The 111190-nt window shown below is 46.9% G+C and overlaps 3 protein-coding genes across 5 annotated transcripts; 2 read left to right on the forward strand and 1 right to left on the reverse strand.

Moving 5' to 3' along the window:
* Window positions 1–50611: 50611 nt before the first annotated feature.
* ARAF (A-Raf proto-oncogene, serine/threonine kinase) lies at window positions 50612–61765 on the forward strand. Its single transcript, XM_032843022.1, is given in 17 exon segments — window positions 50612–50720; window positions 52006–52200; window positions 52362–52465; window positions 53235–53337; window positions 53431–53585; window positions 53694–53792; window positions 56053–56194; window positions 56298–56325; window positions 56416–56444; window positions 56446–56559; window positions 56653–56855; window positions 58579–58755; window positions 58860–58906; window positions 59377–59495; window positions 59738–59869; window positions 60832–60966; window positions 61187–61765. Coding segments are annotated over 16 exon segments (1818 nt in total). The 5' UTR covers window positions 50612–50720; window positions 52006–52104; the 3' UTR covers window positions 61322–61765.
* Window positions 61757–106914, reverse strand: SYN1 (synapsin I). 2 transcript variants are annotated; one of them, XM_032843021.1, is made up of 13 exons: window positions 106538–106914; window positions 95480–95537; window positions 95283–95374; window positions 93087–93243; window positions 92825–92914; window positions 67518–67580; window positions 66669–66811; window positions 66496–66570; window positions 66288–66390; window positions 65049–65195; window positions 64569–64656; window positions 63889–64474; window positions 61757–62813 (listed from the first exon to the last, which is right to left on the reverse strand). In XM_032843021.1, exons 1-13 carry the CDS (start codon window positions 106912–106914, stop codon window positions 62786–62788), a joined length of 2007 nt encoding a protein of 668 aa, XP_032698912.1. In that variant the 3' UTR covers window positions 61757–62785. The 2 variants fall into 2 exon arrangements, with proteins under 2 accessions (XP_032698912.1, XP_032698911.1); XM_032843020.1 differs by having other exon boundaries at window positions 61757–62851.
* On the forward strand, window positions 71605–75285 carry TIMP1 (TIMP metallopeptidase inhibitor 1). Of its 2 annotated transcripts, none has more exons than XM_032843024.1 (6): window positions 71605–71730; window positions 72536–72664; window positions 73399–73478; window positions 73635–73761; window positions 74015–74139; window positions 75009–75285. In XM_032843024.1, the coding sequence occupies exons 2-6, from the start codon at window positions 72544–72546 to the stop codon at window positions 75177–75179; spliced, it is 624 nt and encodes a 207-aa protein (XP_032698915.1). In that variant the 5' UTR covers window positions 71605–71730; window positions 72536–72543; the 3' UTR covers window positions 75180–75285. The 2 variants fall into 2 exon arrangements, with proteins under 2 accessions (XP_032698915.1, XP_032698914.1); XM_032843023.1 differs by having other exon boundaries at window positions 71613–71733; window positions 72525–72664.
* Window positions 106915–111190: the final 4276 nt, after the last annotated feature.

The following is a 111190-nucleotide window of genomic DNA, read 5'->3' on the forward strand; positions in this document are numbered from 1 at the left end:
TGTCAGCAGGGTTGGTGCCTTCTGAGGTTGTGAGGAAGGATCTATTCATGCCTCTTGCCCAACTTCTGGTGGCTTGCTGGCAATCTTTGGTGTTCCTTGGTTTGTGTAAGCATCACCCAAACTCTGGCTTCATCTTCACATGGTGTTCTTCCATGTGTGTTTCTCTGTGTCCAAATGGCCCCTTTTTATAAAGACATCATATTGGATTAGAGTCCACCCTAATGACCTTATGTATTTGTTAAAGATTTTATTTATTTACTTGAGAGAGAGAGCACGAGCAGGGTGAGGGACAGAGGGAGAGGGAGAACCAGCCTCCCCACTGAGCACGGAGTCTGACTTGGGGCTTGGTCCCAGGACCCTGGCATCATGACCTGAGCCCAAGGCAGCCACTTAACCTACCGAGCCAGTCAGGCGCCCCCTACTGACCTCATTTAATCTTGATTAACCTCAGGGGCTCCTGGCTGGCTTAGTCAGAAGAACATGAGACTCCTGATCTCGGGGTTCAATTCCCATGTTGGGTGTAGAGATTATTTTAAAAAATAAATAAATAAACTTGGAAAAAAAAGGAAAAAGAAACATGATTATCTCTGTAAAGACCCTATCTCCAAATACTGTCACATTTTGAGGTACTGGGGGTTAGGGCTTCAACATCTGAATTTTCCAGGGACACAATTCAGCCCATAACAAGAGGAGAGAGAGATTAGCAGCCTCGGACTTGAACTAGAGCCATGGAGGGACAGACAAAGAAGGAGGGACTGGAACACAATTCATCTGTGGATGTAAGAACCACAGGTCTTGCTGGTTTTTGAAATGTGAAGGAAGGAGAATTCAGCTTCCAGATTTGGAATACTTCCATTTCAGAGTGATTTGTGTGCTAGTATCAGAGGAGGATGGGGAAGGGAGTAGAGGGGGGTCAGGCTATAAGGTGACAAGATCATTCTAGATCTCTCAGGCTTGAAAGATCTATGGGACATTCCCATAAGTCAAGCAGGAGTGAGATCAGAGCTGGAAATTACACTTGGTAGTGAGATGCAAGTAGGTTGAAGTTTAAAACAATGACCAAGGACGTGATTGCCTAAGGAAAGCATATAGAGAAGAAAAAATGAAAGGTCAAAAACAGAAGGCTCAGGAACCCACAGGTATAAAGATTAGTATGAATTTATCAAAAATTCCAAGGAAAGCTACCTTCCATGGGAATGTTGGATGCATGAGAAAACAGACTGTGTCTGACTTGCTTGCTGCTATGTATTTAACTCCCTAGAACAGTGCCTGATACAGAGCAGCTTTCCAATAATTATTTGATGAATGAAGTTTTCTTTTTTTTAATTTTTTTAAATTTTTTAATTTTTTAAATTTTTTTCCCCCAGGGGTACAGGTCTGTGAATCGCCAGGTTTACACACTTCACAGCACTCACCATAGCACATACCCTCCCCAATGTCCATAATAACCCCACCCCCCTCTCCCAACCCCCCTCCCCCCAGCAACCCTCAGTTTGTTTTGTGAGATTAAGAGTCACTTATGGTTTATCTCCCTCCCAATCCCATCTTGCTTCATTTACTCTTCTCCTACCCCTTAACCCCCCATGTTGCATCTCCTCTCCCTCATATCAGGGAGATCATATGATAGTTGTCTTTCTCCGATTGACTTATTTCGCTAAGCATGATACCCTCTAGTTCCATCCACGTCGTCGCAAATGGCAAGATTTCATTTCTTTTGATGGCTGCATAGTATTCCATTGTGTATATATACCACGTCTTCTTTATCCATTCGTCTATTGATGGACATCTAGGTTCTTTCCATAGTTTGGCTACTGTATACATTGCTGCTATAAACATTCGGGTGCACGTGCCCCTTCGGATCACTACGTTTGTATCTTTAGGGTAAATACCCAGCAGTGCAATTGCTGGGTCATAGGGTAGCTCTATTTTCAACATTTTGAGGAAGCTCCATGCTGTTTTCCAGAGTGGTTGCACCAGCTTGCATTCCCACCAACAGTGTAGGAGGGTTCCCCTTTCTCCGCATCCTCGCCAGCATCTGTCATTTCCTGACTTGTTAATTTTAGCCATTCTGACTGGTGTGAGGTGGTATCTCATTGTGGTTTTGATTTGTATTTCCCTGATGCCGAGTGATATGGAGCACTTTTTCATGTGTCTGTTGGCCATCTGGATGTCTTCTTTGCAGAAATGTCTGTTCATGTCTTCTGCCCATTTCTTGATTGGATTATTTGTTCTTTGGGTGTTGAGTTTGCTAAGTTCTTTATAGATTCTGGACACTAGCCCTTTATCTGGTACGTCGTTTGCAAATATCTTCTCCCATTCTGTCAGTTGTCTTTTGGTTTTGTTAACTGTTTCCTTTGCTGTGCAAAAGCTTTTGATCTTGATAAAATCCCAATAGTTCATTTTTGCCCTTGCTTCCCTTGCCTTTGGCGATGTTCCTAGGAAGATGTTGCTGCGGCTGAGGTCGAAGAGGTTGCTGCCTGTGTTCTCCTCAAGGATTTTGATGGATTCCTTTCTCACATTGAGGTCCTTCATCCCTTTTGAGTCTATGTTCGTGTGTGGTGTAAGGAAATGGTCCAATTTCATTTTTCTGCATGTGGCTGTCCAATTTTCCCAACACCATTTATTGAAGAGGCTGTCTTTTTTCCATTGGACATTCTTTCCTGCTTTGTCGAAGATTAGTTGACCATAGAGTTGAGGGTCTATTTCTGGGCTCTCTATTCTGTTCCATTGATCTATGTGTCTGTTTTTGTGCCAGTACCATGCTGTCTTGATGATGACAGCTTTGTAATAGAGCTTGAAGTCTGGAATTGTGATGCCACCAACTTTGGCTTTCTTTTTCAATATTCCTTTGGCTATTCGAGGTCTTTTCTGGTTCCATATAAATTTTAGGATTATTTGTTCCATTTCTTTGAAAAAAATGGATGGTACTTTGATAGGAATTGCATTAAATGTGTAGATTGCTTTAGGTAGCATAGACATTTTCACAATATTTATTCTTCCAATCCAGGAGCATGGAACATTTTTCCATTTCTTTGTGTCTTCCTCAATTTCTTTCATGAGTACTTTATAGTTTTCTGTGTATAGATTCTTAGTCTCTTTGGTTAGGTTTATTCCTAGGTATCTTATAGTTTTGGGTGCAATTGTAAATGGGATTGACTCCTTAATTTCTCTTTCTTCTGTCTTGTTGTTGGTGTAGAGAAATGCAACTGATTTCTGTGCATTGATTTTATATCCTGACACTTTACTGAATTCCTGTACAAGTTCTAGCAGTTTTGGAGTGGAGTCTTTTGGGTTTTCCACATATAGTATCATATCATCTGCGAAGAGTGATAGTTTGACTTCTTCTTTGCCGATTTGGATGCCTTTAATTTCTTTTTGTTGTCTGATTGCTGAGGCTAGGACTTCTAGTACTATGTTGAATAGCAGTGGTGATAACGGACATCCCTGCCGTGTTCCTGACCTTAGTGGAAATGCTTTCAGTTTTTCTCCATTGAGAATGATATTTGCGGTGGGTTTTTCATAGATGGCTTTGATAATATTGAGGTATGTGCCCTCTATCCCTACACTTTGAAGAGTTTTGATCAGGAAGGGATGCTGTACTTTGTCAAATGCTTTTTCAGCATCTATGGAGAGTATCATATGGTTCTTGTTCTTTCTTTTATTCATGTGTTGTATCACATTGATTGATTTGCAGATGTTGAACCAACCTTGCAGCCCTGGAATAAATCCCACTTGGTCGTGGTGAATAATCCTTTTAATGTACTGTTGAATCCTATTGGCTAGTATTTTGGTGAGAATTTTTGCATCTGTGTTCATCAAGGATATTGGTCTGTAGTTCTCTTTTTTGATGGGATCCTTGTCTGATTTTGGGATCAAGGTGATGCTGGCCTCATAAAATGAGTTTGGAAGTTTTCCTTCCATTTCTATTTTTTGGAACAGTTTGAGGAGAATAGGAATTAGTTCTTCTTTAAATGTTTGGTAGAATTCCCCCGGGAAGCCGTCTGGCCCTGGGCTTTTGTTTGTTTGGAGATTTTTGATGACTGTTTCAATCTCCTTACTGGTTATGGGTCTGTTCAGGCTTTCTATTTCTTCCTGGTTCAGTTTTGGTAGTTTATATGTCTCTAGGAATGCATCCATTTCTTCCAGATTGTCAAATTTGTTGGCATAGGGTTGCTCATAATATGTTCTTATAATTGTCTGTATTTCTTTGGTATTAGTTGTGATCTCTTCTCTTTCATTCATGATTTTATTTATTTGGGTCCTTTCTCTTTTCTTTTTGATAAGTCTGGCCAGGGGTTTATCAATCTTATTAATTCTTTCAAAGAACCAGCTCCTAGTTTTGTTGATTTGTTCTATTGTTTTTTTTGGTTTCTATTTCATTGATTTCTTCTCTGATCTTTATGATTTCTCTTCTGCTGGGTTTAGGGTTTCTTTCTTGTTCTTTCTCCAGCTCCTTTAGGTGTAGGGTTAGGTTGTGTACCTGAGACCTTTCTTGTTTCTTAAGAAAGGCTTGTACCACTATATATTTTCCTCTCAGGACTGCCTTTGTTGTGTCCCACAGATTTTGAACCGTTGTATTTTCATTATCATTTGTTTTCATGACTTTTTTCAATTCTTCTTTAATTTCCTAGTTGACCCATTCATTCTTTAGAAGGATGCTGTTTAGTCTCCATGTATTTCGGTTCTTTCCAAATTTCCTCTTGTGATTGAGTTCTAGCTTCAGAGCATTGTGGTCTGAAAATATGCAGGGAATGATCCCAATCTTTTGATACCGGTTGAGACCTGATTTAGGACCGAGGATGTGATCTATTCTGGAGAATGTTCCATGTGCACTAGAGAAGAATGTGTATTCTGTTGCTTTGGGATGAAATGTTCTGAATATATCTGTGATATCCATCTGGTCCAGTGTGTCATTTAAGGCCTTTATTACCTTGTTGATCTTTTGCTTGGATGATCTGTCCATTTCAGTGAGGGGAGTGTTAAAGTCCCCTATGATTATTGTATTATTGTTGATGTGTTTCTTTGATTTTGTTATTAATTGGTTTATATAGTTGGCTGCTCCCACGTTAGGGGCATAGATATTTACAATTGTTAGATCTTGTTGGACAGATCCTTTGAGTATGATATAGTGTCCTTCCTCATCTCTTATTATAGTCTTTGGCTTAAAATCTAATTGATCTGATATAAGGATTGCCACTCCTGTTTTCTTCTGATGTCCATTAGCATGGTAAATTCTCTTCCACCCCCTCACTTTAAATCTGGAGGTGTCTGCGGGTTTAAAATGAGTTTCTTGTAGGCAACATATAGATGGGATTTGTTTTTTTATCCATTCTGATACCCTGTGTCTTTTGATTGGGGCATTTAGCCCATTAACATTCAGGGTAACTATTGAGAGATATGAATTTAGTGCCATTGTATTGCCTGTAAGGTGACTGTTATTGTATATTGTTTCTTTTCCTTTCTGATCTACTACTTTTAGGGTTTCTCTTTGCTTAGAGGACCCCTTTCAATATTTCCTGTAGAGCTGGCTTGGTGTTTGCAAATTCTTTCAGTTTTTGTTTGTCCTGGAAGCTTTTAATCTCTCCTTCTATTTTCAATGATAGCCTAGCTGGATATAGTATTCTTGGCTGCATGTTTTTCTCGTTTAGTACTCTGAATATATCATGCCAGCTCTTTCTGGCCTGCCAGGTCTCTGTGGATAAGTCTGCTGCCAATCTAATATTTTTACCATTGTATGTTACAGACTTCTTTTCCCGGGCTGCTTTCAGGATTTTCTCTTTGTCACTAAGACTTGTAAATTTTACTATTAGGTGACGATTTGTGGACCTATTCTTATTGATTTTGAGGGGGGTTCTCTGAACCTCCTGGATTTTGATGCTTGTTCCCTTTGCCATATTGGGGAAATTCTCTCCAATAATTCTCTCCAATATACCTTCTGCTCCCCTCTCTCTTTCTTCTTCTTCTGGAATCCCAATTATTCTATTGTTGTTTCGTCTTATGGTGTCACTTATCTCTCGAATTCTGCCCTCGTGGTCCAGTAGCTGTTTGTCCCTCTTTTGCTCAGCTTCTTTATTCTCTGTCATTTGGTCTTCTATGTCGCTAATTCTTTCTTCTGCCTCATTTATCCTAGCAGTGAGAGCCTCCATTTTTGATTGCACCTCATTAATAGCTTTTCTGATTTCAACTTGATTAGATTTTAGTTCTTTTATTTCTCCAGAAAGGGCTTTTATATCTCCCGAGAGGGTTTCTCTAATATCTTCCATGCCTTTTTCGAGCCCAGCTAGAACCTTTAGAATCGTCATTCTGAACTCTAGATCTGACATATTACCAATGTCTGTATTGATTAGGTCCCTAGCCTTTGGTACTGCCTCTTGTTCTTTTTTTTGTGGTGAATTTTTCCACCGTGTCATTTTGTCCAGATAAAAGTATATGAAGGAACAAGTAAAATGCTAAAAGGGTGGCAACAACCCCAGGAAAATATGCTTTAGCCAAATCAGAAGAGATCCCAAATCGTGGGGGGGAGGGGGAAGGGGATAAAAAGAGGATCAGAAAGAAAAAAAAAAAGAAAAAAGAAAAAAGAAACAAATAAAAAAAGGAAAACCAATAATGAAAAAATATAAAAAGGAATATATATATATATATATATATATATATTAGATAAACTAGTTAAAAAAGTTAAAAAAGAAAAGGGTAAAAGTTAAAAAAATTTAGCAGAAGAAGAGAAAAAAAATTGAAAAAGAAAAAAAAATTAAATTAACTGCAAGGCTAAAGAATCATGGGGAGAAAGCCATGAGTTCCGTGCTTTGCTTTCTCCTCCTCTGGAATTCTGCTACTCTCCTTGGTATTGAAACTGCACTCCTTGGTAGGTGAACTTGGTCCTGGCTGGGTTTCTTGTTGATCTTCTGGGGGAGGGGCCTGTTGTAGTGATTCTCAAGTGTGTTTGCCCCAGGCGGAGTTGCACCGCCCTTACCAGGGGCCGGGCTGAGTAATCCGCTCGGGTTTGCTTTCGGGAGCTTTTGTTCCCTGAGCGCTTTCCGTAGAGTCCGGAGGACGGGAAGGAAGATGGCGGCCTCCCAGTCTCTGGCCCGGAGGAGCCGAGAGCCCGGGGCCCCACTCCTCAGTGCGCCCTCAGGGAACAGCGCCCAATTACTCCCGTCTGTCTGGCCTCCAGCCGCGCTCCGAGCTCACCGAGCCTGCGACCTGTTCAAGGTAAGCCCGAGCTGTGAGCTCACTCCTCGGCTCCGTCTCTGTAGCCGGCTTCCCCGTTCTAATACCTGCAAGCTCTGCGACACTCAGACACCCCCGATCCTTCTGTGACCCTGCGGGACCTGAGGCCACGCTGACCGCGCGTGGGCTTCACCCCGGTTAAGCCTCTGGAGCGATGTCCCTCAGCAGAACAGACTTTTAAAAGTCCTGATTTTGTGCTCCGTTGCTCCGCCACTTGCCGGGAGCCGGCCCCTCCCCCCACGGTCTATCTTCCCGTAGCTTTGGATTCACTTCTCCGCCAGTCCTACCTTTCAGAAAGTGGTTGATTTTCTGTTTCTAGTATTGCTGTTCTTCTTCTCTTCGATCTCCCGTTGGATTTGTAGGTGTTTGCAATCTTTAGATAAGCTATCTAGCTCATCTCCCGCTACCTGAAGTAGTCTCAGCTACTACTTCTCCGCCATCTTGACTCCTCCTCCTGATGAATGAAGTTTTGAATAAGGTACTGAGAAATGTATGAAAAATCAAGAGCTCAGTGCCCCCAGAGCTTGGGAGTGATTCTGTTTCCTCTCCATACCTAACTTCAAAAATGCTCATATGGGGCGCCTGGGTGACTCAGTGGCTTAAGCATCTGCCTTGGACTCAGGTCATGATCCCAGGGTCCTGGGATAAAACCTGTGTCAGCGTCCCGGCTCAGCAGGGAAGCTGCTTCTCCCTCTCTTTCTGCTCCTCCCCTGAATTGTGCTCTCTTTCTCTTTCTGTCAAATAAATAAATAAAATCTTCAAAAAATGGTGTATTAAAATGAACAAAAAACTAAAAATACGCTTCTAGGTTATTGACTTTGGTGACTTTCAAATATGAGTTATTTGTAAAAGGTTTCTTTTTTAAAGTTTATTTATTTAAGTAGTCTCTACACCCCATGAGACTTTGTAACAGACAAAACCTGGAAATGAACCAAACACCCATCAACAGATGAATGAAGAAACATTGTGGAATAGCCATGCACTGAACAGTACTCAGCAATACAAAGAATGGATATTGGTACACACAATGGCATTGATGGATCTCAAAATAATGCTGCTGCATGAAAGAAGGTACACAAGAAAGGATACATATTGTAGGATTCCGTGTATATAAAATTCTAGAAAACGCAAACTAATCTATGGTAGCAGAAATCAGATTAGTGGCTGTCCTGTTAGGGGTGGTGGTTGTGGGGACAGGGAGGAGCAGAAGGGAGTAATTAAAAAGGGGCAAGAGGTACCTGGCTGGTTCAGTCAGTAGAGCGCGCAACTCTTTTTTTTTTAAGACTTTATTTATTTGAGAGAGAGAAAGTATGAGCCCAGGGGAGAGGTAAGGGGAGAGGGGCACTCCCTGCTGAGCAGGGAGTTGACTTTGGGCTTTGTCCCAGCTGAAAGTAGAGGCTTAATGGACTGAGTCACCCAGGTGCCCCGAGCACGCAACTTTTGATCTCGGGGTTGTGAGTTCGAGTCCCGTGTTGGGGGTATAGATTACTTAAAAATAAAAATCTTTAAATTAATAAATAAATAAGGGGCAAGAGGAAACTCTTGTGAATGCTGGTATGTTCACTCTCTTGACCGTGGTGATGGTTTCACTAATGTACACCTCAAACTTATTGAATTAAATACCTAAAATATGCCCAATTTATTATATGCCAAGTCTACCTCAATAAAGATGTTATTTTTAAAGGGTGCTTACCTAACTAAAAATGCAAGCAAAATAAGGACACTTCAGAAAATAAGGTCAGAGCAAGTTTATTACCAACAGACTATTACTAAACTACCTTCTAAGTGGTGAAGAAGAGTGAGAGTAATACCAGAAGAAAGGTTGGAGATGAAAGGAAAAATGACGAAGAAGAAATTGGCAAACATGTGGGTAACCGTTACCACCTGTTTCTATCCAGTATTCTACTGGAGGTCTTAACTAGGGCAGGAAGAAAAAAGGGGGATATAATATGTGTGAGAACTGGGCATGCGGCTGACATAGTTGGTTAAGCACACAACTCGTGATCTCGGGGCCATGCATTCAAGAACCCTGTTGAGTGTAGAGATTACTAAAATATTTTTTTTGATGTGTGTGGAAGAACAAAGAAAAAAGAAAAAGTATTGTCATTATCAGCAGATATGTTTGTCTATTCCAAGACTACAGAGAAAGAATGAGAAATAATAAAAATAATAATGATCAGAAGAATAAGAAATAGTAATAAGAAGAATTAGTGATAGACAGCAAATTTGATGTAATATTGGCTAGATATACCAAAATCCATCACATTTCTGTACACTAGAAATAAACATTTAGAAAACATAACTGAAAAATAGCATCTCAAGAGAATGAGATGATAAGCCACAGGCTGTTTTGGTTTATAAGCTCCTGGGGAGCTTTCCAGGTAGATTCTGAAACTGGCCCCCAAACAGGGAGGCGGGGGGGGGCAGAGGGAGGAGAAGGGGAAGCAGACTTCCCTCTGAGTAGGGAGCCAGACCGGCAGCTCAATCCCAGGTCCCTGAGATCATAACCTGTGCCAAAGGCAGATGCTTAGCAGACTGAGCCACCCAGGTGCCCCAGGTGGCAGGTTTAATAAGCAAAGGGAGCTCATATATGAGGCTTGTCTTGGGCAGCAACAAGACAAGTGGATCCCTATACCCACCTGCTAAATCCGAAAAGTTTATGTAGATAGAGGCCTTCACTGGGTTCAATCACATACACCGTCTAGGAGTTCACAACACCCCATCACTATCTCAAGGCTCTGCCCTTGGACCAGCCTCTGGAAGAGGGAAAAGCAAGCAGAACCCATGTTCCAAGGACAGGGGAGGTGAGGAGCCTCTGAGTGCCCAGGTCCAGCGATCATGTCTTGTCCATGACCTTCCCCTGGGATCGAGCCCCACTTCGAGCTCCACGTTGGGCTCCACTTCGGGCTCCCTGCCCAGCGGAGAGCCTACTTCTCCCTCTGCCACTCCCCCTGCTCACGCTCTCTCTCCCTCTCTTTCTCAGATAAACAAATAAAAATCTTTTTAAAAAGACCGATACCAAAATCAGTGACAACTTTTTCCATGAGAGCTCCATGATCTGAACCACTGATTTATTAAGTTCCCTAGACTGGGGATTGGATCACTCAAGGCGTTTACTCGTGGCCTCGTGCGATTTATTAAAGATGACACATTAGCAGACTCATCAGGTTGAACACACAACATTCTGTTGGGATAATGGCACAGATGCCTCCTTACAAGGCAGTAATAATGTCTAAGGCCATCCTGTTTTGGAGGACAGTTTTTTTCACCGGACACATTTCAAGTGTTCAGGCTTTGTTGGCTATCATTTAAGGCTTGCTGGGTGAAGGTTTCTAGGTGTGCTGTAATATCAGCCATTCCAATGGTGGGGACAAAGAAGGTGGCCAAATGGACCCATGGAAAACAGGATGTGTCCATCTGGCCTTGAGGAGAGGGAGATGGGCAACTTTAGGAATTTGACCAGGTTGAGCACACCATACATGTTGGCGGGGGAAGGCAGCACTATCTGGTGTGAGGAGATGGACTGGGGATGGGATAAGTCAGACCAGGGTCTCCATCTTCTCCCCTCATTCAATGGTGCGTTCTCCATTTCAGGTACAATCCATTCCAATGGTTCTGGCTTGCAGCAAGATAATGGGATCCCAGGGGAGATTGAGTAGTTTCCCCCCCATACAGGGGTGCAGAGTAACTCACCCATCCTGGTGGGATGTCCCATTGTAAATCCCAGTAGATAATGCCTTTCCCAGCTTTGATGGGACTTAGTGTTCTCAGCAGCACAGCACGTTGATCCACGGTGAGAGTTGAGGTAATGGTTGTCCTCCAATACTCCCGAAACTTTAAGGTGTTGGGTGTTTCGACAGGGGTCCCCAGTCTGGCATGTGGGGCAATAGGTCCTACTGGTTGGTCATCCAAATGTATTAAAGCCTGGGTCAGTACTTTAATCCACCTGACCAAGGTGGTTTTACCTGTTAATAATTTAATCTGTTGTTTTAGTATTTCATCCTTCCTTTTTACCAACCCTGCTGTTTGTTTGTTGGTTGCAGGAGAGATGGAACCTCTGCTCAGTGTCAGGTTCTTCTTCTTCTTCTTTTTTTTTTTTTTAGAGAAAGAGAGAGACAGCAGGTGTGCATGAAGGGGGAGGGGCAGAGGGAAAGGGGGAGAGAGAGAGAATCTTAAGCAGACTCCACGCCTAGTGCAGAGCCCAATGTAGGGTTTCATCTGATGACCCTGAGATCATGACCTGAGCCGAAACCAAGAGTCGGACACTTAACTGACTGGGCCACCTAGGTGCCTCTCAAGGTCATGTTCTATGCCCAGTCTTGTGTGTCATGACCTTTGAAACAGGACTCCCAATCACTGTTTAGTCCATTTTAATCTTTTTTTTTTTTAAAGATTCTATTTATTTATTTGACAGGGAGAGATAGCAAGAGAGGGAACACGAGCACAGGGGAGCTGGAGAGGGAGCCTAATTTGGGGCTCGATCACAGGACACTGGGATTATGACCTGAGCTGAAGGCAGCCGCTTAATGACTGAGCTACCTGGGTGCCCCACAATGATGGTATCTTTACATAGTTTTTTGTTTTTTGTTTTTTAAATTTCCTAGTGGCCGTAGTCTAGTTTGCCTGGCAATAGGGGAAAACGTGGGTTGGGCCAGATGAATTGTTCACAACAAACCAAGGCATATTTAGAACCCTTACTTGGGGCTGGGGGGGGCAATATAATCATTCGCTAATCTCTCACTGGTTTAACCAAATCACCATACTTCAAGGGCAGTCTGGCGCCCTTGGCAATGTGCCATCCTATTCCGGCCCTGTGGTGGCCACTCTTTATATGCACCCGATCTGCTGTAACCACTGAAAACTCAGTAGCTAAGGTTCATCCCTGCGCTTAGGGTCCCAGCTTTCTCATTGCCGGTGGGGTGTCAGTGCCTTATGAGCTGAGCCATGAAAAAGGGAGGGCTGTTTCAGGCTCCTGTAGGCAAATTCAGATATCTTTTCACATACACCCTGACCCCACAGGGGCTTATTTATGATTATTTACCCCTTGGTTTTCCACTGTCCAAGCCATAGAATTAATCCCTTTAGAACAGTCCAACTATCAGGGCAAAGAGTTAATGGGCAGAGGTCAAGAGTGATCGCCAGACAAACCTCTCCAAGCCCAGCCCATTGTCTGCTGCACTGACTGCCGTGTGAGGGGGTTGTCCCTGCTAGGAGTTGCTGCTCCGTGGGGTATGTGGCATTTCTTCCCCCTTCCAGAGCTGGGATCAAAATCCTAGGGGTATTCTGCACCATAGTGCCTGACCCAAACCCTCTCGAGTCACAGACACATGTAATTCAAATGGTCGCCCTGCTTGGGAGATGCCCAGAGCTTTAATCTCTTTCCCTGGTATTTTTCCCTTCTCAAAGGCAGCTTACCACTGATCACCAGTCTCATGTGTGCTCTTTTTTTACCAGGAGGCATAAGGGATGGAGGTACCCTGCCAGGTGGGGAATGAAAATCTTCCCAGACCCCCAGATCCCTACAGAGACCTGGATCTTATTAATCATAGCTTTGGGAACAACGTGAGTTTTAATTAGACTTAACAACATGAGACTTAACTAGACCTTAACTTAACTAGACACCCAAAACCTTACAGCAGTGTCTGTGCCTTGAATTTTCTGTGGGTTCACTTCCTACCCTCTCCCTCACAGATGCTCCAGCAAAGCCTTCAGTGTGTCCTGTGGCAGAAGCAAATCTTCACATGTTAACATTATATCATCAACATAATGGACCCATATTACAGATGTGGGGAAGAAGAACAAGGACAAGTCTCAGACTACCATCTCATGACATACTGTGGGCTGTGCGGGTGACCTTGGGGAAAGACTTGGAAGGTTCATTAGTCTCCTTCCCACATGAAGGCACATTGAGCCTAGTTATCAGAAACTTGTCAAAGTCTTTTCCATGAATCTCTTTAAAGATGAAGCACTGTTTTTTTAAGATTATTATTTATTTGACAGAGAGAGACACAGGGAGAGAAGGAACACAAGCAGGGGAAGTGGGAGAGGGAGAAGCAGACTTCCTGCTGAGCAGGGAGCCCGATGCGGGGCTCGATCCCAGGACCCTGGGATCACGACCTGAGCCTAAGGCGGATGCTTAACGACTGAGCCACCCAGGTGCCCCAAGATGAAGCACTTTTGCAAAAATGCTTTCTGCCAAAGCCTCAGAGTAAAACAATAACTATCTGTAAGTGACAAGAGACTTAACATGGCCATGATCAAAGATCTGGTGAGAGTCCATGACAATGCAATTGACAAAAGAATTTGGGTATTTCTGTGACATACATTTCAAAATTATGACTGATAACATTATACCAGGACATATCTGATCTTAGGAATTTCATACAAATACATCTTTCAGCATCCTTTTTTGACAGGCTTCCCATGAAATGTAGCATATACAAAAAGCTGCATAGTCATAAAAAAATTAGCTCTTTGAATAGAGACAACTCAGTTTTTTAAGTAGTCAAAGACCAGATAAAAACAAAACAATCTTTGTTTTTCAGGCAGATTACAGTAAAAGTAAAGAAAAACCATTGTTTATGGTTTCCTTTTTTAATGATTTTATTTATCTATACTATTTTAGAGAGAGAGCATGCGAGCGGGGGCGGGGGTGCAGAGGAAAAGAATTTCAAGCAAACTCAATGCTGAGCACAGAGCCTGATATGGGGCTCTATTCTATGACCTTGAGACCACGACCTGAGCCGAAATCAAGAGTCGGATGCTTAACTGACTAAGCCACCCAGGTGCCCCTACAATTTCTTATTAAGAAGAGGCCAATAATCTAAGAAAACGGTCTTCTTAACCGAGAGAAAATAAAATTCTAATCTGGCAACAGTGTACTTTTGATATTAAAATGCTCTTATTTTTTCTTTTTAATTTGCATAAGTTCATTCCAACTCCTACGTAAGTCCATTCCAACCTCTTAGCTAGACTACCCATAAAATTCCTTTCTCTGTATTCCTTTTCTGTAGACCTTCTACAACTTTCTACCCATTCAGCTTTCACCCCAAAACCAAAGAATCAGGTACACACTCACAGGGCTAGAGCTTTTTATTGATATTTGTGATCTTATGGAGGCTGTGGGCTGGATTTGGAGCAAGGGAACTCCTGCAACAGTCACTATTTAAAAAAAAAAAAAAAGCTTCCCCGTTTGTTTTTCTCTGGTCTCTGGTCAATGTTTTTGTTGTCTCCTGGGGTGTTTATGTTTCAAAGACATGCGATTTACAACTTCCTGGGACAGAGAAAGAATGCAAGTTTTCTCCTAGGAGTGTTGGGGTAATTGCTATTTAAAATGTTCCTTAGTACGAGGGGTCAGAAGGCATGGGGCACTTCATGCATTTCAGCATCAATCACCACGACATCCTCCTCTTCTCTTTCCAAACTTTCTCAGAGATTCCACCTCTTAACATCCTCACCAGGCTTTGTCCCAAGTACCCAGATCGTAATCTGAGCCAATGTTAGGCTCTCCTAGCTTTGCCAAAAGTCACACAAATTGGGGCGCCTGGCTGGCTCCGTGGGTGGAGCGTGTGACTCTTGATCTTAGGGTGGTGAGTTTGAGCTTCATGTTGAGTGCAGAGATTACTTAAAAAAAGAAAAAGACCTCTGACTCATGATTCTTTTCCCCGACCTGCTGTGCCAGCCCCGAAGCTGGTAGAGCAGTGCACAACCATGGGTCCTTCTCTAACCTCAGTTCTTCTAACTTTCTAACCTGAGCTTCCGCCTTTAGCTGGGCGTCGGTGGCCAGCCCGACTGCCCACAGGAGAGCCCAGCCCACTGGGGCAACCATGCATTTCCCTTCTTTGTTGCTGTGTGCTCTGCGCAGTTCCTCAAACAAACCCCTTAAATCAGTCGGCATTTTCGGGGTGACCTTGTGCTCAGGCGGCGGTCCACAGCGTCTGACATATGGCCCCCGCCTCCCCCACGTAGAGGTCAATGGCCAATTCAGTATTTCCCCTCTGGGGATGCCTCATTCCCAAGGCCCATTTCTTTGGTTTCCTGGATGGCTCACCAACTGTTGGTTTATAAGCTCCTTGGGAGGTTCCCAGGTGTGATTGGAAACTGGCCCCCAAATGGGGAGGGCAGGGAAAGATGGAAGAAAGAGGCAGGCCCCTCCAGACTGGCAGGTGACAGGTTTAATAAGCAAAAGCAGCTTATGGATCAGGCTTGTCTTGGGTGGCCGCAAATGAATGAATCCCTGCACCCACCTGCCAAATCTTTTTTTTTTTTTTAAGATTTTATTTATTTATTTATTTGAGAGAGAGGGAGAGAGGGAGCGAACACAAGTTTTGAGGAGGGGCAGAGGGAGAGGGAGAAGCAGACTTCTGCCGATCAGGGAGCCCGACCCAGGGTTCCATCCCAGGACGCTCAATCGACTGAACCACTCAGGCATCCCCCGCCCCAAATCTTAAAAATTTATGCAGAGGCCTTAAGTAGGTTCACTCACATATGCTATTGCAGGGGGTCTCAACACAACATCACTATCTCAATCAAGCCTGTGTCCCTGGAGCAGCCTCTGGGAGAGGGAAAGGTAAGCAGAGCCCACAGATGGGTTGACCAGCAGTTGCGTCTCTTCCATGACCTTCCCCAACAGACTGGGAGAAAATATTTGCAAAAACCATCTATCTGGGGCCCCTGGCTGGCTCAGCAGGTTAAAGCCTCTGCCTTCGGCTCAGGTTGTGATCCTGGGGTCCTGGGATCAAGCCCCACGTCGGGCTCTCTGCTCAGCAGGGAGCCTGCTTCCCTTCCTCTCTGCCTGCCTCTCTGCCTACTTGTGATCTCTGTCTGTCAAATAAATAAATAAAATCTTTAAAAAAAACTATCTATCTGATAAAGGACTGCTGTCCAAAGTATATAATCTCAACAATAAGAAAATGAACGTCCCGATTAAAACATGAGCAAGAGATCCGAACAGACATCTCAGCTGTGAAGACATGGGTGGTGAATCAGGATATGAAAAGATGCCGCCACATCACACGTCCTGGGAGAATTACAAATGAATGCGACAGGATACCACTGCACACCTATCAGAATGGTGAAAATTCAGAACGACATACCAAATGCTGGCAGACGTGTGCAACAACTGGAACTTTCATACGTTGCTGGTGGGAATGCAAAATGGTCCAGGTGCTCTGAAAGGCAGTTATTCCATTCAGTGGTGGATATATGTCATTATACATTTCTCGAAACCCATAGAATGTACAAGGCCAAGAGTGAACCCTAATATAAACTATGGACTTGGGATGATAACGATGTGTCCGTGTAGGTTTACTGATTGGAGCACGTACCTCTCCAGTGGGGGCATGTTGATAGGGAGAGAGACTGTGTGTGGGGGGAGGGGGGCAGAGGGCTATATGGGAATTTTCTGTGCTTTCTCCTCAGTTTTACTGTGAACCTAAAACTTCACTAAAAAACTAAAGTCTATTAAAAATATATATAGCAGGGCACCCAGGTGGCTCAGTCAGTTAAGCGTCTGCTTTTGGCTCAGGTCATGATCCCAGGGTCCTGGGATTGAGCCCCACGTCGGGCTCCCTGCTGGGTGAGGAGCCTGCTTTTCCCTCTCCCTCTACCACTCCCCTTGCTTGTGTTTGCTCTCTCTTTCTCTCTGTGTCAAATAAATAAATAAACTCTTTTAAAAATAAAATAAAAAACAAAAAACATACATAGCATCTTCAATAGCAGCCCCAAATATAAAAACCTATAAATAAATATAGGAAGAATTGTAAAAATAATTACAGCGATTACTGCATGCCCTGCACGATAGCAAATACTTTATATACGCATCTAATCCTTAATGCAGTCCTATGGCATAAGTAATGTTATCCCCAATTTGCAAATGAGGGCGCCATAGCACTGAGGTTAAGCAACTTTCCCACAGTCGGACAGCTGAGCAGAGTCTGGATCTTGATTCATGCAACGGTCTGCAGAGTCAACTTTGATGGCCAAATTATGACATTTTATGGCAAGACAGAAAAGGAAACTGAAAGAAATGAAGAGTCATACTACATTTATCCACAGGGAGACTCGACGTCAATAAGATGTTGAGAGTTCCTGAATTAATCTCGTATTCAATGCACTTTCAGGCAAAAGCTTCAAAAGTTTGCCTGAGGACATTTTGGACTCTTTCCATAATTTGTGCATCTGTCGGGTAAATAAAATGATGAACAGATAAAGAAGAAGTGTGTATCTTTGATGATATATTATGCAGCCATCAAAAAGAATGAACTCTTGTCATTTGCAATAACGTGGATGGAGCTAGAGTATTATGCTAAGTGAAATGAATCAGTCAGAGAAAGAGAAACACCATACGATTTCACTCACATGTGGAATTTAAGAAACAAAATAGATGAATACGGAGTGGGAAAAAAGAGAGGCAAAGCAGGAAACAGACTCTTAACGATAGAGAACACACTGAGGGCTGCTGGAGAAGAGGTAGGTCGGGGGATGGATTAAACAGGTGATGGGCATTAAGGAGGGCACTTGTTGTGATGAGCACTGAGCGTTGTAGGTAAGTGATGAACCACTGAATTCTACCCCTGAAACTAACATGACGCTATATGTTAACAAACTTGAATTTAACAACGTGAAAAGGAAAAAAGTTTCCTGAGGACCTTCACAAGCAGACTTTAAAATTTACATGGAAGTGTAATGGCCTCAGACACTCTTAAAAAGAAGAATGAGATGGGGAAATTGCCCAACAGATTTCAAGATTGTAAACACTGTAGTAACCAAGGCAGTGTGATAGTGTTGAAATGAAACACAAATATCCCAAATAAAGAACAGTGCTCAGAAACAGAACTGATTAGAGCCATTTGACTTATGACAGAGCCAGACAGCAGATCAGTGGGGAAAGAATGGATATCTTAATTACCAGCTGGGACAATCCGGTATCCATATGTAATCCAACATGCAAAGCAGCCGTAGAGGGATTGAAACATAAATGTGAAGCCCAAAACTCTAAAAATTAGAGATGGTAAGGGAATAACTTTATAAACTTAGGGTAAAAAAGAATTTCTCTTTTTTAAAGATTTTATTTATTTATTTGAGAGAGTAGGAGCAAGCATGAGTAGGGGTGAGGGACAGAGGGAGAGAGAAAGCAGGGTCCCTGCTGAGTGTCCCATGTGAGGCTCCATCCCAGGACCCTGATTCCATTTCACTCGAGACTTCCATGTGATCCCTTCCATGGGATCAGGGATCATGACCTGAGCTGAAAGCAAACATTTAATCTACTGAGCCACCCAGGCGCCCCTTCTTCTAGAAGTTTTTGTGTAGGTTCTTAGGGATTTTCTATCTGGACCATCATGTTGCCTGCAAGTAGGGTCAGTTTTATTTCCTTCCTTTTCAATTTCTATGCCTTTTTTTCTTTTTTCTTGCCTCATTGCACTGGCAAGAATTTTCATTACTGTATTGAATAAGAGTGGTGACAGTTGACATCCTAGTGTTGTTCCTGATAGTCTCTCACTATTAAGTATGATGTTAGTTATATTTTTTTTTGTAGATCTTATTTTTAGCAAGTTGGCAAAGTTAACCTTTATTCCAGGTTTTCTAAGAGTTTTGTTTTGTTTTTTTAATCAAGAATGGGTGTTGGATTTTGTCAAAACCTCTGCCTGGAGACTGCTTCTTCCTCTCCCTCTGCCCCTCCTGCCAATGCTTTCTATCTCTCTCTCTTTCTCAAATAAATAAATAAAATCTTTAAAAAAATTAATACATACTGGGGCCCCTAAATGGCTCAGGAGGTTGAGAGTCTGACTCTTGGTTTTAGCTCAGGTCATGATCTCAGGGTCCTGAGATCAAGTCCCGTCTTGGGTTCCGAGCTCCACATGGAGTCTGCTTCTCTCCATCTCTCCCTGCCCCTCCCACTCATGCTCTCTCCCTCTCTAAAATAAGTAAACAAATCTCTTAATAAATCAATAATACTGTTAGAAAATGAATAATACAACTCGTGGGGTGTTATTTGTGCTAAAACCAGGTAAGGCATAATCTCCAGGAAGTATGTTGAGAGGAATAAGAATCCATGAACTGACATCATTTAAATAAAGTTTAAATACTTGCACAAGTACTCTAAGTTCAGGGATTTTTAAAAAACATTATTTAGGGCTGCCTGGGTGGCTCAGTAGGTTAAGCATCTACCTTCAGCTCAGGTCATGATCTCAGGGTCCTGGGATCGAGCCCCACATCGGGCTCTCTGCTTGGCGGGGAGCCTGCTTCCCCCTCTCTCTCTCTGCCTGCCTCTCTGCCTACTTGTGATCTCTCTCTCTCTCTCTCTCTCTCTCTGTCATATAAAAAAAATAAATAAAATCTTTAAATTTTTTAAAAAACATTATTTATTTATTTATTTATTTGAGAGAGAGTGAGCCAGATAAAGAGACATGTACACATGCACACTCTCGCACACACACGTGCGCACACACACGTGTGGGGGGCAGAGGGAGAGGGAGAAGAAGATTCCCTGATAAGCCAGATGCAGGGCTCCATCCCAGGACTCCAGGATCATAACCTGAGCTGAAGGCAGATGCTTAACCGACTGAGCCACCCAGGTGCCCCAAGTTCAAGGATTCATACATATTTTGTAAAAATGTAAAAAAAAATGCAGAAAAGTAGCAACTATGTGAGTTAAGTCTGTTCTGTGGAATGTGCTCCCCAGGCAGATATCCAGGAAGGGGTATGGGAATCTCCAACGGAGTAAGCTCCTTGTAAACCCCCAGAACTGGCCCCAGATTCCTCAGGGTCTTTGTCATGGGCTGCTCAGGAAGGCCCAGAGATGGAGAACGTGGAGCCACACTGACCTCACTGAGAGCAAAGAGGACTGGGTAACCCCAGCCTCTGCTTTGCTCCTTTCCGTCCTCTCCTATTCTCTCCCTATCCGTTCCAGGAGAACCAGTTGCTGCATCTTTGGGGCACCCTCTCCCGATCCAGGCTTTGCCAGGATCTGTGGGACTTTGGCCAAATCCTTGAGCCAGTCCCTTCATTTTGAAATAAATGCCACATGCAAAAGAATGCAATTAGGCCTCTATCTTACCCCATCCGTGAAAATGAACTCAAAATGGATTAAAGACTTACACGGAAGACGTAAAACTGTAAAATTCCTCAAAGAAGACATAGGGGAGAGGCTCCTTGACACTAGGGTCGGCAAGGATTTCCTAGATTTGACACCAAAAGCACAGGCAACAAAAGCAAAAGTAGACAAGGGGGACTCCATTAGACTAAAAAGCTTCCGCACAACAAGAGAAACAATCAACAGAGTGGAAAAGGCAACCTATGAAATGGCAGAAAATATTTGCAAACTATCTATCTGATAAGGGGTTAATATCCAAAAAAATTTTTAAAAGGGGAGGGCAACTGGGTGGCTCAGTAGGTTAAGCACGTGCCTTTGGCTCAGATCGTGATCTCAGGGCCCTGTGATAGAGTTCATCAAGGAGTCTGCTTTTCCCTCCCTTTGTCCCTCACTCTCACTGCCCCCGCCCCACACTCGTCCTCGTGTGTATGTGTGTGTGTGTGTGTGTCTTGTCCTCGTTCTCTCTCAAATAAATAAACAAAATCTATAAAAAAATAAAAAAAAAGAATTTCCTACAATTCAATAGCAAAAATCCCCAAATAACCCAATGTAAAAATGGGCACGACTTGAACAGATACCTGTCTAAAGACATAGAAATGACCAACAGGTGCATGAAAAGATGCTCAACATCGTTCATCATCACGGAAATGCAAATCAAAACCACAATAAGATACCGATTCACACCTGTCAGGATGACTATTATAAAAAAAAATAACAAGTATCAGTGAGGATGTGGAGAAGTTGACCCCTTGTGCACTGTTGGTGGGAATGTAAATTGTTGTAGCCGCTCTGGAAAACAGTATGGAGGCTCCTCAAAAAATAAAAAAATACAACTACCATATGATCCAGCAACCTCACCTCTGGGTATTTATCCAAAAGAATGGAAACCAGGATCTTCAAGAGATTTCTGCACTCCTATGTTCACATTATTCACAATAGCCAACTTAGGGATACAACCTAAATATCCACGGACAGATGAGTGCGTAAGGAAAATGTGGTATAAGCGGGTAGTTTGGGGGCGCCTGGGTGGCTCAGTCGGTTAAGCATCTGCCTTCCACTCAGGTCACAATCCCAGGGGCCTGGGATCCAGTCCCGAATCGGGCTCCCTGCTCAGCGGGGAGCCTGCTTCTCCCTCTCTCTCTCTTTTTGCTGCTCCCCCTGCTTGTGTATGCTCTCTCACTGTCAAATAAATAAATAAAATCTTTTAAAAAAATACAAAAATATAATACATACATACAATGGAATATCATTCAGCCTTTGGAAAGAAGAAAATCCTGCTATTTGCAACCACACGATGAACCTAGAGGACATTACGCTAAGTGAAATAAGCAGGTCACAGAGAGACAAGGACTGTGTGACTACAGGTATATGAGTAACCTAAAATAGTTAAGCTCATAGAAGCAGAGAGTAGAATGGTGGTGGTCAGGAGCTGCGATCGGATGGTGAGGAGGAGGAAGAAATGGGCAGGTGTTGCCTAATGGCTATAAAATTTCAGTTATGCAAAGAGGAATAAGTTCTAGATATCGGTGGTGCAACATAGTATCTCCATATAGGTAACTATATAGGCCATCTCTAGTTAACAAAAAGGTATTGGGCACTTTAAAATACATTAAGAGGCAGGATTTCACGTTGAATAGTCTTATCACCCAAAGAAAAACACACAGACACGCACACAAAAGAACACAAAGGAATTCTGGGAGGCGATGGATATGTTTAGCATCTTGCTTGAAAACAATGGCATCAGGTCCTATGGCACACGTCCAAACTGATCAAGGTGTGTAGGTTGAATATGTGCAATATTTTGTATATCGATTCTACCTCAATAAAGCTTAAAAAAAAAAGAAAAGAAGGGTAAATATATGAGACTTTGTGAGTTTTTTTTTTAAATGAAGCTCCAGAGGGTACTCTTTTTTTTTTTAGATTTTATTTATTTATTTGTCAGAGAGAGAGAGAGAGCACATGCAGACAGAGTGGCAGGCAGAGAAGGAGCCCAATGTGGGACTCGATCCCATGACCCTGAGCCGAAGGCAGCCGCTTAACCAACTGAGCCACCCAGGTGTCCCAGACTTTGTGAGGTTTTAAAATTGTATCCGCTGCGTCCAAGGTGGCTGGTGCTCAGGAAGCAATCAATACTGTCTTGCATATTACCTAGGGGATAAGGGTTAACTCTCCGTCCACGCAGCTCCCTGCAGCCCCCGACAAGCCAAGCGCTGCCCCTGTCGCCAAGAGCACAAGTGCGTCAGATGTGCCTCCCGGGCAGCAGGCAGAGCAGCCTGTCCCCGTGGCGGCGCCGCCCACACCAATGAACGACACAAAGGTGGGGCGGGGGGGGATCGCGTAGGGCTGGGGGAGACCTAGAAACCTAGAAAGGAGAGGCTGGGTGGGACGTGAGGTGCCCAAGGTGGCAGGAGAGGCGGGGCGGGGGGGGGGGTGTATGCTGGAGGGGGAGGCGACAAGGCTAGAGGGAGGGAAACACTCCACGGCGGGGAGGAGGGGTGCCTGGCTCTTCCAGGTCAGAATGCCAGCTCCCCACCGGGCGAAACAGAAAAGCACCAATCACTGGATGAAGCAGCCTCCTTGCCCATCGCGTAACCTAACCCCGCCCCCGAGCAAACTAAGGCATTCATTCGTTCAACCCTTAGATCTTTCCAGAACCCTCCAGGTATGTCTGGGGTTGGCCAAACGCAAGCTCACCCGCAGAATCAAAGCCATACCTCCTTAGCGACCAATGCCAGGGCGAATGGAGTCGGAGAGCCGGTTGGGGGGCGGCGCTCAGGGGCTGCAAGAGGAGTATTTACATTTAACCTTGGCCTTCGCACACCTTATATCTGGAAAAAATGTGTTGGAGCCCCAGAGGGATGAAGGGGATATCTGCTAACCTCATTAGTGGTTTCTAAATGCTACTCTCCACAAAAGGATACAGGGCCCTTTGGAGAAATCGCTTATTCTAGGGCTGAGCAAGGGAAGTGTAAGATAAGCTTGCAGCATCTTGCACCAGAAAGTAAGGGAATGCTCAGGAATGATGGGGACATATCAGAATGATGTGGGAGGCAGATCGAAGGGGGCCTCACTGGGTCAAATCTGGATCATGTAAGCACCAAAATAAATAATAGGACTTCTAGTTCCCACCAAGTTGGAGTAGCCCCATTCCTCCCAAGCCCTCCCTCTTACAACTAAAAACCCCTGTAATTAACAATAAACATAGGAAGACTCAAAAAGTAGAAAGAAGACAAACTTCCTAGGGACTCCAGGACTCCTAGGGACACAACAGTGAATTTCCTCAGCTTCCAATTGCTACCTGTGGATCCTGGACAGGGGCTCCAGAAGCCTCCAATTCCCAACTCCCGACAGGCACCGAAGAGATATAAAAAAATGCAAGGCTACAAGGAAAGCCTGTTCCCCTTAGCCATAGGTCCCGGAAAACAGGTGGACTGACAACAGAAAAATTTTTAGACAATACCAGCCCTGCAAGGCCAAACACAATGGAAAATCCACAGCACTGCTCCCCCCCACAACAGCCAGATTTCATCATTTCATCAGGAAATGTGGCCCTCCTGCTCCACCCCACCCCTCAGCAGGAGGAAGTGAACTGAGTCTCCACCCCCAGCCACCTGAACAGATGAGAGAGGGCTCTAAGCTGGATTCCATATTCCCTTCACGTCCGGTGTCCACAGGACCCAGCAGGCAGGTGAGCTCACAATCCCACACAGAGATAAGGGGGTGGTGCCTGTCTGGGCCCTAATTTTGCTGGGGGCAAATTTCCTGCTGGGGGAGGAGATGAGTTTCCACTGCACCTGCAGTAGAAGGAGGCAGCGTGAGTAAGCGCTCTGTCTTCGTGGGGCACTTGGAAAGAATGTGCATTCTACGGGTGTTGGGAGGGTCACAGCTTCCATATGCTTGCTGAGTTTTTGTCTAGTAGTTTTATCAGTTGATAAGAGCAGGTGTTGAAGTCCTCAGTATAACAGTGTGTTTGTTTATTTCTCCTTTCAGCTCCACTGATTTTTAAATTACTGTTGAAGTGCAGTTGACATACAATGTTACATTACTTTCTGGTGTACTACATAGCGATTTGACAATTCTATACATTATGCAGGGCTCAGCACAAAAAATGTAGCTACCGTCTGTCCGCATACAATGTTATCACAGTATTATTGACTATATTGTCTATGCTGTTCTTTTCAACATTATGATTTATTTATTTTATAACTGGAAGTTTGTAGTTCTTAATCCCCTTCACCTTTCAATCATCTCCCCAGTCCTTCTTCCTCTCTGGCAACCACCAATTTCTTCTTTGTATTTATGAGTCCTTTTTTGTTTGTTGTTGTTGTTTCTTTTGTTTTGTTTTTTAGATCCCACATAGAAATGAAATCATATGGTATTTGATTTTCTCTGTCTGACGTAGTTCACGTAACCTAACACTCTTTGGGCCTATCCATCTTGTTGTGAATGGCAAGATTTCATTCTTTTTTATGGCTGAGTAATATTTCATTTTGTGTATGTATATCACATCTGCTTTATCCATTCATCTATGGACTGACACTTGGGCTGCTTCCATATCTTGGCTATTGACAATAATGCTGCAGTGAACATAAGGGTGCATGTATCTTTTTGAATTAGTGCTTTTGTTTTCTTTGGATAAATACCCAGTAGTGAATTACTGGATCGTATGGCATTTCTGTTTTTAATTTTTAATTTTTAAAAGATTTTTGTTTATTTGACAGAGAGAGAGAGTCACCGCAAGAGAGGGAACACAAGCAGGGCCAATAGGAGAAGCAGGGAGAAGCAGGCTCCCTGTGGAGCAGGGAGCCTCATGTGGGGCTCGATCCCAGGACCCTGGGATCATGACCTGAGCCGAAGGCAGATGCTTAAGGACTGAGCCACCCAGGCGCCCCTGTTTTCTAATTTTTTTTAAATTTTATTCATTTATTTGACAGAGAGAGAGACCACAAGGAGGCAGAGAGGCAAGCACAGAGAGAGGGAGAAACAGGCTCCCTACTGAGCAGAGAGCCCGATGCAGGGCTCGATCCCAGGACCCTGAGACCATGACCTGAGCCGAAGGCAGAGGCTCAACCCACTGAGCTACCCAGGCGCCCCGCCCCTGTTTTCTAATTGTTAAAGAAACCTCCATACTGTCCTCCATAGCAGCTGCACTAATTCACATTCCCACCAGCAATGTATGACAACACTAGTTATTTCTTGTGGTTTTGATACTAGCCATTCTGACTGGTGGGCATCAGTTTTTGTTTTATGTACTTTGAGGTTCTTTTGTTTGGTACTTGCATATTTAAGATAGTATATTGATCCTTTCATCATTATGCAATATCCCTCTTTGTTTTTACTAAGGTTTTATTAATCTGATATTAATACAGCCACTACTTTTTTAAAAAGTTAATGTTTGCATGGCATATCTTTTTCCATCCTTTTACTTTCAATCTAATTATGTCATTGTGTTTGCGGTGAATTTCTTGTAGATAATATCAGATATGGTGCTCAGTGTAAGTAGAGAACAGATTTAAGGGGCACCTGGGTGGCTCAGTCCTTCAACGTCTGCCATGATCCCAGGGTTCTGGAATCAAGCCCCACGTCAGGCTCTCTGCCCCACGGGGAGCCTGCTTCTCCCACTGGCCTGCTTTTGTTCCCTCTCTCGCTGTCTCTCTGTCAAATAAATAAATAAAATCTTAAAAAAAAAGATATAGGGATGCCTGGGTGGCTCAGTCAGTTAAGCTGCTGCCTTCGACTCAGATCATGATCCCAGGGTCCTGGGATTGAGTCCCACATTGGGGTCCCTGCTCAGCGAGGAACCTGCTTCTCTCTCTGCCTCTGCCTGCCACTCTGCCTGCCTGTGTGCTCTCTCTCCCTGATAAATAAATAAACAAACAAATAAATAAATAAATAAAATCTTAAAAAAAGAAAACATTAATTTGGAGCACCTGGGAGGCTCAGTGGGTTAAGCCTCTGCCTTTGGCTCAGGTCATGATCTCAGGGTCCTGGGATCTAGCCCCACATCGGGCTCTCTGCTCAGCAGGGAACCTGCTTTCCCCTCTCTCTCTGCCTGCCTCTCTGCCTACTTGTGGTCTCTCTCTCTCTATTGAGTAAATAAATAAGATCTTTAAAAAAAAAAGATTTAAGGAGTGCCTGGGTGGCTCAGTTGGTTAAGCGACTGCCTTCAGCTCAGGTCATGATCCTGGGGTTCTAGGATCAGGCCCCACATCAGGCTCCCTGTTCCATGGAGAGTCTGCTTGTCCCTCTCTCTCTCTCTGCCCTTCCTCCCACTCATACTCTCTCTCTCTCTCAAATAAATAAATAAAATGTAAAAAAAAAAGATTTAAGATAATTATATTTAAAAAGTGGGAAAGGGGAGGCACCTGGATGGCTCAGTTGGTTAAGCGTCTGCCTTCAGCTCCTGTCGTGATCTCAGGGTCCTGGGATCAAGCCCTACATTGGGCTCTCTGCTCAGTGAGTCTGCTTCTCTTTCTCTTTGTGCTTGCTCTCTCTCAAATGAATTAAATAAATAATAAAAAATAAAAACGGGGAAGGGTGAAAGAAGTAAGGTGTCTATACTTCATTCGAATTAGTAAATGCTGATACTGACAGATGAGTTACAAGTATCTACTTGTTACCTAGAGCAACCACTAAGAAATCTATACAAAGAGATATACTCAAAACACTATAAATAAATCAAGTTGCAATCCTAAAACATGTTCGAATAACCCACAGGAAAGTAAGCGAAAGAAATAAGAAGGAGAAGACATGCAAAAAACATTAACATGGCAGACTTAAACTGTAATATATCTATAATGACCTAAATGTAAATTATCTAAGTTCATCAGTTAAGAGAGATTGGCAGAGTGGATTAAAACATGATCAGATAACATGCTAGAATACATAAAGAACTCTCAAAACTCAACAGTAAAGGGCCACTTGGGTGGCTCAGTTGGTTAACTGTCCAACTCTTTTTTTTTAAGATTTTAAAAATTTGTTTATTTTAAAGAGAGAGAGAAAGAAAGTGCATGTGAGAGTGCGAGCAAGTGAGGGGAAGAGGAGAGGGAGAGGGACAAGCAGACTCTGCACTGAGAGTGAACCCATTGCAGGGCTCAATCTTATGAACCTGAGATCATGACCTGAGCCAAAATCAAGAGTCAGATGCCTAACCAACTGAGCCACCCAGGTGCCCCAATTGTCTGACTCTTAATCTCAGCTCAGGTCTTCATCTCAGGGTCATAAGTTTGAGCCCTGTGTTGGGCTCCACACTGGGCATGGAGCCTACTAAAAACAAAACAAAACAAACAAACAAACAAACAAAAAAACTCAACTGTAAAAAAACAAATCCCATTAGAAACCGGACAAAAGGTATGAAGAGACATTTCACTGAATGGGATATGCAGTGGCAAATACACACATGAGATGTTGTTCAACGCTGTTATCCATAGGGAAATGAATATTAAAACCAGAATGAGCTCTCACCATGCACTCCTAACAGAATGACTAAAATAAAAAATAGTAATCCCAAATGCTAGCAAGCACGCAGAGAAACTGGATAACTCATACATCGCAGGTGGGAATGTAAAATGGTACAAGCACTCTGAAAAACAGTAGGGCAGTTTCTTATAAACTAAACGTAATTACCATATGACTCAACACTTATACTCTTTGGCATTTATTCCAGAGAAACAAAAACTTATGTTCAAATGAAAAAATTGTACACAAATGTTCACAGAAGCTTTATTAGTAATAGTGAAAATGTGGAAACAATTTAGATTCCTTCGAGCAGCCAACACATAAATAAACTGTGGTACATCCATATTCTGGAACACTACAGAGCAATAAAATGGAATGAAATGTTCCAAAAGGAACACGCAACTTGAGTGAACCTCCAGGGAATGATGCTGGATGAAAGGAGCCAAACCCAAGTGGTCATATGCTCTATGATTCCATTTGTGTAACAGTCTTGAAATGACAAAATGATAGATACAGAGAACAGATTCATGTCAGGGAACAGGGACATGGAGGAGAGGATGGAGGGTGAAAAGGTAGCGGATGTGGTTATTAAAGGGCAGCAGGAGAGATCCTGTGATTATATCAATGTCAATTCCCTGGTTGTGATATCATACTATGGTTTTGAAAGGTGTACTATTGGAGGAAATTGGATAAAGGATCTTTCTGTATTATTTTTTGCAATTGCAGGTAAATCTATAATGATCTCAAAATAAGTTTAATTTTTAAAAATGCATAGCTCACATTTGATGGTCATATATCTCTGGTTTAGATCATGGCTACAAAGCAGTCACCAGAGGATGATGAGAATAAAGTGGGGAAGGCAGGAATCTTCTGGAAACAACAGAGAAAAACAAGCAAGCATGTGGTGGCAGGAGCCATATTGCCTGGGCTAGAATCTTGAGTCTGCCACATACTTGTTCTACAGCCCTGGCTATTAACTCCCTTCCTCCGTGCCTCAGTTTCCTCATCTATAAAATGTAGATGAGTTAATATGTATAAATCACTTAGAACAGCACCTGGTACATAGTTAGCACTCAAGGATTTCTTATTATTTCTATTATTTCACCTAGGAAGGATAATGCTCAACTTCTGACATTGATTCCCCAGTGCACTAAAAAAAATGCTAGGTTGATATCTTTAAAAAGTACCATAAAACCACATCACATGAATATTTAACTTATGAAAATTTCATTATTCTGGGGATAACTAACATATACTATATGTACCCACTTGTGTGACTGTTCAGACTTGTTGTCTTCTTTTTGTATTACTCCATTCTTCTCCTCCTTTATCCTAATTTGTATAATAAAAACAATATTAAATTTTAAAAATAAAAATAAATAATAATAGTAACTTATAGCCCATAGACTAAGACAGGGCATTGTGAGTGCATCCTGATATAAAGTCATGAATAAATTAAATATTTGATGAGGGAGAGGATTTCTGCATGATCTCAAAGTGACTCTCCATAAATTACGTGTTAATTACAAAGCGGGCTAGAGTAACTTTACAGGGGAGAAGCCTGGCAGATCCACTTCAATCAAGCAATTACAATGAATATTATCGGTAAGGGGAGAAATTGACATTATGTGCCACCTAATTGTATGCCCTCGGGACACAGCATCACTTCTGTTCTATCCCTGACAAAGATACATAACCTGAACCTCACCATGAGGAAACATCAGACAAATTCAAACTGAGGAACATTCTACAAAATAACTGCCCTGCATCTTCAAAAGTTTATGAAAGACAAAGGCAGACTGAAGAACTAATCTTTTTTTTTTTAAGATTTTATTTGATTTTTATTTGACAGACAGAGATCACAAGTAGGCAGAGAGGCAGGCAGAGAGAGAGGGGGAAGCAGGCTCTCTGCTGAGCAGAGAACCCAATGCGGGACTCGATCCCAGGACCCTGGAATCATGACCTGAGCCGAAAGCAGAGGCTTTAACCCACTGAGCCACCCAGGCGCCCTGAAGAACTAATCTTGATTGAACAACACTAAAGAGACACGAACACTCAACACTAAACATAACTGAACACTATTGGAACAAGAGTTGAACACTGATGGGGTCTGAGGATTAGAAAGTAGGAGTGTTGGGGGGAGGGGATGGGTGAGCCGGATGATGGGTATTAAGGAGGGCAAGTATTGGGGCACCTGGGTGGCTCAGTGGGTTAAAGCCTCTGCCTTCGGCTCGGGTCATGATCCCAGGGTCCCGGGATCGAGCCCCGCATCGGGCTCTCTGCTCAGCGAGGAGTCTGCTTCCTCCTCTCTCTCTGCCTGCCTCTCTGCCTACTTGTGATCTCTGCCTGTCAAATAAATAAATAAAATCTTAAAAAAAAAAAAAAGTTGACATAAAGGGGCACCTGGGTGGCTCAGTGGGTTAAGCCTCTGCCTTTGGCTCAGATCATGATCTCAGGGTCCTAGGATAGAGACCTGCATTGGGCTTCCTGCTCAGTGGGAAGCCTGCTCTCCCTTTCCCACTCACCCTGCTTGTGTTCCCTCTCTCGCTGTGTGTCTCTCTCCGTCAAATCAGTGAATAAAATCCTTAAAAAAAAAAAAACATATATATATATATATATATATGATACAGCGTCATTAGCTTGAAGCACTATGCTGTACCTTAGATCCCCCAATTGTTAATCTTATAACTGGAAGTTTGTACTCATTGACCAATGTCTCCCCATTCCCCCGCCTCTCTACCCCCATAATCTGCACTCTACTCCATTTCTCTGTCTTTGTTTAGAGTCCACATATCAGTGATATCACGACGGTATTTGTCTTTCTCTGTCTGATTTATTTCACTTAGCCTAGTACCCTCTAGGTCCATCTAGGCTGTTGCAAATGGCAGGATTTCCTTCTTTTTTATGGCTGAGTAAATACTTCATTGTGTGTGTGTTTATCTATTTTTTCTTGATCTTTTCATCCAATGATGGACACTTAGGTTAATTCTACGTGTTATAAATAACGCTGCCATAAACACAGGGGTGCATCAATCTTTTTGAGTTGGTGCTTTCATTTCCTTAAGATAAATACCCAGCAGTGCAATTGGTAGATCATATGCTAGTTCTATTTTTAATTTTCTGAGGAGCCTCCATACTGTTTTCCACAACAGCTGCACCAACTTACATTCCCATCAACAGTGCACGAGGGTTCCCTTCTCTCCACAGTCTTGCCAACACTTGTTCTTTCTCATCTTTGCTGAGAATAGCCACTCTAACAGGTGGGAGGTAATCTCTCATTGTGGTTTTCCCACATTTCTCTGATGATGAGTGATGTTGAACACTTTCCACGTACCCGTTGCCCACTGTATGTCTTTGCTGGAAAAATGTCTCTTCAGATCCTCTGCCCACAATTTAAATTGGATTGTTCATTTTCCCCTTTTGAGTTATAGGAGTTCTATATGTTTTAAACATTAACCCCTCATCAAATACACAATTCGCAAATATGTTCTCCCATACCCTTAGGTTGCCTTTTCATGTTTGGTGGTCCCTCTTGCTATGCAAAAGCTTTTTAATTTGATGTGGTTCCCCTTGTTTATTTTTCCTTGTGTTGTCTGTGCTTTTAGGGTCACATCCAGGAAACCACTGCTGACCAACATCAAGGAGCTTTTTCCTGGTGTTTTCTTATGTGAGTTTTATGGGTTCGGGTCTTAAATTTAAGTCTTTAATCCATTTCGAGTTCATTTTGGTGAGTGATGTATGTCCAGCAATATTTTTTTTACCCAACAGTTTTACCTCACAAATGGGTAAAGAAAACACATATTACAGTTAGCTGCCTTACATTCTGTGGGCTCATAGCCAGAGAGCAAAACTTACTTGGGATATTAATTATTTTTATTTTTTTAAGGATTGTATTTATTTATTTGACAGAGAGAGACATGGCGAGAGAGGGAACACAAGCAGGGGAAGCGGGAGAGAGAAGTAGGCTTCCTGCAGAGGACCCTGGGATCATGACCTGAGTCGAAGGCAGACACTCAATGACTGAGCCACCCAGGTGCCCCAACTATTAATTATTTTTAAATGACTCTTCTCTTACAGACCTCAAGATTAAGGCGTTTTTCTGCCTTACCAACTTGGAGATTTTGATGCCAAAAGGGCATGTATTTCCAAGTGCTGTGGCTTTTCCCTCCTCAGGTAATATCCTGACATGTTTCTATTTCGGGAGGTGATTAGTTGAATTGCCCGTTCTGTAGCCTTTCTTCCTCTACATCTCACTGCTTGTAAAACAGCAGAAATTCAAAGCGCTCTGAAATTTTTTGATTGAAAGTTTTCACTATTTTTCCCTACATGCTATTTTCCTGACCGGTTCCAAGAAATTTCAAACATTTCTAGGGTATCTAGTAGTTATTTGGGGGAAAAAAAATGAAAACTCGAGATCTATCTTATGCTTCCTACCAAAATAAATGCAGTTAGGATAGAAGCTTTAAATGCTAAAAACAAAACAAAACAAAACAAAACGACCCAGACAAGCCTAAAGAAAAAGAAAAACACATTGGAACTATTAAATTAAAACACAGGCGAATATTTTTATAACTGACACATCAGCTGTCATGAAAGAAAAAAAATCGCTCAATTAGGCCTCCTAAAAATATAATTATGGATGTTTCTGAGCATTTTGCTATTCTTGTACCAACATAATTTTTTTAAAGAAAAATGAGATCAGTGAATGCTTATTGCTTTGCAACTTATTTTTATTCACTTGGCAATGGAATAATGGCATCTTTCCAAGTTAGTGCCTTTGTTTTAATGGATGTAGAAGTATCTCATTACATTGGAATTGAGAATGTATTCTCTTTCATATTCTCCTCTTTTGTTAATATCTTAACTAACTAGGTTACAGGAGAAGCAACAAATAAGCCCACAGCGATATTTATAATGCCTAGAGAGTCTTATCAAAGGGTTTCTTTCAAAGGACCTAATCCAAAGGTTTTCTGACATCCTCTGCTCCAGTGTGTGGCTGGAGATAAAGGATTCTGGAAAAACAAAATGCTGAGTCACAGAACATATGTATTTTTTTTCACCACCTCTCAGGTGGATATGCATTTTAATATTAAAAAATAGTAATTAAGATTCTGAAGACCATAAAGTTATGAAGGTTGGAAAATTACAAAGTTTTGCTTTCCAGAGTGATGATAAAAGTGTACCATTTTAGTTATTAACTTGAAAAAAAATAAACAACACATCAGTACAGGTAAGGTGTTGTTAACCAAAAGGAGAGAGGGAAAAGCAGCTACTTTATGATCTAAATATTGTATCCTCTAAGCATTTTTCAAAATGTGTACAAAATCAAACGAATACCTCTTTGTTTTCTTTGGTTCTCAGAATTTTTCCCTTATACTGGCCACGGCCTGTTTCCTTCCAGAAAATTCCCTGGATGGGATTTTGCACGTAGCCCAGTAGAGGGCCCTGTGTTCTGAGCCGCAATCAGGCATGTATTTAAGACGCTGCAGAGACCAGTTAGGAAATGAGGAATGAGGGCTTCCAACCTCCCACACTCCACCCACAGGCCCATCAGTTTCCAGTTACAGCCGTTTGGCTAACAACAGATGGCTTCTGAGCTTCCTTTTAATCAAGGAGGCAGAAGAAATGGTTTCTAAGAATAACTACCAGCTTGGGAAAATATCCCTATTATGTGAATTACCATGCAAGTATTTTATACTGCAGCTTTTATTCCCCTAGGACTCCTAGCTGCATTTGAAAATGTATTTGAAAGATATCTAGACGCATAATATGAATGTTTAGGAGAAATGCATTAAAAAGGAAGACATCACAATGTCTTCCTGAAGAGATTATGGCTGATTTTGCCGCATTCTTTTGTTTTCCCGATTTTAAACATAGCACTTTTTCTTTCTTTCTTTTTTTTTTTTTTTTGGTTTGGAATATTCCGTTTTCAAAAAGAGAAAACACAGAAGGGAAAATCAAGAGACAGGAAGTAAATACATGCCTATCAAAACAATTCAAGGGGTGCCTCTCTGTCTCAGTCAGTAGAGCCTGGGACCCTTAATCTCAAGGCCATCAGTTCAAGCCCCACATTGGGCAAGGAGCCTGCTTCAAAAATAATAATAATTCAATTCAATTAAAATTAAAAAATTCAAGACATTTGGACCAACTTTTTAAAATTTTTATTAAAAACATTTTTTAGAACAGTCTAAAATGTGCATGAGAATGACTCATTTAGCCTTTACCTAATTGGTCATTTTTTAATTTTTAATTTTTGATTTTTTGTTATTTATGTATTTCAAAATTTTTATTTATTTGGCAGAGAGACAGAGAGGGATACAGAGGGAGAGGGACAAGCCGACTCCGTGCTGAGCACAGAGCCCCACCCAGCTCCATCTCAGGACCCTGAGATCATGACCTGAGCAGAAACTAAGAGTCAGCCACTTAACCAACTGAGCCACTCAGGCGCCACTCATTGGTCATTTTTATCCTTTCAGCAAAAAAGTGGAAGAATGTACTTATGTGAAGACGGCATGGATCACTTTTCCAGGAAGAAATTTTATCTTGATTTCAAGGAGGGGGGAAGAAACTGTCCAATGACTGTCGTTAAAGTGTGTTTTGTGTTAAGATATCATTTACTTATTTTTTTCCACAAATATTTACAAATTCCTTTGAGGTACCAGGCACTTATCATTCCATTAATTCTCTCCCCACCCCACCCCCCCAAAAGATTTCCCTAACTGATCTAGATTGCAAGCCCTACATCTCAGGAAACCAGCACTGTTACCATTTTCATTCCCTCTGGTAGATCTTCTTTCTCCGAAAGCCCAGCTGTCACTTGGCCAAGGCCCCTTCATTCCTTAGTTCTTCAACTACGCTTCAGGGAGACCTTCTCATGTCTCCCATCGCAGCTGGCTTCTGCCCTTCAGGCATTTGCTTTCTCTATCCCTGGATGGGCACCTTCCTCAAACTCCTTGCAGACACCAGGTCTTCTGCTTAACTGTGGGCATCAAGAATGAAGACCAGGAAACCCTGGAGCCAAACCTGCGGCCATGGAAATGCTATGTATGACCGAGTGGGCTGTACTTACAGAATAAGTAGGTTTGTACGCATTCTCTAGTTCCAAGATAGGGTATTTCTTCTCTTTCCCACCATATTTTCTTTTACATTTTTAGAAAGGTTTTATTTATTTATTTGAGAGAGAGGGAGAGAAAACAAGCCAGGAGAGGGCCAGCGGGAGAGGGAGAAGCAGACTCCCTACTGAGCAGGGAGCCCAATGTGGGGCTCGATCCCAGGACCCCGAGATCATGACCTGAGCCGAAGGCAGACGCCTAACCGACTGAGCCACCTGGGCGCGTGGCCCTATTTTACATTTTTAAGTGTTTATTTTGAAATGCTTTTAAATTTAGCAGAAAACTTGCAAGAATGGTACATAGACACTTTGATGAGGGTAGGGTTCTTTTTTTTTTAAGATTTATTTATTTATTTATTTGACAGACAGAGATCACAAGTAAACAGAGAGGCAGGCAGAGAGAGAGGAGGAAGCAGGCTCCCCGCCGAGCAGAGAGCCCGATGCAGGGCTCGATGCAGGGCTCGATCCCAGGACCCCGGGACCACGACCCGAGCGGAAGGCAGAGGCTTTAACCCACTGAGCCACCCAGGCGCCCTAGGGTAGGATGTTTTGTAGACCAAACTCCTCCCTCCCACTTAGTATTCATTGATTATTCTTGCATATTTATTTAAATTTTTAGTTTGCCTTATAACTTTTTTCTTTTTTTTAATTTAAATTCAATTAGCCGACATACAGTACATCGTTAGTTTCAGACGCAGTGTTCAGCAGTTTATCAGTTTCGTACAACACCCAGTGCTCATCCCGTCATGTGCCCTCCTTCATGCCCATCACCCAGTTACCCCGTCTCCCCACCGACCTCCCTTCCAACAACCCTCAGTTTGTTTCCTAGAGTTGAGAGTCTCTCATAGTTTGTCTCCCTCTCTGTTGACTTCCCATTCAGTACCCCCGCCCCATTCCCTGTGATCCTCTGTGCCGTTTCTTATATTCCACATGAGTGAAACCACATGATAGTTATCTTTCTCTGACTGACTTAAAACTTTCAACTACCCATTGGCCTGTGTTTGTGTTTTCGCTTTAGGACCTGCTGGGAGGGAGTGTTAGACTGTATAGATGTTCTTCTCGAAGAAGAGCAAGTTTGGAAGACTTTTTTCCACCAGGTGTCAGAATGTCTATAAATTAGGGCAGTGTGGTAATGGCACAGGAATAGACAAGCAAATAAATTTAGCCGAATGGAAAGCATGGCAACTCGCCCAGTACAGAAACTTGATCTATGATCCAGGTGCTACTACAGAACATTGGGGGAAGGTGGGCCTTTTCAATAAATGGTTCTGGGCCAGTTGTGTATCTATATGGAAAAAAACTGAAATTGGTTCCCTATTTCACACTATCTACAAAACATCAACTCACAAGGCATTATAGATCTCGATAAGGGGGCCCCTGGGTGGCTCAGTCAGTTAGGCATCTGACTCTTGGTTTTTGCTCAGGTCATGATCTTGGGGTCATGAGATGGAGCCCCGCGTTAGGCTCCGTGCTGAGGGTGGAGCCTGCCTGGGATTCTTTCTCTCTCTCTCTGTCCCCACTCTTCCTCACTCATGCTCTCTCTCTGTAATACAACCCTCCAAAAAAAGATGGTGATTATGGAAGGTGATGGGTATGTCAACTTGGTTGTGGTAATCGTTTTGTAACATATAGGTATATCAAACCATTACCTTGCCCATTTTGAGATTTTATTTATTTATTTGACAGAGAGAAGAGAAGATGAGAGAGGGAACACAAGCAGGGGGAGTGGGAGAGGGAGAAGCAGACTCCTGCTGAGCAGAGAGCCCAATGCGGGACTCGATCCCAGGACCCTGGAGTCATGACCTGAGCCGAAAGCAGATGCTTAATGATTGAGCCACCCAGGCACCCACCTTGTCCATTTTAAATATATATAATTTTTATGGTCAATTATACCTCAATAAAGCTAGAAAAAGTCTCCAACCCAGCTATGGTGGGATACTCTGATGTGGCACTTAGATGTCCCTTCAAGCAAGAACTGCTGGGAGCACTGATAACACAGTCCTTAGCCATCAAACACCGGAAGGGTGCTTATGGCTGTAGAGAGCCACTTTGCACAAGGCTATGCCCTCCCCAGGGCAATCCACACCCAGTCACTGACTAATAAGGGGGTAGAAATGCCTGGCTATCTTCGGCCCTGCTCTGGAAATCTCTGATGGGCCACCCTCCATCTAGAGCTATTCTGGGTGATCAGCCAAGGCTGTCCAAGGCACTGCACATAAGAGCTCTCCTTGTCCTTCAGTCCAATCCAGCCTCTCCCATTGTTTCCATGTGCACCGATGCCAAGAACATTCCCAAATAAACAGCCCGTGAACTAAACTCCACCACAAGGCCTGTTTATTAGAAAACCCAACTTGCACAGTCACCTTTCAATCTTGAGGCCTCTGCTGTCAGATTTTAAAGGAAATGACAGACATTGTGACTACCTGAGCAGATGGACTAGTCTTTGGCTTCAAGGTATATGGTTTCAATAAACTTCTGTATATAATATAGTTAATACTGTGTATCTAGATTTTGCCTCAAGCCACAAAGCTTCAGCCTACTGTGAAATATGGGCATTTTGAACAAAGATAAAAATGGAAAATATCCTTTAACCCAGCTCAGATTTCTGTTCGTTTGTACAAATACTAAGGCACGCAGACTCTTGGATTAAACATGAAAATTTGCCTGCTAATTGTGAAGATCATCGGTGCTCTAGAAATGTAAGGGTTTTTATATGAATTAAAACCTCATACTGGGCGGTGGGGGTGCCTGGCTGGCTCAGCTGGTGGAGCACGGGACTCTTGGTCTTGGGGTTTTGAGTTCGAGCCCCGCATTGAGTGCAGAGATTACTGACAAATAAAATCTTTAAGAAAAAACTCTTAGGGCACCTGAGTGATTCAGTTGGTTAAGCATCTGCCAGGTCATGATCTCGGGGTCCTGGGATGGAGCCCTGCGTCGGGCTTTCTGCCCGGTGGGGAGTCTACTTCTCCTTTTCCCTCTGCTGCTCCCTCTGTTTGTGCTGTCTCTCTCTCTCTCTCTCTCTCTGTGTATCAAATAAATAAATCAAATCTTTAAAAAAAGAAAAAACCCTCATTTTGAGGCTGAAAGTAATTTTCACCATCTTAGTCTTTTTTGTTTCTTATTCTTTTGTATGACATAAAATTTAAAATTACTTTGAATAGAGATACTTAATATCAGAATAAAAGACTTGCATCTTCTTGAAATAGTATTTTAGTGCAATATAAATGACCCATTTCGTGCAATATAAATAGATATTTATAAAATTATAAATTTTTAGTGCGAGTCTCTGTAGAAATCTTTCAATAGTGCCACTAGAGGGCCTACAGAGCAGCAAACACTTGGTACCAGAGAACTTGCTAGGTTTAGCAACTGCTGGTTTTAAGAGCCTTAAAAGCTTTAAATATATATATATATTATTTATTTATGTATTTATTTATTTATTTGAGACAGAGAGAAAGATAGGAAATGCATGAGCCCGTGCAGGGGAAGGGGTAAAGGGATAGGGAGAAGCAGACTCCCTGCTGAGCAAGGAGCCCAAGGCAGGGCTTGAGGCCAGAACCCTGAGATCATGACCTGAGCCAAAGGCAGACGCTTCACCGATGGAGCCATACAGACACCCCCCTTCTGGACTTTTCTAACCGTACTTTTTAAATTTTTTATATTTTTTTCTTTTAATGCCTATGTCGGTCACATAGAGTGTTATATTAGTTCCAAGTGAGTCAACAGGTCCAAACCGCACCGGCTGTTCCTGGCTAGGAGTGCCCTCTTTTATCCCTGTCTCCTATTTCACCCGTCCCCCCACCCAACTCCCCTCTGGTACCCATCTGTTGGTTCTCTGTCTTTAAGTCTGTTTCTCGATTTGTCTCTCTCTCTTTCCCCCTTTGCTCATTTGTTTTGTTTCTTAAATTCCACATGTGAGTGACATCATTCTTATCTCACTTAGCATTATACTCTGTAGCTACATCCATGTTGTTACAAATGGAAAGACTTGGTTCTCTTGTATGGTTGAGTAATATTCCATTGTCTATGAACTGTCTCTTCTTTCTCCACTCATCAATCAATAGACACTTGGGCTGCTTCCATATCTTGGCTATTGTAAACGATGCTGCTGTAAACAGCAGGGGGCATGGATCCCTTTGAATTAGTGTTTTTGTATTCTTTGGGTAAATACCCAGCAGTGTGATTGCTGAATTGTAGGGGAGTTCTATTTTTAACTTTCTGAGGAATCGCCATACTGTTTTCTACACTGGCTGCCCAGTTCGCATTCCCACCCACTGTTATATGATTGGGAAACACAAACTTTTTTGAAGAGAAAATTTTGAGAGAAACTCATCCTTCTGAGGCATTCTTGGTAGATTTGGCACCATTTGTCTTCAGCCTCAATTAAAATTCTTCTCATATTACAATGCAAATTACATTATGTTAGGAGTAATACTGGGAATAAAGGAAGGGACCCCAAGTTTCGAGACCTAGGCTAGGCCCTGCTGGAAAAGGCAGGTCTAGGTCCCACCATTCTGTCCCTGGCAAGTTCAGCTTCCTCATCCTTGGGACCAAGGAAGGAAGAAGAGGGGTCTGATTTTCTCACTTATCTTTGCCAGCCTCTGCCTGGACTGATCGCCAGTTTGGACACCTCATTAAATTAATGCCATGAGACATCTCTTTTCCTTCTGTACTGGAAAAGGGTGCCCATGAGATAGCATGATATTTAGACTACAAAAATAGGCATCATCTATAAAACTGTAAAGATCTTCAAATGTGTGTGCATTTGTGAGTACCAAGAACTTGTCGCTCTGTTAGTGATTTCCCAAAAAATTCACTGATAAAAAGGCATTTTTGAATAGTTTCCTTCCATGTCTTTTCATAATGTTGTCTTTGCTCATATAGGTATTGGGAACATGAGTCTGAAACAGAACTGTGTAATCTAGGGGAAAGAAATGTTCCCAAATCCCCATCCTTGGGTGAGAAATATGGTGTATCAGTCTTCTGGAGCTGCCATAACAAAATACCACACTGGGGGAATTCAATAATGAAAATGTATCTCTCACTGTTCTGAAGGCTGGAAGTCGAAGGTCAAAGTGTTGGCAAGATAGGTTTCATCCCGACACCTCTTCTTTTGGCTTGTGGATGGCAACCAACTCACTGTGGGCTCACACAACCTCTTCTTTGTGAGGGGAGAGAAGGAGGCAGGAAGGGAGAAGAAGAGTGAGGGTTGGAGAAGAGAGTACATGAGTGCTCTCTGGTGTTTCTTTCTTCCTATAAGAACACTAATCCATCAGATCAGGGCCCCACTCTAATGACCTTGTTTAACCTTAATTATTTCCTTAGAGGCCCCATATCCAAATACAGCCACACTGGGGTTAGGGCTTCAACACAGGAATTTTGAGGGGACACAGTATTCAGTCCGTAACATATAGTGAGGGTGTCCACGTTCTCTTCCATAAATAAGTTGGATGTACTAGATGTGCTTGTTTCCCATATATATATTGATAAATCTCTTTCAATGTTAAGGTTGATGATGGAATTCCACAACATGGAAATTTTTTTTCAGAAGGTTCAGAGAATATTCATCCTATGCCCAAAGGTATTTGTATTTCAAAATAGCTGTTGGACAGAAATATTGTGTGGAGGCATATTGTGTACCTATTTTTTTCTTTCCTTTTTTTTTTTAAGATTTTATGTTCAAGTAACCTCTACACTCAACGAGAGGCTCAAATTTACAACCCTAAGATCAAGAGCTGTACCCTCCACTGACTGAGCCAGACAGGTGCTCCCAGATTATTTCTAGAACACGAATTTAACTGTGAGCTCAGAATTAATCCTGGGGATGACAGAAGGGTCTTCTCAAGAGGAAGAAACTTCTGCCAGTGTGAGGAGAAAAAAACAAACAAACAACACACAGTTTCGGGGAAGCAGCTTTTAAAGAAACTTTGGCCAGTAATATCATTCTTTTGGAAAAAGCACCCAAGGTCTTGGTTTTGGGGATTATGTGGAGTCATTAAGAAAGGGAGTAAACACTTCTGTTTCCAACCAAGATGAAGTAAGAGGGAATAAATATAACCTCCCATCCGAAAGAACCAAAAAATCCCAGACAATATAAATAAAACAATGGTGTTTAAGATACTGGACATCACGCACTGAAGGACCATGATCCCTGAGAAATGGAAAATAAACAAGGTCAGCCCTGTGATTGCCCCAGCTTACCGTCTTGAGAATTTCCAGACCCAGCAAAGGGCCAACAAATGAGATGGAGCCCAGTGGACTCCCTGAGTTGAGGAGAGCTCCTGGCTGTGATAGCATGCTATAGTGTGATCTCACGCTATAGTTTTGCAAGATGTTACCACTGGGGAAAATTTGGAAAATGGAACACAGATCTCTCTGTATTATTTCTTATAGATGCATGTGAATCTACCATTATCTCAAAATGCAAAAACTTAAAAAAAAAAACCTTAATTTTGAAAGTGGGAGAGGGATGTCTGGGTGGCTCAGTTGGTTGAGTGGTTGAGCATCTGCCTTTGGCTCAAATCATGATCTCAGGGGTCCTGGGGTTGAGGCCGGAGTCGTCGGGCTCCCTGCTCAGTGGGAAGTCTGCTTCTCTCTCCGCCACCCACCCCCTGCCTGTGCTCTCTCTCTCTCTCAAATAAATAAATAAATAAACAAATTCCTTTAAAAAGTAGGAGAAGAGGCGCCTGGGTGGCTCAGTGGGTCAAAGCCTCTGCCTTCGGCTCGGGTCATGATCTCAGGGTCCTGGGATCAGCCTCACATCGGGCTCTCTGCTCAGCGGGGAGCCTGCTTCCCTTCCGCTCTCTGCCTGCCTCCCTTCCGCTCTCTGCCTGCCTCTCTGCCTACTTGTGATCTGTCTGTCAAATAAATAAATAAATAATCTTTTCTAAAAAAGGTAGGAGAAATAAAGTTGCTTTCAGATATACAAAAGCTGGAAGAATGGATCACCAGCAGACCTTCAGTATAAGAAATGCTAAAGGATGTCCTTCAGGCAGATAGAAATCAAGACCTACACAAAGGAATGAAGAACAAGAGAAGTAATAGTTGTATCAGTAAATAAACAAGATTTCATATAGTTAAATCTCTTTTAAGATGTTACTTAAATCTCTTTATTTTTTTAAGATTTTATTTATTTATTGGACTGGGGATGGGGGTTGGGGGGGCGGGGAGAGGCAGAAGCAGGCTCCCCGCTGAGCAGGGAGCCTGACTCTGGGCTCCATCCTAGGACCCTGGGATCATGACCTGAGCTGAAGGCAGACGTTTAACCGACTGAGCCATCCAGGTGTCCCTACTTAAATCGCTTTAAAAGATACTTGCTTGCTTAAAAATAATCATAATAATGTGTTATGGGGGTTTTAACATGTGAAAATATAATGCATGACAACAAGAGCATAAATCTCAAGAGGGAAGCAATAGAAGTATACTGTTGTGAGGTTCTTGTACTACCTATGAAGTGGTATATTGTCCCTCAGAGGCAGACTTTGGTAAGTTAAGTGTGTTTATTATAAAGCCTAAAGCAACCACAAAAACCCTCAAGGAGATACATGGAATCATCATAAAAATATGCAATCCACAGGGCGCCTGGGTGGGTCAGTCGGTTAAACCTGCCAACTCTTGGTTTCAGCTCAGGTTGTGATCTCAGGGTCCTGGGATCAAACCCGGTATCAGGCTCTGTGCTCAGTGGGGAGTCTACTTGTGGATTCGCTCTCCCTAACCCTCTGCCCCTCCCCCTGCTCATGCTTTCTCTCTCTTTCTCTCTCTCTCTCTCCTTTTCTAAAATAAATAAATAAATCTTTGAAAAGATACTCAATGTGGGACACCTGGTTAAGGGTCCAGCTCAGGTCATGATCTCACAGGCTGTGGGATTGAGCCCCCCAGTCAAACTCCAGACCCACAACTTCATGTTTCCCCTGACTCAGTACTTTCTAGGCTTGTAAGCCCCCTAGAAACCTGTGAGGCCAAGGATACCTATAATTCTTGACTTCTCCCAAGCTTCAAGCCTTCTGTTCTGCAAGCAGAAAACTCCTGTCCTTAGAATCCGAGTTGCAAGTCCTTGGAGACCCAGAATCCTTGAATCCACAAGATCCCCATAGTCCTCCAGACCCAAATACCCAGAGTACCCCAGTTTACCCAAAAAGGAGTCTCCAAAGCCTCTTGAGACCCAGAATTCTCTCAGCCTCCCAGCCCAGACTCCCAGATCAACCCATTCCTGTCCCTTCAGTTTATCTCTATGGTGGGCCATGGCTATCTGTCCCCAGACCTCCCCTCATTTGCTCTCTGTCACTCTCTCAAACAAACAAATAAATAAATAAATCTTTAAAAAATCTTTAAAATGTTCCTACAAGGAAAATTTCAGGTGCTGGTTGCTTCACTGATGAATCTATCAAATATTAAAGAGGAGGGGTGCCTGGGTGGCTCAGTGGGCTAAAGCCTCTGCCTTAGGCTCAGGTCTTGATCCCAGGGACCTGGGATAGAGCCCAGCATCCAGCTCTCTGCTCATCGGGGAGCCTGCTCCCCCACCCCCTCCTCTCTGCCTACTTGTGATCTCTCTGTCAAATAAATAAATAAAAATCTTAAAAAAAAAAGAGGAAATAATGATTCTACACAGACTCTTCCCCAAAACTGGAGGGGTGGCAATACCTCCCAACTCATCCTATGAGGCTGGCATTACCTTCATACCAAAATCAGACAAAAACCTTAACAGAAAAGAAAAAAAAAAACTATGGACCAATATCCCTCAGTAACATAGATGCAAAAATTCTAAACAAAATTTTGGCAAATCAAATTATATAATATATTAAAATGATAATACATTATGACCAAGTAGGGTTTACCCTAAAAATGTAGAATTGGCTTAGCATTTGAAAATCATTGAACAGAATGCACCACAATAACAATAACAAACTAGAGGAGAAAACCATATGGCAGAAAAGCATTTCACAAAATCTAACACTCATTTTGATAAAACCTCCCAGAATATTAGGATAAAAGGGAACTTTATCAACCTTCTAGAGGGTATCTTTGAAAAGGAAAAGGAAAGAAGAAATGGAAGACCTTCTCAAGGCCCTAGCACAGGCTGAGCTGGTTATGGGCTGGTAACCCAGAATGGCTCACACATCTGTTAATGGGTACTGAGCCTTCTGAAATGAAACTAGTCTTCATATTGGATTCTTTGGAATGTTTAACCTTCTGTAATCCTGTCAGTGTCCTTGAACTTGGGTCATACCAAGTTCTGCCAGGGGCCAAAGATCGTTGCTCTAATACTTTAACAATACTGATGGTGATGATAGTGATAATGGGAATAGCTAATAATTCCTGCTTAGTCACTGTGTATCAGGCACTGTGTAAAGTTTGATATAGATTAGTTCACAGAGTATTACAGAAGTCCTTAAATGACAGCAGTACTTAGGAAATATTAAGATAATAGTAAGATAAGGCTGAGACACGTGGAGAGAGGAATCAACTTGTCCAAGGTCACACAGTTACAGAGCAGGACATGTGGATACCTGCACACTAACTAGACAAGTGGTCAAATCCTAAGGCATTCTAGGTAATTTTAGAATTGATTTTCTCAAACCACGTGACCATACATAACATTTACTTAAGTGGCATAAAAACTATGAGGAATTCTTTTATATATACAAAGGACTACATATAATATGCATATTGTATCAGGAATGGTGTAGAAAAGACCACATGTGGGTCATTTAATGAATGAAATAATGAAAACTTACTTGGAGTACATTGGCGTGAAATCTCATTTACAACGGTTTTAGAAGTTGACTAGAAATTTATTAAGTATGTGTGATGTAAACCAACAGATACTAAGCTTTTTCTTTCACCTATGATGGGCCTGTAGGTCAGTGTATATGTGCTTGAAATAAATCTGTTAACCTTAAGAAAAATTTTACCAGATGCATTTCTGATGAAATCCAAAGTAGACCCTTCTGAATCACTTTTTTTTAAAGATTTTATTTATTTATTTGACAGACAAAGGTCACAAGTAGGCAGAGAGGCGGCAGACAGAGAGAGGGAAGCAGGCTCCCCGCCGAGCAGACAGCCCAAAGCCAGGCTCGATCCCAGGACCCTGAGATCATGACCTGAGCCGAAGGCAGAATCTTAACCCACTGAACCACCCAGGTGTCCCCTGAATCACTTTCTTTGGGGAAATTATTTTTTGTTTGCTGTTCAGTTAATTAAAAATTTAAAAATAATTGCCAACCATATTAAATAGTGGTTCCTACCTAGGAAGCTACCAAGGAGGACCAGAGGTGAATGTTACTGTTCATGGCACCTCAAAGGTGGTTCCATTGCTCAGTTTGTAGGTTTTTTTGATCCTTTTGCCTGAGTATTAAATATTTTCATACTTGACCTTTGTTTTATTTCTAAAAAATAAGCACACTGACCAAAGGATTCCTTCACCAGAGGAAATTTTATTTTTAAGATTTTATTTATTTATTTGATAGAGATCACAAGTAGGCATAGAGGCAGGCAGAGAGAGGAAGGGAAGCAGGTTCCCTGTTGAGCAGAGAGCCCGACTCAGGGCTCCATCCCAGGACCCTGGGATCATGACCTGAGCTGAAGGCAGAGGCTTTAACCCACTGAACCACCCAGGCGCCCCACCAGAGGAAATTTTTAATAACAATTACAGGACTGTTATTTGGTTTAATTATTTTCCTCCTCTTTATTGAGAAATAATTGACTTTTTTTTTTAACTCTGATCCTTTGGAGATTGAAAATACATAATAAACCAGCACGTTTGTTTAATTTTATGAAAGCATGGGAATGCCATATGTAGCATATAATGAACTCAAATTTTTTTTTTTTAAACAAAAGAATCCCGTGTTGGTTTAATGGTGTTTTTCATCCATTTGGATCATAGGGATAGCAAATTCAAATTCCTGCTCAAAGCATTTTGTTCGACTTTTTAATGAGGAAAATTTATGTTAAAAGTAATGTTTTGGTTCACATGTGAATTCCTCACACTTCTTACCCCTGGGTTGTATATTAAAAATCTCTTCCAGGAATATTCAGAAGTGGAAACGTCCACACTCTGCTTTAGAGGGACCCGATTACGGATGCATTGCCATTAATTTAAAAGTTAACGTTAAGTTGCTAGTTTGTAGTAAGTCTCAGGCTTGCATCACCTCCCATTGGCTGGGATGGCCCAAAGCCCACCTCCTCTGCGTAGCTATTGGTTTGTCAGTGGCTCCTCAGCCTCCCGACGTCCCCTCCCTTCTCATTCTTAAACCCCAGGAGTTGAGGTAGAACCTATCAATGCCCGCGGCATCCCAAAGCCCAACCTCCTCTCCATTGCTATTGGCTGATCTCGACGCCTGTCGAGGGCTGGAGGGCGGAGTGGCCTAGCGGAGTCGATAGGTGAGGGTCCTGAGTTAAGCATGAGGGGCGCCCAGCCAAGTCCCCCTCCTCAGTGAAATGTTTATATGCGCGGTCATCTCTTCCGAAATGGTTAGCTGAGAGAGGCATTGCGATCGGGTCTCAGAGGTGTCATTCTCAAGGCGGCGGCGGCGGCGGGAGTCAAGGGCGTTGGCTTTGGGAAATGGGCGTAGCAGGTTCTGGAGGCGGGCTTCAGCGAGTCAGGACTGCTGGGGTGGATCCAAGATTCCTTAAGGAGGTGTCCCTGGCCTGCACCCTTGTTGAACAGTTTTATCAAACTTGAATTCCTGGACTGAGCTTTCTTCTCTCTCCCTCCAGTTAGGGCACCCTGAACCTCGGTTTGCTCATCTGAAAAATGGGTAGCATTGCAACAGCAGTCAGTGAACACTTCAGACTTTATATATATATACACATATATATATATTTAAAGATTTATTTATTTATTTGAGGGAGAGAGGGAGAGCACAGAGGGTAAGTGAGAGGGAGAAGCCGACTCCCGGATGAGCAGAGAGCCCCAGGTGGGATAAGATTCCTGGACCCTGGGATCATGACCTAAGCGGAAGGCAGACACTTAACAGACTGAGACACCCAGACGCCCTGTAATTTTTTTTTTAGACACGTTTCTAAGGCTTTTAAATCAACAATAAGAAAAACCAACAACCACTTTTAAATCGTTTAAAATTTCTAGGTGGGTAATTTTGAAAAAATCATTATCAGCTAGTTCCGGTTTTAATTTTAGTTTTAATACATGGTGCTTCTGATGGTTTTAAATGTATGATGACAGTGATGTTAAAAACCCAAATCACTTTATTTTTTTTAAGATTTTATTTATTTATTTGACAGAGACAGAGACAGAGAGGGAGGGATCACAAGCAGGGGGAGTGGGGGAGGGAGAAGCAGGCCTCCCTCTGAACAGGGAGCCTGATGTGGGGCTCGAAGCCAGGACCCTGGGATCATGACCTGAGCCGAAGGCAGACGCTTAATGACTGAGCCACCCAGGCTCCCCCTCAATCACTTTAAAGGCCTTCATATTTTGTTAGGTACCTGTGAGACACTTGGCTAAAGTCGTGCCAGTTAGGATAGGTTTGAAGTGAGTCTATGAGTCCTCGGGAGAGAACCATCCATTCCTCCCTGCCACCCCATCCCCTGGCACCTGTGCAGTGACTTCATGGAGGGATTTTCTTTGCAATGGTCGAGCAACAGCCAGGAAGTCTGTCTTCAAATATTGCCTAGAAATTAAAAATTTTAAACAAATTTAATAATATATAACTGAATAATATTTCAGTGAATTGGAATTTAAAATGTATCTCCCCGACCCTGGAAATTATTCTTAGTTGGAGTATTTTGGAGCCCTTCGCCGAGCTCCAATAGTTGTTCCTGACCCCATGTGGTGCTGAGGTGGGCGCCAGGGCTCTTGGACTGAGAAATGGAAATTTGGGGTCCAGGGATTCAATTTCAGAAAAGAAAAAAATTCTCTAACCAGTAAGAATTTGCAAGAAATCACGATGTTTGGAATTATGTTTGAAGCCATTTCTTTGCCATGCGTTTTTTTTTATGAGGTATGCTTTACATAAAATAAAATGTCCCCAGTTTCAGTACAGAGTTCAGTGGTTTGGACAGATTCATACTGAACAGCCCAATCACCTCCAAAAGTTTCCTCATACGCTTCCGAGTTCTTTTCCCCTAAGATAACAACTAGTCTGAAAATCCCTCACTGTAGATTAGTTTTGCCTGACTTAGAATTTCATGCAAAAGGAATAATACAATATTTCTTCTTTGATTCTGGATTCTTTCACTGAACCTTATGTCTACAAGATTCAGAGACATAGGAAGTAGTTTGTTTCACTACTGAGTAGTATTCCATGATCCCACCGTTGAGTCTCTTGTCAGTTCTTCAGTTACTGGACACCTGGGATGTTTCCAGTTTTTTGTTATTATGAATAAAGCTAATATGGCCATCTGCGTGCAAGTTTTTGTGTGCACATATTGCAATCGCATGCTGTGAATGGCTCACTGAGCTGATTTTGCAAATCTCAACGGTGGTTAAGCGATGTCATATTCCTAGCTTGAAATAAGTCATGGTGGGAGTGTTTACACCATAGTTGACAAATGCTACAAATTAGAGCGTTTTTTTTTTTTTCCTGGAGAGCTGGTTGTTGAACATCTACCAGCACATCACTGGACATAAGCTCTTATTTCTTTGAATACCTGGGAGTCAGATTGCTGGATTGTGTGTGTTTACCTTTATAGGAAGCTTTCGATCTCTTTCCAAAGTGGGTCACCATTTTACACTCCCAAATAGCAATGCATGAAAGTTCTAGTTGCTCCACATTCTCAATGACAGGTGGTCTTTATTGTCAGTCTTCTTATTTTTTTAAAAGATTTTATTTATTTATTTGACACACAGAGATCACAAGTAGGCAGAGAGGCAGGCAGAGAGAGAGAGGGGAAGCAGGTTCCCCGCTGAGCAGAGAGCCCGATGTGGGACTTGATCTCAGGACCCTGGGATCATGACCTGAGCCAAAGGCAGAGGCTTTAACCCACTGAGCCACCCAGGCGCCCCTATTGTTAGTCTTTTTAATTTTTGCCACTGAATGGTGAAAATCCCGAAATAGAATGGGGCGGTGGAAAAATGGAGGTTCTATGACAGCCCAGTGAGCCAAACTTGTCTCTCTCTTTATAGGCAGAGAAACGTTAAATACACACTGAAGCATGTTGCCGTCTCCGCACCTAGTGACTTTTCTCTTGCTCTTTTCCATTTCACCACATAAGGAAGCTGAAGCTCCAAACAGGAGAATGTAGCCAGTTCAGACACCACAGGCAATTCACACTGTTGGGGAAATAATTAAAAAATAAAAATCTTGTGCCAGCTTGTGAATCCTCTCCACAAAGGCAGAAAAGATTGAAATAGTTTTATTATTGAATAAACATTAAACCAGATGGCAATGTGCAACTCAAGCAATGTGCTAAAGAGCTTTGGAAGAAGGGCGCTTGGGTGGCTCAGCAGGTTAAGCCTCTGCCTTCGGCTCAGGTGTGATCTCAAGGTCCTGGGATGGAGCCCTGCACCGGGCTCTCTGCTCAGCGGGGAGCCTACTTGTGATCTCTCTCTGCCAAATAAATAAATAAAATCTTTAAGAAAGAATTAAAAAAAATTTTTTAAAAAGAGCTTTAAAAAAAAAAAAAAAGCTTTGGAAGACAGAAAGAAACATCTTCTATTCAGGCGAGCGGCTCTGACCCGTTATATACACGTTCTCAAGAATGGCAATTTGTCCTCCAGCAAGAGAACTTGACAGCACTGTTTGTTATCCATAGTGTATCTCCAATTCACCTGGAGATCGGGGTAGCCATCTGCCCTTACCCAAAGGAAAAATAAAACACCTATCTCTTTGACAAGCAGGTTAACAACTTGGGGCCAAGAGCCTAGGTCAAATTCCTACCCAGACAAGGAGATAAGGGTACTAGACTCGCGGATGTTTACACTTCAAAGAGATGGCTCCAAGGCCCTTGAGAACAACATTCCTGGGTAATGATATGGACAGGAGGCCTATTTAGCTTTTTACAAGATTTACATACATCTGGAAGGGAGAAGGAAAAAATTTTTACAAGTTTTCTAAAGGAAAAGCTCTAAGAAAAGGGAGGATGGAAAGCCTCATTCACTTTTGACACCAGGGAAAACTCAGCTTTTGAAAAGTTCTTCACCCTACAATGTCTTCACACTTTCCCCTGCTCTGTGCCCCATTCCAGGTCCACACTTCACCTCCCCTCTTTAACATGGTCGTCTATGACTAATCTCCCCCAAAATCCTTACCAAAGCCATTCCTCAAGTAAGCTGCACAGAATGGGGCAGGATGCTTCTGCTAGGGCCAGACACCCCGGCCCCGGCCCGACCTGAGACCCGCTGTTATCAAAAGCTATGACTACAAGTTTCTTAGAACTGGCAAACGTTGCAGTTCTGCGGTCTGATGGCAACTCCCTTCAAATATGGTAAAACCGAGACACAGGGAAAGCCCAAATGGGTACCTAGGGCTTCGGGTCAATGGCCCCAAAAAGTGCACTTAAAGATTCCCCGCCCAGATTCAAGAACCCCTAAAGTCAGCCCCAAGTGGCTGAAAAAAATTCCAGCTTTACTACAGCACGGCACGATGTGGGTTAAAGTCCACCGCGCGGCGCGCTCCACCTAACTGCGCCTGCGCGAGTCCGGACAGGCGAATTTGCCTCAGACCCTGACGTTTCGGGCAGCCCCTCCTAATCCGGAACACGACCCACATTCCGCCGGTCCTGCTTTGACAGGCGTGACCCTAACCCAATAAGGATGTGGAGGTGAATCCAGCGGAGCCAATGGTGAAAGTCCGAGGGGCGGTGGAGGCGGACTCAGCGAGGAAACAAGAAGACAGGCCCAAGATGGAGGCGGCGGTAGCCGTAGCGGCGTGACAGGTGAGGGCGGGTCCGGCGGGGTTAGGTTTCTGGAGCGACCGCCGGGCACGGGCAGGGAGCCGGGACCGAAAGCTTAGCTCCAGGATGGCTTCGCCTGGACGCCGGCGCCCCCCGCCCGGAACCGGAGGAGTGGTTTGACCTGGGGCGAGACCATCGTCGACAGCGGGGGTGGGGTGGGTAGACAGGAATAGGGGTGTAAGGCTGCGGGGGATGGTTTCGCCCGTCGCGTGTGGCAGTGCGCCTGCGCAGAGATGGAAGGCCCAAGGTAGGCGGGGCCGGGCTGAATGGGGCCTGGGCAGTGGTGTGCCCGGATTCCCTCTAAACCTCCTTGAGATGTCTTGATGACCCTGCCTTGCCGGCAATGGGGAGTGCGTGGAGCTGTGGTTTACTAGTCGCGACCCACTGGGAGAATGTTTGAGGATTTCTCCGTTACTCTTTAACCCTACCCAGCCTCCTTCCATTGTCCCCAGTAATAGGTCTGTGACCCCTTCATTAGTTAGGGGGGAGTTTGGACCCCTCCACCCCCGCTTTCAACCTGTTTATCTCACCTTGATAGTGTTTGGTAATGCACCATTTCCCTCCATTCCCCCATGACAGTGTTTGGTGATGTCCATTTTCCATACTTATCCCCACTACAGTCCCTTCAGCACAGTTTCTGCTGAGCCCCTATGAAGTCCCCATCATAGTCTGATGACAGCCATTAGCCACCTAACAGTGTTTGAGAGCCTGCCATCGTTACAGCCCAGGGCTTAGGGACTCCCCCAGGGCCCCTAAGAACACCGTTTGGTGCGGTTCCCATTTCCCCCCAACTAAGGGCAGTATCTGATGATCTCTTCCATTTCTTTCCCATCATCCTGTCTGTGACTCCTCCCTCACCACAGTATCTGGTAACCACCCTTTCTCCATTAAAAAGCCAGGACAGTCTGTTCATGTCCTTTATGGACGTGACACGCCCAACTGCAGTGTGGTTTGACTTCCTTGTTACCCACCCCCCCAGCACAGAGACTGGGTATGCCTGTGCACTCCAGGACAGTATGTGCTGCCTCTCCTTGTGGCGTTACTCCCCTCTCCTCTGCCCCCACCCTATGCAGTGAATCCTAGACCTTGGCCCTTAAAATAGTGAAACAAACAACAGGAGAGCAGCCTGAGCAGAGGAGAGACTGGACGAGTTCGAGGTGTTTACAAGATCCCTTGGCCTTTGTGTGTAGATTGGGCAACAGCGGGGAGGGGGTGATGTGGAGCCTGGACATTGAAATTTTTTTTGTCCCTGCCACTTTGCTTCCAGACTGTCATTACTGGACCTCTGAATTCCTCCTGTGTTCTAGGAGCCCCATGGCACCTGCTCAGCCCCACCTCAACCCGTCTTGACAAAGTCCTAGGCTCCATGGAGCCACCACGGGGCCCCTCTGCCAACGGGGCCGAGCCGTCCCGGGCAGTGGGCACTGTCAAAGTATATTTGCCCAACAAGCAACGCACGGTGGTGAGTCTGACGGGCAAAGCTGGCAGGAGGTCGGGGCGGATCCAGTTGTGACTGGGAGTGGGGGGGAGGAGGCTTCTACAGAGGCCAGGCAGAGTCGGCTGGGGCCCATGTTGGGTACTGACCACCCCTTCCATCCCCTGTGTGCACACACAAATGCATAGGTGACTGTCCGGGATGGCATGAGTGTCTACGACTCTCTAGACAAGGCCCTCAAGGTACGGGGTCTCAATCAGGATTGCTGTGTGGTCTACCGGCTCATCGAGGGGTAAGTGTGCCCCCACCCCACCACTTCGCCTCCCTCCACTGGGCTCCCCAGCCTCCCATCCCCTCCTCGGAGGCCCCTGACTCCTTCCCTCTGTCGTGTAGTGCCCTGTTAGTCTTTCCTTAAGCTCAGTGAATCCACGAGTGCGTGCAGCTTTTGTTTCATAACGTCATCATTCATCGGCCTTTGAGGCCAGCAGCTCGTCTCTCCTTGGCCCTCAGGTCCTTGCCCAGCTCCTGTACCCCATGTGGGAGTTCGTCTGTGGTGTTCTTTCACGATTTCATCTGTTTGCCAGCTCTCTGCGTCCTCCGCTTCCTCATTCTCGGTCGGTCTGCCGAGCTGGGCCATGCCAGCCTTCCATTTATTCCTCTGTCCTGGGCTTCCTGAACTGTTTTATTCCATGCCCACATGGCTTTTTATTTGTCGTCTCAGTGCCGGTCGGCCATTTTTTCAGGGGCTTGCTGAGTGCTTCTGAGATTTCGTGGCTTATTCCCCCTCACCTTGTGGTTAAGAGCATGGACTCTTGACGCTGGCCAGCCACTCACAGTCCTTTGTGGCCTTGGGCCAGTGACTTGAATCCCTCTGAGCCTCCGTTTTCTCATCTGTAAAATGGGGGCAAGGATAGTAACTAGTTCCTAGAGTTGCCATGATGAAAATGAAACACGTCAGATGTTGCTCCATGGATGGTGGGTGTGGAGGGACTTTTGGGGGTTCCCTTCCTCCCACGATCTCTGTCCACCCTCTCACTCACTGCGTTCCATGTTTCGTACAGGCGAAAGACAGTCACCGCCTGGGACACGGCCATTGCCCCCCTGGATGGAGAGGAGCTCATTGTAGAGGTCCTCGAAGATGTTCCACTGACCATGCACAATTTTGTGAGTGTGGAGTGGAGAGTCGGGGCAGACTGTGGGCATGGAGCGGGGAGGTTCCTTGACAAGGCCTCAACTTTCCCTGCTCTGTGGCAGCAGGTACGGAAGACGTTCTTCAGCCTGGCATTCTGTGACTTCTGCCTTAAGTTTCTGTTCCACGGCTTCCGCTGCCAAACCTGTGGCTACAAGTTCCACCAGCATTGTTCCTCTAAAGTCCCCACAGTCTGTGTTGACATGAGCACCAACTGCCGACAGTGAGCCTGGCCTATGGTGGGTGGGGGAGTGGGGATGACAGACGCCACAGGGTTCTTACAGATAGCTGACCCTTGTCCTCTTGCTCCATCCCCTTAAATGCTCTCAAGGTTCTACCACAGTGTCCAGGATTTGTCCGGAGGCTCCAGACAGCACGAGGTTCCCTCGAACCGTCCCCTGAATGAGCCACTAACCCCTCAGGGTCCCAGGTAGGGATGCCTTAGCTGAAGGACTATTGTCGGGAGAAAAAGATCTGGAGGCCTTTGTAGATCATAAGCTGTACTTCATTCATTTGTTTATTTGCACACGTTTATTGAGTACGTATAGGACCTTTGGCAAGTCACCTAATCTTTCTGGGCTACAGTTTTCTCATCTACAAAGAGGGGATAATAATACTTTTTACCACATAGCGTTCTGGTGAGAATTTAAATGTGTTAAGGTGTATCCAGTGCTTAGAACGAGATCTGGTAGAAAATAAGAAGTCCTTATTAATTACAAGGACATATATATAAGTATCTAACTATTTTGTTAATTCTTACAGTATAATCATGCTCAAGCCTTTCCATTTTGAAATACATACTATTTTTATCGTAAATTCCCTTTTATTTCTCTTTTATGTTCAGTATTATAATACTGTAGTATTTTTTTTTAAAGATTTTATTTATTTATTTGACAGAGATCACAAGTAGGCAGAGAGGCAGGCAGAGAGAGAGGGGGGAAAGTGGGCTCCCTGCCAAGCAGAGAGCCCGATGTGGGGCTCAATCCCAGGACCCTGAGATCATGACCTGAGCTGAAGGCAGAGACTTAACCCACTGAGCCACTCAGGCGCCCTGTAGTATTTTTTTTTAAAGATTTTATTTATTTATTTGACAGAAAGAGACAGCAAGAGAGAACACAAGCAGAGGGAGTGGGAGAGGGAGAAGCAGGCTTCCCGCTGAGCAGGGAACCTGATGTGGGGCTCAACCCCAGGAACTTGGGATCACAACCTGAGCCAAAGCCAAACGCTTAACCCACTGAGCCACCCAGGCGCTCCAATACTGCAGTATTTCTATATTAAAGTATATTATTGCTCTAAGCACAAATTTATAAAATATACATTGTATTTGTCTGTATATTGTAGGATGTATTCATATGGTACATTATATTAATATATCGTGTTCTATGTACACTATATAATATAAAACACATTTTTATGCAACATAAAATAGTATAGGGTATTATGTTACTTTTAATTATGCATATATGTGGATTACCTATGCATTTCATTTCAGGATAGTGAAAGGAACATTTAAAAATACATTTGTGGGGCTTTTGGGTGACTCAGTCATTAAGTGTCTGCCTTCGGTTCAGGTCATGATCCCAGGGTCCTGGGATCGAGTCCCACATTGGGGTCCCTGCTTGTCGGGAAGCTTGCTTCTCCCTCTCCCAGTCCCCCTGCTTGTGTTCCTGCTCTTGCCATCTCTGTCTGTCAAATAAATAAATAAAATCTTTAAAAAAATAGATACAATAAAAATTAAAAATAAAAATGCATTTGTGACATCAAAATATATATAACATACATCTTTATGTATTTACATCTACATATAACATACACAGTTGACCCTTGAACAGCATGGGCTTGAACTGCGTGCGTCCACTTACACGTGGATTTTTTATGTGCAGTATTATAAATGTATTTTCTCTTATGATTTTCTTAGAAACATTTTCTTTAGCTTACTCTTATCATAAGCATACAGTATATAATACATAAAACATACAAAATACATGCTTAATCGACTGTTTATGTTATCACTAAGGCTTCTGGTCAGTAGTAGGCTCTTAGTGGTTAAGTTTTTGGGGAGCCAGAAGTTACACATGGACGTTCACCTGGGCAGGGGGTCGGTGGTGCCCCTAATTCCTACATTGTTCAAGGGTCTGCTGTGTAATGTTACTGCAATACACATATTTGGAAACATTGGTATCTTAATACAGATAAAACATATTTGAGTAGTGCTCACAGTTAGAAGATAATACATATTACTTTCTTCCCCCCTATTTTGTGTGGCTTGCTGTTCCTCCTTTAGGTCTTTACTCAGATGTCCCCTTGGGGAAGCCTTTCCAGATATCACCCATGATACTTTCTGTCTCCTTGTGTTGCTTCATTTTTTTTCTTTATTGTACCTGTCACCAATGGACATATTAAATATTCTTCTTCTTCTTTTTTTGGGGGGGGCGCTCTCTCCTCACTGGAACATCAGCCCTACGAGGGCAAGAACTTGTTTTCGTTTTGCCCATGGTTTTATTTCCACTACCTAGAATGCTCTCTGCCAGAGGGCAGGCCCCCAGTAAGTGGCTCTTGAGGAAACGAATGGCAATAGTAACAGCAGATGGTGACTCTGATCTACACATACGTTTACAGGGCTGGGGGGCAGCTTTCCTTGTTCTCGTGTTCATCCCACAGTGATTTCCCAGCCTTTACCCCCCCTCCAGCTCCTGCGCCCCGCACCGAGACCCCGAGCACTTTCCCTTCCCTGCGCCGGCCAACGCCCCGCTCCAGCGCATCCGCTCCACATCCACTCCCAACGTCCACATGGTCAGCACCACAGCCGCCACGGACTCCAGCCTCATCCAGGTTGGTGGCAAGGGGGTCGTTGCCCGAGGGCACCGGGCCGAGGAGAGAGCCGTTCCTCTTGGCTCCCGTGTGCCCTCTCTGACTTCCGGCCCTCTTCTTCCAGCTCACTACCCAGAGTTTTGGCACCGATGGTGAGTCCACCCCACCCACCCCATGCCCATGCCTCGCACCCCCTCACCCCCGTGCCACCTCTGCTCACACCTCCCCCACAATGATCGCAGCTGCCGGTAGTAGAGGTGGTGATGGAGCCCCCCCGGGGGAGCCCCAGCCCAGCCAGTGTGCCCTCGGGGAGGAAGTCCCCCCATTCCAAGTCCCCGTCGGAGCAGCGGGAGCGGAAGTCCTTGGCCGATGACAAGAAGAAAGTGGTAAGCTCCAGGGGAGCCTTTGCTGGGGGCGCCACAGCCTGAGTGGGGAGGGAAGCGGGCAGGCCCCTGAGATGCCAGCCATGTGGCCCACAGAAGAATCTGGGGTACCGGGACTCGGGCTATTACTGGGAGGTGCCGCCCAGCGAGGTGCAGCTGCTGAAGAGGATCGGGACAGGCTCGTTCGGCACTGTGTTTCGTGGGCGGTGGCATGGCGATGTGGCCGTGAAGGTGCTCAAGGTGGCCCAACCCACAGCTGAGCAGGCCCAGGCCTTCAAGAACGAGATGCAGGTGCTCAGGTGAGATGACACGTGTGGGGCGGGGCAAAGGGACGGGGCGCCTCCCCGGGGAAGGGCTGAGCTGGGGCACTTCCCGCAGGTCAGCGGTGTTTGCGTTGTGTTAATGAGCTCTTTCTCAATCAGGGAATGTCCCTTTCCCCTCTGGGAAATGGCTTTGTTTCAAGGCCCTCTGATGATGATACTGTTTGTGTTCCGTTTGGTACAGATATTAACTAATGTCTCCGCCTCCAAAACGTGCATCTTCTTATTTGCCCGGCACTGAAGTGGGTATGGCCGAGGCCGGCCATGTTACCACGTGCCATCACATTCATAGCTTGATGTTAAGCACATTGCCAGGAAGCCTCGGGCCCCTCCTTCCCCTCTGCTTGTGTTGCATTGAGAGCGGTAGGTTTATCCTGCTGGACTCCTGTTACTAATCACAGTCCTGCCATGATTTAAAGAATGGTGGGTGTTGTTTCACTTGATTATGTCCTTGTTTCATTAACGGTTGTAATTCTCTGCTTAATACGCCCCTCATACTGTATCAGTTCATTTGCCCTGAGAAGCCCTGGTGTTCCTCTTCTGCCACTCTGGTTACTACCGACCACTCCTGGGCTTGCTGATGTGGGCCAGCCCTCTGGCCAATGGGTACAGGTACATTACAGAGTTGATGTTCTCATCATTTCTTGTGCCATTTTAACATTTATCCTCATTATGGACACCACAGTAAGAAAACTTTTATTCTCTTCCTCTCTGTGAAATGATTGGAGCCCACTGCTAGCCTGCATCACATTAATATTTTAACCGTAATCGGACCACTGTGAAGAGTGCTCCTGTCCTCCGTTACCCACTGTGACATGAGCAAAATCACAGAGCACTGTCGGTGTTCGCATTTGTGTTGCCATTATACCTGCGGTGACTCCTTTTGTAAGGAGGGAAGGTGTCCTCCTAAACCAGAGCGGTTCACCGTGATGCAGTTTCTTTGAGGTAGACTCAGGCACCCAGTGGCAATAACGAGGACAGTGACATTTTCAGGGTGCTTAGCTCTGGTAGGTGCTGTTCCAAGTGCCTTACAGATCATTTGGTTCCCATTCTTGCCAATATCCCTATAAGGTAGCTAATATAATGATCATAGTTTTGCAGTTGAGGAACGTGAGGCACCGAGAGGTTAAGTGTCATCCCTGAGGTTGCACAGTGAGTACCTGGGGAAGCCTGGATTGGAACACAGGATCTAATCTGAGTCTTAACTCCAAGCTCTATACTTCTGAGCCTCTCGTGGCAATTAACAGGAAATAGTCACACGTTACTGGGTATCTTTACTGGCATCTCTCAATATCAGGCTGCTGTATCAATGAAGAAGGTTGGCATTCCACTCTCTTGTCTATAAAATGGTCACAGGCCCAGGTCACAGTCAGGGTTGGAGGTTGGCAGGTGTTGATGACGTAGAGCCACTGGTCGATAGAGGGGCGGGGAGGGGGCAGTAGTCTCTCTCTCCTGCTTCTGTTGGGAGACTCGGCTGAGGAAGCTGGGGACATACGCCACCCCCACCAGGAGGGAATCCCCGCCCATCAAGCATATCTCACAAATGCACTGAGTCTGGCAGCAGTCTGGCCCTGAGCCTCCTGAAAGGGCGGAAGTGCTGACAGAGAGGGCAGCAGTGAATAGCCCCGTTTCTGATGCTCCGAAAGTGAGTGATGGTTGCTCTTTTTCCTTCCTGTCCTGGTACTGCCCTCCCTGCCTGTAGGAAGACCCGTCACGTCAACATCTTGCTGTTCATGGGCTTCATGACGCGGCCGGGATTTGCCATCATCACGCAGTGGTGTGAGGGCTCCAGCCTCTACCACCACCTGCACGTGGCCGACACTCGCTTCGACATGGTCCAGCTCATCGACGTGGCCCGGCAGACTGCCCAGGGCATGGAGTGAGCCTCCCAGCCTGGGGACAAAGGGGGGGGTGGCGGGAGGCTTGGGGTGGGGAGAGGAGGTAACCCCCTGGCCAATCTGCCTTGCACTTCGACCCCTACAGCTACCTCCACGCCAAGAACATCATTCATCGAGATCTCAAGTCTAACAGTATCTGCCTGTCCCTGTGCGCTGGCTGGGCTAGGGTAGGGGCTTAGCGGGGTGGCTCTTGTTGGGGGGCCTTCTGGGGATGCGTGGAAGGGTCATGTGACACGTGGCTTAATAGGGCCTCTAAGGCGGGGGGGAGTTTCTTGGTCAGGCTCAAGACTGTGCCTGGTTTCAGTGCTGTTGTTGGGGACTTTGGGCAGGGTCCAAGGTTTGGGAGCTGTGGAGGGCGTGGCAAGTCTGAAGCCCCACTTGAGGCGCTTCCTGGTCAGGAGTCATGGGGTGGGGGGTAGCATAAGGGGTAATAATTGGGAGTTCCCTACCCAAGTCAAGATTGTAGCTACTTTGTATGATATGGGGGGGCTTCTGGTCAGGGTCAGGGGCAAGACTGGTGTGGGGGCATCAGTGGGAACCGCCCAGTCAGGATGGGAGATGTGGCTTTTGGGAGCTCCTGTAGTGGCCCTTGACCCTGGTGGACATCTTCCTACATGAGGGGCTCACAGTGAAGATTGGTGACTTTGGCCTGGCCACAGTGAAGACACGGTGGAGTGGGGCCCAGCCCTTGGAGCAGCCCTCGGGCTCCGTGCTATGGATGGTGAGTTGGGCCAGGCTGGACTGGGGCCATCTGGGTAGGAGCTTGGGTGACTGGGGCTGGATGGGGGGAGCTGAGTGGGGATGGGAATGCTTGTGCCAGATGAGGGTGTCTAGACTGCTCATGCTTTGCCTCACATGGGTGATCTGAGTTGTACCCAGTGTGGCTGGTGGGATCTGGGAGTGCGGCCGGCCATTGGCTGACCTCCGTGGTCCCCCTGCCTGGTCTGGTCTGCCCTATTGAAGGCGGCTGAGGTGATCCGTATGCAGGACCCGAACCCCTACAGCTTCCAGTCGGATGTCTACGCCTATGGGGTTGTGCTCTATGAGCTCATGACCGGCTCGCTGCCTTACAGCCACATTGGCAGCCGTGACCAGGTGAGCCCCATGCATCACCCACAATCTCCCAGGCAGAGGAATCCTTTCAGCCTCCAAAGCCCAGACTTCCTCCTTTGTAAAGACCAAGAATTCCACACTTCCCCCCAGAAACCCAAAATCTTCTGGGCTGAGAACTCTCAGAATCTTCTGGTCTTCCCTACCTAGAATCCCCTCCTTCCCTACACATCGACAATCCTCTGGGTCCTTGAGGTCCAGAACCCCCGGAATCCCTTCTACCCAGAACCCGCCATGGCCCCCAGACACCCAGAAGCCCTCTAGGACTCTGGATACCTACAGTCCTCCAGTACCTACAGTGCTCCAAATCTCCCAAGTCCCAAAGCCCAGCATCCCATTTCTCCCAATGACAGAAGCCGCCTGTGCTTCTGGACTACTCACAGATACCCACAGTCATTCATTCAGGCCTTGGGTATCTGCCAGGCTTTCGGGGCCCTGGAACCCATGGTACTCTGGGCCCCAGGCTCTCCCGAGTTCTCCAGGTTGAAGGCCTGGAATCTTCCAGGCCCTCAAAAACCTGGGGTCCTCTAGGCTCTAAGAACCGAGCACTCACAATCCTACAGGCCACATGGACCCGTAGTTCTCTAGGCCTCAGACCCCTGCAGAAATACAGGCCCCTGAGGTTTTGACTCCCCTAGCTCCTCCCAGACCCAGAACTTCATGTTTCCCCTGACTCAGTAGGCTTGTAAGCCCCCAGAAACCTGTGAGGTCAGGGATACCTGTAATTTTGGATTTCCCCCAAGCTTCAGTCCCTCTGTTCTGCAGAGAAGCCCTGTGGTCAGAGACCCAGTGTCCTTGGATCCACTGCATCCCCATAGCACTCCAGATCCCAATACCCAGAGTGCCCTAGTTTCCCCCCAAAAGGAGCCCCCAAAGCCCCTTTAGAGCCACAATTCCCTCAGCCTCCCAGCCCACACCTCCAAACCACCCCATTCCTGTCCCTCCAGATTATCTTTATGGTGGGCCGTGGCTATCTGTCCCCGGACCTCAGCAAAATCTCCAGCAACTGCCCCAAGGCCATGCGGCGCCTGCTGTCTGACTGCCTCAAGTTCCAGCGGGAGGAACGTCCCCTCTTCCCCCAGGTGGGCCGGGCAGGAGGGTTGGACGCACTGGGGAGGGTGAGTCTGAGGAGGAGGATGACTCTGAGGTGTCCATGGGAAGCGAATGGTGTGAGTGTGTGTGTGTGTGTGTGTGTGTGTGTGTGTGCGCGCGCATGTGTGCTTCCCCTGTAGGCTGGGGTTTGTGGCTGTCAGGGTGCCTACATGGCTCTGGACACCCCCCCTAACCTGCCCCTGCCCCCAGATCCTGGCCACGATTGAGCTGCTGCAGCGGTCACTCCCCAAGATTGAGCGGAGTGCCTCTGAACCCTCCTTGCACCGCACCCAGGCCGATGAGTTGCCTGCCTGCCTCCTCAGCGCGGCCCGCCTCGTGCCTTAGGCCCTGCCCCCAGTGGCCAGGGAACCCATCTCAGCCTGCCACGCCAAGGAGCCCTGCCCACCAGCCAGCCAATGTTCTGTTTCTGCCCTGATAACTGCCTCAGGATCCCCCCATCCCCGTCCTGGGAGATGAGGGTGTCCCCATGTGCTTTTCCAGCTCCTCTGGAATTGGGGGACCCCCAAAGACCAACACCCCTGCTTCCTCTTAATTTGGTTTCCTCTTGGCTTTGGGGATACTTCTAAATTTGGGAGCTCCTCCATCTGCAATGGCTGGGATTTGTGGCAGGGGTTCCACTCAGAACCTCTCTGGAATTTGTGCCTGATGTGCCTTCCACTGGATTTTGGGGTCCCCAGCACCCCCCTGTGGATTTAGGGGGGTCCCCTCTGTGTCTTCCCCACCATTCAAGGACTCCCCTCTTTACCAAGAAGCACAGAATTCTGCTGGGCCTTTGCTTGTTTATTTTGCTTCCTGACTCTTCTCATGGGGTTCAGAGCCGCTGAAGGGTGGGGGTGAGTCCAGGCAAGGAGTGGTTGGAGGGGGGGAGTGCGGACCACACAAACAGCGCCACTGCACGCATCACCACAGGCGGCACGATGAACGAAGACCACATATGCCAAGCACGGCACAAGAGGAGGCCACGTCAGTCACAGACACAGACATCACGGCAAAGGTGGGGAAGTGGAGGACCACTGGCCCTCCATGTGCAAAGGATTCTGGGAGGATGGTTAGAGTTTGCATATTTAAAGATAGCTGTCAGAGGCAGGAAAGTGGGAGTATGGGTCCCTGGGGAACAGAAGGGTCCTAGCAGTGGGAGGACCTCCCAGTGTGTCGGAAAGGGGCTGGGGGCGGTTAGGAGAAATCTTTGTGGGGCTGGATAGTGGCATCTGATGAGGCGGCTCTCCAGAGATGGGACATCCATGGAGGGGCTCCAGGGCAGGGGTTTCTTAAGGATTTCGGAAATTCTGATGGGGAACAAGTCATACTTGAGAGATCCAGGAGTACGGTTTTCCGAGAATTCCAGGGCTCCGGGAGGGGACTGAGTGGTGTGAGGGCCAGAACGGGTTGCCTGGTATTTGGGAGCTTCTGGGAAGGAAAGTGCACTCTGGGGGGCCAGGAATAGAGGTCTTCAGGAATTTGGAGGTTCTAAAACTGAAAAGTCTTGAGGTGGCGGGGACTGGGCTTTTAAAGGGACTTGGGGATTCCAAAAGTGGGAGTTGGAGTTAGGACCAAGAGTGAGGTTTCCCCAGGGAATAGGGCATTCAGCGGAGTGAGAAGAGGGGTCTCGGACCAGGAGAGGGCTTCTCAAGGGATTTGGAGACTCCAAAAGTGAGAAATGGATTCAGGGCCCAGAGAGGGGTTGCCCAGGAGGAATTAAGGGTTCTCAGGGTGGGGTGTCAGTCGGAGAAGAGGCTGGCGAAAGACTTCCTCAGGCTGCGGATGGTCTCAGCTTTCACCTCGTCCTGGCTAAGGCTGGGCCTGGGCGGGGCTGGTTCTGGAAGGTTGAAGGCATTGGTCAGAGACTGGGATTTGCTAGAGAGAGACAAGGTGGAGGCATGGGAGGAAGGGGGGGGGAGGAAGGGAGGAAGGGGAGAGAAACATAATGTTACCCCAGGCCCGGCCCAGCCCTGCCCCTCTAGTCCTGGGGCTGTGCCTGTGACCCGCCCCCCACCACCACAGGCCTGGACCCTGATGGATCCTCAGGTGGAGTGGGGGAGCCCTGGGCCAGGCTGGGAGGACTTGGGTCTAGGGGGAAGTCGGGGCTTAGTGGGAAGAGCCCTGGGCTGAACCGCCTCCACATTCTAGGCTGGACTGGGAGGAGTGGCAGGTAAAGACCGGCAGGGAGCTTTCCAGTCTGGGTGAGGAGTCCCGGAGGGAGGGCGGTGGGGTATGCACCCAGGACAGGCTGGTGGAGGGTGCGGGGGTCTCCCTTAGGGGAGTGGTTGTTTGTGGCACGGAGGAGTTTCGAGCTAAGGTGCGGGGGAGGTCTGGAGTGGACCAGAAAAGGTAGAGAGGGCGGTGTGATGATTTGGGGGGAGACTGAGATGGCCCAGAAAGGAGCCTAGGGAAAGCATGAGGGCAGCTGGGAAGAGCACAAAGTGATTGGAGGACTGTGAATTGGGCCGGGAGGAGTTTGGGGGTTTGCCTGGGAGGAGTCCGTTTGGGCAGGAGAAGGGTGCGTTTTGCTCGGAAGGCTCCAGACAGGCGGGGAGGAAGATCTGCTGGGCAGGGAGATACTCAGGGAGGGTCAGCAAGGCGCCTGGGTTGGGCCTAGAGGGGCTGGGGGAGGGGGCTTTCCCAGGGGCCTATTTGGAGGACAAAAAGAAAAACAAGATTCTCTGGAATTCTGGAATGAATCTCTGGGATGGAGGGCAGGAGCCCCCAGGAACTGGGGTGAGGTTGGGGGGTGGATAGCTCAGAGGAGGGTTCTGCTCAGACTGGAGATGAACTCTCGGAACTCCCCGTATGGGACCTGGGTCCGAGGAGCCTGGGAGCTGGGGCCACTCTCCTGGTTCGGGAGCTTGTTTTAAGTGAGCAGCAAGGCGAGGGCTGCCGTGGGGTCCTCTTACTTGAGCTGGGGATGCGGGGGTCCCCCGGCAGTGGCGGGTGGTGGCACGTCCTGGCTGGGTTTCTGGGCCAGCTGTGGCTTGGTGGGTCGTCCAGCAGGGCCCGGGCCACTGGGCCGAGGCTGCTGCGTGGTGGGTGGCCCAGTGCGGGGCATGGGACCCGCCTGGCTGGCCTGGCGTGTGGGGCCGGCAGGGCCCGGGGGTTTCTGGGGTGGGCCCTGGCGCTGCTGACCGCTCGGCGGGGCCCCCGAGGCCTTTGGCGGAGCCTGACCAGAGACGGATGTCTGACGGGTAGCCTGTGGGGGTCCCGCCTGGCGCTGGGGAGATGGGGAGGCAGGGGGGCGGGCTGCTGGAGGTGCCCCAGGGCCTCCTGCCACCGGCCGGGATTGGCGGCCTTGACCCTGGGTCATTGGTGGGGCCTGGGACACAGGCTGCTGGGGTGCTGATGTGGGACTTGGTAGGCGCTGGGGCAGGGGACTGCCAGCTGGGGGTCCGAGGCCCGAAAGGTGCTGCTGGCCCTGTGGGGGCGGGCGCTGCTGCAGCGGGGGTCCCTGGCGTTGCGGGCCTGGGCCCGGCTGTGGAGGGCCACCTGAGGGACAGAAAAAGTGCACACGTGAGAGGCGTGGGGAGGGGGGGTTGGTTGCCAGTCCTGTAGGGGCCCTGGAAGCTGGTCCCTCACTTACCCTGTGGTGGGGGTCGTTGCTGAGCCGGAGGCCCCGAGGGCTGCTGGGAGGTCTGGCGGCCCAAGGGCAGGGCCCCTGGGGATGGAGTCTGCGGCAGAGGAGCAGAGCAGGAGAGGTTCAAAATAGTTACCAGCCAGCCTGAGCCTCAGCCAATCAAAATGACACGGGCTCCCCCTGTGCTGGGTGTTGCCACGTCTGTGGCTGAGCCGTCTGTGGCTGAGCGGAGGGGATGTGGGGCTGTGTGTGTTTGGCTGGGGGCTAGTTCCCAGGGGGTGGCTGGGAGGCACTCAGGGTGGGGGGAATCAGGATAGCGGCTGTTTTATCATGTTTTAAAACCACTGGTCATTGCCGCCACACATGGGTCATGGCTGTGCCCTCTGCCTGCTGCTGATTAGCTCTGGTGGTGTGACCCGGAGCTGGCCGGCCCGCCACCAGCCTCCTCAGGCCAGCCTGGCCCTCTCCCAGCACTGGGGGCCTGACCTGGCTGTGGGACCCCCGGCCAGGGGAGGCATCCCGCTGCCGCTGCCTGGGCAGGGCCTGGGCCATCTTGTTGACCACCAGCTCGACGATGAGCTGCTTGTCTTCATCTTGGTGGTCCCCGATGAGCGGCATGGAGGAGCCCACCACCTAGGGAAGGAAATGGGGTCCAGTGAGGAGAGAGGCGGCAGGTCCCTGGGAGGGTGACAGTGACAAAGCGCCTTCTGTTTTGAAAGGCATGGGCTGCTGCCAAAGAAGCAGATTCAGGCTGAGAGACATGAGTTCTGCGGTGTGAGGAAGGCCTGTTGTTCACAAGGTAACTTACAGCTCAGGAAGGGGGGTGGGGGGCCTACAGCGCAGAGTAGAGTTCCTTGATCAGGCCCGTGGGGTGTGGGGCCAAATTTGCACACACACCCCCACGTTTGGGGATGACCCCTGCAAGCTAAGGGTTGGGTTTTACATTTTTTAATTGTTGGGGGAAAAAAAATCACAAGAAGATTCCATGCCGCGTGAAAATATATGAAGTTTAAATGTCTATGTCCATACAGTTTTAGGGGAACACAGCCGTGCCTTTTTTTCTCTCTCTTTGTTTCTTTCTTTTAACATATTGACTTCAGCTGCTTTTGCAGAGCGGCTGCAACAGAGACCATACAGCCCACAAAGCCTGAAATGTGCGCTGTCTGGCTCTTGACAGAAAACCTTTACCAACCCCTGCTTTACAGTGTGCTCGGTGCTTGATTGTTCACGAAGAACTCTGTGGCTTGTATGGTGCTTTACAGTTTACAAAGCCGCTGTCCTTTCCAAGGGACTAGGGGATACATGGTGTGTTTAGACTTTGGAAAGTGCTTTGCAAGGGCACCACTGTTTATAAAATGCCTTACCACGGATAAAGTGCTACCTACCGTTTACCAAGCCCTCCACTTTTCAAGGAGCTTTAGAGTTTATAAATGGCTTTACTGTTTCCCAGAGGCACAGCTGTCTATAAAGAACTCTGGAATGTTGAAGTGCTTTGCTCCGATAACAGGGACCTCCCTCCCAGTTTACAGAGCTCCCTTTTTAAAAAAAAAATAGTTTTATAAAACACTTTGCTGTTCACGTGGCATTTCCTACTTTATAAGGTGTTTTACAGTTTGCAGAGGGCTTTAGTAGCCCCCTGCTGGGCCATGGAGAGCTGCAGGGTTCAGTCACTACCATGCGCCCGCCGCTCCCTCCGTACCCCCACCACTTTCTGGGTGCTCCCACCTCAATGATGTGATCCCTTCCGTCCTTGCCGTGCAGTGCTTCTACTGCGCAGATGTCCAGTCCCCCAAAAATCTCTGAGCATGTATCCACCCATAGCTTGTACCTGCCGAGATGGGGAGCAAGGCAGCCTGTCAGTGCCTGGCTTGGGGTGTGCCACGCTTACCCCCCTCCTCAACCTGCCCTCCAGCCAGGCCTGGGCCACCCCTACCTATCAGACATGGCAATCTGCTCGAGCATCGCAGAGCCGGTGTTGGTCTTCCAGTTTCCTGACACTGACGTCCTCCTGGGGTGGGGGGCAAGAGGAGAGAGGACAGAAGCTCAGGGGAGCCTGGGCTGCCCAGGGCAGGGGACCCCGACCCTGGCCCTGGTCTCTTCACTCACATGTAGGCTTTGTAGTTCTGCCCGATCTTCTGGACGCGCACATCATATTTGGCATCAATGAAGGGCTCGGCGGTGGCGTACGTCTTGGTCAGCGCTACAACGCTCGCGATGTCCTGGAAGTCGTGCTGGTTGTCCACTTTGACCTGTGGGGGCAGGGTGGGGATCGGGGCCTGCTGAGGACAGGGCAGCCATGGGCCATGGGGAGGCCTCTGGGTGGGGGCGTGCACGCCAATGGCCCTGGGGAGCTGAGTACAGAGTTTTCACATGGAGGCAACAGACACGCAGGTGGGGAGATGCGACTTGAAACATACTGAAAATGATTGAATTGTCCACTTTAAGTGGGTAAGTGTTATGGGCAGTGACTTTCATCTCAGTAAAGCTGTGCATGGGAGTGCCCAGACCCAAAGTCAGTAGTCCACACAACAGGAAAGCACACAGAAGCACAGACACAAACATACACATCCCAAGTCCGTTTCCTACATACACAGCACCAGAGTTGGGGGATGGAAAGCATACAGGACCTTAAGACCCTTGAACATGAAAGATCACATGCTGTGTGTTCAGCCCAGAGGCATGCATACACAGAGACACGAAGCAGGATGCACGAACAAAAGAATAGGACACACAGAACTGGTCGAATGTCTGACAAAAGACTGGGTACCATAATCTAAGAATGCAAGGGAAACAATACACATCAATAAAGATGCTCCAGGACACACAAGCGTACAGAATGACTGGGGTGCATTGACTATGCAATATAAACGTACACACATATGCACGATGCCAGGAGTGTGCACCATATGCACACACACACACACACACACACACACACCCCATCTGGGGACTCACCTTGCCCATCCCGGAGTGTGCGTGCCCCATCTTCACCACCACAGGGTACGTCGTGCTGCTGAGCTGGTTGAGGGTGGGGGGAAGGCAGAGCATGGTCAGGGCTGGGGGTCCGATCGCCAGGGGTGGGGGATGGCGCTGAGAGAAGCCCATTTAGTGGGAGCCACATCAGGAGCCACTTCCCAGAAGAGGCAAGTCAGAGACAGACAGCAGCAAGGGTGTCACACAGCGTCTCTGAGCCCAGAATCGAACTCTGAGCCCTGCCTGCCCATCCCTCCCTCCACTACCCCCAAGTGCCAGACATCCCGCCTCTGCTTTCCCAGGCAGAGGCATGGGATAGGGGTGGGGGACTTTTCCGGAAAAGGGAAAGTTTGTTTTGACAGTGAATGGATGATAGAGAAGTGAGTGTGTGCTTGTGCATGCACGGGGGTGTGGTGGTGAGCACACAGTAACCAGACCCCTCAGCCAGGCCTCGTGTGTGAGCATCAGTCATAGACAGATGCAACCTACAGACCTGCACACAAACCCTCAGAACTCAGACCTACACAACCAAACCCAGAGATTCCCACGCATGTCAACACTCGCAAGATGGAAAGACCCAGAACCAATACAGGCTCTGGGCACACTCTGCTCTCTGGCTACAGATATCCACATAGTTGTTCAGCCAGCCGGGTGCTCGCACTTTGGGGCAGGCGCTCCCAGCCAGCCTCCTTGCCCAGCAGCAGACACACACACGCACACACGCACACACGTGTGCAGCTCCTTTCCTCTCACCCAAACCTACCAGACAGAGGGACACACAACACGGAGGATTACCCGTGCAATACAGAGACAACCCTCAGAACGCACCAGAGACACACACAACTGACAGGCACACACGACACAACTGGGCACAGACTCAACACTCACAGACACACACGCAACACTCTCAGGCATCGGCACAACGAACAGGACCCATGCCTCCTATAGAGATACCCACCTTTCTAGGTAGTCACATAACCACCCATGCCACGCCCCTGGAGAGCAAAACGTACATCTAGGGACATACACACATACACAACATGCCTTGCCATCTATACAAACAGAGATACACACACACACATGCACGCATTCGGGTGTGACGGTACCCCGAGTGCCCTGCGACCCTGGCTGGGGAGAGGGGGGTGGGGCCGGGCGCCTCCAGCTCGGGGCCCTGCACCACCGCCCCCTCGCCCTCTCGCCCCGGAGAGATGGCTTTCCCGGAGGGGCTGCTGGGGGCGGCGGCGGCGGTTCCCAGTTCCCGACAGGCACAGGAAGCCCGCAGGCTCAGGGTGACCGATTGACCTTCAGGCCTCACCCTCTCTCCCCGCACCCCCACCTTCCTCATTTCCCAAATGACTGGCGTCATGACGGGGCCCTGAGAGGCACGGTGTTGGGACAGGGGTTACGGGGATCCTCTAGCTGGCATTCCAGGGTGACAATGCAGAGGCGGCGCTTGACGCAAGGCTCCAGCGCACACACAGCTCGGAGCCGAACACCACGTCCACAATTACACGTGCATCCTCAACCCGCTCTGCAGAGGCTGACTGGCAACTCCCCGAAGCGACACGGAGCACGCGTGCACCACGCAGAGGGGCACATGCCACCTAAAGGTACACACGCAGTTCTTGGAGGCAGAGACACAGGAGAGCTGCGCGTTAGTGCACACGCACCCCCCCCCACCGCCAATCCCCCAGGTTTCTAGCCCCTCTTTTCATAAACATTCCCTGTTTGCGCTGGACCCGAGCCTGAACACAGCCCTGGGTGTCGGGTGTCGGTGCGCGATTGTGCTGGCCCATGTGTGCAGGAGGGCAGGGAGCTTTGCTCTCTAGGATTCCCCCGGAGAGCCCTGCGTTTTGACTGTCGGCCTCTCCTCCTCCTCAGGCCACATGGCACCCCCAGGCAGGTCGCTGAACCTTCCCTGGGCCTCAGTTTCTTAATCTGTACAAGGGGTACAACGGAGGACCAAAGCACTTGGCATGCTGTGGGCAATGGTGGGGCGTCTGCTCCGCATACCCGGCTGGCCCCACGGTCCCCCTCCACCACCCATCCGGCTCCCCCCCGGGGACCACACACCTGGATACCCCTCCTTGACGCCCACCTGCCCCCGGTTTCAAAGCCCGCACTACAAACCAGATGCCCAGAACCCTTCACGTGTAGACATGCAGCCCGACTTGGGGCTGACTCAGGCTGGGGAGTCAGAGCCGGCCTTGGGAAGCAGCGTCCGTGAGGGGCTTTCCCTTCCTGCGCAGCTCCCTCCGGCCAAGCGCTGACTTACTCAGCCCCTGCCTCATTCACTCTCCCTCCCCACTTTCACAACCGGCTTCCCCAAATTCCTGGTTTACTTCCCTTCCCCCCATCAGGGTCATTTCTTCATCCTCATTCCTTGGTTGGTGGCTCTTGACCCCTTGGTGTGTCGCATTTTCCTCATCTGCCTAGGGAGAGACGCAAGTCTGTGCCTACCGGGGAAGTTAGGAGGAAGAGATTAGTTATTTCAGGGAAAGTGCTTACTGCGCTCTCTAGCTCACAGGAAGCCTCCTCCATCCTCAAAAAGCTCGGGGCGCCGTTATCAGCACGGGGGGTGAGGGGAGGGGCAGCCAACATTGATTAACAAGGAAGCAGCTGGGATCAAAGCACTCACCGAGATTTTAGAGCCGGGTTTAATACCCATAACAGCTGGTGGTGGTGGTGCTGGCCGAGCTTACCTCCCTGAGTTCCGCAAGCTTCAGGAGCAAGGGGGCAATGAAGACCAAATGGGAGAATTTATACAAAGAATATAGGGCACAGTGTGCAGTAAGTGTTCAGTTAGTGGCTGCCGGCATCGCTCCCATCACTATTATTATTGGTCTGCCTTCCCTGACTAACAAAGGACGTTAATGAGCCCTTAGAGCCCTTTCCCAGGACCCCAGTGAAGATTCAGGCAGCATCTGGAAGCTGGTGGGCAGGGATTGCCTCACCGCCCCCCTCCCCTCCAGAGGTGTGGGAGGGTTGGTGGGGAAGGGGCAGGGCAGGATGGGAGGGGATCTGTTTTCTCCTGACTCACTGCCCTCTTTCCCCACCAGTGAACTGCCCGCCCCCCAACCCCAATGCTCACTAATTCACTGGCACGTTCCCCACTTGCCAGGGCTGTGCCACGCCTCGGGTGAGAGCCTAGCCCCAGTTAGCCTGGGTTCAAATCCCAGCCGTGTCCTGTGATCCTGGGAAAGTTCTCCAATCCCTCTATGCTCCTATTTCCTCATCTGTAAAATGGGAATAATACCGGTAACCCATCTCAGAGGTTTTACTGTGAGCTTTCAGTGAGAAAAGTTATACTGAGTGCCTGGTACACAATTGGTGCTCTATAAATGCTGATCGTTTGTCTTTGTGTTTGCTTGTTGTTTTTCTTAAAGATTTTATTTTAAGTAATCTCCACACCCAATGTGGGGCTGGAACTCACAACCCCGAGATCAATAGCTCCGCAGACAGCCATCCAGGAGTCCCTGCCTGTGTTTTTTAGAGGGGTTAAAATCCAGGCTCTGGCTTCAGGCCACGTGTGTTCAAATCCCAGTTCTGCCACTAACTAGCGGTGATCTTGGCTAAGTCACTTAACCCCTCCGTGCCTCAGTTGTCCCACCTTGTATTCCTCTTCCACTCGCCTGCCTTATCTCTCTTACCTGCTTCTACTCCATTTGTTTCCTCTCTGCCTTGCTCGCCCGCCCTTCACCAGACTGTCAGATCTCCCAGGAGAGGGATTTCGGCGTGTGCTCTCGGCACACAGTAGGTGCACAACCAGTGTTTATTAAAGGGATGAACTCACTGGGGCTTCAGCCATGGGGAGCTGGGCGGGGGACTGGGTAGACTTTGGAGAGAGTTTGGAGAATTTAGGGAATTGCTTTGGGAGGGGGGGCTAGTTCTGCCTCTAAGCCCTGCACAGAGGCTGCCTGGAAGGATGGTGACTGATGTGGAGATGGGGGTGGGTGGCCAGGGCGAGGCCCAGAGGGAGGGAGAGGAGGAGGGTGCATCTCCTTTTCGGCAGCCCTCGGCCCGCCCCTTGGCCTCCACCGAGGGTGGGCGGATGAGTAATGCATCCAGGAAGCCTGGAGGCCTGTGGTTTCCGCACCGCTCCCACCCCCCGCCCCTCGCGTGGACATTTATCCCCTGCTGCTCAGGCCCTGCCGCCATCGCCGCAGACCCAGCACCCCCGAGAGATACACCAGAGGTAGGCTGGGGCCCCGGGCAGCCCCGCGGGGCCTGGAGCCAGGCTGGAGCTTTCCTGCCAGACCCTGGCGGCTCAGCCTGGCAGGCAGCGGGTTCTGGGATCCTGGGCTGGTCAATGGGAGGAGGGCGGGAGGGTGCTGGAACGGTTCCCCTGATCCCCACGCTCCAAACTCCTTGGAACCCCGACATCTACCCCCGACTCCTCCGAACCCATGAGCCCCTAATATCACAGCTGCCTTCCAGGTCACCAGCTCCCCTAAATTCCACTCCCCCCAATCCTCCAGACTCCTAAATCCCCAACTCCACAACTTTCTCTGCTCCCAAATCCTTCAGGCACCCCGCCCCCTTAAGTCCCCAAACTCCCTGAACCCCCAATGTCCTCCCCATTCCTGATCTTCTCTCCATTCCTCCAATCTTAATATGCACAACCCTGAAACCCCAAGCTCCTCCAGCTCCCCAAACCCCAAATTCCTCACCCCAGCTTCTCCACCTTCCAACTTTCCAGCATCCCTAAATCCTGTAACCCCTCTGCCCCCCTTATTCTTTAAATCCCACAATCTCATGCCCTCTCCACTCACCCAGTCCCTGAAATACCACAACTCCTAGACTCTCCCAACCCCCAGCCCTCTCAGCTCCTCTGGGCTCCCAACCCCCAAATCCCCAACTTCCTTAAAATCTCCACACACCTCCAACCCCACAAGCCCAGAGTGCAGTGGCTTAGTTGCCTTCCAAGCTGGCAGTGGGGGTGGGAGGGGCGGCTGCACACATTGGCAGAGGACCACTGACCACTCCTCCCCACCCTGCAGCTCCCACCATGGCACCCTTGGCACCCCTGGCCTCCTGCATCCTGTTATTGCTGTGGCTGACAGCCCCCAGCAGGGCCTGTACCTGTGCCCCACCGCACCCACAGACAGCCTTCTGCAAATCCCAGATCGGTGAGTGCACCCCACTCTGCCCCACACACTCCGTGCTTTGGTTTCCCTTCAATCCTGCAAGGTTCACAATGGCTCCTACCTTTAGAGCAATCCCACTCAGCCCTGCACTGACTGATTTAGACACACTGGCATCCTCAGGCTTCCTTGATTTCTCCAGGCCCAATCCCACCCCAGGGCCTTTGCACTGGCGGCTTCCTCTGCCTGGGAAACCATTTTGCGAAGGTCTTGAGGTTGGGGCGGCCCCAGATGTCAGGATGGTCTTCCTCGACTACCCTGTTCGAAATTTTAACCCCCATCCCCTAGTACTCCTGATCCCAGCTCGAAAATTCCCCAACACATTGAATGCCTCCCATACGCTTATTTATTTCGCTTGTGTTCAGTCTCTTCCTGGCTAGAATGTGAGCTTCACAAGGGAGCGGGGCTTCTGTGGTTTCTGTTCACTGTGGTGTTCCTAACACCCAGAACAGTGCCTGGCACACGGCGTGCTCCGAAATATCTGTGGAGCTAATGAACACACGATGAGTATATGAGAAAGGCTTAAAGCAGCTCCTGGCAAAGAGCAGTCACTCAATATAGAGATTAATCGATTACCCAGGGTGTGTACATCGCTTGGCGTGCCAGCTGGCATTCCAGCGATCCCTACTGAAGTCTGGGCTTCGCGCATGTTAGGACTGTGATGATTTAAAGGCTCAGGCAGTCCATTTGATTCGTCTTCCCCTCGCTCCCTCCTGCAGTCATCAGGGCCAAGTTCGTGGGGACCGCAGAAGTCAATCAGACCGACTTAAACCGGCGTTACGAGATCAAGATGACCAAGGTATCCCTCCCGCCCTTTCCCCAGCACTTCCTAACATCTTCTTTCCCGTCAAAGTCAAAGCCCAGGAAGTTAGCTGTGATGTCAGGATGCTAGAGAGGACTTCAGGGAAGAGCGTGGAGTGGGAGGGTTGTCAGTAAGACAGACTCTTGTTGACAGATGTTCAAAGGGTTCAGCGCCTTGGGGAATGCCTCTGACATCCGGTTCGTCGACACCCCCGCCCTGGAGAGCGTCTGCGGATACTTCCACAGGTCCCAGAACCGCAGCGAGGAGTTTCTCATCGCCGGTGAGGCCCCGCCCCCTCGCCCGGTGCCACGCCAGCCGGTCCCTCCGACGCTGCCCCGCAGCCGGGACGGGGCGAGGCTCCGAGGGGCTGGTCCCAGTTGAAATGGGGACCGCCCCGATCTCAGCCTATCAGAAAAGCCGGGGCTTTGCCCAGCCGGGGTCTGTGCGCCAGGGACGCCAATCAGGCGCCGTCCTCCCCCCCTTCCCCGGACCAGCCAATCAGCGGCTGCCTGTTGCCCCCCCCAACACCCCAGGAAACCTGCAGAATGGACACCTGCAGATCAACACCTGCAGTTTCGTGGCTCCCTGGAACAGACTGAGTAGCGCTCAGCGTCGGGGCTTCACCAAGACCTATGCCGCCGGCTGCGAGGAGTGCACGGTGAGTGCCTGGGCCCTGCCCCCCGCCTGGAAAGCGACCCTCGGGGCTCTTCCTCTAAACCGTGGCTTGTTTCTTGCTCCGTCTGGCCATTCCTTGTCCGTATGGCTGCTCCCCAAACCCTAGGGCTGCCCCTGATCTCTCTTGCTGTTCCCCCGAACCTAACACTGTTCCCTGGAAATTCTGGTTGTTCTTAGCTGTGTCTGATTCCTGATTCCGCCGTTCCCCGGACTGTCAGGTTGCTGCTTTTCCCTCTAAATCCCCCTTGTGACTATTTTCTAGTCCCCCTGTCTATTCCTGATCCCCCCCCCCCCCCCCCGGGATTGTTTCTTGGTTCCCTAGAATGTTCTCCAAGATCCCAAAGTGCTGATCCCCCAACCCACTGACTCTTTTTCCCCAGCACCTCCGATTCTTGCTCTGATTGCCTCACACACAGGGGTGTGTTTTATGTTGTCCTTCGGACTGTCCAAGGCTTTCTCCCTATGGCCGTGAACGTCCTCTGATCCCAGTGGCTGTGTCTGAGCCCCATGGCTCTTTCTTATTCCCAAGTCCCCACCCCCCACCCCTGGGCCAGCTGTTCCCTATCCTTTGGGATAGTTCCCCTGGAAGCCTGCCTGCCCGCCCCCCACCCCATGACTGTTCCCCAACCAGTATTCCAGGAAACTGATCACAGCTGGCTGATTACTGTGGCCAAGCCCAGTGACTGTTCCTCCAGCGGGAGGGGCTATTCTCAAGTCTCTCCCCAGGTGGGGCAACACCCGGTCTCCTTAGCAGCTCAGTGTTGAAAACTGAGGAGGGGAAGGTTCTGCTGTGTAGGGGAGGTAGGGGCAGGGGGAGAAGCCCTCAGAGACACGCCTCCTCCCCTCCACTAGGTGTTCGCCTGCTCATCCCTCCCCTGCAAGCTGCAGAGTGACACTCATTGCTTGTGGACCGACCAGTTCCTCACCGGCTCGGACAAGGGTTTCCAGAGCCGCCAGCTTGCCTGCCTGCCCAGAGAGCCCGGGGTTTGCACCTGGCAGTCCCTGCGGCCTCGGGTGGCCTAGATCCCACCCCTGGCGGAAGCCGGAGCCTGCACAGTGTTCACCCCACTTCCTACTCCTGTCTGTCTTCATCCCACAAGACAATGAAATAAAGAACTACCATCCAGCAGGCAGTGTCCCCGTGTCATGTCTGGGAACAAATCCATGTCGCTGATGACCTGGTGGCAGCACCAGGGGACTGAGGCCGAGGTGGGTGAGGGATACGAAATCTGTATTTCGCCTAAAATTTCAGGTATTGGGAGTCATTCTCCACGTCGGCATCGGCACCCACGATCAGCCACACCAGCAATGGCCATTTCACCTGCATTACCCACCACAACGTACCAGATAATCTCGCTTTCCCCGATACTTAAGAACAGCTTACCAGGCTAATTTCTGATCCCTGTTTGCACCGGGCTCTCTAGAAAATTATCCCGCTACTGACAAATCACTACCTCCCTGGCAGACCCCTCTATTCACAAGCCCCTCCAGTCGCCAAGCTCATCAACAAATGTCTTACTGATTGGCAAACAGCTCTCTTCCCCTGGGCACTGTCCTGATGTCATCCAGGAGGAAGCCCTGTTCCATCCACATCTGTGGGTATTGCCGTCCCCGCCCTTAGGTTTCGTACTGTGAGTCTGACTTAAGTGAAAGGGGAAAGCAGGGGGGGGGGCGGCGCTCAGAGTGCCCCAGTGTCCCCTCCCACCACGTGACCCAGCCAGGGCCTCTGGAAGAAGGGGCAGCCGGGGCTCCCCACCTGTGGCCTGCGGGAGAGTGCCCATTTGAGGAATAGGAGGGGTGAGGAGAAGTTGTGATATGGAATTCCCCAAGCTCTGCCCTTTATCCCCTTCCCCTACTTCTCCCTCACTCCTCCCTTTTAATATTTATTTATTTATTTGAGAGAGAGAGAGAGAGCAGGAGCAGGGAGGAAGGAACATAGGGATAGGGAGAAGCAGACTCCCCGCTCAGCAGGAAGCCCGAGGCGGGGCTCAATCCCAGGACCCCAGGATCATCACCTGAGCCTAAGGCAGGCACTTATCGACTGAGCCACCCAGGAGCCCCTCCTCACTCCTTTGACCAACACTGAAGGCACTACAGCAGTGAAGTGCACGTAGGGTTCAAAATCAAGACCAGCCAGGTATGTCAGCCTACACTGCCCATGTGTCTCCCATACAGACGTTGCCTTACCCAAACTGGGGCCTCTAGACCCAAGCCTCACCTTTCTGGCTCATCTTCCCCCATAAATCCCGAGTGACAGATGCTCCAAACATTCCCTTCCGCAGGCCTTCTTGTTCCCCAGCGGGGCCCTTCCCAGTCCCTGGCTTCTGTCCCTTATGCCCCAAAGATCCCGATTCAAGTGGGCTCCTGGGACCCAGAACCTCAGACCGGTGCACACTTGAGCATCACCCTTGATCCGAACCTGCTTGCAAAAAGGCTCCAGTGCACCTTCCTCGGTGAAGGAAAGGAGCCCCCCTCCAATTCCCTCCCATCGGACTGCCCACCACTCCTAACAAGAAGCCAGATCTCCTCCAGGGAGTTCTAGGGTCAGCAAGCTGGCCCCCCGGATCCTTTATGGCCCTCCGCTCTTGCACTCCTGGGAGATGCCCTCAGGGCCCAACATACGTCCTGAATCAGGATGGGTAGATTTTGAGCTCTCTGCACCTGATTCTCTGCCCGCTCCGGGGACAACCACCACACCGAAAATTTCTGTGTCAACACTGAGACCTCAGTTATGCCTTGGCCGGCTCTGAACCCCGTCCACTGGAAGGGGCAAATAGCCCCTTGGCTGATGCGTGTGACTGTAAGGACCCTTGGTGCCCTCATTGCTATGGGCTCAGCTGCTCCCAACAGTTCACCAAACCCTAGTAGCAGCTCCCTGCATTCTTCCACTGTTGTTCCCTGGTCCCAGGACCCATTCTCCGAGCCCTTAGCTGGGCTGGAATCCGTGGGAGGAAGGTGAGGTAGGACAAAGCAGCGGAAAAGGCCAGAGCCGACTGCCGAGGCCGGTCTCCCGCCGCCTTGCCCGCCAGCAGGTGGTGCCCTGGTTCCAGACGGCAGGGCTTCAAGGCCGGCTGACCAGCAGGCCCTGTGGAGGCCAGAACGACATCCAAGGCCACCTCCCCAAGCAGGAGCCCCTGGCAGGATTTCTGTCGTCCTGGGGCCCCTACATTCTCCCCATAGCTCTTCTCGAAGATGTACTCCAGTAAAGCGAGTCACACGCCCCCACCCCCGCATTCCATGTGTCTGGGTGTGAATCTCTGCTCGGACAGACGGATGGCTGAAAGGAAGCACGTGGGGATGACAGCCTGTGAGGTGTGCAGCATGGAGTTGGGGGGGGGGCGGTCCCAGCTCAACAGGTGGCCGGGGGGCCGACCCTCATCTGAACCTCATCTGAACATCAATAATTCTCCCTAAAAAAATGAGCCTCAAGGTGACTACTCAGAATCCTTCTGAGGTCCATGCTAGGGTTGGAGGATGGTTAATGCATGCGTTCGTCTCATGGGTATTTTTTTTTCAGGTCAAAACACAAAACGCTCATAAATAACAACTTCATGGGTAATATCACTAACAGTGACTTTGTTTCTAGACAGGCGACGTGTAGTGAATAAGAACATGAACATGAAGGCTGGAGCCAGGCCATTTGCATTCCAGTCCTGCCCTTTCCCTATACAAGCCCTGTGTCCTTGGGGAAATCACATGACCTCTTTATGCCTCAGTTTCCACATCTGTAAAATGGGGATAGAAAGAATGCCTAACTCGCAGGGACAGTGTGAGCAATAAATGAGGTCATATGTAGCACTTACAAGTATTAGTTATCATTAGTAGTAGCTGTATGCTGAATATAATTTCACATATAACAACAGTAGTGATCATTCTTATCAGTAACGATTATTTACAATATTGGAAATAATGTATAATATCAGTAGTAATAATTTAATGCACTCGGAAAACCTTAGTTTAACTTGTGATCCTGGTAACCTCCCCAGAGATGTTACAGATGTTTAATATGCTCGTTTGGGATGTTTTTTCTTATTCCTCTGAAACTTGTACATTTTTTCCCAGTGAGCAATTCTCCCCGACCGAAAAACACCAACATTTTCAAAGCCTTCTAAGGAAACCCTTCCCCCCCAGTGATAATGTTCCCCGCTATCAAGTCCTCACCGTGGGTGATGAAATCACCGCACATAGAAATCCCTTCTGTTGCCAAGACCACAGGTGACCAGTTTCTAAGTACTTGGTAAATCTTTTCTTGGAAAAGTTCCCTCTTCTCACTGTACAAATCCCCTCTTTCACAACTAGCCCCATAACAAATACCGCTGTTGAGCTACTGCCTTATTCATAAATACCCCATTGACATCTCCCCATCGGTGACCCCCCCACTGACAAATCTCCCCATTTATAAATACCTGGCTTGCAATCTATCACCCACTGAGGGATCCCAGGGACAAATATCTCTCTTCATAATTACCCATCATCTGCATATCCCCTACTGACCACCCAGTTCACAAATCTATTTATAAATGGTATATTCCCGATTTATGACATAATTCTCATGGACAGTCTTTTTTTTTAAGGATTTTATTTTGGGATGCCTGGGTGGCTCAGTCAGTTAATCAACTGCTTTTGGCTCAGGTCATGATCCCAGGGTCCTGGGATCAAGCCCCATGTCGGGCTCCCTGCTTCTCCCTCTGCCCCTCCCCCTCCGCTCCTGCTCAGGCACTCTCTGTCCCTCTCTCAAAAATAAATAAATAAAATCTTTTTTAAAAACAGATTTTATTTTAAGTGATCTCTACACCCAATCTGGAGCTCAAACTTAGAACCCTGAGATCAAAAGTCACATGCTTTGTCTACTGAACCCAGCCAGTCACCATCCCCCACTGACAAGCTTTATCGACAAATCACCGTATTCCTGTATGTCTACCCACTGACATATCTCCTCATTCAGACAGGCCCATCAAAATGCTCCCATTGATAAAACCCCTTGTCAAATCTTCCCATTCAGAAATACCCACCACTGATCTCTATCTCATTGATTAGCCTGCTTGAAAATCTTTCCATTCGTTGAGCCCCATATAGCCCCCTATTGATCGACCCTCATTGAAATTTCCCCATCCTTAGATACCTCCAGTTGGAAAAATCTCCTTGCTGGAACAGCTCCCAATGTATTACCGTATATGTTGAAATATTTCTCCCCAGCCCACCAATAACAGATGAAGAGGTATATTTCTTTTCTTTTTTTTTTTTTTGTTTTGGATTTTAAAAAATTTTTTAAGTAATTTCTACATCCAACCTGGGGCTTGAACTCAGAACCCTGAGATCAAGAGACTCATGCTCCGCCGACTGCGCTGACGGAGCCAGCCAGGCATTCTACACGAAGACGCAGATTTCTGTAATAAGACCAGCCCTTTCTTTTCCTCAGTAATGATGGACACCTAGGTCTCACCATCCAGCCCTGGACGCCTCCTCTATGGCAGTAGTGAAAACCCCAAAACCAACTCTTATCACACTGGAAAGCTCGCTCCAAAGGAAACAGGACGCAGGTTGTTTTTCAGTGTGGGAATGAAGGTGGAGATTTTTGAAAAAAAAAAAAAAAAAAAGATAAGTTGAAAGTCTCTTTAAGAGGCCACTGGAACCTCAGATAGACTGCCCAACTCCTGATCCCCACTCCAGTAGAAGGCTGGAGGTATGCTCCCTTGAAAGAAGAAAAGAGAGCTTACGTGGGCAGGAATATCCATGCCACACCTCCCTCTTGTTGACTATTTTTTTTACAAAGTTTTTTTTTATTTATTTGACAGATAGAGATCACAAGTAAGCAGAGAGGCAGGCAGAGAGAGAGAGAAGGGGAAGCAGGCCCCCTGCTGAGCAGAGAGCCCAATGCGGGGCTGGATCCCATAACCCTGGGATCATGACCTGAGCCAAAGGCAGAGGCTTTAACCCACTGAGCCACCCAGGCGCCCCTCTTGTTGACTATTTATCTACCCCTGAACTTGGGCCTCTTGCTGAACCTTTGAGGAGAGCTACAGCTCTGATGGATGGAGGTGGGGCCACTGGCCAGAGGCCCAGACTCAGTGTCTTCCCTCACTCCCGCATGGGGCCTCCCCCTAGCCCCAGGCCCCTGAAAAGCAGTAGTGTTAGAGAGGTCCTCCCTGAATCTTCTCCTGCTTAGGAGTGAGCTGGGCCAGAGAAAGACCATTTCTCAGCTCTAACCCCTACCCATGTCTCTCAGGCACCTGCCATGAGTCCCACCTTCCTGCTGGTTCCTGCTTTGCTCCTGGCTCTGTCCGTGACCACCCCTGGGCCAGCCTTTGGATGCTACCATCCACACACCCATACTATTTATTGTAACCCAGACATGGATAAGTCTGGCCAGACCTTGGAGAGGCCTCCAACACAGGGGCTCATGGTGAGGTTCCTGAAGGGGAGGTAAAGGCCACTGAGGTGACAGAACCTGGAGGGGAGGTGCTCTGCAAACTTTTTTCAGGAGTCTTAGGGATGGTGGAAATCTTGCCTCAACCCAAAAGGGTTCCCTGACACATTTCTCCCATTCCTAGTTCTCATGGCTTAATACCTGGGGCTAGTCCTCCTCATGTGGGACCATCATGTGGGAGACTTTGCCAATCTCTTCCTCACACCTGTCTCCCCACCAAAATATAAGCCCCTGACCCTGCTCTGGCGGAGGAAATGGGTGAGTCTCTGAGACCAAAAAGCTACTGATGTGATACTAAGACCTCGGTCCCTCACCCCATAAATGCTCCTCGGGGTACCCCTCCCTTTCCTTCTTTGTTTCACAAACAAGCAAGGTTCCTAAAGGGGTCTTAAACCTCTGGTTCACAGGTGTACCCAAATATAAAGATCAATGTGGTTCGTTCTACTTACATGCTCACCAAGAACAGCTGTGGGGACATCCATGAGAAGAGTCTCTACCCTGCACGGACTCCTCATCCTCAGACTTCTCCCCATCTCAGCCCTGGAACTCCGTACCCCCTGCCCAGGGTATTTTTCCCACAAGTGCCCCCCCCAGGATACTGTCCCCAGTTTAGGCCAATCCCAGCAAATTCTACCCCAATACCATAGTGTTCTGAGTCTTTAGGATTGACCACTCGTGGATCACATTCCTAGCCAAGGGACTTGTGGTCACACTTTACTGACCTCCGGGAGTCAGGGATGGCATTTGTCCTCTCTAGGCTCTGTGACAGATGGTAACTTGCACTTCCGGAAATGAGTGGTGTATCCTTGGAAGGGGCTTTGAGAGGAGCCTGTCAGGGAGGCTTCCTGAATATCTACAGGGAAGGGTGGCCCAGGGTGGGCGGTTGGGTGTTGAGTGTGTCTCTCAGGTATGCGTGGCCACTCTTCCCTGTTCTTTTTGCTCCCCGCTCCCTCCCTGCATCCCCTGCCCCTTCACCTTGTTCCCCATGTCCCCTGCCCCCCTGCTCCTCCTCCACATTCCCTCTCCCTGCTCCTGCTCCCCCTCCCTCTCCTCACTCTCTTCTTCCTGCCCTGCTCCTCCCTGCTTCCCCACCACGAGCTATTTCCTTTCCCTCTTCCCTGGCCCCTCTGCCCATCCTTTGTGCCCTCCACCCTGCTCTTCTTGGAGCAAAAAGCTATGAGAAGTGTGAGGAGGGGTGCTCTGCCCAACCACTTCTACATGCCTTCCTGCCAGCAGCCGCCCGCCCCAGCAAAGCCACATCCGTAAGTCCCAACCTTACACAGTGTCTGTGGAGGGACACCTGCTTATCGGAGCATGGGCAAGAACATGAAGCCATGAGGAGAGCTGGGTGGCTCAGTCATTATGCTTAAGCAACTGCCTTCGGCTCAGGTTACAATCCCAGGGTCCTTGGATTGAGCCCCTCATCGGGCTCCCTGCTCAGTGGGGAGTCTGCTTCTCCCTCTCCCTCTGCCCCTCCCCCCTGCTTGTGCTCTCTCTTGCGTCCTCTCTCAAATAAATAAAACCTTAAAAAAAAAAGAGCATGAAGCCATGAACTTGGCTGCCTTCCCTGATGACCCAGTATCTGCTCTTGAACCCTCACGTACAACTGCCTTCTGCCTGGAGCCCAGCCTTCTTCTCAGCCACAGTGAGTCAGGGACTCTCCACCTTTCTCACTTGCAAGACTCCTCAAGCCCACCAACTTCCCACTACTGGTCCCTCAAGCCTCCCACAGACCATCGCCTTCTACCTGTGCTAGGGATCTATCTGGTGACATCGTATTTCTTTGTCTGGACACAAACAACAGGAATACATTCACGTTGCGACAATGTAAGAAGCTGCACACTTGGGACGGGGTCCTCTTTCCTGGATTTGTCATATCTCCGTGAGATTGGCCCCTCCAAAGAAAACTCCCCATCCCCTTGACGCGTCTCCCACGTGCCTTCCTTCACTGCCTTACTTACTCCTGCCCTCTCTTTTTTCACACAATCCTTACATGCCTGACTGTTGATTCACACTCCCAAGCACCCATCTCCTTCCCCACAACACAGAATCCATGAATCCTGGGCCCAGAGAAGGGACTGGATCCTGACAAGCCTTGGGATCAGATTCCACCTGTTCCCCTAGGAACCCTCCATACATACTCACTGAACCATATATCACCTGGAGTGTAGGAAGAAAGGGAGGGGAAGCAACCCTGACGATTCCTGGTGCCCTGCAGCCTGGATGGGAATAGATGGGGTAGTGGAGTCAGAGTCTCCATAGGTGCCTCCCACCACGTGATGGAGGTTGAGCAACCTTCCCACCAGAGCTTCAAAAGTACGGGGTAGGTAAGACGGCTTCCACAAATCCAGGCCTAGCTTACGTCCCTCCATGCTGCACACTGGGATGGGGGACAAAAGAGGAAATGTGAGTGGCAAGCTAGCCTGCGGGAAGTCCAATGCCCATGTGATCCAGCCGCCATCATCGGCCGCCATTAGCTCTGTCTTCTTCCCGGCCTCTTTGGTCCTGTTCTTTCTGCCTATGTATAGCTAAAGAACAGCCAGGAGGTGGGACTGCCCTACTAGGTATCAGTAGTCAATGAGAAAATATAGTCTTTAAGCTAGGGTTGCTCCAGGACAGGTGTAAAGAAAGTGACCAATGGACTGGATCAGAGTCCAGAACTGGCCCCCATTAACACATGAGATTTGGGTACACGGCGGAGGTGGCATACCAGATCTGTGGGGGAGGAAAGGAAAGATATGAAAGTGGATCTCAACCTACTTCAACCTGTATAGGAAAATCAATTCTAAAGAACACGCGTAATAAGGACATTTGTGAGAGTGCTACTTCTTCGCTATGTGAAGAACGGTGTTACATAAGTGAATGGACATTTCAACCATCCTGTAATGCGTGTAGAGAAGTGTTCAAGAACACATGTAATAGAGATGTCTATAAGAGTGTTAAAAAAGGGAAAAAATCCATTTCAGATGAAGGATTTAAATGTCAAAAACAAAGCTTGCCACTTTTATCATCCACTAGATTCCCATATGTACATAGATCTATATCTGGACTTTTAATTTTTCTTTTAGTCTGTCAGACTGCCCGTTCATGTGTCAGCATCATATTGTTTAAATTAGAAAACCTTCATAGAATGTTCGCTGGCAGAGGCATTAGACTCCCTCAAGGCTGTTAGGGCTAATTTCCCCCACCCCCCATTATAGCTTTTCTTTTCTTTTTTTTAATGGATATTCTTCCATGTTTGCATTTTCATGTGAAGTTCACTATCAACTTTTATCAGTTGCAGATAAAAGCCTATAGGTATGTTTCTGGGGATCACATTGCATTTATAAATGAAGACTTGAGAAGGGAAACTGACATCTTTATGATACTAATTCATCCTATCCAAGAACAAGGAATGTCTTTGCTTTTGTGTGAGTCTACCTTTGTGTCTTTCAGGAAGTGTTTTAAATTTTTCTTCATATAAGTTTGCATTACTCCTTGTTGACTTTATCGTGACAGATGGTATCTTTTTTTGTTATCATAAATAGCATTTTCCCTTATATTATATGTTATGTCTGGTTCTTTGTGTGTGTGAAAACTAATTTCTATATATTGATTTTATATTCTGCTGTATTACTGAATTCTTTATTGCTTGAATTAACTTTATTATTGGTTCTCCTGGGAATTTCCAGGTATACTATTGGTATTGTCTTAAATAGAGATATTTTTAGGGACCCTGGGTGGCTCAGTCAGTTAAGTGACTGCCTTCAGCTCAAGTCATTATCCTCGAGTCCCAGGATCTGAGTCCTGCAACAGGCTCCCTGCTCAGTCGGGAGTCTGCTTCTCCCTCTGACCCTCCCCCTTTAGTGCTCTCTCTCTCACACTCTCTCTTTCAAATAAATAAACAAAATCTTTAAAAAATAGAGATATTTTTGTATTTTCTTTACCCATTCTTACATCTATAATTATTTTTCCTACTCTAACTGCATTGGTCTAATATCTCTAAGTACAACTTTGAAAAGGAGTGCAGGCAGAGGGCATTGCCTTGTTTCTGATCTTAGTGGAAATGCCTTCCATGTTGTCTCATTAAGTTGATGATAACTTTAGGATTGACGTATATGAATTTTATCATGTTAAGAAGTTATCAGTTGATTTCTATTTTTGAATGATCATATCAGAATTCTGCCAAAGTCTTTTAAAATAGCTATGGAAATATCATATGGTTTTCTCTTTAGATCTATTAATAAATTGTATGATATTAACACATTACTTATAAAGAACCATCCTTGCATTCCCAGAAGGAAACTCACTTACCGGGTTATGCTACATTATTTTCTTAATGTAGTTTTGAATTAATTTGCTGAAATTTCAGTTAGGATTATTGCATTGTTACTAACAAGTGAAAATAGTTCCTGCTTTTTTGAGTGCAATAAATGTTATAATTGCTTTAGAAAAACCATGTGGAAATTTCTTTTCATTCTCTGTTCTCTGGAACGATTTATTTGGCATTAGGATTAACTGCTCCATAAGTTTGGAGACTTCTCCTGTGAAACCATCTGGGCCTGATGCTTTTTTATGAGGCAGTTTCTTACTCACTTTCTCTTTTGTTTTATGGAAATTGGTCTTTTAAGCTCTAATGGGGTCAATTTTGGTAAATTGTGCTTCTCTAGGAAATTATGCATTCTGTCTAGGTTTTTAAATTTTATCCGTGTATGCTTTTTAATATTTTGACTTTTGGATCATGCTAATGTCTTACATGAAAAAATATACAATTAAGTCATAGATAGGGAAAAGACTAAAATTTAATAGAAAGAGAAACAAATTATATTTGAAATACAATGAATAAGGTAATCATGCTGAACGAAAAATAAAATAACCAAGAAACTTTTGAATATAGCACTTTGACTGTACATCCTCATCTGAAGACCTAAAAGGGCAAACAAATCTCAGGCTTTTAGTTTGTTTTTCATAGTGGTGTGGATGTTGAAATTCTAAAAATACATTCTGTGTATTGTGGGACTGAGCAAATGAGTAAATACGCTGATGATATGGGAGGCTAGTGTTCTCATTGTTATAGAAGAAAAATATAAGTATAGACTGGGGGAAAGCTAGATGGGACCCTGTGATGTGTTGGGTTACAATTAGAGGTATCAGTGTGAACACATAAAAAAAAAAAAATATATATATATATATATATATATATATAAATTTCTTAGCTCTATATAATGAGAAGGCCTAGAAGCAAAGATATTCTAGTATCAATGAGTACATCTGGCTCCCACACCCTGGTTTTGAAATGCTATCATCTTAGGGCTGGGGTGGGAAAGAGGAAGGTGTGTCTGGAAGTGAGGTCAGTGGAATGCCAGAGTAAGGGCCTATAAAAACCTTCTCTTCCATAAAAGCAATGGGAATACTGACAAAAATTGTCAAAATTAATTTTTTCAGAACTCTAAAAATTGGCCAAAGGCTTATAATAATTCAGGAAGCATCTATTCAAGAAAAGTCGCTGAATCTCAGTAAGAACAGTATGCTTTGTGGCATTCGGACTTTCTCTGTTTCCATCACCTTCTCTCTACCTCCACAACAGCCTTGAAAATCAATAGTTTTGTAGTCCTGATGAAAACCAGCAGCCTATCAGCCAGAGCGGGAGGAAGAACAGGGTTGGAATTTCCTCCAAAAGTCCCATTCCTAGAGAACTATCTTCATTTGACCTGTCTGGAACTTTCCTAGAAAACTCCATTCACAGGGCTTGTCTATTTGATTTGACTCAGAGTTCACCTAGTGTGAACAGCTTTCCCTGTTTTTTTTGTTTTTTGTTTTTTTTTTCAAAAACAATCAGTAGCAATTGTTTAGCATAGCAAGTGCTGGAGGCAGTGATTATAGTTAGGACAAACATTACAAGCAGACCGAAAAACCTAACAGGAAAAGTTGGGTAAGGAGATCTTCATAGGAGGCTTTGAAAAACACTGACAAATTCCCAGGAATCTAGAAAACCACAAATATGCCCAAGGCTGTGTGCATGTTCAGGATCTCTGGCTGACCTTGAGGCTCTGCAAAACCGGGAAGTAAAGGCTAAGGCAAAGTTGCAACAGCCTGTCAGAGCATTGAGGGCAGGCCCCAACAGGTGCACAGGGTCCATCAGCAAAGCAGGTTCAGAGAGAACATACCTCAACATAATTAAGGCCTTACATGAAAAGTCCACGACTAACATCTTACTCAATGGGAAAAAAACTGAGAGTTTTTCCTCTAAGATCAGGAACATGATAGGGACGTCCACTCTCACCACTTTTATTCAACATACTACTGGAAGTCCTAGCCACAGCAATCAGACAAGAAAAAGAAATAAAAGTCACCTGAATTAGTAAGGAAGAAGTAACATTTTCAATGTTTGCAGATGAAATGATATTATATATAAAAAGCCCTAAAGATTCCACCAAAAAACGACTAGAACTGATTGCTGAATTCAGAAAAATCACAGGATATAAAATTAATATACAGAAATCTGTTGCATTTCTATACACTAACAATGAAGTAGCAGAAAGAGAAACTAAGAAACTAACTAAGAGAAATTAACAAACAATCCCATTTACAACTGCACCAAAAGTAATAAAATAAAATAAACGTAATCAAGGACATGGAAGACCCATACTCTGAAAACCATAAAACACTGATGAGAGAAATTGAAAATGACACAAACAAATGGAAAGGTATTCCATACTCATGGACTGGGAGAACCATTATTGTTAAAATGTCCATACAACCCAAAGCAATATACAGATTTAATGTAATCCCCATCAAAATGTCAACAGCATTTTCCACAAAACTAGAACAGATGATCTTAAAATTTGTATGGAACCACAAGAGACCCCAAATAGCCAAAGAAATTTTGAAAAAGAAGAACAAAACTAACAGTATCACAATCCCAGATTTGAAGATATACTACAGAGCTGCAGTAATCAAAACAGTATGCTACCAGCACAAAATTGGACACGTAGATTATTATTTTTTTTAAAGTTTTTAAAATTTATTTGACAGACAGAGATCTCAAGTAGGCAGACAGGCAGGCAGAGGGAGAGAGGAGAAAGCAGGCTCCCTGCTGAGCAGAGAGCCCAATTCGGGGCTCAATCCCAGGACCCTGGGATCATGACCTGAGCCGAAAGCAGAGGCTTTAACCCACTGAGCCACCCAGGCGCCCCTGGACACGTAGATTAATGGAAAAGAATAGAGACTCCAGAATAAACCCACACTTAAACAGTCAATTAATCTGTGAGAAAGGAGACAAGAATACACAATGGGGAAAAGGTAGTCTCTTCAACAACTGGTGTTGGCAAAACAGGACAGCTACATGCAAAAGAATGAAACTGGATCACTTTCTGACACCATGCACAAAAATAAATTCAAAATGGATTGAAGACCTAAATGTAAGTCTCGAAACCATAAAACTCCTAGAGACATACACTGGCAATAATTTCTTTGTCATCAGCCATGGAAACATTTTTATAGGTATGTCTCCTCAGGCAAGGGAAACAAAAGCAAAATTAGAATACTGGGACTACACCAAAATAAAAATCTTTGGTACATCAAAAGAAACCACCAGTTAAATAAAAAGGCAACCTACTGAATGGGAGAAGATATTTTCAAATCAGTAGGGGTTAATCTGATAAGAGGTTTATATCCAAAATATACAAAGAACTCATACAGCTCAACACTAAAAAGCCCACAAATAATCTAATTAAAAATGGGCAGAGGACTTGAATAGACATTTCTCCAAAGAAAACATCCAGATGCCCAACAGACACATGAAAAGATGCTCAACATCATTAATCATCAAGGAAATGCAAATTAAAACCAGAATGAGATGTCACCTCACACCTGTCAGAATGGCTAAAATCAAAAACACAAGAAATAAGAAGCGTTGGCGAGGATGGGGAGAAAAAGGAACACTCATGTACTGTTGGTGGGAAAGCAAATTGGTGCAGTCACTGTGGAAAATAGTATGGAGGCTTTTCAAAAAATTAAAAATAGAATTATCATGTGATCCAGTAATTCCACTATGGGGTATTTACCCAAAGGAAAGGAACACACTAATTCAAAAATATATATCCCTGGGGTGCCTGGGTGGCTCAGTGGGTTAAAGCCTCTGCCTTCGGCTCAGGTCATGGTCTCAGGGTCCTGGGATCAAACCCCACATCGGGCTCTCTGCTCAGCGGGGAGCCTGCTTCCTCCTCTCTCCCTGCCTGCCTCTCTGACTTCTTGTAATCTCTGTCTATCAAATATATAAATAAAATCTTTGAAAAATATATATCCTTATGCTTATTGCAGCATTATTTGCAATAGCCAAGATATGGAAGCAACCAAGTGTCTATCGATAGATGAATGGATCAAGAAAATGCGATATATTTACAATGGACTATTACTCAACCATTAAAAAGAATGAAATCTTGCCATTTGCAAAGACATGGACAGAGCTAGAGAGGATAATGCTAAGTGAAATAAGTCAGAGAAGGCACATACTATATGATTTCACTCATATGTGGGATTTAGGGGAAGGGAGGGAAAAAGAAGACAAAATCAGAGAGGGAGACAAATGATAAGAGACTCTGAACTCTAGGAAACAAACAGGATTGCTAGATGGGAGGTGGATGTGGGGATGGGGTAACTGGGTGATGGGCATTAAGGAGGGCACCTGATGTTATGAGCTCTGAGTGTTATATGCAACTGATGAATTACTAAACTCTACCTCTGAAGCTAATAATACATTATATGTTAATTAATTGATTTTAAATAAAAATAAGAAACAAAACAAGAATAAAGGAGATAGAAAAAAATGCCTAGTGATGCCTGGGTGGCTCAGTTGCTTAAGCATCTGCCTTTGGCTCAGGTCATGATCCCAGGATCCTAGGATCAAGTCCCGAGTTGGGCTCCCTGCTCAGGTGGGAGTCTGCTTCTCCCTCTGCCTGCCACTCCCCCTGCTTGTCCTTTTTCTCTCTTTCTCTGACAAATAAATAAATACAATCTTTAAAATTGTTCATAATTTTTAAAAAACCCATATTCTTAAATACAGAGAACAAACTGGTAGTTTCCAGAGAGAAGGTGGGTTGTGGGGGATGGACAAAATAGATAAAAGAAATTAAGAGTATACTTATCTTTGATGAGCACCGAGAGAGATACAGAATTGTTGAATCATTATATTATACATCTGAAACTAACATATAACACTGCATGTTAATTATACTTCAATAAAAAATAAGTAATGAGGGGCGGTGGTGCCTGGGTGGCTCAGAGGGTTAAGCTTCTGCTTTTGGCTCATGTCTTGGTCTCAGGGTCCTGGGATCAAGCCCTGCATCGGGCTCTCTGCTCAGCAGGGAGCCTGCTTCCCTCTCTCTCTCTGCCTGCTTCTCTGCCTACTTGTGATCTCTCTCTCTCTCTCTGTCAAGTAAATAAATAAAATCCTTAAAAAAATAAGTAGTGAAGATTAGAATGGAAATAAATGAAATAGAGAATAGAAAAACAATAGAGAAAATCAATGAAATCACAAGTTGGTTCTTTGAAAAAATCAACAAAATTGACAAACCTTTAGATTAAGAAAAATAAGAGAAAAACTAATTATTAAAATAAGGAATGAAAGAGGAGACGTAACTACTAACCCTACAGAAATGAAAAGAAACTGAAGAGAGTACTATGAACAACTGTACGCTAACAAATTAGAAAACCTAGATGAAGGGAAGAAATTCCTAGAAAGACACAAACTACCAAAACTGACTGAAGAAGAACTAGAAGATCTGAATAATCCTATAAAATCAGTAATAATAATAATAACAACAACAACATCCTGCAAAGAAATGCCAGGAAGGGGCGCCTGGGTGACTCAATCGGTTAAATATCTAACTTTGGCTCGGGTCATGATCTCAGGGTCTTGGGATCAAGCCCCATGTTGGGCTCCTTGCTCAGCGGGGAGCCTGCTTCTCCCTCTCCCTCTGCCCCTCCCCTTGCTTGTGTGCTCTCTTTCTCTCTCTCTCTCTCTGCCAAAGAAATAAATAAATAAGATCTTATTTATTTCCTTGACAGAGAGAGAGAGAGCAAGAGAGGGAACACAAGTGAGGGGAGAGGGAGAGGGAGAAGCAGGCTCCCTGAGAGCAGGGAGCCTGATGTGGGGCTCGATCCCTGGACGCTTGGATCATGACCTAAACTGAAGGCAGATGTTTAACTGACTAAGCCACCCAGGCACCCTAAATAAATAAATTCTTAAAAAAAAGAAGAAGAAGAAATGCTCAGGACTAGATGTCGATGTCTTCACCTGCACATTCTACAAGTATTTAAAAGATTAACACTAATCTTCCACAGCTCTTCCCCAGAATAGAAGAGCAGGGACTACTATCCATCTCATTCTGTGAGGCTACTAGTACCCGGATACCAAAAACAAGGACATCATAAGAAAACAGTAGATCAATATCTTTTCTGATTATAGATACCATAATTCTCAACAAAATACTAAAAACTGAATCCTAAAAAGGATTATACACCAGACCAAGTGAGAGATGGTCCAGGAATGCCAATGCGCCTCAACTCGCATGGAACTCAAGTAATATAATACACCATATCCACACAATAAAAGAAAAAAACCCACACGATCATATCAGTAAATACAGAAAAAAAAATTTGACAAAGTTCAACATCCTTTCATGATAATAATACACCACAAATTAGGAATAGAAGGGAAATTTGTTAACACTGCGGGAGAAGTTAACATATGTCAGACGCACTGTTCTAACCGCTTTACAGTCATTAAATAACTTAATTCTCACACCCACTCTGGGAGGCAGGACCTATTATTACCCCCATTTTGCAGGTGGGTAAACTGAGGCACGGAGCATTAAGTAACATTTTCTATGTTAGAGAGATAATAAGTTGTAGGTCTCAGATTCCAATATAGAAATTCTGGCCAGAGTCCACGCTCTCAACCACGGTCAGCTATTCTGTCCTCTCAAAGAACATGAATAATAATAATGATAAGCAAATTGGGTTTCCTAAGAACTAATGATTTGATCTTCATCTGTAAGAAAACTTAATTCGTAACACTGTTAACTTATATCAGTGGCCATAATTGGTAATGCTGGTAAGAATTTTTAATATTGATACCAATGTTTATTTTACCAAGTTGGTAATGTTGGGTCAATATTGACATTTAACTGTAATTTAACTCACACAAGTGGTGTGATTATTTATATAAGCAAACAAAATTTATAACATTGTTAACAATTTATAAAATTAGTTGTAAAGTTTGATGGCATCAGTAATGCTGGCTCAATTTCTATTTGCAATTGAAATTTGATTCATAACTGTGGTACTCATAAATTATATTAGTACTCATAACTTTAATATTAGTAATTGGTCATAATATAAACTGGAGTTGTTAAAACCATATTAATGATGATTTCTATTAGAAGCTACCAGATAATTCAAAACATAGTTACTCATAATTCACATTAGTAATCTTAATTTGTAACATTGGCAGAAATTTGTAATATTAGTTATAATATTTGATATTAGTAATGATCATGAAATTTCTAGTAAGCATAATATAATTCAAAACAGAGACTTATAATTTATATTAGAACATAATTTGTAATATTGATAATAATTTGTAATAATAGTTATGATCTTCAATGACACTAGTAATGATTATTCAATTTCTGTAAGGAACTGCATTTTGATTCATAACATGGGTCCTCACAATTTGCTGCAATAACAATAATTTGTAGTAGTAGTGATAAGTTGTAATATTGGTGATTTTATTTTACAATCATAGTAACCCACAATTCAATTGCTCCTGGTAAGCAATTTAATTTGTAACATCGCTAGTGATGATTTTCATTGCCAATCCTCATTTGCAACATGGGTGACATTTCTATCACGAAGCATATTTGCTAATATAAGTAACCATGACTTGATTTCTATATGTAATATAATCTGATTCATTACATTAGCTCTGTTCGTTTACAGTAGAAGTTGATTTTTAATACCGGTGAGAAGAGATACTATAAGAAACAGGATCAATGACTGCAATCACACTTGTAAGCCCATCAGTAAATTCATGCAATTAATAAACCAGGTTGCGAAGCAACTTCACCGCCCCCCCCCCACACACACTGGCTGCGCTCCCTGACACCGTCGCCATTGCTAATAATGCGTCCCCTGGCAATAAGGTCGAAGTAGGCACGACGCTTTCCCCTCCTGCCCTTCCTACGGCCCCCAGACTCACCATCTCTTTGTGATTGGGGTAGAAGGTCTGATCGATAAGAGGGAATTCCTCTGTTCCCAGTTTCTTGTGCAGTCGAACCATCTGGGCGAACTAGGAGAGCCAGGAGAGATGGGTCAGCACGCCCTCCGTGGGGACAGTCTCCAAGCTGGGATTCTGAGCTTCGAGCACCACCCCCTCCCCAAGATCGCAGGGATTTCGAACTCCCACACGCATGCATACAGGAGATAGTCCCTCCGCCAGCAGCGCCCTTCCCGCCACTTACCACCCAGGGCTTGTCGCAGAAGTTGTAGACAGAGTGCAAAGAGTTGACACTGGGGATCCCGGCATACTGCAGCCCGATGACCAGACTGCGGTAGTCTCCGTTCCGAGCCATGCTGAAGGCGTGCTGGCGGATCAGCACAAAGTCCGGCTTCAGAGACCTGGGGTGGCAGGGGGAGAGGTGTCGAGGATATGCACCCGCCCCCAGAGCTCCCCACCACCCTTAGAACAAAAACCACCTCTCGAAATCTCTGCAGCTCCTAGAAATTGCAAAGTGGTTGCTCAGGTCTGTGCACACACACACGCAAGCTGTTTCCTCCTGCAGCAACACCCTTTCCACACTTTCCCACTCTCTGGGGATCCCAGGATCCTGGGATCCAGCACCACAGGCGAGCTCCCTGCTCAGCGCAGAATCTGCTTCTCCCTCTGCCTCTGCCTCTCCCCTTGCTTGCGCGGGCTCTCTCTCTCTCTTTCTCTCTCTCAAACAAGCAAATAAAAAACAAAACCTTTTAAAAAATGTCTCTCACAGTATCAGTCTTCCTCCTCCAAACTGCAGACCCCTCCAGTATCCAAAGTTTCCTTTATCCCTTTGCTGCTATATATTTTTTCTTAGCAACTTTACATTTTCTGATTTGTTTATTGCATGTATCCCACAGTAGAATACAATGTCTGTGAAGGCAGAGGGTTTTTTTTGTGGGGGGGGGAGCAGGGGCTCTTTTGGGGGGTCAGTTTTCTTAACTGCCAGGTCCTCAGCACATGCAACAGGTCCAGGTGCATAATCAGCGCTCAGTAAATATTTGTTGAATGTAAAATGCTGAGGGCAGCAACTGGCATACTGTAGATGCTCAAGAAATATTTGTTGATTTAATATCTAAAAAGTTTGGCTTGCGGTCTGCTAGGACCCTTGGCTCCGCAGAAGAGAGGCGATCTTCCCACATTCTGTACCTCGTTTTATTTTTTTAAAAGATTTTATTTAGGGGCGCCTGGATGGCTCAGTGGGTTAAAGCCTCTGCCTTCGGTTCAGGTCATGATCCCAGGGTCTTGGGATCGAGCCCCACATCGGGCTCTCTGCTCAGCAGGGAGCCTGTTTCCTCCTCTCTCTCTGCCTGCCTCTCTGCCTACTTGTGATCTCTGTCTGTCAAATAAATAAATAAAGTCTTTGAAAAAAAAGATTTTATTTATTTATATGACAGAGAGAGACGAAAACGAGAGAGCACAAGCAGGGGGAGTAGCAGAGGGAAAGAGAGAAGCAGGTCTTGGCTGGGCAGGGAGCTGGATGCAGGACTCGATCCCAGGACCCCAGGATCATGACCTGAGCTGAAGGCAGACGCTTAACCAACTGAGCCACCCAAGCACCCCCCTAATTTCTTTTTATTTATTTATTTATTTAATATAGATTTTAATTTATTTATTTGACACACAGAGAGAGACAGCGAGAGAGGGAACACAAGCAGGGGAAGTGGAGAAGGGAGAAGCAGGCTTCATGCCAAGCAGGGAGCTTGACATGGGACTTGATCGCAGGACTCTGGGATCATGACCTGAGGCGAAGGCAGATGGTTATCCGACTGAGTCACCTAGGCGTCCCCCTAATTTCTTTTTATTTTTTTTTAAGATTTTTTTTTTTTTGACAGAGATCACAAGTAGGCAGAGAGGCAGGCAGAGAGAGAGGGGGAAGCAGGCTCCCCGCCAAGCAGAGAGCCCGATGCGGGGCTCCATTCCAGGACCCTGAGATCATGACCTGAGCTGAAGGCAGAGGCTCAACGCACTGAGCCACCCAGGTGCCCCTAAACATCTCTTTTATTCTATCACCCCTCAGTCCCCGGTAACCACCATTTTACTCCCTATTTTTATGAGGTTGGCTTTTTTTAGATTCCACAGACAAGAGATATCATACAGTATTTGTCTTTCTCCCTCTGATTTATCTTACTTAGCATAATGTCCTCAAGGTCCATTCACATTGTTGCAAAGGGCAGGATTTCCTTTTCTCTCGTGCCGAAATATTTCATAGTGTATACACACTACATCTTCTTTATCCATTCATTCACTAGTTGGGCACTTACGTTGTTTCCATATCTTGGCTATTGTAACATACCTAAGTTCTTGCTCCCAGGAGGATGGGTGGAGAGGGGGGTGACGCTCCCACGGCTCTAAGGGAGTCCTTATGCCTATCTCATAACACCAAGTTCACCTCTCTGCTTACCGCACGACCTTCACCCCGTTCCGAAGAACTTCCATGTCCACAGAGAATCCACCATTGGCGTGAGCCACGAGGTTGAGATCAGAGAATTCAGCCTAGGAAGGAGAAAAAAGATCCGTGATTTACCCACATCAAACCAAAACGACCATCCAGTTTTCGGTCTGGACAGCCGACCCCCAGATCCATCTGCCCCAACTAACCTGTTCTACTTTAATGTCAATTTCTCCATGGATCTTCTTCCCTTTGAAGTATTTTGCCCTGGAGAGGAAAAGCAGAGCACAGCCATCAGTCTCAGAAGGTCAAAACCCAGGCCAGTTCCTTTGACCCGTTTACCCTTCAGAGCCATAAAGGTGCTTCGTGATTGTTGAAACACTTTGCAAAGCTCAGCAGTGCTTGGGATACAGTAAGTTCTGTTGTGATCCCTTCCGGAGGTGTGTAAATGTCAGAGGACGTTGTGAACTCTAAACGAAGTTCTCAAACCACAGCGGCAGGCAGACATTCCCCAGAGGGTTGTTTGCTCATCACACCGTTCCCAGAAATGTTTTCTTCAAAAAGCTTTGCCAAAGGAGGAGTGCACTCTGCAAGCGGTAATGTACTTTGGAATTGCATGGAGGTTTGTAAATGGCAAGAAAACAAAGTGAAACAAAACAAAACACCAATAAATCCAAAACAAACAAACAAAACCAAAAACCCATAGAGAATATGTATATATGAAGTGTGCCTGGGGAATGCCTCAGTCGCCTGTGTCTGCTTGCGCGTCCTGAAGGATCTCTCTGCGCCCTGGCCCTTCCCCATGGAGGATCACACTTGTCCACATGTGCCTGAGCGCTTTGAGGGACCCAACTATGGGTGGGCGACTAGATAAAAGAGGAGCAGATCGAGGGATGCAGGCTGGTGGTGGTTCTACTGGAAGCGGCCCGGCGGGGGTGGGGGGCAGCAATGATGGGCATAGGGAGGGATGTGGCTGGCAGCCAGCCAGCCAGGGGAGTGCGAGGGGAAGCCAGCCATGAGTGCAGCGTGAACTCCCACCTCATTATCCCTGGGCCAGGCTGGGTTTCCAGCGGCATCCTACCCCAGGCCCAGGATTCCTACCCAACAGGCTTCTCTACATGCAGAAACTCATCTCCAGTCAGGGGTCTCACTCAAGAGGGATGAGGAAAGGAGGCACTCCCAGGCTTGTCTCTGACACAGACACCCACCCAACATAAACGGGCCCTACAGACTTCATGGACAAACCCAAAGACCCCAAGCACAGCCATTTTCTCCTCTCCCTCTCCCTCCCTCTCTCTCACAAGCACACTCCATTACTGACATTGTCCCCTCACAAGCGTTGGAGGAGAATTTCTCTGAGACCAGAACATTTTTTCATTTATAAAATAATGATGTGTGTAGACTCTATCACTGTATTTCAAAGTTTTAAAAAAGATTTCATTTAATTTATTTGAGAGAGAGAGGGAGAAGATGAGTGGGGAGGAGAGGGAGAAGCAGGCTCCGCACGGAGCAGGGAGCCCCATGCAGGGCTCGATCCCAGGACCCCCAGAATCATGACCTGAGCTGAAGGCAGATGCTTAACTGACTGAGCCACCCAGGAGCCCCATATTTCAAACTTTTTTGACCCTAAGTATAGTGAATACTGTGGTGCTCTGCTCAGATGGCCTCTTCACAGCCAATGCACCCTGAGTGTCAGCTGGTGACATCTTAAGGCTATGTCCCACTGGGAACTGTCTTCTCTCATAGAGAATTGCCTTAGCCAAGGTTAGACCTACTTTAGGCAGCCCGTGTCTTCTCTCTGGTCCATGGGTGAGTACAAAGGCTAGCCTCTTGGCCTCAGTATAGGCTGACTCTGAAGGACCATCCCACCCGCAGGGGTTCCCCCTAGTCAGTCTCTGATTCAGCTGCCTTGTGGACCAGGTGCCCCCTCTGCCCAACCCTGCCCTTCTTACAGGGGTTGATCCTAAAGGCACTCCCAGCAAGCCTCCTGCATACAAATGCCTGCCTTGAAATCCGATCCCAGAGAACCCAGCCTAAACCAGTGTGCCAGAGATGTCAAACCACAAAAAAGACTCTAATGCCATTCTGGAATTGGGTCATCCAGCAGCCAGCAGGCAAGGAGGAACTCTCCTTTGCTGGGGGGGGGGGGCACGGAGAGCCACCCACATACTGTAGCCACATAACACACTCTTCCGCAGGTCTGGGCTGTGGTACCAGCAGGATACCACTCACACCCTTATGTTCTGGCATATTCCATGACACTGGACGTGTCCGTGGTGGGAAAAGAGGCAGTGTGGAGTTCATTCTCATGAGCATAAGAATTAAAGTGTGGCACCTCCCGGGGTGTGGGGGTATCAGTAACTTTTACTGAGGGTCAACTGTAATGAGATCCTGGCAGAAGGGAGTGCACCAGTTGGTGAAATGTCCCTGGTACTCTAGAGGCCTGGGGGAAATGGTCAGCAGACTCCGGTGATTGTTTGCTAAACACCAATGATTGATTAACTGAAGAAAGATGGGATATGTTCAGGGTGAGTGATAGCTAATCCAAAGCAAAATGTGGAAGCCAGAGGATCCCCTTGGTTACATTTAAGGAAACCCTAATCCTCTGCAACTGGAGGGCAGGCATTGGGGAAGACCAGGGACTTAGGGCATGATCCTAATTGTAACAAAACTTCAGAGGAGGTTGAATTATCAGGCCTAGCACATCTCTTATGTCATGATCAGGGCCCTAATAGGCCAAGAGTGAAGCCCTTAGACTCGGGATGGGGATATCTGGGAAGATGCATGTAATACCTTAAACCTATTGCTTCACCTGAACCGACTGGGCCTGCAGAGGTAGGCTTCTCCTCCTTGTTAGAATATAGACCTTCCCTCTGCTTGAAGGTAATACAGAGGCCTTGAAGGAAGCAGGTGCCTTTTAAAACAATGCTTGCCCCTTTCACAACCTCCCTCCCTCCCCTCTTAGCAACCAGATCAATAAGCAGGGTCAAATCCTAGTACGTCTGATTGGAGAAGTACATTTGCAAAGGAAGAAAACAGTATACAGAAGCTGAAAAATCTGGCCAGTATGTACTAACAAGAGATGTAAAAGTATGCAAGAAGCTGGGTCCTAAGGACAATGAACCAAGGAGGTGGAACATGAAGTTGGAGCGCTCTCCCAGGACCCAGAACTGGAAACCCTGGCAAGGACCGTTGGATGACTTGTGGAGGTTTGGAGAAAACAGTGGCCCACACCAAGTGAAGCAGAAATGCCAAATCTTCCATGGCAGACTGTGGAAGAAAGGATCAAAAGACTCAAAGAAGCAGACATGTTAGTGAAGTTATGCTACATGAGTCTAGGAAACTCATCAGCTGACTCTGTTCTATGGGAAGGGCCAGAGGATCTACCCAACTTACAAAATCAATAAGGAATATGCTGGCAAGAGTGGCACAATAGTGGGAAGGTGGCATCTGAAGTCCTGTCCCAGGTCCTGTTCACAGTGGGTCCCCTGGGTCCACAAGTCCACCCATGGTCACTTCTCCAGTCTGCAAATGCATAATTAAACTGGACATATCTGTAGTTGTCAGAACCCCTACGTGGGTTCCTTGGCTTGCGAGGTAAGAGCTATTGTGGTGGGAAGGTCCAAATGGACGCTTCTAGAACTATACCCCCACCCCCCCCGATCAAATCAGCAAATCCAAGATAAGATTATATCTATCCCAAGGGTGATGGTGGAAACTAGCGCTACTTTGAAAGATCTAAGGGATGCAGGGGTGTTAGTCCCATCATATCTCCCATTGAATGGACAAGTTCGGCTCCTGGAGAATGTCTGTAGACTCTTGCAAGCTCAACCAAGCAGTATCCCTAAGGGAAGCAGCTATACTGGACAGGCTGCCATTGTCAGAGCAGAACTCGGGTCCAGCAGGTAGCCGCTGACTTCCTGAATGCACTCTTATATTCTGACCAGAAGAGAGGATCGGTGACCTTTCACGTTCACATGGGACTGACAGGAATATCTGTTGAAGGTCTTGCCATGGGGTCATGCTGTGTTTCTTACCGTGTGTCATTCTATGGTCCAAAGGCACTGGGCCATCTGGACATCCCCCAGGATGTCACACTGGACCACTCTATCATTGGCATCTTATTGACTGGGCAAGACAAGCAAGGGATGAGTAGCACGTTGTCTGGCTAAGATGTATGCTCTCCAGAGGGCAGGAGATGAACACTACAAAGACTCAGGGGCCCGGAACATTAGTAAAAGTTCCAGGGGTCCAATGGCCCAAGGCAGGCCCAGGACAGCCCCCTCCAAATAATAGGGCAAAACGTCACATCTCGCACCTCCTGCCACGAGGAAAAGCGCACAGCACTTGGTAAGCATTGTCAGGTTCTAGAAGCAGCCTATCCCGCACCTGAAGATACTACTCTGATTCCTATTTCAGGGGGAGCATTAGGCTGCCCTCCCTGAACAGGGGCCAGAGCAGAAAGGGATCCATAGGAGGGCCAGACCACAGTGCCAGCCATCTTTCCACTTAGGCCATATGACCCCGCAGATCTTGTGATACCAGATAAGCCAGTAGTGGGAAAAGATGCAATGTGGAGTTTATGGGAAGTGTGAGTGGGAGGACCTTGGGGGTTCTGGAGCAAGGCCAGGCCATCTGCAGCAGAGAATCACGTGACTCTTGAGAACCACTTCCTGGTGCCCTACCAGGCTCTGGAAGAGACAGAATGCATGGCTATGGGGCACCAAGCGATTGTGCCTCTGGGTGCCCCTCGTGAGCTGGGTCCGGCCGGGCCCACCAAATAATAACGTCACATGGACCCAGCAGCTGGAATCAGGCTCAAGCAGGACTGAGCAAGCTAACTGAACAGGTTATCCCGATGCCCGTGTCACCCACCCTGGTGCCCCGGTGTCTCTCTCAGCTCACCAAGGGGACCCCTCACAGTCAGTGGCTGAAAGAAGGGAGAAAAAGCCTCAGCTTGGTTCACAAATGGACTGGCTTGGTGTGTGGGGAGAAGCCAAAAAGGGACAGAGGCTGTGTCATAGCCCCACTCAGGGTGGTTGTGGAAGACAGTGGCAGAGCTCCCAACAGGCAGAGCTTTGGGCTGGGCCCCCGGTAATTTACTTAGCAAGGAAAGGGAAATGGCCCACGATTAGAATATACATTCACCTGTGGGCCATGGTGGGTGGCTTGGCTGATCGGAGGCCTTGAAGGAAAAATATTAGGAGATCAAGACAAGGAGTGTTATGCTAAGTAAAGTAAGTCAGTGGAGAAAGACAAATACCATATGATCTCACTCCTAGGCGGAATTTAAGAAACACAACAAATGAGCAAAGTGTAAAAGGGGGGGAAGGCAAACCAAGATACAGACTCTTAACTATAGAGAACAAACTGATGGTTACAGGGGTGGGAGGGCAAGGGTGAAATAGACGATGGGCACCGGGCCACGTAAGGAAGTGCTGACTCACTAGACTGTAGACCTGACACTAATATCACACTGTGTGTTAACTAGCTGGAATTTAAATAAAAACTTTAAAAAAAGAAGATCAGGACAAGAAGGTCTGGGGCACAGAAACGTGGGTGGACATGGGAGTGGGCAAAAAGTGAGGAGTGAAGATCTGTGCATTGTGTGTTAACACCCACCAGACAGCATCCACAATGGAAGAGGCACTAAACAACCAGGTAGACGGAATGAGTCAGCCTGATGATGTCAGCCAGCCTCTCAAGTCGGCCACCCCAGTGCGAGCAGATGGGCCCATGAATGAACTAGCAAGACAAGCAGAGAGAGTGGCTCTAAGTGGGGCCAATGGCATTATTGCTTGAGGTCCAATTTTTCAGCAGCAGAGACCAACACTGAGCCCGTGACACGGCACCGTCCCTATCCCTTAAGAAGCCTAGATAGCCACTTGGTGGCGAGCTGACTCCATTGGGCTCCATCCACCCTGCAAAGACGAAGGATTCATTTTGACAGGAATATTGTATATGGGGGGTTTGCCTTTCCCGACCGCAGGGTCATAGCCAGTATCACTGCCCGAGGGCTTACCCAATGTTGGAGCCACCGGTATGAGATCCCTCATAACACTGCATCAAATGGAAGGACACACTTGATAGCAAAGGACGTCCTGAAGCGGGCCCATGACCTTGGAGTTGATTGATGATGTTATACATCACAGCACCCAGGAGCTGTTGGCCTGGAACAGCTTGCAGCCGGGGCAAAGATGCTAGCTTGGACATGATACTGTGAAAGAATGGGGCACTGTCCTCCAAAGCACCCAAAATCAGCGGCCCATTCCTTGCGCTGTGTTCCCAATAGGTAGAACATACGGGTCTGGGAACTCGGAGGAGAAAGTAGGAGGGGCCCAGCTTACCATCAGTCCCGGTGATCCACTTTTGGAACAGGTGCTTCCTGCTCCCTCAAGGCTCTGCAAAGTTAGAGGTCCTGGTTCTCCAAGGGGGAACACCGCTACCAGGGGACACAGCAAGAATCCTATTACATTCAAAGCTACGGATGCCACCTGGACTCCTAGGTTTCACACGCCAATGAATATGAGGAGGAATAAATCACTGTCTTCACAGGGGTATGTGGCCTTGAACATCAGGAAGAGGTGGGGTTGTTATTACATGGCAAGAGCAGGGGGTGGGGAGAGATGTGTTTGACACACAGGCAATCTTCTTGGCTGTCTGTGGGTGGGTACTCCTTGCACAGCTCTGCAGGGAAATGAACAAGGACAGTGGCCACAGCCTGAGAAGGGCATGGGGACCAAGGGCTCAGGGATCCCTCAAGGATGAGGGAATGGATCACTCATCAGGTAAGCCACAGAGACCAAGAGAGGCGCTAGCTGAGGGGGAGGGGAATCTAGAATGTATGGTTGAAGAAGGAAACGGAAGAAGCAGATCATTTATTTCTACAGCAGTGGAGGCTACTAACCCGTTCTCTTTCAAGCTCCACCCCCCCCAGAAAATCTGACCAATCACAATCCTGGAGATGCTGTGCCCAGATGGGGCGATTAACTTAATCTAAGAAGTGAATCTGAGCAGTATAAGGAGTGGACTCCGTGCTCCCCTCAGATCTTCCCCCACTCCCATTTGCTCCCCCCCACCCTGACATGCGGCTCACCTTCACGCCTTCCTATCTAGTTCCCAACTTCCGGGGAGATTTGCTGCTGAAGGCTCACGGTGCTCACTGGGAGTCCCTCACTGGGAACTGCCTTCTTCAGCAGGGGTCTGCCTTCCCCAAGAAAAGGCCTCCCTCCTGGGGGCAGCCCATGCCTAACTATTGACTGATGTAAGAATACAAAAGCTTGGACACCATCCCCCCATGAAGGTTTCTCTGAAGGGTCATCTTAGCTCTCTAGCTCCCCCCAAGTGTTGGCTGAGGCTTCTGTTGTGGCTGCATCATAGCTCAACCTTTCCCTCCACTAAATCCTGCTTCCCTCACTCCTCCCCCGCAACAGGTGTTGTTCCCAAGAGCTCTCCCCAGTAAATCTGCACACAAACCTCAGAGTCTCAGGGCCTGCTTCCAGGGAAGTCTAAGAAAAGAAGCCACAAGAAGAGATATAGTTTATATAACCCACTGTATACATAATAACCTACCCTATATATGTAATATATGTTATATGACACCTCTACTGTTACACAGCAAATATAATATAGTGTGCCTTATGTAATATATCATATATTACATATTACATACTAACCATGTATGTACCTAGAAGGTGCATAAACATATCTATAGAACTGCAATGAAACTTTCAGTAAATGATTACCTTTACTATGTGCAATGGAGTCTAATATTTTCTATTCTATTTTCTTCCATTTCACGAAGAAAAACACATATGTATATATATGTATTATGTACTATAAACCTATTATATAGCAAATGTATGATAGAGCATATGCCACATGTAATATATGGCATACATTACTGATTATATTTCCTGGAGTAACAGTTCCACTAAATGGTAATAATCCCACTTACTATGTGTCATAAATTTCTTGTCAGATTCTATTTTCATTTATACTACTGCATGAAGAAAACGAAATCCTGGTTACAAGCCAGTAGGAGACCTGCAGTTTGAACCAAACACTTGGCTACATTATCTCTAAAAAGGGGAGATGATTCTCAACTCAGAGTTTGCAAGTGTGCGCCACAGAGGACCTGAGACCCAGGAAAGGGTGAGAGTGGTGAGATTTTGTGAAAAAGGTGTCAGACTCTATCCAGGAGTACAATCCATTACGAAGTCTGCACAACTCCTCCTCTATTCCAGGCTGGAATCCCCAAAGCCTGGATGGTATTTGCAGTATCTGTAGGCAGGTGATGCAGAGGTCTCTGTTCCCCACGCTGAGCCTGCTGTGAGTATACAAGTCCTCTCCCTTTGTCCATCGCACCCCAACTATAGTAGACACTAAGTAAACACTTGCTAGATTGACCAGAAGAAAAGACTAGAGCAGCTGGATAAAGGGGGGGTTTCTGAGATGCAGGAAGAGAAGGGAAGAATCTTTCACTGAATTTAACAGGTGCTCAATAAATGCTTGCCGGACAACTTTGAAAACAATGGAAAACATTGGAGTTGTAATTATGGAAAGGGGGAGGGTCTTGTAGTATTCCGTAGATAATTTAAAAATGTTTGCTGGACTAAAGGAAAATGAAGCAAAGGAACTTCCTGGAGTGTGGGAGTGGGGAAGGGAAGTCTAAAGGAGAGTGGCTACCAGTATACAGCAGGGGCCCCATTAACGTTTGTTGACTTCAATGGAGCAAATTTAGCCAAGAAGATGGCTCCTGTGTGAGGGGATGTTGGTGAAGGAATTACAGCAAGTGTTCAAGAACTGCTTTATGGATTGATGGAGAAAAGGAGGTGGTTGTTTGAAAAGAATACAGTCAGAGATTAACAAATGCTTTTTGGATTAATTGGTGGGGGGAAGCAGTTGGGAAGATGGCTACGAAGGGAGGGAGGGGACCTAGCCAGAGTACGGTAGGTGCACATTGTGAACTTTCCAGATTGCATAGAGTCAAAGGTCAGATGAGGACTGTCAAAGGGGGAATTAGAGCTTCAAGAGGGGGAGGGAAAGAGGCACTGAATATGGGGACCTTAGTATATAGTAAGTGTTTATTAAACAATTGTGGGGTTGAATGGAGAAAAGGGTGTAGAGAATCCAGCCGGTGGTTGGAGTTAAAAGGAAGGGGAACTGAAGGAGGAATCTTCCTAGTATGTAGTAATGCTAAATGGATGCTTCCCACACTCTGACACATGGAAACTATGCAGTAAATACCTACAGAGTGAATAAACGGCTCTGAATAGAGAGAAAGGCTGCTAGGTAAAGGCAGCGGGAGCGGAGTGATCTAAACAGTAAAAAGCTGGTACTCAATAAATTTAGGTTGAAGTAGACTCCTGGAGAGAGAGGTCTTGAGACAGGACAGTAACTTTCAGACTTGGAAAAGAAGGCGTTGAGAATGGCCCTTCTATAGTAGGAACTCAAGTAAGTGTTTACTGGCTTAAGTAGAAGAAAGACCTTTTGGGGTACAGACTTAAGATTGGGAGAGGGAATCCTAGGGACATTGAGGGGAGTGGAAAAAGGGTAATCCTTATAAACTGGGCTGTAGATTAATAAAAAAAAAAGGACCCTAGGGAGAGGCTTTATGACTGGCACAGTTTCTTCTAGGGGTAAGGAAGAGGTGTCTACTCCCTGCACACAGCAGGCACTGCATATGTGCTTACCGGATCCACTGGGAAGGAGATGTGAACACAGAGCACACAGACAGCACTCCATAAATGCTCACAGGAGCCATGGGAAGAAAAGATCTCTGGGGGAAGGTGATTAGAATCAAGCATCTGGCAGACAGTACAAAAATAGATGCTCACTGGATCCACTAAAAGAAAAGGTCTTTGCTGGAGGGTGGGCTAGGGGTAGGCATACAATCACTGGATCCACTGGAGGAAAAGTCTTCAGGGAAGGGGAATGGGGCTGCAGAAGCCTGATCTATGTAAGCTTGATTCTCCATCCATGAAAGGAAAGGCTCTTGTGGTGAGGGCATAGAATCAGGCACACGGTGGTCCTCCTCAAACGCTCCAAGGGGTGAGTAAAAAGAAAAGGCCTCTGGAAAGAGGATTGAAATGGTGCACACACCAAGTATTAGATATTTGATCACTGTATTAACTGGAGACAAGTCTTTATGGAGAAGGTCTAAGGTTGGGTCATGCAGAAGGTGTTCAACACATGCAGACTGATGTCACTGGGGAAAGGGTTTGGGGATGGGATAAACAGCAGGCACTCAATAAATGCTTGCTGAATACACTGGAGGAAAGGAGCTTTCGAGTAGGCTCATGCAGCAGGCAGGGAATAAATTCTAGGTGAGTTCACCAAAGGAAAGGTCTTTGGAGTAGCCTGAGAATGGAGAATAAACAAGGCCCTCAATAAATGCTTTCTAGATTCATTGGAGGAAAAGGATTTTGGGGAGAGTCTGAAGATGAGTCACGCACAGAGGCTCAAAAATGCTCATGGGACTCATTTGAGCAAAACACGTTTGAGAAAGGGGTTTGGAGATAGGGCATACACCAGGCACTTAGTAAATGTTTTCTAGGTGCTTTGGAGAAATAAGCTATTGGAGAGGGGACTTAGAGTTGCAACACACAGAAGGCATTCAATAAAGTCTCACAGGATCCATTAAAGGCAACACTTTCAGGGAGAAGAGGGGATGGGATACACAGCAGGCAATCCACGTTCACTGAATAGCTTGAAAGGTCTTTGGGGAGAGGGTTGGGATGGGGCACATACCACACTCTGGATACATGCTCACAAGATCTGTTAGAGAGAAGACCTTAGGGCAAGACTTGAGGGGGACAAGACACATAGCAAACTCTCAATGAATGTTCACAAAATTCAGGGAAGCCAAAGGCTTTTGGGGAAGGATTCCCAGAGAAGGCACACTGCAGGTACTTGATAAATGCTAACAAGATCCATTAAAGGACAAGGCCTTTGGGGTGAGGGTTGGGGGGGGGGCGCGGCAAGGCACATTAGGCTCCCGAACGCTCACAGGATATCCTAAAGCCAAGTCTTTCAGGAAGGAGTTATACAGCAGGCGCCCGATAACTGCTCCCTGTATGGATCGAGAAGGCCGGGTGGGGGGCAAGGGCGGGGCACAGAGGATGCACACGGTATAATAATTTAAAGGAAAAGGGTTTAGGGTAGGGGGCCAGGTGCCTGGCACACAAGCCGTGCTTGGTAAGTGCTCGTCGTGGAACGATCTGGGGACCCAGGCCCGCGGGAAGACGTCCGCAGCAGTGGCTTACCAGTCGGTGTGGGGCTCGTCGATGACCAGCAGCACCCTGGCGGCAGCGCCCCCACGACCTGCGCCCCCAGAGCCGCCGCCCACCTGCTCGCTGAAGGTGGCCGCCGCGGCCGCCGTGGTCTGCTTGACCGCGTTGGACAGAGACGAGAAGAAGCCACCACCCCCCGAAGACCCAGGACTAGGGGCAGCCGGAGAGGCCACAGGGGCAGACGCGGAGGCCCTCTCGGCAGTGGCAGTAGCGGGACCGGGCGTGGCTCCGGGGCTGGGGGCAGCCGGCGGCGGCGGGGGTGGCTGCGGGCGCTGCAGGTCTGTCATGTACCCATTTGGCAGATTGGCCATGAAGTTGCTGTCTGACAGGCGGCGCCGCAGGTAGTTCATGGCTGCGGCGCGGGGCAGGGGGTCCTAGGAGCAGTCTGATCAGGAGCCGCGGGGGCGGACCGCGCGGGGCCCAGGAGCACTGCTGCACTCTCAGGCACGACGCGACTCTTCGGTTGCCCGCTGCAGACTGAGGTAGCGCTGAGTCGCCGCCGCCGCAGCGCGGTTGGTCGCGCCCGTACCCCCCCTATCTCGCGCCTCTCGTGGTGTTGTCCAGCTGGGCCGGCGGCGGCGCGGACGCGACCAAGGCGACCGGGAAGGGGAGTTTGGGGAGGAACGGCGAGTGACGTCAGCGCGCCTTCAGTACTGGGGAGGCGGTGGCACGCGCCAGCAGGCGGGGGCGAAGGAGCTGTCCGTGGTGCTGAAGGCGGTAGTGCGCACGCGCCACGCCGCATCCTGTTTCCCCTCCCCCTCGTCCGATTGGGGATGCGCAATTGGGGGGGTGGGGGCGGGGTAGATATTTCTCGGGAAGGTCGGGGTGAGTGGTCAGGCAAGACCCCCCACGCCGCCTCATTCTGGTCTTCACACCCAGAAGCACCCACACGCAGGATTCTCTGCAGATACTCAAGTTTCCAGTGTTGATATTCACCACAGAAGTCATGTGGGGCGTGGGGGGAATAGAGGCACACGCAGAGACTCAAAAGTAGAAAAATAACCTCCTCACCGCGACAGATGGGGGTCACAAGCAGTACCCTGTAAGGGGAGATCAATTTCCCATATCCTACGGGCTCAGCTAGGCAGAGAGAGGGTGCGGGGGTGGCATAGACAGCATCAGACAGGCAGACTTGGACACCTAGGCGGGGTACACAGCCTTGCCCTGGGTTGCTGGGGCCTGGAGGCACAGAGGAATGACACACACGTGGAGATACATATAGACACAAACAAAAGTAAAGAAACACACAGAGGCACGTATAGACAGAGATCACACTGATCTAGGTATCTATACAGATGTCCAGGGTAACACACGTGGGCATGCATGCATACACGCACGCATATGCCTACACATACACACACACTCATACACACACACACACACACACACATATACACACAGAGGCACCACACCTACACACAGAGACCCAAGGAAACTCACACGAACATGCACACCCAGACAAATCACATACCCACAGATGATCACGATAAACCTAGATCTGCCACAAAGACACATTCCCTGAAGCTCCAGACCTGATGTGTGTCCATCTCTGTCCCTCCAACCCAGGCCCTACACACACACAGACTCATTTTATATGCCCCCATTGCTCTGCCCTGGAAAAGCCAAAACCCACCATAACCATCTGGTATCATCAGTGCCCATGGCTGTCTCCCCCGCACCAGAGAACTTTCCACAGACAGAGGCAGACCCATCCTAGGGTATGCACACAGTAGGTACCAAATGATGTTTGCCACATGAGCAAATGACCTTGATAGTCCAGGCAGCGGGGGCTGTGGAAGCCACCCTGTCAGCTCCTTTAAGATCCTGACTACAATGAAAGTGTGAATCTATTTTAAAACAATCATTTGTTGACAGCACCCAACTAAGCTGTTTACATGTATTATTTCATCCAACCCTCACAATAATACAATGGGGTGGGAAACGTTCCCATTTTACAAATGAAGGAATCCAGGAGCTCCAATTCATGTTCACTTTGTGATCCATGCATTTTTTAAAAAAAGAATGTGCTAGAAAGTGGTGTCAGTGTGGCTGAAACAACGTGAGTGTGTGTGTGTGTGTGTGTGTTGGGGGGGGGTTGTGGCAGGAGATGGGGTCAGAGAGGTTAGCAGGGACCACACTGAGCAGGTCCTTGTGGGCCATAGTGAGTGATGTTGGTGGAACAAGTGAGGTAAAAGAAGGTACGGTAAGAAAAAGGCAGATTTGGAGTCTGACTGCAGGATTTTCAGGTGAATCATCCATTTATTCATTTGTTCATTCTTTATGCATTAAGTCCTTGGCCTGTTTAAACAAGGTAGTAAAGGTGTGGAGTCTAGAGTCAGAGTGCTTGAAGTTCAAACTAGGTTTCCACCATACCCCTGGGAAAGTGAGTTATCCCCACTGAGACTTGGTTTCCTCATCTGTTAAGATGATCACTTGACCCATCTCTAAGGATGTGGGAGGGGTGGGGGGAGGAGACAACCTCTATATTTTCGCATGTGCTGTGACTTCTGCCAGTAATGTCCTTTACCTCTCTCTCAAGGATCATCTTTGGCCAGGATCCCCAGGACTCAGATTCCATCCCCACTTCCCCTAGCCTCTCCAGTCCTCAAGTCCAATACTTACAAACCATTCTCTACTCCCTCCTCCATGCCAGGCAGCTTCAGTCCTACCTCCAAGGCCTTTGCTTTGGCCATTCTTTCCCTCTCTTTCGTGGATGCTGTCTCAGGCGTTCCGCATCCCAGTGTTGCCCAGATGGGGAACTCCCATGAATCACATATTTTCCAACATTTAGAAGTATGTGCTTCTCAGTTTTTTGCTCAGTTACTGAAGTAAACAAGCTGTGCTGGACCCATAGTGCCCTCTCTGGGGGACAGGAGCATCTGCAAGTCTTATAGACCTATCTTGCTCCCCTTAGGAATCTGTCTCCAGAATGCCTCTTCTCAGGGCTCCTATTCCCACGTTTCTAGGACTCATGGCCCCCAGCATCGTTCCCTTTCTCCAGGTGGCTCGGTTTCCAGAAATTAATGTTTTGGAGATTGTTTTGCAGAAGAATGAGGATTTCCCCTTAGGAGTGTCTCAGCTCTCTGATGCAGAGGTAGGGCTTCTCTGCACTGTCTCCATCTTCTCTAGCAGGAATGAACAAATAGAAGGGGCTCCAGGAATGATTTTCTTTGCTGTGCATTGGTGAACCATGACTCTCAAACACACACCCTTGACATATGTTTGTAATCAGTATTGTACCCACGTTTATAACTCACACACATATATGTCCATGACACCTCAACGCACATGTACATGTGGGCATGTGCACACACACACACACACCTATAACTCAGATTGGTATGGCACACACATGGGTGTAACTTTACACGCACTCCACATACACTCAATGCATCCTTAATTCTTGCACAGACCTATCGGTCTGCATATCACACATACACAAAGATATGTTTCATGATGCCCAAAGTTCCACTGTCTTATAGACACGTTTCTCTCTCATACCTCTCATACCCTCTAGTAGGCAACCAGAGTCACTCCCTTTCAGCTCGTTCTTCCCAAGATGACCCAAAAGTCCACTTTGTCTTTACTTCAACCCATCAACTGACCTATTTTATGGGGGGAATCGACCCAGAGAAGTGAGCACCCTGACAGAATCCAGGTGTCACTCATCTCCCAACTGAACCCTTCCACAGAAGGGTCCCTCCTCTCACACCACACGTCATGCTTCAAATGTCCAGCCTGCTACCTTTCTGTGCCTCGGTTTACTCCTCTATAAATGGGAATAATGATAATAGCGACCCTCATAGGCTTGTTGTGGAGTAAATGAATTCATGCTGTGCGACCTAAAACACTACCAGGCACACAGTAAGTACTCTCTAAGTATTAGTTAATACCATAACTATGATGATTCTTGTGATTTGTCTCATCATGAGGGGCTAAGCGTTCAGTAAATGCTAATTAGTGCAGCACTGAATGAGCAAATGCTAACAGCATTAGTGTCTGGGTTTGTTCCCCTCACTGTGGAGACACGTGCTGTTCTGACTCCTCTATTCTCCATGAGGTCCAGCGCTATTGTTAGTATACAGTAGGCGTTGATAAGTGTTGAAAAAAATGTTCAACGAAAGGATCGCATATTCTGAGTTTGTTCCCTCGCTCACATGTCCTCTCCTTCTACCAGTCCTCCTCCACCCCAGATGCCCAGAGTTCGTCCTAGTATACAGTAGACGCTATAAAGTGTTGAATGAATGCACAAATACTAAAGGAATCTGTGTCTGGGTTTGTCTCAGTGGCCCCTTCTGGCAGGTGCTGACTCTGGCTTCTCTTCGCTCCCGCCCCAGCTCAGAGCATCTCACAGGCACTTCCTCGGTCCACCCCCGGCCGACCGCCACCCACATTTCGGTCTCCGCTAATTGCGGCATTGGATCTGGGCTGTTGGGAGTGGGTGGGTGCAGGTGTTCACGTGGCTGGGTGCCAACCCCAGCCACGCCTCTGCTGCCTCTGCTTAGTGCCTGATTGATGTGGAACCCGCCAGCCAAGGGGCTCCGGCGGGTGGGAACCTAGGCATGCTGGCCAATCAGAAAGTGCCCACCAGGGCGAGTAGCCAACCAGAAAACCTGTGACCCGGAG

Source organism: Lontra canadensis, unplaced genomic scaffold (genome assembly GCF_010015895.1).
Source record: "Lontra canadensis isolate GAN:19392208 unplaced genomic scaffold, GSC_riverotter_1.0 scaffold134, whole genome shotgun sequence".
Lineage (NCBI taxonomy): Eukaryota > Metazoa > Chordata > Mammalia > Carnivora > Mustelidae > Lontra > Lontra canadensis.

Coding starts and splice junctions, on each gene's coding strand:
- TIMP1 (XM_032843024.1), top strand. CDS start 72,544: ATGGCACCCTTGGCACCCCTGGCCTCCTGCATCCTGTTATTGCTGTGG. Junction 73,762..74,014: donor CGAGGAGTTTCTCATCGCCG/GTGAGGCCCCGC, acceptor CCAACACCCCAG/GAAACCTGCAGAATGGACAC. Junction 74,140..75,008: donor CCGGCTGCGAGGAGTGCACG/GTGAGTGCCTGG, acceptor CCCCTCCACTAG/GTGTTCGCCTGCTCATCCCT.
- SYN1 (XM_032843020.1), bottom strand. CDS start 106,914: ATGAACTACCTGCGGCGCCGCCTGTCAGACAGCAACTTCATGGCCAAT. Junction 66,812..67,517: donor CACACTCCGGGATGGGCAAG/GTGAGTCCCCAG, acceptor CTGCCCCCACAG/GTCAAAGTGGACAACCAGCA. Junction 64,475..64,568: donor GCAACGACCCCCACCACAGG/GTAAGTGAGGGA, acceptor TCTGTCCCTCAG/GTGGCCCTCCACAGCCGGGC.